This window comes from Neofelis nebulosa, chromosome 12, assembly GCF_028018385.1.
Source record: "Neofelis nebulosa isolate mNeoNeb1 chromosome 12, mNeoNeb1.pri, whole genome shotgun sequence".
In the NCBI taxonomy this organism is placed as follows: Eukaryota; Metazoa; Chordata; class Mammalia; order Carnivora; family Felidae; genus Neofelis; species Neofelis nebulosa.
This window is the reverse complement of record NC_080793.1, coordinates 29,249,667-29,393,845: the sequence shown is the minus strand read 5'-3', so window position 1 is coordinate 29,393,845 and position 144,179 is coordinate 29,249,667. Positions and strand designations below refer to the sequence as shown.

The following is a 144,179-nucleotide window of genomic DNA, read 5'->3' as shown; positions in this document are numbered from 1 at the left end:
TCATTAATTACATTGGGACAGCAGGTATGAACCAGAATTCAACAAGCAAAGCAGGATATGTGGTCACCTTAACTTCCTGGGGAGTGTCATGCCTTTCTTCTTTCTGGAAGAAAAACTGTTTTTTCTGACATCCACTCCATCAACATAATTCAGTGATATAAATTGAATCATCTGAGCCAACATGAACATTCCATTCCTTTTGTTAGTAATTACTTTAGGAAGGAGCATGTGATGAATTTTAGCCTGTGAAATGTGAGAGGTAGCTGCTTCAGGGAGAGCGATTTCTGAAAGATGTTTCTATACACATATAAAGACAGTTCTTATTCTTCTGCTGGCTGATATCTTGTCTGGATATTTGATGCCTGGAGCCATAGTGGGCAACTTGTGATGATGAGGTGGCTGGCAGGAGACAAAGCTGATGTCCTGGCTTCAGCAGAAAGATGAAAACAACTTGATTCTTTGATTAAATCATTGAGATACTGAATCAACCAAACCTGGGGTACCCTGTATCCAAAAGGAAGGTAGTCTTCTGATTGTGTGAGGTAATAAATTTTGTTTATTGTTCAAATGAGTTATGATAGCATTTTCAGTTACTTTCATTCCCATTTGATGCAAATCTGTCTCTGTCTCTCTCTCTCTCTCTCTCTCTCTCTCTCTCTCTCTCTCTCTCTCATTTTCATGACCCTTCACCTTATGGCCTCTCTCCCCTCTCCCACCCCTATTTACTACAACCTATTCCAATACACTTCATTTTTTAAACCACATTGAAAGACTACAATCTCTTTTTGAAAATATTTTTTATTTCCTTTGACCAATCTTTGTGTAGGCTGCCCCACATTTCAGAAATACCCCTTGTTCATTTCTGTATACTAATGTCCTTAGAGCAGTTCATCTCAGATATTATCTCCTCAAGAACATTTCTTGATTGCTGAAATGGTCCTTATCTTTCTCTCTTTTGAACCTATGTTGCAATGAGTTCATACATCTTTCATCACCCAAATTTGACCCCATCCTATTACGTACAATCCTAAATCTTCCCCCTACTCTTATTCTTCTCTGTAAACTTTAAACACCTGACACAGGATTTTGCATATGCAGGAAATATTTCTTAAATTGAAATTCTGAAAATATTTCACTATCTGTGGTTATTAGTGAGTTAAGTAATATTTTCTTATAATTTGCAAGGCACCACACTTAGAATACTTGGGTCTCTGCCCTCAAATCACTATCGTAAAATGCAGAATAAGAAAAAAAATGAGTATCTAATGATTAACGCATTTTTTGATTGCAGAAACTTGCTACAAATAACGTAGTAATTCTTTTGCACATACCTGCCTAGGTAACTAATTGGCCAAAGTGATTCTTTTATTGGCAGTATATTTCTACAATATATATCAGACACTTTAAAGAGATAAATGGAATCTTGCCATACATGGTGCCAACTTCTTTATTGAATTAAAAGGGACAGGAGAAAATACAGAAACATGTATCAGTTTATGGTTCCGCATCTTACTCAGATGAAATGCCTCTGATTTAGCATGTTAATATTTTAAAGAGACTTGAAATTCTACTATATATGTTTCAGTTTGTTTGTTTGTTTGTTTGCAATTAATGCATTATACTTAGCATTACATATGCTTAGGTCAAAATCAGTCTTAAAAGACACCAGTTCCTTTATTTTAAAATACTGAATTTAGTAAGAGAGATAAAGGAAGGGGACAGGAAAGAACTTAACACTGAATGAGTGCCTAATATGTGCCAGGCACTATGTTAGGAACTTTGGGTACATTTTCTTATTTTATCCTGAGAATCCCAATCCTATGAATCCCAATCCTATGACTTAGGTTTTTTTTATCTCCAGCTTACGAGTGAGAAATTTGAGGCACAGAATAGTGCCCACAAATATAGTTGTCAAATAATAGAGCCAGGATTTGAATTCAGGTAATTGATTAACTAAAGCCAGGCCAACTTTACCAAATATATAGGTAACCTAATATTTTGGATTTAAGGTCAAAAGCTATGTTTAGCAATAAAGAATTTTTAGGATATAAATTGAGGGACTCACAAGTTAGTAAAAGAGGCAAATGTTCACAAATAATATAAAGAAAAATCCAGTAAGACCATAGGAGTTCAAAACTGAAATGCTAAGGTATCTGAATTTAGATTCCCCTGAAGGATTGTGTTGGATAGGTTATTTATAAAGTGAGCACAGAAAGCACATGTGAAAGAATGCAAAGGGAGACAGGGAAGGGCAAAACATCTGTAAATGGTGCATTAATAAACAAATACTACGAGCTACTAGTGCTTAATCTCACTGGGAGCCTCTGAGGAATTGTGTGGAATGCACTTCAAAATTACTCTACTAGCAGATAGGGAAGCTGGCATAGTTACCTACCCATTCTCTTCTCTCCTCGTGTGAGGATTATCCCAGGGAGGTGTTAAATTCCCAGCACTTCTGGGCTTCCTCCCTTTCTGAGCACTGGCACTGGAGAAAGCCCTAAGGCAGAGAGTCAGAGATGCAAGCACTGGAGGGGGGAACCTGTCAGACTGCACCCATGCACAGGCATGGGACCTTTCTGCTCCTCAGAGACGGATGGGGTGAGCAACAGTACAGCCACATGTGGGAATGTCAAGGAGAGAGTGTTTAAGGAATATTGAGGGAACGAGGGAGACATCACAGAGAAGATGACTTCTAAACAGGGGCATTGAAGGATGGGTAGAATCTAACTCCGCTAGGTATGGTGAGAAAGAGAAGCAGAAGAAAGTATAGTTGAGTTTTGTTCAATTTCAGTCTACCCTGACCTCCCAAGTTAAAATTGCCTCCCACCCTTCCTGCCATTCCTTACCACAATCCTGACTCCTCCCCACTTATTTGATGTACTGGTTTTCTACAGTAATCATTAATACACGATACAAATTATTTGTTTGTTATATTTATTGCTTACTGTCCATACTACTCACCTTCACTAGCATGTAAGATCCAAGAAGGCAGGGATGTTTGTCTGTTTTGCTCACTAATGTATCCTAAATACTTAGAACAGTGCCCAGCACTTAGTTGTTTAATAAATATTCATTGAGTGAAAGAATCAACCTTATCATTCAGCTCTTGAGCTACTGGATGCCTATCTCTAACTTTAATGAAGATGGAGAATCTGGAAAGAGAAGGAAGCATGAGAAAAAAATTAATGTATTTAGTGTGGGACCCGTTTGAATCCAACATACCTGTGAGACATCCCAGTCTTGTTTCAGTACCCTGAGGAAGGGAGAAGGGCGGCAATCTAAGCTTGCTTACCACTCTGTGTCTGCTGTTTTAACGTGATATGCAGCATCTTTTCAAGGATCTTTTTCCTCAGGAAATTATCTGTATTTATAGTATTAATATACTCTAGTAGGCATGATAATCTCACATTTTTCTGGCATCATCTATCCTCAAGGGCCTCTAGGCTTCTGTGCTGAGAAGTTATTTCTCTTGCAGCCTTGCATTTACTTCTTTAAACTGAGAGCATCTGTTACAGGAGCTGATTCTACTTGGCAGCTCGCACCACTCAATAGTGCCCTTAACATCACTACTAAACTCAGGAGTCTGCTTTCCCTGGGACTCACTCTTCTGCCCTAATATGTCAGAGGATTTCCCTCCCACACTGGGTGGAACTGTGAGATACAAAGGCTTTAGATGTGGACACTGTCTTTTGATTTTGTGTTCTAAGCAGTCTTACAAACAAGATTATCTCTTGGCTAGAACTGATACATATGCTAGTTCTTGGAGATCAGACAGACAGACGTAATTATGTTTAGTCATAGCCCATGTCCATTTCTGACATCAAGTTTACACCTGCTTCACCTTGGTAAAATGAAATCCACTTATATAGAGCACCATAATTTGGAAATTTTCTTAATTACATTGCCGTTTACCTTTGTGCTAATGATGAAGAAATAGTTTATTAAGCAAATTAATAGAGGAAAACCATTGTGAACAGAATGCGTAAAGTTTATAACTAATTCAAGGAAGAAATTTTAAGCAACCTCGAATACTTTAGAAACATCATTTACATGTAAATACCTGGGGTAATAGGCTAATTACAATAGTTTTTATTTCTTCATTGAAACTGTTTCCCTAAAGCATTCTCTTAAACTGGATTTTCATATTCTATCATCTAGTTTCCTCAAAAGTATAACAAGTGGGTTTTTAAATTTTCAATAATTTCGATTTGTCACCGATTATGCTTCCACCCAATTAATGAGGTTTGCCAACAGTGGATTCACCAGTGATGATGCAACGTCATCAGATAAAAATATCAAAGCCCAGTGGTAAATCTAGACATCAAGCAATTCCAGATTTTATAGAGTTGTGTGAAAAGAAAGGAAAAGCACTGAGTGGATTTTATTTAAGCCAGCTGCTGCAGAGTCCCCTCGTGGACTACAGCACAGCAGGGGGCGGCCAAAACTATGAAAAGCAATCCTTTGATGGAATGCTGTGCCTTTAGTTGGTGAAGAATGAAACACATAAAATGTTACCGCCCTTTGATGACTTGCTGCAAGTGTCTCATTGTCTGACCACTGATGTTTCCATTGCCTCTTTCACACTGCAATCTCTAATGTCTTTTTATCTTAATAATTACAAGTGCTAAAAGGCATCTCTTATGAATATGGTGTGGCTGTTTTCCTCCCTCCAGTTATGGTTCTGTCTCTACTTTAGCCAGAAGCTGTCTTTATGTATCTACTTCACATGAAATTGTTTTCAAAAAGAATTTGAAAAAACATGTCTTTAGTGTATTTCCTAGTACCAATTTCTCTTTGGTCACATTTTTTTTTTAATTCTACAAAGAAAACTTACAAACCAAAGATGGGTGGGAAACAGACATGCTGAGGATAATTACTGACTGGGACACTGGTGAAATTAGAGGAGTGTGAATGGTCCAGGCTTACACAGGGCTGATCGGTTGTGTCTGTGCCCAAATTAGCTTCAGCATCAACTAAACAACTGAGTAAGACAATTTAGTTGTTCATGCTTGGCTTAAACTCTTCTCTGTTAGATCTACACTGAGACTCCTACACTGATTCAGAGACTCCCTGGATCTGTTTCTTCAGTAACAATATTTTGTCTCCTACAGAGTGTAGAGGAAGTTCTTCATAACATTTTCATAAACATTTTCATTTACCCTACCCACTTCATCCCTCCTGACCTTTTGTGCTAAGTGATGCTTCTGATTCTTTAGGCCTTTCCAGAATGCTATGGAGAAAGCAATAATCTTGTTCTCATGGTATCTCTCTGCAAACTCTTAGATTTGAAATTTTTCATTCTGTTACATCAGGTGCTACTCCACTCCCATTTCCATGTTCCTACGTTTGACCTTAGAGTTAGAGAAATTATCTAGACTATGTGTTTAGAGTATGTATTTCTGTCTCTTATTCTCCTTATTGCTTGTGGTTTTCATAAGGAAAGGAAATTGAAACCTGAAGTTGAGCATTCTTTCTTAGAAACATCTGAAATTAGGTGTTAGGTGAAACAGGAATGAGGGGAATGGCATTCCAGGAAAAAGGCAATAACACAGTTTCTAGCTACTGTCAAGTGTAATTGTGGTAGCAGAATATTGTCATACCTATCTTATATTTATTTTTTAAATTTATTTACGTTTTTATTTTAATTCCAGTTTATTAACATATAGTGTTATATTAATTTCAAATGTACAATATAGTGATTCAACAGTTCCATACATCACCCTGTGCTCATCACAATGAATGCACACCTTAATCCCCATCCCATATTTAACCCATCCCCTCCTCCCAACCATCAGTTTGTTCCCCATAATTAAGAGTCTGTTTCTTGCTTTGTCTTTTTCTGTATTATTTTTTTTCTTTTGCTTGTTTGTTTTGTTTTGTAAGTTTCACATTCGTGGACTCATGGTATTTGTCTTTCTGACTGAGCTATTTCACTTAGCATCATATACTCCAGCTTCACAAGTATATATATGAGTATATGTAGAGTATATTCATTATAAACTCTAGCTTTTTGCAGATGGCAAGATTTCATTCTTTTTTCATGGCTGAATAATATTCCATTGTGTATATGTGTGTGTGTGTGTATATATATATATATATATATATATACACACATATATATGTGTATATATATATCACATCATCTTTTTCATTCTTCAGTCAATGGACACTTGGGCTACTTTCACATTTTGGCTATTGTAAATAATGCTGCTACAAACATACGGGTGCACATATATCTTTGAATTACTGTTCTTGTATTCTTTGGGTAACTACCCAGTAATGCAATTTCTGGATCATAACGTTGTTCTCTTTTTAACTTTTTGAGGACCCTCCATACTGTTTTCCACAGTCTACATTCCCATGAACAATGTAAGAGGGTTCCTTTTTCTCCACATCCTTGCCAATACCTGTTGTTTCTTGCGTTGTTGATTGTAGCCATTCTCATAGGTAGTATCTCATTGTAGTTTTGATTTGTATTTCCCTGATGATAAGTGATGATGAGCATATTTTCATGTGTCTGTTGGCTGTCACCTCCATATCTTAATCACCAGAATATACCTTACATGGCAGAAGGGACTTTGCAGGTGTGATTAACTTAAGGATCTTCAGATGAGGAGAGTATCCTGAGTTATTCAGGTGGATCCAATCTAATCACAAGGTGATTAAAAGGTTAAAAAAAAGGGGGGGGGGAGGGGTGTAGAAAAGGGAAGATCAGAGAAGATGACCAGAAGCAGAAGTCAGAGAGAATCAAGATTTGAGGAAAGCACACTCCTGGGTTTGAACATGGAGGAATGGGTCATAAACCCAGGAATGTAGGTGGCATCTAGGAGCTAGAAAAGTCAAGGAAATGGATTCCCCTTGAGCCTCCAGAAGAAATGTGCCCTACTGACCCATTTTGGACTTCTGACCTTCAGAAATTGTAAGACAATAAATATGTATTGTTTTAAGCCACTAAATCTGTAGTATTTTTTTTAATATTTATTTCTGAGAGAGAGAGAGCATGAGCTAGCAGAGTGGGGGGAGGCAGAGAGAGGGCGACAGAGAGAAATTGTAAGACAATGAATTTGTGTTGTTTTAAGCCACTGCATTTGTAGTAATTTTTTTTATGTGTGTTTATTTTGAGAGAGAGAGGGCGTGAGTGGGGTAGGGGCAGAGAGAGAGAGGGGACATGGGATCCAAAGCGGGTTCTATGCAGACAATAGAGAGCCCAATGCAGGGCTGGAACTCATGAACTATGAGATAATAACCTGAGCCACAGTTGGATGCTTAACTGACTGAACCACCCAGGTACCCTTAAATTTATACTAATTCTTTGGCAGCATTAAAAAACGAATAGTACACATAGGGAAAACTAAAGGGAGGAAAGGTGAGTGTGCAGTGAGGTAGAAGATAGTGAAGTGTCTGGTATGTCAAGCTAAGAAATTTAAATTTTATCCTGAATGACATTAATGTCCACTGAGAGATTTTAGGCAGAGAGATTTCACAATTAGCTTTGCACTTTAAGCTTTCCACTCCAACAACCATTGGGATGGAGGAAGGGCCGAAATTAGAAGTAAGTTGATTTGGTGACTGTCTCCATAATACAGCCAACAAATGCTGTGTTTATTAGCTAAACTAGTCAATGAAATGGAGAAAGAGTAGTAAGCTGAAGATACACTAAGGAAGTAGAATGATTAAATATGGAGTAACTAAAAAGTAGAATTCTAAGTGACTCATAAATTCTGTGATTGGGAGGATGTTTTTATTTTTCTTGGAGATAAAAAAATAGAAAAGAGGGATTAAATTTGGTAAAGGTGCAAGTTTGATTTTAGATGTTCTGTTTAGATATCTGTGCCTATAAGTTGACAAGTAAAAAGATATTCAGTGGCAGTTGGATATATGAGAAATGGATTAGGATTGTTGACACACAAAGATAGAAAATAAATAACAAGCAGAAAGGAATTATAATGAACAATAATTTAAGGAAGATTCCCATTTCTTTTGACTTCATTTATATCCACAACTTTTACTAATATTTATAAACCAACAATTCCAAATTTATAACTCTAGCTCTAGTCCTTATAATCTAACCTGAGCTGGGATCCTTACTTAACTATTTTCTGGAGAACACTACCTTGACATTTAAAGGCTTATTAAGTCTTACATTTTATCTTCCTGGTTAATAGAACTACCACTCCTGGGTTTCTAAGCCAGAAATCTCATGTCCTCTTCAACAACTCCTGCTCTCTCGCTCATATCAAATCCATCACCAATTTCTGTCCATTCTACTTCTCAGATATCTCTGGAACCTATTCCATCCACTCTCTATCCACTGCCATTTCTTTGGTTAAGACTCCCAGAATAACTTTTTACTCATTAATGCATCTTCTTCCCTCCAATCCATCCACTGCACTAGCACGGAGGGGACATGATAATAACATTGCTCCAACATGGCATCAGGTCCCCACAAAATCCCTTTGAGGCAGGAAAGAGACACCTTGCTTTCTCTCCTTTTATCAGGGGGCAGATTCCCTTGTAGGGACTGTACCCTTCCAAGCACATTATTGACCAGGACCAGGTCAGATGTTCACTCCTTCACCATCCACTAACATAGGGAAATGATTAGTGTAGATTACTCATGCTTAGTTTTATGAACTTAGCATGTTACCCATGACATAAACCAGGCTTTTTTAAATGAAAGGAGAAAAAGGTGTGTGAATAAGGATGATGGTTTATAGACAACCAACACCTGCTGCATCTGGAAATCAAGAAAAAGCAAGATGGGGGGAGGAGTCGGCTGCACCTGATGGTCCTTTGCAAGGCAGGCCTGCCCTGACCAAAAAAGGGAGGCCATTAACCCAGTGCTGTTCTATGAACCAAACTTGGACATCTGATCACTATATTCCACTACCCAGTAAGAACTGATAAAGAGTTGCTGACTCTAAATGGACATAGAATGAGATTTCACAAGGATATATATGGAGGTTAAATGAAAATATGTTAGAAGATGAAGTAAATTTGTGAAATGCTGTTCTTCCTACATTTTGCCATCAAGACTGATCTTGAGGATCCTGGGAAGATGGCGGCGTAAGAGGATGCTGGGCTCACCGTGCGTCCTGCTGATCACTTAGATTCCACCTACACCTGCCTAAATAACCCAGAAAACCGCCAGAAGACTGGCAGAATGGAGTCTCCGGAGCCATGCGCAGACGAGAGGCCCACAGAAGAGGGGCCCCTCCCGAAGCGGATCTCTGAAGGAAAAGCAAGCTGAGCCTGCCCCTCCTGCCCCTGTGCACCCTACCGATCCACCCCAGCTAATACGCCAGATCCCCAGCACCACAAGCCTGGCAGTGTGCAAGTAGCCCAGACAGGCCAGCCACCCCACAGTGAATCCCGCCCCTAGGAGAGGGGAAGAGAAGGCACACACCAGTCTGACTGTGGCCCCAGTGGTGGGCTGGAGGCAGACATCAGGTCTGACTGCGGCCCCGCCCACCAATGCAAGTTATTCAAGACAGCACAGGGGAAGTGCCCCACAGTCTCCCACCACTCCAGGGACTATCCAAAATGATGAAATGGAAGAATTCCCCTCAGAAAAACATCCGGGAAATAACAACAGCTAACGAGCTGATCAAAAACGATTTAAACAATATAACAGAAAGTGAATTTAGAATAATAGTCATAAAATTAATCGCTGGGCTTGAAAACAGTATAAAGGACAGCAGAGAATCTCTTGCTACAGAGATCAAGGGACTGAAAAACAGCCAGGAGGAGCTAAAAAACGCTATCAATGAACTGCAATAAAATGGAGACAACTAAAATAAAATGGAGACAACTACGGCTCGGAATGAAGAGGCAGAGGAGAGAATAGGTGAACTAGAAGATAAAGTTATGGAAAAAGAAGAAGCTGAGAAAAAGAGAGATAAAAAAATCCAGGAGTATGAGGGGAAAATTAGAGAACTAAGTGATGCACTAAAGAGAAATAATATACACATAATTGGTAACCCAGAGAGGGAAAGGTGCTGAAGGGGTACTTGAAGAAATAATAGCTGAGAACTTCCCTGAACTGGGGAAGGAAAAAGGCATTGAAATCCAAGAGACACAGAGAACTCCCTTCACACGTAACTTGAATCGATCTTCTGCACGACATATCATAGTGAAACTGGCAAAATACAAGGATAAAGAGAAAATTGTGAAAGCAGCTAGAGATAAACGTTCCCTAACATATAAAGGGAGACCTATAAGACTCATGACCACTCTCTCCACTGAAACTTGGCAGGCCAGAAAGGAGTGGCAAGAGATCTTCAATGTGATGAACAGAAAAATTATGCAGCCGAGAATCCTTTATCCAGCAAGTCTGTCATTTAGAATAGAAGGAGAGATAAAGGTCTTCCCAAACAAACAAAAACTGAAGGAATTTGTCACCACTAAACCAGCCCTACAAGAGATCCAAGGGGGATCCTGTGAGACAAAGTACCAGAGACATCGCTACAAGCATGAAACCTATAGACATCACAATGACTCTAAACCCATATCTTTCTATAATAACACTGAATGTAAATGGACTAAATGCGCCAATCAAAAGACATAGGGTATCAGAATGCATAAACAAACAAGACCCATCTATTTGCTGTCTACAAGAGACTCATTTTAGACCTGAGGACACCTTCAGATTGAGAGTGAGGGGATGGAGAACTATTTATCATGCCACTGGAAGTCAAAAGAAAGCTGGAGTAGCCATACTTATATCAGACAAACTAGACTTTAAATCAAAGGCTGTAACAAGAGATGAAGAAGGGCATTATATAATAATCACAGGGTCTATCCATCAGGAAGAGCTAACAATTATAAATGTCTAGGCGCCGAATACGGGAGCCCCAAATATATAAAACAATTACAAACATAAGCAACCTTATTGATAAGAATGTGGTCATTGCAGGGGACTTTCACACTCCACTTACAGAAATGGATAGATCATCTAGACACACAGTCAATAAAGAAACAAGGGCCCTGAATGATACATTGGATCAGATGGTCTTGACAGATATATTTAGAACTCTGCATCCCAAAGCAACAGAATATACTTTCTTCTCGAGTGCACATGGAACATTCTCCAAGATAGATCACATACTGCGTCACAAAACAGCCCTTCATAAGTATACAAGAATTGAAATTATACCATACATACTTTCAGACCACAATGCTATGAAGCTTGAAATCAACCACAGGAAAAAGTCTGGAAAACCTCCAAAAGCATGGAGGTTAAAGAACATCCTACTAAAGAATGAATGGGTCAACCAGGCAATTCAAGAAGAAATTTAAAAATATATGGAAACAAATGAAAATGAAAATACAACAATCCAAATGCTTTGGGATGCAGCGAAGGCAGTCCTGAGAGGAAAATACATTGCAATCCAGGCCTATCTCAAGAAACAAGAAAAATCCCAAATACAAAATCTAACAGCACACCTAAAGGAAATAGAAGCAGAACAGCAAAGACAGCCTAAACCCAGCAGAAGAAGAGAAATACTAAAGATCAGAGCAGAAATAAACAATATCGATTCTAAAAAAACTGTAGAGCAGATCAATGAAACCAAGAGTTGGTTTTTTGAAAAAATAAACAAAATTGACAAACCTCTAGCCAGGCTTCTCAAAAAGAAAAGGGAGATGACCCAAATAGATAAAATCATGAATGAAAATGGAATTATTACAACCAATCCCTCAGAGGTACGAGCAATTATCAGGGAATACTATGAAAAATTATATGCCAACAAATTGGACAACCTTGAAGAAATGGACAAATCCCTAAACACCCACACTCTTCCAAAACTCAATCAGGAGGAAATAGAAAGCTTGAACAGACCCATAACCAGCGAAGAAATTGAATCGGTTATCAAAAATATCCCAACAAATAAGAGACCAGGACCAGATGGCTTCCCAGGGGAGTTCTACCAGACGTTTAAAGCAGAGATAATACCTATCCTTCTCAAGCTATTCCAAGAAATAGAAAGGGAAGGAAAACTCCCAGACTCATTCTATGAAGCCAGTATTACTTTGATTCCTAAACCAGACAGAGACCCAGTAAAAAAAGAGAACTACAGGCCAATATCCCTGATGAATATTGATGCAAAAATTCTCAATAAGATACTAGCAAATCGAATTCAACAGCATATAAAAAGAATTATTCACCATGATCAAGTGGGATTCATTCCTGGGATGCAGGGCTGGTTCAACATTCGCAAATCAATCAACGTGATACATTACATTAATTAAAGAAAAGATAAGAACCATATGATCCTGTCAATCGATGCAGAAAAGGCCTTTGACAAAATCCAGCACCCTTTCTTAATAGAAACCCTCGAGAAAGTCGGGTTAGAAGGAACATACTTAAACATCATAAAAGCCATTTATGAAAAGCCCACAGCTAACATCATCCTCAATGGGGAAAAACTGAGAGCTTTCCCCCTGAGATCAGAAACACGACAGGGACGTCCACTCTCACCGCTGTTGTTTAACATAGGGTTGGAAGTTCTAGCATCAGTAATCAGACAACAAAAGGAAATCAAAGGCATCAAAATTGGCAAAGATGAAGTTAAGCTTTCACTTTTTGCAGATGACATGATATCATACATGGAAAATCCAATAGACTCCACCAGAAGTCTGCTAGAACTGACATGAATTTAGCAAAGTTGCAGGATACAAAATCGATGTACAGAAATCCGTTGCATTCTTATACACTAACAATGAAGCAACAGAAAGACAAATAAAGAAACTGATCCCATTCACAATTGCACCAAGAAGCATAAAATACCTAGGAATAAATCTAACCAAAGATGTAAAAGATCTGTATGCTGAAAACTATAGAAAGCTTATGAAGGAAATTGAAGAAGATATAAAGAAATGGAAAGACATTCCCTGCTCATGGATTGGAAGAATAAATATTGTCAAAATGTCAATACTACCCAAAGCTATCTACACATTCAATGCAATCCCAATCAAAATTGCACCAGCATTCTTCTCGAAACTAGAACAAGCAATCCTAAAATTCATATGGAACCACAAAAGGCCCCGAATAGCCAAAGTCATTTTGAAGAAGAAGACCAAAGCAGGAGGCATCACAATCCCAGACTTTAGCCTCTACTACAAAGCTGTAATCTTCAAGACAGCATGGTATTGGCACAAAAACAGACACATAGACCAATGGAATAGAATAGAAACCCCAGAACTAGACCCACAAACGTATGGCCAACTAATCTTTGACAAAGCAGGAAAGAACATCCAATGGAAAAAAGACAGTCTCTTTAACAAATGGTGCTGGGAGAACTGGACAGCAACATGCAGAAGATTGAAACTAGACCACTTTCTCATACCATTCACAAAAATAAACTCAAAATGGTTAAAGGACCTGAATGTGAGGCAGGAAACCATCAAAACCCTAGAAGAGAAAGCAGGAAAAGACCTCTCTGACCTCAGCTGTAGCATCTCTTACTCGACACATCCCCAAAGGCAAGGGAATTAAAAGCAAAAATAAATTACTGGGACCTTATGAAGATAAAAAGCTTCTGCACAGCAAAGGAAACAACCAACAGAACTAAAAGGCAACCAACGGAATGGGAAAAGATATTTGCAAATGACATATCGGACAAAGGGCTAGTATCCAAAATCTATAAAGAGCTCACCAAACTCCACACCCAAAAAACAAATAACCCAGTGAAGAAATGGGCAGAAAACATGAATAGACACTTCTCTAAAGAAGACATCCAGATGGCCAACAGGCACATGAAAAGATGCTCAAAGTCACTCCTTATCAGGGAAATACAAATCAAAACCACACTCAGATATCACCTCACGCCAGTCAGAGTGGCCAAAATGAACAAATCAGGAGACTATAGATGCTGGAGAGGATGTGGAGAAACCGGAACCCTCTTGCATTGTTGGTTCAGCCACTCTGGAAAACAGTGTGGAGGTTCCTCAAAAAATTAAAAATAGACATACCCTATGACCCAGCAGTAGCACTGCTAGGAATTTACCCAAGGGATACAGGAGTACTGATGCATAGGGGCACTTGTACCCCAATGTTTATAGCAGCACTCTCAACAATAGCCAAATTATGGAAAGAGCCTAAATGTCCATCAACTGATGAATGGATAAAGAAACGGTGGTTTATATATACAATGGAGTACTACAGGGCAATGAGAAAGAACGAAATATGGCCTTTTGTAGCAACATGGTTGGAACTGGAGAGTGTGATGCTAAGTGAAATAAGCCATACAGAGAAAGACAGATACCATATGGTTTCACTCTTATGTGGATCCTGAGAAACTTAACAGAAACCCATGGGGGAGGGGAAGGAAAAAAAAAAGAGTTTAGAGTGGAAGAGAGCCAAAACATAAGAGACTCTTAAAAACTGAGAACAAACTGAGGGTTGATGGGGGGTGGGAGGGAGGGGAGGGTGGGTGATGGGTATTGAGGAGGGCACCTTTTAGGATGAGCACTGGGTGTTGTATGGAAACCAATTTGACAATAAACTTCATATATTGAAATACATACATACATACATACATACATACATACATACGTAAAAAGAAAAAGCAAGATGGTAACTTTCTTCCAAATGTAAAAAATAAATAGAAAGAAATGCTTAAATACACTGGTTAAACAGTGACATGCATCTTTATTTTTAGGAAGGTTCTTTCAACACTCATTCTGATAAAGTTTTTTATATTGCTGGAAAATATGTCCATTGAATTCCCAATAATTATATTTGCATAAAGATACAGAGGAATGGATCAAGATAGTGATACATTTTTATATTTAAACATGGGAAAGCACATGTGCACACACGGGGTTAGATCTATGCTCATCTAAATAGACATCATACAGTTGACCTCATGTCATTCATCTAAAGGTCAGGCATAGTGCATTCAAAAAATTATTTGATCTCCATATGACTGTCACTCTTTTCATATTCATTCTAGAAGCTTAATCTAACACATTCTGATTTGCGTCTCTATTGCTCCCATCTGCCCATTTATAGGCCTCACAGCAATGGTGCATGGTTTCCAAATAAAAGGTAGATGGAGCCAAATGAAGAGAAGAGACTACCACAGTCTTTTAAAACCACAGGTTTCAAAATGCGTTGTATGACATATTCTGAATGTCAGTAGCCTCTGTGTTATGTTTTCTTTACTTGGTCTTAAGCTGGAGCCCAATTTCTATTTCTCAGCAATGTATTATCTTGTTAATTATTTTACTTTCATGTAAAGCATTGAACATGTTAGATATCCGTGCACACGTACATTGTAAATAACAATAAATATTACACCAAAAGGCTTACGTTTCTTATAGCAAGTTAACAGTATAATCTACCAAATGTCCATTACCCACAATCATTTTTTTTTCATGTACATTCCTCTTGGCTCTGTCTATTCTAGAATTTATGCTGATAATGAGCTTTTGAATACTGATTTTATATGACACAAGGTCATATTTGAAAGCTTTTTATCAAAATAACTGAAGATGTAATCTTAAATACACCTCATCAATACAGCTGTCTTTAATCTCTGGGGATAAATAGTGACAAATGAGGCTTAGTTTTTGACTTGTTTAGCTGCTGCTGAAACAGAGTGGCTGTTTTAATGGGGCTTTGAAGTGGATAATAGACATGCAGTAAGCATTCTGAGGTATGATAATGAGCTCTATGTATGGATGCAGGACTATATTTTTCAGTGTGTTTCTGCACAAGAAAGTATTTGCAATTTATAAAAGAATCAGAAGTCTATTTACATGGCCACTGGGATGTGTGCTAAATTTCCTTATGCATTTAAATATCCCTATTTTCACACCCACTACAACCATTATTTAGTTTGCAGATTCATTAAACTGTATAATGTGTTCTTATTAACTGCCAAAGAAATCATGTCAAATTAGGTGTGGATTTTTATTACTTAAAAAAAATAGCACACAATAATGCAACATGCTCAGATGTTTGAATGACAAAATGGGTATGAGGAGAAAAAAATCTCTGGCTAGAAATCTTTCATCCTAGCCTTCAAATCATGTCTTTAATGTTAATGCATGCCAATTACAGGAAAGTACTAGTGATTTCAGGATAGGTTTGAGGAAACCAAAACTAGATTCTCTAGTTGCTGAGCACATGAATGACTACAAAAATGACTACAACCAGAATACAGGAGCCATGGAATCCTGACAGAGAAGTAGAAACTCTTGCTGTTTTAAATCTAAATTTGGTTAGTCTGAAAGAAAGAGTAAGCAGAGGTAATAGTAAAAGCTGTGGTTGAGTGCTCAGACAAAATATTCTGATTTCCTAATAAAACCAACAAGTGGTTTCCTGCAAATAAGATAATGTGAAAACACACACAAGAATGAAGAATGTCATAAGGCTTCATATTTCCCATTATATGTACCCAACAGAAGATGGGAAGATGGTTTTACGAAGACAATGTGGACTTTGGTGCAGACACAAAAATATTATCCTATGTATAATACTTCCTAGTTAGAGGATTGTGAGCAGATTATATATCATCTTTATTCTCAGTTTTCGTATCAAAACGTGGCAGGGTGTGTACTTCTGACTCATCTGATCAGGAGACTTCATTCTGAAGGGACTTCTAAATACTAAACAAGATAGATATTGTATGTATATATGCTCTTTAAAATATTACTGGACTCTCAAGAAATTAAAAAAAATTTTTAATGGAAAACAAAAAGGTTTGGTTGCCCCAGCACAAATTCTAGTATCAGACCTGCTATCAGAAGACTACAAAACATTAGCAAATCTAACAATATATAAAATACCCATAAACATATAAAAAGGATAAGACATCACGTGCAATTAAGTGGCCATATAAATAGACTAAGAAAACCTACATGATTATCTCAGTAGAAAAAGCATTTGCCAAACTTTAACATTCAATAAGAATCTAGGAATAGGGGCGCCTGGCTGGTTTAGTCAGTAGAGTGTATGACTTGGGATTGTGAGTTCAAGCCCCATGTTGGGTATAGAGATTATTTAAAAATAAAATCTTTAAAAAAAAAACTGGAATAGAAAGGAATTTTCTGGAACATCCTGGGATTGTGAGTTCAAGCCCCATGTTGGGTATAGAGATTGTTTAAAAATAAAATCTTAAAAAAAACTGGAATAGAAAGGAATTTCCTGGGTGGCTCAGTTGGTTAAGCATCCGACTTTGGCTCGGGTCATGATCTCATGGTTTGTGAGTTTGAGCCCTCTATTGGGCTCTGTGCTGACAGTGCAGAGCCTGCCTGGGATTCTCTCTCTCCCTCTCTCTGCCCCTCTCCCACTTGTTCTCTATCTTTTTCTCTCAAAATGAATAAATAACCTTAAAAAAGAGAAGAATTTCCTTAACAGGATAAACAACATCGAAATCTAAACCTGTAGTTACTATTATACTTAATGGTGAGAGACTGAGTGCTTTTCCTCTAAGATTGAGAAGACAAGGATGTACTCTTACTACCCCTAATCAACACAAAACTATAAGTTCTGACTAGTGCAATAAAGCAAGAAATAGAAAAGACTGGTAGCCTGGATAGAAAAAATGTATGCACAGAAGACATGTTGGTTTATTTAGAAAATTGCAAAGAATCCACAAAAGTAGCTCAAATAATTGAGTGAGTTTAACAAGGTCATAGGATACGAGGTCTATATATAGAAGGCAATCATTTCAAAATGCCAGCAATGATGGGACACACATAGGCTAGACGTTCCCATTCCAAAAGGGAGAAAGGGGAAAGAATAAAGGAGTGACAGATTTCAAGTTAAGTCCAAAACCCAGTAAGGCAAACTCCATTAAACCTTAAGGCTCAAAAATAATCCTCTTTGGTTTGAAGCTCTTCCCTCCAGACCCACTGGGATGGCAGCAAGAATTTGGTTGGAGGCCATCTGGCCTGTTGAGGTGGTCATCCTAATGATCTCTGGATCACTCTTGGAGTCCTCTCTCTCTCTCTCTCTCTCTCTCTCTCTCTCTCTCTCTCTCTCTCTGTTTTTTGTTTGTTTGTTTGTTTGTTTTGAAGGACAGCACAAGTTCACAGCTAAATAGCTCTATGGTCCAGTTCTGTGGGATTAAAAAGTCCAGCAACTTTCCTTCATTTCATCCCACTTTCTCTGTCCTCTTAAGTTCAAACTGGCAGTGTCTTCTCTGGTGTAATGTCATCCCTATTCTTTTTAAAAAAAAAAATTTAATGTTTATTTATCTTTGAGAGAGAGGGAAAGACAGAGCATGAGTGCAGGAGGGGCAGAGAGAAAGAAGGAGACACGGAATCCAAAGCAGGCTCCAGGCTCTGAGCTGTCAGCACAGAACCTGACGTGGGGCTCGAAATCAAACTGCGAGATCACGACTTGAGCCAAAGTTGGACGCTTAACTGACTGAGTCACCCAGGCGCCCCATGTCATCCCTATTCTGTTTCTACTCTTTTTTTAAGATGACTAATAAGATCTGTGGTTCATGCCCATATTTAATATTCTTAAAAAAATGACAAACCCTTGGTGGTCTCTTTTTTTTTTTTTTTTTGTAATATGAACAGGCTGAGAATTTTACAAAGCTCCATGTTCTGATTTCTTTTTGCTAACCAATTCCATCTTCAATTTATCTCTCACCTGTAATATTTTAATATAAGTAGCCAGGAGGACCCAAGCCACTCCTTCAATACTTTGCTTAGAAATCTCAGCTAAAAATACAGTCTTATTGTTTGTAAGTTCTATCTTCCAGAAAACACTAGAACACAAACATAATTCAGTAGAGTTCTTTGCTACTTTATAACAGGGATTACCTTTTCTCTGTTGTCCAGTAACATGTTCCTCATCTCCATCTGGGACCTCATCAGAATGGCCTTTACCATCTGTATTTGTACCAACATTCCATACATGATTATTAATCTATTTTTAAGAAGATAGAAGCTTCCTCTATAGCTTTCCTCTTTCCATTCCAAGCACTCACCAGGGCAATTTTAATTGCCTTTAAAAATCCTTTTACAGCAATATTGGATTTTGCTAGCATTTACCTCAAAACTCCGCTAGCCTCTGCCCACTATCTACTTCCAAAGACACTTCTATCTACATTTTTAGGTATTCATTCCAGTGGAACCCCACTTCTTGGTACCTATTTCCATCGTAGTTTTATCTCCCATCATGGGGTTTCTGCTCCTGTGACCTCATGTAAACCTAATTACTTCCTAAAGGACCTACCTCTCAATACCATCACATTGGTGATTAGGAAGTCAACATAAGAATTTTGAGAGCATAGAAACATTCAATCCATAGCACTACCATACTACCCTACCACAAAGTTTGTCAAATTCTACTGTTACGACCTATTCACTTTTCTACCTTCCTGTTGGACTGCAGAACAAGATCTTTGCCATTTTTATGGTCGTATTGCATGTATCTAGCACAGGGACTGTAGGCCCCAAATTAATATTTATTGCATGACCAAGGAATTGATATGTAGAATAGAGTAATATAATTTTTTTCTTTTTATAATAGAATGTTTTCAATATTTATTAATACCTCTCTAAGGGGTAGCAAATACAATTTTATTTTATGTTTTCCAGTGAATTGACACTTCTTTTCATTAATTTATCATTTGTTATAACTTTTCCTGAGAAGCAGAAGAAAAAGAGAAATTGCTCTCAGCTTACAAATAAGATCATTGAAGCTGAAAGCGAGTAATATCTCTTTTAGAAGTTAGTGCTAGCTTTCAGATAGAAATCTCCTAAAAGTCAGCATTCAACACACAAAAATGATTCTTTCAAATGTTCAATATTATGATGGTTCCTTCTGTGATGTGAATAGAAAAAGAAAGAGCTCTGTATTTCATATAAAGAATTATAGGGTGCCTCTGTGGCTCAGTCAGTTAAGCATCTGACTCTTGATTTTGGCTCGGGTCATGATCTCACATTCATGAGGCTCAGTGCAGAGCATGAAGCCTGCTTGGGATTCTCTATGTCTCTTTCTTTCTGCCCCTCCCCTGCTCTCTCTCTTTCTCAAAATAAATAAATCTTTTAAAAAGCTTAGAAGAAAAGAATTATATATGTTAATGTGGAATGTGAATGATGTAATCAGCTAAAATTCACACAGCTAAAAAAGGGTGTTCTCATTTTTTCAAAACATGGCCCAAAAGATATTGAAAATACCATTTTTAAGAATTCTTTTTTTTTTCTTTTTCCCAATCCAAGATGTAGTGAAGTGTTGAGGTGAGTAATTGTTTCATCATTCATTCTAAACTCTACACAGTGCAGACTACATAAATTCAAGCCTATTATTCCTATGGTATTTATTTCAGGTTGATGTCAATTTACAGCTACAAGAACATTTAATTGAACTGTTGAAGAAAGGAGATGAAGCATTTCTGGAAATAGGAAATTACACTGATATTGGTAAACTGTAAAGAATCAACTTATAGGTGCCTCTAAGATCTGACATAGGAGTAATTAGTTCCATTTTATTAATTTCTAATTCTGTCTTCTATTTGTAGCACTAAAGGCATTATACTAATAATGGAAGAAATAAATAAAGAGGAAAATCTCTTACAATCCCACCTCACTAACAAATCCTGTGTTTTCACATTTTGTGTTCTCTTGATCAAAGGAAAACAATTTTGTGTGTTTGGAAGGATAGTGTACATTTTAATGTTTTTTTTTTTCACTTGACATTATGTTATAAACATTTTTATATGTTCCTCTTCTTCACAATAATACTTTTTTTAATGTTTATTTATTTTTGAGAGAGAGAGAGAGAGAAAGAGAGAGAGAGAGCACAAGCAGAGGAGGGACAGAGAGAAAGGGAGACACAGAATCCAAAGCAGGCTCCCAGCTCTGAGTTGTCAACACAGAGCCTGATACAGGGCTCGAACCCACAAGCCATGAGATCATGACCTGAGCAGAAGTCGGATGCCTAACCTACTGAGCCACCCAGGCACCCCTACAATAATACTTTTTACTGCATGGTTTCTAGTCTACAAATTGATATCCTAGTATTTACTGAACCAGTTCTTAGTTTTCAGACATTAAACTGCTTTCAGATTGTCACTGTTATAAATAAGTTAGCAATGAGTACTTTTGCATGTGATTTTTACTTTTTCCTTAAAATAATACCGAGTGTCAACAATAGCAACAGCAGGTCAAAAAACTTGAAAATTTTCAAGGTTTTTGCTACTTTGTGTTCAAAAAATGACTACAATTTATACTCTCAGTGGTGTGCAGTAGTGCACTGGTTTCAACATAAACTCGCATATATTTGCTAATAGTTGCGAAAAGATACAGCACTGGATTTTACTCCTTTAATAAATAGTCACATTAGTTTTGTTCTGAATCCGATTGTTGGTGTGTGGACTCATTATCCCTTTGTAGATTGTAGCCGCCTGATATAAGAACTCTTAAGACAATGACAAGTTTACAAGGGCAGCTGATAATCCTCTGAAAGAAAGCGATCCCACCCCTAATTTACCCCTTTCCAATTTGCTGGTTCATTCTTTAAGTGTGTGTGATAGGGACTCATATTACACTGTATTCTTACCACAAAATCACCAATTCAGTATTTTCTGATGTTGGAACACGATATATATCATTTTGCACTTCATGTTGTAGAGGAAGTAGGGATTAAGATGAGTTTTTGCAGGCTCCATAATTGCATAATAGTGTACTATTTCTGTTTGACGTATAATCTAAAATTACAGAAGTACAATAAGAAGAATCCCTGCACTTATGAGCGCCACCGAAATTATTCATGATTGTGTCCATCTTTGAGATCACTATTGACACTTTGATTCTAAGGGGATTTATTTTTTTTAAGATTTAATTTTTTTAGTTTTATTTATTTTTGGCAGAGAAAGAGAACATGCACATGTATGCACAAGTGGGGGTGGGGGGTGGGAAGGAGCCAAGAGAGAGGCAGAGAGAGAGAATCCCAAGCAGACTCTGCACTGGCAGCACAGAGCTCCTTGTGGGGCTTGAACTCACGAACTATGAGACCTCGACCTGAGCTGAAATCAAGAGTGGGATGCTTAACCCACTGAGCCACCCAGGCACCCCAGGGATTTTTTTTAACACATGAAATGTTGAAATGTTTTTAAATTATGAAATTTTGTCAAAATAACTGCTATGTACCACGTGCTGACTACATGCTAGATATTTCTATATACCTTATATCTAATTTTCCCAACAATCCTATGAAATACACATTCATTGTCCCCACTGTGCAGGGTAGGAAAAAAGGACTCAGGGATGTTAGGGGTGTTGTCCAGGTGCAAGCAGGAAATGGCTAAGCTGAATTTCACATCCAATGTTGTCTCTCTAACATCTATAACCTTTCATTTATATTGAAGTCATTTAAAAGTATAAGTATATTTTCTTCTCTAAACACCTATTTTTTATTATAAATAACACTGTGACATTTGTATATTTTAATTCAAAACATGATGAATTATAACCAAAGTAATCAAAACACTCAACCAGTTATTATTTCTGCTTATAAACTAATAAAAATGTCTTTCCATATGAATGAAAAAAAGAACTAGTATAAATAAAAACCACTTTGGGAGCCTTATCTCCCAGTGCTCTTTCCTGACAACTGTGCTTTGTGGGTAACAGCCTCATTGGCTAGTCTTTGAACACGATTTTCACCTTCCTGCTTTTGTATCTTAGTTCATTTTCAACTGCAAGCCTCCTTCTCCCACTATTAAGGGCACAATCCAAAGACTATCTTCCTTGTAATGAGTTTTTAAATCATGTCAATCAAAGTTGGTCTTCCCTCTTTGGAATAGCCATACTACTTTAGCCGATAACACTTCTCCATTATTTATATCCCATGCAGTGTATGGAAAGAACGTGAGCTTTGAACTTTTACAGGTGTGATTAAATATTCACCTCTAATCTAAATTATATCACTTTTTAAAGATCAGTGTGTCAGTTAACTATTGCTGTGTAACAAATCACTCCAAAATCCAGTGGCTTAAGACAATAAGCATTTCTGAATGCTTTTTTTTTTTTTTTTAGAAAATGAGAACTTTTAAGATTTACTCTTAGCAACTGTCAAATATATAGTCAGTATTTTTATTTTTAATTGCAGTTTTTAAATGTTTGTTTATTTTTGAGAGAGTGCAAGTGGGAGAGGGGCAGAGGGGGCAGGGGCAGAAGATCCAAAGCAGATCTGCACTGACAGCAGTGATCCCACTTGAAATCATGAACCCTGAGGTCGTGCCCAAGCCGAAGTCAGACGCTTAACCCACTGAGCCACCCAGCTACCCCCAGTGTTATTAATTATAGTCTTGTAATTAACTGATAGTCCTAGTTCTCTTAAATCTATGAGTAAGCTAGGTGGCTAATGGGCTAGCTGGGCTTATTTCTGCATCTGCAATGAGACTTATATCAAGGGTGCAACTTTACTGATCTTGGTTGGGTTCCTTTCCATGTTTGGTAGTTGGCTGGCAATAAGATGATCTAGGATAACCTCTCAGGACAACTGGTTCTTTCCACACAATTTCTCATCCTCCAGTAAGCTAGCTTCAGCTTTTCCCACACGGAGGTGAGAATGCCAAGAGAAAGTAAGTGGAAGATTTCTTAGAGCGGAGCTCAGAAATGACAGTCGATTCTACTGCATTCTATTGACCAAAACTAATCAAAAGGAAAGTTCACATTCAAGTCATGGGAAATAAACTCTACTTGATGGGAGGAGCTGCCAAAATCAGTGTAATGGGAATATCTACATTTCAGAGCTACTATAAAATAAGGTATATGAATAAAAAGTACTTGGCAAATCCTTTGAATATATAAATTCAACACATGCTAAATTATGTGTTCCTTATACATCTTGGTCCCCACATCCTGCACATGGTAAGTCTACAAGAAGTACCAAATGAATGGATTATAGAAATCTATAATTTAGAAGACTTGAAAAAATATTTTAATAAAATTTGAAAAGTTGAAAAAATATTTTAATAAAAATACGCAATTAAATAGACACATTATTGTCTCAAAATTATATTTAATTCAAGTTATGTAAAATACCTAGCAAAATAAAAACTGATCCTAAAAGCATGACAATTTTAACCATTTTTCCTTAAACTCTTGTTTCCTAATTCATATTTTTATGTCATATAAAAAGTGGGAATTTTAAAAGGAGGTATTTGATCATTTTCAATATATAATTTGTGCAGGACCATTATTTTTGGCAATAGATTTTCTTTTATGGGAGTGAAATAGAGTATATAAATTCTGCATCGCACGCTGGGAGAAAATCAGTATGGCTACACACTTCTCATGCTTCAAGGATTTTTACTATAATAGAAATCTACAGGAACATAACACCTTCGAACTTCACTGCCTCAATGTGTCTTAGACAGACATGGTGAGAATGCATTCCTGTGAGTTTTACTTGCTGAAATAAAGCACACATAGGGTTTAGTAGCCAAACAAATATGCTGACTTTACTTACGATTTTAGAAGCTACCTTTTCTTGTCAAAGAGCTTTGCAACAATAATCTGAAAAAAAAATCCAAACAAACCAATATGTCAATTTTAGAAATGGGTAAATTAGACAAAATTGAAATACCTGTGTTTATATATGTAGTAAAACTCAGAGCTGGAATATGAGTCATACAAATGGATAAAATTTCTCTCATTCAATAAGAGAATAAAATCTTCTATCATAATGAAACCCATAATTTCCCTAATTTATCTCCTTTTATAGGTTCATATGTTTCTACAGAATCCTGAGGTGGTAATTCAGTGTTTCTACCATGTGATTGGCATCTCATCTTTTATACATGTCAAAGGCAAGTTTTTATACCCATTAAAAAATACACAAGCTTGAATGTGCTACATATAATGTTTAAGATTTTTAAGTTAATGTTTCAAGATGAAGTAGTTCAAAAACTCAGACAACAATACTGAATAACATAAAAATCATATGCTCAGGACCTGGTTTTTTCATACTTTCACATTATTCCATATTTGCTTTTGTTGTAGTTGGGGTTCTCTCTAAAATCCTTGGTATTTCTATTACCTTTGCTCCTTCTCAGAGGTAATCTGGTCTCATTAATTCAATGTTTATCATTTATAGTTAGGTTTTCTAATATTTCCATACTTGCATTTATCTCTAATAACATATAATTTTTTGCAGAATTTTAAGCTTGATATAAATGATATCCTATTACAGGTATTATTTTGCAAATTGCTTTGTTTTACTTAACATTATGTTTGTGAGCATCGCCTGTATTAACGTATGTGTTGCTCTGGTTTGTTTATTTTGACTGTTATATATTTATAGCATTCTATTTTGTGACTGTATCCCACAATGTATTGTTTCTCTTATTGATGGACATTTCAATTATTTCTAATTCTTTCCATTTTCAACCAGTGCTGTGCTGCCGTAAAATCTTGAACATTTCTCTTCGTATACACATGGAAGAATTTCTCTGCTAGAAAAGAAGATGCTGAGTTGTAGGGAATATACACCTTCAACTTCACTAGACATTACCAATTTACAGCTCATTCACTGCATATGAGAGTTCCCTTTGTCCACATTTTTTTCCTTAAAGTAAGTTACATGCTTTCTTGTTATAAAGTAACATACTGTGATCCCTTTCTCCTCTTTGACCTCAGGGTATACTCAGCTACGTAGCTGCCAGACACTTTCTTCATCAAGATTATGGATCATCATTACACAGTAGGGAAGAACCATATCAATTCCTCCACCATGGTTTGCAGCAAGAGAGGTTTGTTTCATTCTGTGGGAGGAAGATATCAGGAATATTGAAAAGGGGCACCCCTCCCTGCTTCCATACGGAGGGAATGTGTGATTAAAGATTGACTATCTCCAAGTGAGTCCTCTGCAAATAAACATACAGATTTCACAGGATAAGACTCACGGAATTGTGTAGCCTGGGAATCACTAAACATCCTTACCCCTTCACCCCCAGATTCTCCTAGAAAGATTTATATTAAAAAGCTCATTTTGTCTTTGGAATGAGGCACCTTTGGTATGCGTTGTGTGACCATCCAGGAGTCAGCAAATTTCCCCATCCTCCCTCCATCCCCCAGAAAGTGATAAACCTCTTTTGCCTAGTGCTCTCATTCTGATGTTCCAGGTAGCATCGAGTTTGCCTGATATTACAGCAAGACATTAACCTCTTCACTTCCTAACTGCCTCATTGATGATAGGAGAATCAGAGGGAGAGTTGGGAATCAGAGGGAAAGCATTTTCTCAACACAGCCGGAATGTAGCAAATCCTGAAATGTAACTCAGTCCTGCTTCTTAGAAAAATGTTTTTTCTACTATACCATTTTTCCAAAATGATTCCCTTCAGTTTCTCTAGTTTGTCCTCTGAGGTGGGTGTTTTTTGTGTCTTTTTTTTTTGTATTTTCTAGAGAAAATTGGGTTTTATGATATATTTCTAGAAATGATATATAAGCATGAACTTTAGACTCAATATTATATAGACCCTCTGCATACAGTATTCTGTCTCCTGTCAAGTCGTACAAGATACAGAATTTCAGAGTAAGAAGGGATCCTCAAAAAGATCCTCAAAAAACCCTGTATGTATGTATGTGTATATATATATATGTGTGTGTGTGCGTGTGTGTATATGCATATATATACACACGCACACACACACGCACACACATGTATATATATACATATACATATATATATATATTTTTTTTTTTTTTTTTTTTAGTAGGCTTCACACCAAGCACAGAGCCTAACACAGGGCTTGAGCTCACAGGCCTGAGATCAAGACTTGAGCTGAGACCAACAGTCAGATTCTTAACTGACTGAGCCGCCCAGACATCTGGTAAAATTAAATATGGGAAGAGGGTGTCTGCTAGAAACATGCAGAGCCATAGTCATATTAATTTTTCCTTATTGTAACAGTAAAGAAAGAATAAAACTAAACTACAAAATCCTACCAAACAGAGATAACTATTAAAATATCATTGTCTGTTTCTCCAACTGAAGGAAGCATTAACAGGAGAATAGATAACTAAATTGGGTATTTACTTAACACCACAATAATTACCATAATCCTCTTGGGTTTGATTTCAGTCTAGGCATTTATTAAAATGTCTTGAGCAAATTATTTAATCTCCCCGAGCCTCAGTTTCCCCATCTGTAAATACAGGGAAATAGTTTTGAGGATTAGATGTAATACATTAGAAACTGAGAACAATATCTGCCAATTATCAGTGCTAGATAAAGCCTAACTCTTATTCTAAGTGAAAACGTAGATTGTGCTTCATTATGATAGGAAAGATATTTTTATATTTCATGTATATTTTATTTGGCTGTATACACATAGTTTTACATAGAGTACTCTATATTTTTCAATGTGCTGTGTTTCTCCCTTTATTTTCTTAAAGTTTATTTATTTATTTTGAGCGAGAGAGCACAAGTGCAAGTGGGGGAGGGTGAAAAAGAGAGGGAGAAAGAGAATCCCAAGCAGGCTCAGTGCTGTCAGCACAGATCCCCATGTGGGGCTCAATCCCACGAACCTTGAGATCATGACCTGAGCTGAAATCAAGAGTCAGACACTTAACTGACTGTGTCAACCCAGGCACCCCAATACATTTTTTAATGGAAGACAAAGACAAGTCTGCAGGTGTCCAAATTGATATAATACTTCAATACATGACTGACGGAATACTTTATGTCATGAGTTAGGCTGCCTCTTCATGGCTTTGACTGTGCTGCTGCAACTGCCTGTATCCCCTTTTCTCCTTTTGCCTCCAACATTCCAGTATCACCTTAAAGAAGAAAATTTAACCGTATCTCCAGGTACAACTTGTTTCTCCTACTGATTTGAGATCTTATTAATTACCAAGAATTGACCTCTCCTATCTTTGTGACCCACTGTGGCTTGAACATAAATATATTTATCATGAAGCTGAAACCATTTTTTTTGCACTTTTCCAAGGAGATACCTGTACCTTGGGGTTACAGACTGTAATTCATCTTTGTTTCCCCAGTATTTAACAGAATAGGTGCTCTGTGAATATTTGTTAAAGTAGAAAGGAGAAAGAGGGAGAGGGAGTGAAGGATGGATTGTGTTAAATTGGAAATAGGCTATTGTAATGGACAGTAGGGCTTCAGTCAAGAGAATTCTCTTTAAGAATGGCAGGAATTAGTCTGAAAGGAATCTGGCTGCTTTCAGTGTTAAGTTTTTATCTGTATCCATCCTAACCCAGCTATGATTGTGTATAGGTCCGGGGAGAATAAAAGGGGCTGTGTGTCAGTTGAACGGTCTGTTTCACTAGACTCAGTAATGATTTGGGACTCCAACATCTCTGCGGTGGAATGCTTCTTTTTACAACTGAACATAACATACTTCACCAGTGCAGAGGCATTAGCGTAGTGGCGGTAGTAATGCTGGCTTTTGCCACCATAGGCCACTGGACATGGTGCCATTAAAATAAAGACAAAACAGTTTTGGAGGCCAGAAGCTGGGAAATCTCCATCATGTTAGTGATCCTGGCTGTGACATCAGCAAATCTTAAGAGTAGCTGGTATTCAATAAATAGCGGTGATAGAGATGGCCTGATTCTAAGGCCACCAAGAGCTATCTCTTCTTAGGGCAGGTCCATCTTCTTGGGGCAGCATCTCTATAGAATTGTTAAGGCTGGTGGTGGCTGTGGAATCCTGAATTAGTTAAAAGAATTTAATTAGAAGTTAACTTCTTTACCAATTTATTTATCATAGTCCTAAGTTTTTGCAGGTGCTGGACACATAGGAGTGGAATGAATTTTCTTTTCTTATAGAGCTATAATTTTAGGAGGAAGAAACAGAAAATAAATAGATGAGTAAATAAATAATGTAATTTCAGGTGTTTACACCCAGGATGCAAAAGAACGGAATCCAGGATGACTTCTAGGTTTTGGAGAACGATTATGCTGTTTACTGAAACACAGAGTGCTGGGGTTTCAGTGGGCAAAATCAATGTTTGATTTTGGATAAGTAAATTTTGAGACGTTGACTTGCATGGAAACATTGATTAACCAGTTGGATAAAGGATTAACCAGTTGGATCACAGCAATGAATCTCCACTGCAGAAAGCCTGAAATTAGGGCTAAGAACATTGGTAGTGCAGCCTGGAGCAGTAAGTAAAGGCTGACGGCCAGCGGCTCCCTGGACTGACTTGTTGTCCTTATATCCCGTCTAGGGGTATTCCCACATATGTTCAAGGATGTTTGCTCTGAAAGGAAAGGAGCTGGAATTGTTTGAGGAGCACGTGGGAACTTGAAGGGAGCAAGATTTGAGTGCTAACGCTCATGTGATCTCATTGATACCTACAAATTAGTAAGGTATGGTGTGTTCTGGTAATAGATGCACATGCAAAGTGTTGCATGTAATTATGTAACAAAGTGTCCCAGTGCGATTGTGTGTTTTTTTACTGTATGAGTAATTCATAACATTTATTACTGTCTGCAGGTTAGTGATGTTATATTAGTGGAGACAGTGTGGTATAATAGGAGAGTACTGGATTTGGAGCCAAAGTGAGGTAATTCTCCTTGAATGAAGAACATGTTGCCTCAGCTGCTGGATGTCCTATTGGCAGACAGTCTTCAGCTGTCACCTTCAGGGATTGCTTCCATTGCAGACAGGCATGTTTGCTAAGCTCACAACCGTTCCTGGGGTGGCCCACATCCAAAGTGGAAAGACTGTTTACAGACCACAGAGAGAGCTAGGCCTCAGAAGCCCAACAGTTCTCATGCTGGATGTTTGAGTCTTCCCAGCCCAGGCATCAAATATGGGAGTAAAAGTTTTGAGGTGACCTCAGCCCCAGTGATCACCTAACTACCACTGCATGACCCCAAGTGAGGATTGACTAGCTAAGCCTAGTCAACCTTCAGATGAGCAAACTAAATGAGTGTCATTATTTTAAGCCACCATTTCAAGGTGGTTTGTTCACAGCTATGAATAACTGCAAGTATAATTGAATTATTTTACTTCTTTCTGCCTCAATCTCTCTATCTATGATATGGGAATCATTTTATTAAAACTTCTGAACCTATCTCATGAGAATGTTGTGGAAATAACCTTAATAGTGTATGTAAACTTGCTTTATAAGCTGTAAGATGCACTAGAGGTACAATTTATTATAATTATCACCATAAATCATCATTAACTGGGAAGAGAGTGTACAGAATACCAGAAGAGCATGGCTTCTGATTTCAAGGGGCAATGATACCAGCTTTCAGTTAATTATAATTTATCCTAAGCACATAAAGATTCGTGGTCTACATATGGGGAAAAATTAAATGTAAATAGAAGGGTCTTAAATGGGAAGGGGAATGGAAGTCAAGAAGTAGGTTTAAAAACAATAATGTAACATTCACTTTTCTTTATCTAGCTCTTCCATATGTCTCAGATCAGAACAGTATTTTCAAGTATACTTATAGAGGGTACAATTTTGTCCTGTCCAGCTTCAAACATAGAAACTTGGCACTTAACAATTTGCTCTTTTGCACTCACTTAGCATCGCCCCATCCTGTGTTTGTTCTCTTCCCCTATATAGTTCAAATGCCTGTATCTCCAACTTGATTTAAATGTATGTAAAGAAACATTCCAGAGATTTTTCATAAACAATCATAGGAGTTACATAACACATGCTTATAAAATAAATATAAAATCTAAATAGTGCAAATGTGATTTGAAAGATAATAAAGGATCGATGATTACTTACTACCAAGCTTTTTAAAAATTTCATTGAAAATTGGGAATTCAACTACCAATGTGACCAGATTTTTAAAAAATTTTATTGATTTTCTAGATTCCAAGATTTTCCCCAAATCTTCATTAATGCAGCCTGCCAATTATTCCAGTTTCTGCTCCTTCCTTGGCTTTCTGGGCACCTCTGGGATTGTACTTCCTGAGCCCCTTATGGCTAACAGTTGTGGTAAATTGTGAGTGTAAATTATTTTACTTTGGGTGGAACATTTTATTTTAGTTTTTATTTTTAAATTTTGTTTATTTTGAGACACACACACACACACACACACACACACACACGAGTTGGAGAGGGGCAGAGAGAGAGAGAGAGAACCCCAATCCCAAGCAGGATTCGTGCTGTCAGCTCGGAGTCTGATGCGGGGCTCGATCCCACAAACCATGAGACCATGACCTGAGCCAGAATCAAGAGTCAGACACCCAACTGACTGAGCCACCCAGGTGCCCAAGTTGGGTGGGGCAATTTAATTCTGGTTTTAGACCATCCCAGAGCTCATGTTCCCTCTGGAAGAGATCCCTCTTCCCCCTGCTGACCTACAGTGGATCTATAACATGAGCAAGAAATAAACAGTCATTGCTTTTTAAACCTTTGATATTTTTTTGTTTTCGTTCTGTTTTCTTTTCCCATAACATAACTTCCTGATACAATCTTACTGATAGAGCCCCTAATACTTAGTGACCAGAACTGATTGATGGGCTTGGCAAAGCTTGAGGACAGCTGAATCACAGCTCAAGTACAATTTCTCTCCTTTCCAGTTCTTTGTCAGTGGAATATAAATTGGTTTAGTAATTCAGCACTTAATTTGAGATGCCAACTTGTTACCACAGCGAGCACAAGCCAGCACTTCTAATCATATGTACTCTTTAGGCTTTCCAAATTCTATGTTAAACGTTGCTAAAATAGGCTAGCTATAGTGTCTCAAATTATATCTGGAGTTTCCCGAGGTGGGTTCCACAGAGAATACAGTGAGACTAGAGATTGGTATGCAGAAAGTTAATGCGAGAGTGCTGTCCAGAACAACACCTGTGACCAAGTGCAGAAAACAGAAGTGGCCCCAGGGAGATGCCAAACTACGATGCAATCACAAGGCCTCAGCTGACTGTATGGACAGCTATTTAGATGGCCCTTTCTATTTGCCCTAGTTGAAGCAAAGGAGCTTTTGTGTCCATGCACCAACCATTCACTGGCGGTAACTGATCACAGAGAGGTGTCATTTCAGCTGGGCAGCTTGCTTCAGAGGAGAGCAAACTGGGAAGGGGCTCAGTTGTGAGCTATCAGCAGCCACCACTCCTGGCAGCTGAAGGAACTTCTGCCTCTGTCCTGAAGGGGAGTCTGTGGTGCAACCCAGCATCTAGTACAAGAGTAATAGAAATTCCTAATAAGATCACTGGAGCCTATACTAGGTTATCTCCTATGGAAACTGCTACCTCTTAGTTTTTGTCCACAATGATCTGTGCACTTAGACTGTTGTTTCCCAACTCCAACTGTCAGAAGCATATTTACCCTTAAGGATTCAGCTCAGACACCATCCAGGAAAACCCTACCAGGAAATACCTCTTGATGTTGTTTTCAGCTATGATTGTTTTTCCTCTTTTGGACTCTCTTGACACTCGACGCCAGTCCTGTGTTATCAGTTTGCTTTGAATGGGGAAAAGGTCCTCTAAGTGAATGACTATGAAGCTGCTCATCAAATCTGAGGCGTAGAGAATTGAAGATGGAAGATGGTAGGGTTGGGGGGGATAACATGAGAAATTCAGATAGGACATTCTAGTGCCATTTGTTTCTCTGAGGTCCCACACAGATGACACTAAGCCTGGGAGACCCAGAGTATCTGCTGTTCCATGTTATGTCCTGTAAGCTAGGTTCTTCTCTCTTTCTCCATATTCTGTGGACTTTCCTTATTATTATCCTAAATCTTCAGTGGAAGATTGTTTACATGTCCCATTCTTGACTTGTCCTTGTTTCAGAGACTTAGAGGGAGAGCTTGGCCTTGTTTCAGAGACTTAGAGGGAGAACACGTAGTTTCCAGGCCTTCTGCCCCCATTCCCACCCCTGACTCCATCCCATGATGGTTGTGGTGTTAGATATTGAAAATTTTGCTGAGGGTGAGGGAAATGTCAGAGAATAAGAATCTGAGCTGTCAGGTCTAACTGTTCTTTTCTAAGTGGAACTCCTCCCTAGAGAGTCAACCTCTGCTTATCTGTTTTAATTTTTATTTTGCAGGGAAGTAATTTCTTTATACTTTAAATTAACATTATTCATATGCATGTTTTATTTCTTCATTAGACCTTAATTTACTTGAGATAAACAGTAAATTTGGGGAAATCACTAGAAGACTTAATTTTCCCATTGGCAAAATGAGTGGCTATAATTCTTCAAGGGCTCTTCTATCTGCAGAAGTTACTAATTTTATGTGAGTCAGCCTAAAATGATAGGATGTCACAATTCTAGAAAGGTTGAGAATACCTTATCTCTGGTTTCCATATTAGTTTGCTGGCAGATATGCTGCCTACATTTTTTTGTTACTGTCAAGCGAAATAACTGCTCTGGAACAGAGGGCGAGAATAACACAAAGAAAGTAAAACAAAGAAATTGCACAACAGCCATCATCAGGAACTCAGGGGCAATTTGACTTAAAGCAGCTTGAAATTTTAAAGGAAAAACAGAAAATGCAATCTGTTTTCTCTTCTGCTTCCTGTTTCTTCTTTAAATAAGCACAGTCTATCTCCCCAAAGATTTCCCCCTAAAAAGAAAACACATTGCACAGCTTGTCCTATAATTTAAATCACAATTAAGCTTCCAGTTAGAATGTATCATCATAAATCTGCTATAAATCCCCCAGTGTTCCCTTAAATTCCCTTACCCTTAAACAGCATGACCCCAGGTTTATTTTCCCTAGACATAAAAAGTTGAATTATAGCTTATTTATGAGTTTCATGAATAAGACTAATTTGATTGCCATTTGTAGAGAAATTCTCACCAGGTTATTACACTCCTAGATCCCATTAACTAATAAAAACTATACAAAATAAAAATGACTTCAAATTAGCTCAAGCAAGATTGCTGGCAACATTTCTTTATATAAAAAGAAGATGCCACTGACCATCACTATGAAGAATATTTCCTCCTGTTGCCCCTGCTCAGCACTTTGACCTATGTTAAATACAACCAACTTTTTATGTACACTTACAAATCTGCCTTTTAGCCTGTCATTTATTCTTGGTGGGATATTGCTCCTTCACTGAGAATCTACTCCCTGTGAACAGTGGTTAAAGTTGTTCAGATTTTATGTTTTGACCTAAACCTGGGTACCCACTATAAATCCAGACTTGACTTGAGAATGTCCAGCATCTGGTAAAATAGGTCAGCTGAGGTTTCAATGACTTGAGGGCTTCAGTAATCACAGAGAAAGGAAAATGACCGGAGGCATTAAGACTGCTAGCTACTTCTAGGGCAGTATAAGATTATTGCAAAAAGTCATGCTTTTGTAATCAATAAAATAACAACTGATAGCCACTACAGTATAAGCTCCATAAGGCAGAAATTTTTTGTTGTACTGTTCACTGACATTGTAAGCACTCAAGCATTTGTTGAATAAATGGATGGACTTTAGTCCTGGCTTTTTTCTATGATCAAAGTCTAGTTCTGTGATCCTGCTTCTTCATCTATAAAATGGAGATAAAAATAAAAGAATTGTTGAGTTACATAAAGTAACTTTGGAGAAGTGTTTGGAACTTGTGCAGCACAAGTATAAATACATCAATATTTTAAACAATAAAATTTTTAATAACTTAATAAGATGCCTCAAGCTAAATCTGAAATAAGATTATTTTAAATCCCTTGAAGGACAATGATGGGCAAAACTGTTTGAAATTTGCAAGCACTGTTTTTTCCCCTAAAATGTGAAGGATTAGTTAAACTTTTAGGCCTGAAAAGACTCTGTTTTTGGAGAATCCTCTGAATGGATATTCATATTTATACAAATGTAGAACAATGACTCTCTGCTGAAATAGAAAGATTTTAGATATACAGCATAAAGAAAATAAACAGCATGCTTAATATTGTAACATTTTTATTAATTTAGGCAGAATCTGTCTTAAAAACATGTTTCCCTACTATGTATCGATCTCAATTATTCTGTCTGTACATTATTGCTTGTCCTTATAGAAGTCGATAAGCATTTTGTTTTTCCAAGCAGTGACCCACAGAGATTGGGAGAGGAGACCTAGAAATGGCAGAAAAGAGTGGAAGACATGATTTTCATTGCCATAGGAACACATTGTCACAAAGGACATAAAGAGAATTTAATTTGGATTGCTGAAGCCCCACATGAATATCCCACAAATGCTGTATTTTGAAGTAAAACAACAACAACAACAACCTCAAACTCTTAGAAATGTATTAATGTTACATTATCCTGGCCTGAAGTCCCTTGGGAAGCAAAGGGCAAGACCCCACCCTTATGGATGGGAGTGGGATTTGGGGAAAATGGAGTATTCAGAGAATGGAGACTGAAAGGGAATAGCCAGAGGGCTGTGGATTCTCTATCTGCCACCCACCCAGAGTGGGGAGGAGGTAGAATGGAAGTCAATGTTTAGAGATAGGGTCAGAATGGGAAAGGGAGGAGAGTGATCAAGGTAATTCCTGAGGTTCTGTGCATGTTAATGTTTGATGGAGTATACAGGTAACTCTAGGAATTTTTAAAAGGGCAAAAGTACAACAAAACAACAACCAATGTTCATTTGAAAAATCTAAAAAACAGAATGAGTATTCTCTGGTTTAGAAAGAACGACCACCTTTATAATCTTTATATGTCCTTGTAGCTGTTCAACAGTTCAGTAAATATTTATGGAGCACAACTGTGTCAACAACTGGGCTGGATGCTAAGTTTACAGACTAATAAGGCAAGACCACTGATATCAAGGTGCTCACAGTGGGGAGAAACAGCATATAAATGATTAAATACAATAACATGTTAACAGGAGTCTGTGTGTGTAATAAAGGAGCACAAAGGAGGAGTAGTAATTATACTGGGCAACAACCAGGAGGTGGTGATATTTGAATCATATTCTTTCAGTCTGAAACTGCAGCTGTTCCTCTGCATAATAGATGCCTGTTTTTACTTTACAGGTCAAAAAAGTAGGACGGGGAAACGATATGGTACTGACAGCCCTCTGAAGCGAAACACTGGAATGTGTATTCCATGGCAGATTACTCAGTTTTGTGATTATCACAGTGGTCACTGATGGTATTACACAAACAGAACACTGCTAGCTGGCATAAAAAAATTGCTTCAGTGTTATATCAGTGAGAAATAATCACTACCATTAACTTGCTGAACTTTAAAATATTGAATAATTTGTGGAATATATTAAATATTGCAATGTTCTGCATTTTGAAGTCTTTTTTGAAATCTGTTCTTTCCCTTTACCTTAATCAGAAAGCGGCAAATGAACCCTCTAAACTTATTCATATACAACCAATATTTATTGTCTACCATGTGCTAAGCATTGAGGTATGTCACAAAGATATGTCACAATAGGAATAAAGGTCAGAAGAAAAATCTGAATGAAGGACTAAGAGATTAAATAGGGTGCAAGTAATTCCTCCAGAAATGGATCAGATCTGGGGACTGAAATAGAAATAGAAATGCACATGGGGGGAGATATAGAGACAATGGGTATTTCAAGTTCAGCGTGTGCAAAAACACAGAGATGGAGAACATCAACATTTCAGAAATGACACAAAGTTTTTTAAAATGGCACATACAGGGACACCTGGGTAGCTCAGTCAGTTAAGCTTCTGACTCTTGATTTTGACTCAGGTCAGGTGTCTCGTGGTTTGTGAAATCAAGCCTCACAGTGGGCTCTGCGCTGACAGCGAAGAGCCTGTTTGGGAGTCTCTCTTCCTCTCTCTCTGTCCCTCTCCCATTCGTGCTGTCTCTCAAAATAAGTAAAGAAACTTAAAAAATAAAATGGCACATACAATGCTCCATTATCTGAGGCTTCTGTGATCTCCTACACTAAATCTTGATACTTCTTGCATCAAACATTATGTCTCTTCTATGCCCTTGACTGTGCAGTCTACTTTATTTATAATGCATTCTACTCTTTTTCTCTGGTTATGTCTTTATACAGGTCATCTCTACTCAACTATGGACTCCTTAGGGACAGACTCACATCTTATTCATCTTTGTATCCCAACACTTAACATACTTCTTGGCATAAGGTAGGCATTCTATAAATGCTTTTTGAATTCATTCATTCATTCATCCATCCATTAACAAAGTTATCACATTATCTTTTGTCATTGGTTGGTGCTTGGTTTACAGCAAGAAACACACAAAAAAAAAAAGACAAGGTGATCTAAGGAAGAAACAGGAGACTGGGAAAGTAGGTTGAGAATAAATTATGGAAAGCCTGGCATGCCACCTTAAAGAGATTAGAATTAATTCTGTAGGCAATTTTCACCAAGGGTTTACACAGAATGAAGAGATATCATATTTCTGATAGAGTAACATAAGTATTTTGTAGAACTTTAGAGACGGCAGAGACTGGCACTAATAAGTACTACAGAAGTAGGAATTTAAGTCAGAATTCAAAGAACAAGAAATACTTGTGACTCTAGAGAATTGAAAAACAATGTAGATGACTACAGAGAAAATGTTAATTACAGAAGAGGCAGAATTTGTGAAATAAAAATCTAAGGGTGAAGATGTGTTTGGATCTCATAAGAAATAATAGTAATAAAAGGGAACCAATTGGAAGAAGATAAAGCAGATGTGTATGGATTTGAAATAAAAAGTAAGATACCATCATGACATAGAGAACAATGAATAAAATGAGAATTGTATTTGAGACAAAGGAGCCAGTAATTATCTCTATAAAGGAAGGGGTGTGGCAGAACAGAAGAGGTAAGCTGAGTAGCTTTGGCCATAAACCATGGAAGTGATAAAAGCCTGGAGAGCTGAAAAACTAAAATTACAAATATGAAATAAGAAGGGGTGCCAAGGTGACTCAGTCAGTTAAGCGTCCATCTCTCTCTCTCTCTCTCTCTCTCTCTTTTTTTTTTTAACTTATTTTTAGAGAGAGAGAGGGCGCAAGTGAGCCAGGGACAGAGAGAGGGAGAGGCTGAGAGAGAGAAGCAGGGGTCACCCGAAGTGGGTGAGCTCACCTGATGCGAGACTCATCATGACCTGAGCTGAAGTCAGGTGCTGAACCAAATGAGCCATCCAGGCTCCAGTATCATATCCAACTCTTGATTTCAGCTCAGGTCATGATCTCAAGATTTGTGAGATCGAGCCCCGTGCTGTCAGTGAGGAGCCTGCTTGGGATTCTCTCTCTCTCCCCTCTCTCTCTCTCTCTTAAAATAAACAAACTTAAAAATATACATATATGAAATAAGAAGATATTGCATTTTATGAATATTGTGTGAAAATATTTTCTTAAAGAGCTGGTTGGCACGAGACTTCTCTGTTTTCTTAGGAAAAGCTACTTTCTATATGGAATGTAAGAATGTGAAAGCAAGGCTTGAAGGAGCAAAACAAAGATCTGACTTACGTTTTCAAAAACGAGACCTCCTCTAATATGGTTGAACTTCCCTTTATAAACTAATACTGGATAAAATATAATTATTGTTATATAAGCCATATGCCAAACTCAATAGCAAAAAAACAAAAAAATATAGGAAACTCACAGTGCCAGAAATAAACTGAAAAACAGAAGAGCAGAAACTGATGCCATGGCAGCCCTCCCAACATTTTATCCTTAGTTATACGGCCCAGGAGCCAGTTGCCGGGTTCCAGTGCACAAGAACAAGGCCTTGAGCCTCAGTGAGGCAGAGAAGCAGGAAAATCCTGGAGCCTTAAACAACAGCCAGTCACTGGGACTGGAAAAATTTCACCTCCTAGTCTGGAAGAAGCAAAGAAGTTTGTTCTTTGCTTGGGGCTTTGAATAGGGGTTAAAAACAAAAGGTACCTGTGAGAAATAAAACACCTCGGCCTGCAAGATATAAATTTACAGTATCTGCATAATTCAGGAACTACAAACTGAGAAATAATCATTTACAAATGCCCGAGGATATTTAAGAGCCAAAGAACCCTGGCAGAAACAAATACATAACTGTTCTGAAGGGACTCTTTCACAACTCAGGGCATAAGAGACTTCCATAAAACAAAACAACCCCATCCCAGAACAGCACCACGGGAGGATATAAATCACTATGAGTAAAACTCAGCAAATGTTGTAAACAGTAGAGTTAGGAACTCAAAAGCTGGAAATAATAGAAGTACCTGAAAGAGAAGATAAAGACACTTGATTAAAGAGGCCAACTAATGGAAATTATGATGAAAGAATATAGGTAGATTTCACAAAGAACCAAACAGAACATGTAGTACTAAAAATAATATTGTCACTGAAATGAAAATGAATGGATCTAACCAGATCCCATAGGTGAATGAATATAGTCACCTCTTTTTCTGTTCCTTATTTGAAATTATGCTCAGCTATATTTCTTGTCATACAGGCTATATGTGGTGTATTCAAAATGTGCTGCTATGCAGTACAATTTTACAATATGAACTTCCCATCATTATCAGTTCATGCCCTTGAACCCCAGTTTATCTCTCAACAAAATGAATCAACCTTTCCTTACATCTGCAGTCAAGGTAAAGTCCTTTTATTTTTTTCTTCTGTCCTAAATTGCAGGGAGAGAGGATTCATCAACGTCCCAAGAAGAGCTACTTTAGGACTCTAAAATTAGAAATGTGCATCCAGGGAAAGAGGGTCCTTCCCAGTGCTCTGGAAGAAAAGACCAAATCTTTTTCCTAGGTCCCTCTTATGGCTTGATCAGTGCCCCTGTTGGTACTGCTGCCAAGTACATAAGGACTAAAACTCTACCAGCCTGCCCATCTTGAAGCTTTCAAAAGATTTTGACCCATGATAATGAAACAACAACAGTGCTCTATTTTTACTACATTTACTCTACAGCCTATTTTACTTCCAGACTTTCCCTTTCCAAATTAGGGGAGTGTTAGTGGCTTTGTGCCTTGGTCTTCTTCACTTCCCTGTGATCTTAGGAGGCAGTTGTAAGTAAGCCATTAGTTATTTCGTCATCATTCCATACGAACAGAAATTCCTTACTGTTCCTGGCCTGCTGGAAAACTAAAACAGATACATATCTCTCCCTTTATAAGCAATTTTCATTTAAGTAAATACTTTCAGTGGGAGTAGGTATGTATAGTCTTATAACTACTCATAAGTGCTCATCCAGAAGTGCATTTGCATATGTTTTCATCCATTTGACTTAAATATATGTGAATTATTAATCTATTAAATAAGTGCAAAGGCTAATTGTGTCCATTTTCACCCCAAAGAAATGTTTATTTCACAACTAGGTAAAACCCATTTTAGGGTTTGTTGGCAAATTAAAATTCTTTACTCAAAGTGATGGAGACATAGTTGAAAATAAATGTATATTAAAATTGAATACACCATTTGTAACCAGGATGGAGCCAGACAGTAGAATGCTAAGCGAAGTAAGTCAGAGAGAGACATACCGTCTCGATCGGGGGATTAAGGATTGCACTTGTAATGAGCACCGAATGATGTATAGATGTGATGAATCACTATATTGAATACCTGAAACTAATGTAACACTCTATATGTTAACTATACTGGAATTAAAAACTTAAAAAAAAATTGAATAGAACCAACATATGTGAGCTGTAGAATGTAGGGAATGCAGAAACCAAGGCAAAGAGATAAATGCTTAACTAAAAGATGTTAGGCCAGTAACCACTGACATTACAGAAGGGGGTGGGATATGACAATACATAGTTCTTAAGTAAACAAAACTAACCCCCCCCCCAAAAAAAAACAAACCTATTTTATCCTCTTAGGAAGAGAATGAATTTCAAACCATAGGCCCATTATTGGCGGTTCTTGATAGTTCTACTGGTGTCCAATGCTGCAAAGCCATTCCTGGGTGAAGAAATTTTAAACATATGGCTTAAAATAGCATACCAGCTACACCATCTTTTTATACCACACATAGGGACAGCACGACAGTGCAATCTGCCGCTGTCCCTTCTTAGTAGTATCAGAATGCTCAACTGTGAGTAAACTGGTCAGTTTTGTTTGTTGATAACAGCACACGCTGATAAATACAGAATCCTATTAATGGTACTGGATTCTGAACACGAAGAGGAATAGTATATAACCATTTAACAATACGCGATATGAAGCTACACTGCTTGGGACCAAATCCCAGCTCCTCCACTTATTACTTGGAGTAAGTTGCTTGACCTGTGTTCGCTCACCTGTGAAATGAAAACAATGTCACGGGTTTCACAGAGTTGCGACAGGATTTGAAAGCCCTTGGAACCCAGCCTGGCATAAATATTAACAATCCGGTTTCCAAAGAATTCTGTGAAATGTTAGTTCTGCCACTGCTTTAACGGAAGTGCAGGGAAGGAAACACCTATTTGCCCACCACCTGCCAGCCCCACACAATTTCCTATGGGATCAGCACAGCTCTCGACAGCGAGTACTAACGTCCCGCCCCCACGCGAAATTTGAGATGAAAAAGCCCGCCAGAGACCGGAGCCGCGAGGGGCGGAGCCAGAACGCCACCCCCCCAACAGTGCCCCGAAGTTCCGCGCCTTCCAGCACCGACAAAGCACAGATTCTATTTTTGACAAATCTGAGCCAAATCGGATAAATTCTGAGTCTTCTGAAATACACTGGTAACACTACTTAGAAGCCTTCCCGCCTCCCTGCCTTCAGGACTCTGAGAAAGCTGCCGTCCGCACCAGCTAGTTTCTCCCCTCCCTCCCCCCGCAAAACCCGCGAGACTCTGGACGGGGCGGGGCCTCCGGGACAGCCAGAGGCCAGATGGGACTTGAAGTGGGGTGGGGTTGGCGAGATGCGAGGCCCTTGGCTGCAGTATGGGGCTGCCCGTGGGGTGCCGGACGCCGAGCTCAGTAAATGCCGCTTTCTCCTTTAGTCTTCAGGTTCCAGCTCTTGCATCCCTGGAGTTACCATTGTCGTGACGCTCTTTCCTATCCCTCTGTCACTTTGATTGTTCGATGGGAGGGAAAATTAGAACCTCTAAGTTAGGCATCTCGTAGGCACCTGGCAATGAAATCGGCAGTGGAGGTGGGGTCCTTTGCTCGCGCCGAAATTCAAAGGCATAAACATTTCCGGCCTGGGTGTAGATCGCGGAGCGGGTGTCTTAGCCACTATGTTGCAATTCGCTTAGTAGCGCCCAAGGCCAGGCAAGGGTGAACCCAGTCTCTGTTCTTGTGACCAGGAGTAGCTTCTGGGGAGCCTCAAGCCCGGAGGGCCTGGCGTAGTGGTGAGGCAGGTGGGTGAGCGGGGCCGGTTGGGCCTAGTCAGGCATTCCTGGCTGGAGAGGAGGATAGGGTTTTGTGTGTGTGTGTGTGTGTGTGCGTGCGTGGAAGGAGGGATTAGCAAGACTGGACCTCAAACTAAAATTAGTCCTAAAGGGTTCCTGGAAGAATGTCTACTTTCTCTCCAGCCTTGGAGTGGTGCAAACAATTGTTGATAGAAAGGCCTGGTGGGGCGAGGGAACAGGCTGAGTGAAAACAATCTCGAGAATATATGGGTTTCATCTATTTAAGTAAATGTTGACTGACTCCCCGCGCCCTCGAGTCAGGCACTATTAGGGCATACAGCGGTGGAACAGGCGAAGATTTTACAGAAACTTTCATTATGGTAGTTTGGGTAGACAAATACAAAAATACTGTTTAGCGTCATCTTTTTAATTTCTTAAATGTTTATTTATTTTTGAGAGAAACAGAGTGCGAGTTGGGGAGGGGCAGAGCGAGAGGGAGACAGAATCCAAGCAGGCTCCAGGCTCTGAGCTGTCAGCACAGAGCCCCATGGGGGGCTGGAGCCCACGAACCTGAGATCAAGAGGCTTCACCGACTGAGCTACCCAGGCACCCCAGTTTAGCGTCATCTTTAAGTACAGTGAAGGAAAAGGCAGAGGGGATGGGGACAGGTGCGTTTTTATATAGAGAAGTCAGGACCTCAGTATGGTGACATTTAAGCAAAGTCTTGAGTGTAGTAAAGGAGAGTGAGTCATGTCTGTATCAGGGAGAAGGACATTTGGGGGCAGAGGGAGTGGGATATGAAATAATCGGTAGTTTCTGTTAAGAGTATGATAAAGATGGAAGGGAAGGCTGGAAAATTAAGTCGTTGACTTCCAGGTTGAATTAATGGTTTAATTAACTTCTAATTAAGTTGGAAAAAGTGTCCTTACTTCAGAGGAAGTAGCTCAGCAAGTGGCTCTTTTATTTATATTAAGCCATTAAGTCGTTTTTATGTTTTAGTCTTTCTACATACGTCATGATTCCAGATTTCTGTTCCACTTGTTGTATTTCTGTTTTGTACAGAACTGCTTTGTGGCCTGTTTGATTCCTAGCAGTTTACCTGTCCAAGTCAGTAGTGAAGATGCATGTTAAGTCAATCATTCTTGAGGGATTTAAGTCCTATGCTCAGAGGACTGAAGTCAATGGTTTTGACCCCCTCTTCAATGCTATCACCGGTTTAAATGGTAGTGGGAAATCCAACATATTGGACTCCATCTGCTTTTTGCTGGGCATCTCCAACCTGTCTCAGGTAAACTTTCTGATACATATGAATTATAAGTTTGGGGAACCTCAAGAGAATCCTCATTGAATTTGGACACTATTGCCAGTTTTCATTTGCATTTTTAAGTTTATGTGAATTATCTTTTTTTTTTTCATTTCTATTGGGTTTTTACTGAACTTAACCTACCATTCTTTGTTTAAAATTAGAATAAAGCTTGAGTTTTCTATAATCCAGGACACTTTTTTTTTGTTTGTTTTTTGAATAAAGTATAGTTGTCATAATCTAGGGCACTTTTAAAAGCCTTGACTGAAAAAAATAAAAAAATAAAAAAATAAAAAAATAAAAAAAAAATAAAAAAAAAAGCCTTGACTGCATTCACTATAGGAGGGGGGGTCAGTAAAGTTTTTTGTAAGAATCAAATAACTTGTCTTATAATGTCAAACAACTTACGAGTACTTTAGTACTTTACCAAATTCTGAAATAACCATACAGAATTATTCAATATGTTTTTATACGGAGTTTAAATACAGTGCATATACTTCACTGCAGTCCTTTAGAGGTAGATGTTATTACTCTACTTTTTTTTCTACTCTATTTATAGATGAGAAAATAGAAATTTAGTGTTGCCTAAGGTTCATCCCCTTAAGGTGTTTGGAGCAACCCTCAAACTCGGGCATTTGGGAGTCTTATTCCAGAAGCTGTATTCCTACCCGCTCACTCTGTGTTATAATGCCTTTTCAGGATCTAATGGGATTGGATGAATAGTGAAATTCTTAGATGCCGTCTTCCTAAATCTTTCAAATGAACTTCAGCTACGAAATGAATAGAAAACAATCCAGTGCAGGGTTGGAACAGTTTTGTGGGGAAAGGCACTCATTTTATGTGGTTTCCCATTTTCCTTGCTTTCCTTGCCTGGCTGGCTACTTAGTGGATACTACATGGGTGGTTTTCCAACAGTAAGAAACCCATTTTTAGTGCCATTTTATGCAATATGGGTTTTGTAATTGACAAACTTTTCTTTTGTTTTAGGTTCGGGCTTCTAATTTACAAGATTTAGTTTACAAAAATGGGCAGGCTGGTATTACCAAAGCCTCCGTGTCAATCACATTTGATAATTCTGACAAAAAGCAAAGTCCTTTAGGATTTGAGGTTCATGATGAAATTACAGTAACGAGGCAGGTGAGTGACTACTAAATATTTGGATATCTAAGAACTTTTGTCTGACACTTTTTTTGGCAATGAGACTGCTGGAGAGAGAAAGTTTATGAGCAAAATTGATCAAAAACTGACTAGGTTTCTTAAGAATATCTTCCTTATGTTAAAAATTTGATCTCGCAAATTCCACCATTTACCAAGAGGATTGAAAGGGATCTAAAAAGCCATCAATCAGGATAAGCACTAATAACTATGCTTTAAATCTTGAACTATACTTGAATTTTCTCTGTACTGGAGTACCTATAATAGTTGGGATCTTGCCATCTTCTGAGGTAACCTATTGTTACTGGATGAGTCTAATTAGAAAGTTATTCCTATAAAATGAGCTGAAGTACTGTCATCAAATTTTACACATTAAATCTGATTCTTTGAGAGCATCAAAAAGCAAATCTAATGTATTTCATGTTTTAATATTTAGGTGTTTAAATATTTAATATTTAAGCTAAATCTCTCTAGGTATTTCAATTGATAATTGTTTCTCTTTCCTTAACTTGTCTGATCACACTGAATACAAATTTGCTCTAGGTTCTTTATGCCTTTTTTAAATTATTTTTAATGCGTGGTACATCAAATTGCATGTCCCAGAATTGGTCTCCTTAGGACAGGATTAAGCAGAATTGTCACTTCTTTCATTTTACGTACTCTTCTATTTTCCCCCGTATGTCTTTGCAGAGTTCATAATATGTTATGAGTTCATATCCACTTCACTTAAACTCTGATTTTTTAAATGTGTTATTAGCTGTGTTACTGCCATTTCTGTATGTAAGCAGGTTTTTGAAACCAAAGCAGGGACCATACATTGTCCCTTTTTCTTACTATAGTCCTACAGTGTTTTTACTTTGTCAGTTTTATGTTTAAAAATTCTGTTAAGTCCTTTTGACTCTCCATCTTAGCATTATGTAATTTATTGATTCCCTTTTCTATTTTAATAAAAACCTCTAGTTAAAAAAAAAAGTAAGGCATTGACTAGTTTGAGACAAAATCCTGTTCTTTGTCATTAAGCATCCATCAAATACTCACCTTTTAGGAATTTTTAGTAAGTCTCCTACTAATCTACCTAAAATTCCTGTCCTCATATAATCCATATGCCTATATTTTCACCAAATTTTTGTTAGAAGGACTTTGTTAAAATACTTACGTGTATACTAGGTTTATTGTTCCAAATATAGTAGTATGTGATCTATCAGCTTAATGCTTCTGTCAAGAAAAGAACTGAATTAACACTCATTCAGTATTTTATTAAGTGTTTGGTATGTGCTGGGCAATCTTGAAAGCCCTGGGAAATACAGATAGAAGAAGGACCTCAAAATAGGATGGGTGAGATGATTATGCCCAATAAGTGACAGTGTAAGTGCTATAGCAGAGTGTGAACACGCTGATGTCTGGTATAAGTTGTTCTTTGAAGCTCCATAATTACTCTTTTTCTTTCAAGTATTCACAAGTCATGTCTTTATTGACCCATTTTAGAATCTTGTCAAGGATCAAACTATCATACTGCTATCAAACTCCTTGTCTTTAGTTTTTAGTATCTGACTTCTGTTTTTTGGAAATTAAAAAGTGGAGGAAGGAGGGGTTAACCTCTGAGGGTGGGAAAATTCTAAAGAATGATTAGGTATAGAATATGTTTTATACATACTAGGAAACATAAAGTCAAAAGTGACCTTAGAGATTTAGTCCAATGCATGAGAGATTAGGAGGCTTGTGTGTGGAATGTCCTTGGATTAGAAACCAATTGACCTGACTCTGTATTCTTTTTGACCATGTCACACTTCCTCCATTATTTATTCAGGATTGGTTTTATTTATCATTAGTAGGACAGAACAAACAAGTGAAATATATTTGGAAATGTATCATCTTACTTCAAGATTTATATATTCATTTATATCTTTTAAAATATTTCCCTTTTAGGTGGTTATTGGTGGTAGAAATAAATATTTAATCAATGGAGTAAATGCAAACAATACCAGAGTACAAGATCTCTTCTGTTCTGTTGGCCTTAACGTTAACAACCCTCACTTTCTCATCATGCAGGTATTTTGTTTGTGGCCTTTATATACACTTTGACATTGTTTATTTTTTATGATACTATAATACAGGAATTGCTTCTTTTTGGGTTTTCCGTTTTTTATATACCATTACACTGGTGTTTGGGCACCTGTTAAGAGGTTGATTTAGTTAATATGTACTGATGTGTTCTAACATACACATTTGAAGTTTGAAGAATGTCTAGAAATAATTTTCCTTGACTTACAAGAATACACTATAAAATGTTTTAAAAAGATATTGTCATAATATATTCCTTTTAAAGGAATTCCTTTGAGTGTTGGACTCAAGCATTTTGTTATTTCAAATATATATTAAATTTTAAGAAATGTTTTTACTTAGGGGCACCTAGGTGGCTCAGTCGGTTAAGTGTTGGACTTCGCTCAAGTCCTTATCTCACGGGTTCATGAGTTCATGCCCCACATCGGGCTCTGTGCTGACAGCTCAGAGTCTGGAGCCTGCTTCAGATTCTGTGTCTCCCTCTCTTTTTGCCCCTCCCCCGCTCATGCTCTGTCTCTGTCTCAAAATTAAACACTAAAAAAAAAAAAAAAAAAAATTAAAAAAAAAATTTTCTTACATGGAGACTTATTCAAATGAAAATTAAGTGCTAATATTATCTTGTCCTTACTTGCCCCATCCAACTGTCCTCTTAGAAAGTTACAGCAAGGTCAATGGCAGGATCCTGATGGGACCAAAATAACGTTATTTTCAGTATATCACAGCCTCAAGGCTGAAAATTTATTTTAAATGAATCGAAATCATAAGTAATATGATGGTCTGAGAATTGGGTAGTGGAATTTTGTTTTGGTTTTTTTTGGTACTGATAATCTGGCATTGAAATAAAACATGTAACTATTCTATTTGAGGCCCAGAATTTCTATTTCTAGAAATTATCTTGGAGTGCAGCAAGTAAAAAGAAAAATCAAAAGATGTCCAACAATTATGCTAAATTGTATATACTTATGTATTTATATACTTATTGGAGACTTCTGTATCATTAATATTGTTTCAGAAATATGATCTGAGTTGACTTTGTGTTATTTAAAAACTATATTACTGGTAAGTGAAAGTGTGAATAACAGAATTCTAGAAGAAACATCTTTTCATGTAGGTAAGAGAAAGAATTCCCAAAAGGTTGGTATATTAGGATATAACAACTTCAGTGCAGGTAAATGTGTATGCCTTTAGTTGACTCTAATTTGTTATCATTACAGTAACTGCCATTTTATTTTTCAGGGCCGAATTACAAAAGTATTGAACATGAAACCTCCAGAGGTAAAGATACTATTTGTAGACAATAAAAGTAATAATTGTAGATACTGTTTTAATCTTCTAAGTCAATTTTTAAACATAATTTCTTCTGTTCTTAAAGTTCTTAGGAACATTATTAAGAATAATTAGTAAAGAAAGTTTTTTTTTTTTTTTTATTTGGCATTCTGGCCCCCTACCTTTTTAAAGCTATATGACATTACCTTTCTGAGCTTTAGTTTCCTCATCCATAAATTAGAGTCAAGAGTCCTTACCTCAGGTATTTTTTGAGGATTAAATGAGAATGTATAAGAAAAGGCACGGGTGGAACATTGTCGAGCAGATTTTTTTAACATTTTTTTTTTAATGAAGGTATAAGTGACCTATTAGTTTCAGGTGTGCAATATAATGATTAATATATGTAGACATTGCAAAATGATCCTTATAAGTCTAGTTAACATCCATTACCACATAGTTTCAATTTTCTTTTTCTTACAACTTTTAAGGTTTACCTTCTTAGCTCTTAGCAACTTTCAAATATAGTATTATTAACTGTATTTTTACAGTTTTATTAACTGTAGTCACCATCCTATACCTTATATCCCCAGAATGTTTGTAACTGGAAGGTTGTACCTTTGATCACCTGTACCCATTTTGTCCACCCTTTAACCCCTATTTCTGGCAACCCCTAATGTTCTCCAGGATCTCATTTTTTTTCTTTTTAGATTCTACATACAAATACGATTATACAGTATTTCTCTATCTCTGCCTGACTTATTTCACTTAGCATAAAACCCTCCAGTTCCATCCACATTGTCACAAATGGCAAGATTGCATTTGTTTTAGGGGCGCCTGGGTGGCTCAGTCGGTTAAGCATCCGACGTTCGGCTCAGATCATGATCTCACGGTCTGTGAGTTCGAGCCCGGCGTCAGGCTCTGTGCTGACAGCTTAGAGCCTGGAGCCTGCTTCACATTCTGTGTCTCCCTCTCTCTCTGCCCCTCCCCCACTCGCGCTCTGTCTCTCTCTGTCTCAAAAATAAATAAACATTAAAAAAAAAATTTAAGATTGCGTTTGTTTTAAATAGCTGAATAATAGTCCATTGTGTATATATACCACATTTTCTTTATCTGTTCATCACCAACACTTAGGTTGTTTCCATGTCTTGGTATTATAATGCTGCAGTGAACATGGGGATGCAGGTATCTTTTCAAGTTAGTGTCTTTGTTTTCTTTGGCTAAATACCCAGAAATATAATTGCTATATCATATGGTGGTTCTATTTTTAATCTTTTAAGGAATCTTCATAGTTTTCCATAATGGCTGCACCAATTTACATTCTTATCAACAATATAGAAAAGGTTTCCCTTTTCTCCACATTATCACCAGCACCTGTTATTTCTTGTCTTTGTGATAATAGCTATTCTAACAGAGGTAGTTATCTCATGGTTTTAATTTGCATTTCCCTGATGTAATGATGTTGAATACCTTTCATATACCTTTCATCTATCTTTTGTGAAAAAAATGTTCGCATCCTCTGCCCAGGTTTTAATTAGATTGTTTTTTTCCTATTGTGTTGTATATGCAAGTTTTTTATGTATTTTGATATTAACCCCTTAGCAGATTAATGATTTACAACTACTTTTTCCTCTTCCCTAGGTTGCCTTTTCATTTTGTTTATGCTTTCCTTTGCTATGCAGAAGGTTTTCAGTCAGAAGGTAGTTCAGTCAGATAGAGTCCCACTTGTTAATTTTTGCTTTCGTTGCCTTTGCTTTTGGTGTCAAATCCAAAAAATTTTTCACTATGACCAGTGTCAAGGAGCTTAACTTCTGTGTTTTCTTCTAAGAGTTTTATTGCCCAGTATTAAAAGAAATTTTGACTGTATCAAGCAGCCTTTCGCAACCAGTGTTCCATGTCAGACTTAAACCCTACAGAAAAAGATTTCAGTGAAATTAATTCATTGCATTCAGTGGATTGCTTAGGGTATTAAGACTTAAAGTTTTTTTTTCTTGGAGCCCCCTTGAAAAGAGTTGGTGTAAAGGAATGAATGTTTTCAACAAGAACAAAGGCTCTTTAGTTACTATTTTTTATTGAGAACTAAGGGGAAAACTGATAATTGGTAATAGCAGTCTGATTTGAACGTAGGTCATGCATATTTTCTTTAGATAATGTCTTAAGGGAAACTTCTAATTTGAAACCTGCCAAATACATAGAAATGAGAATAGTTTTGAGAGAAATAATCCTTTTGAGATAAGGATTGATGGTGTGTAGAAGCTTCTGAAAAAGGAGTGCTGGTAAAATTGTTTTACTTAGGAAATTATAATTGATAAGTACTTGCCTTTTTTAGAGTGCTTTTTACATGAATTATTTTGTGTAATTCTCAACAGTGTTGTGAGATCTTATCCATACGCTATGGATGAAGAAACCGCAGCACAGAGAAGATTAAGTTATTTGCCCAAGTTCTTAAAGCACATGCCACAGTTGGGATGCACATGTTATGTCATGCTTCATCCTGTTGGCACAAAATGGCTGAAGTCTCTTGGAACAATTTTAAGTAGAAGCTTCTAAAATGAAAACTGAATGTTGGTAGCCTTTATTTTTTTTAAACTTATGTTTGAAGGAAAAGAGGAGGAATTATTGGCTTCAGTTTTATTTTTTTATTTAAAAATTTTTATTTTTAAGTAATCTAAATACCCAACATGGGGCTCAAACTCAACAACCCCAAAATCAAGAGTTGCATGCTCTCCTTGCTGAGCCAGCCGGATGCCCCTGGCTTCAATTTTAAAAGAGGTTTACTCTGCCTCAGTGTTGCATGAAGTTCAATTTTAGAATTGGAGTAAAGGCCAGAAATGTTTCTTGAGTGTTAGGGCTGTGGGCAATACGTGCATTTTTATGTACTTAATGTCTCTGGTCCATTTGGGCCTTTATTTTGATAAGCATGCTTAGTGAGGTTAAGACCTTAAATGAGGGGCGCCTGGGTGGCGCAGTCGGTTAAGCGTCCGACTTCAGCCAGGTCACGATCTCGCGGTCTGTGAGTTCGAGCCCCGCGTCAGGCTCTGGGCTGATGGCTCGGAGCCTGGAGCCTGTTTCCGATTCTGTGTGTCCCTCTCTCTCTGCCCCTCCCCCGTTCATGCTCTGTCTCTCTCTGTCCCAAAAATAAATAAAAAACGTTGAAAAAAAAATTAAAAAAAAAAAAAAAAAGACCTTAAATGATATACTTAATGTAAACTCCAATGAGATTTATCTTGTATTCTTGAAACATTAATATAATTGTCTTTCCAGATTTTATCCATGATAGAAGAAGCAGCTGGAACCAGGATGTATGAATACAAAAAAATAGCTGCCCAGAAAACTATAGAAAAAAAAGAGGCTAAGCTGAAAGAAATTAAGACGGTAATTAAATTTATATAAAATGTTTGTAAAGAGAGTAATTTTGCATTTAGAGTTTCCCTGCTGTAAAGAGGAAATTTCCCTTCCCCCAGTTTTCCTTAAACTTCCATGCTACTTTTCCTTTCAGATTTTTTAATGGTACTTTACATACTGAAAATTTTGATTTTCCTTTATTTTCCAGATACTTGAAGAAGAGATTACTCCAACCATTCAAAAATTAAAAGAGGTATATACTGTGTATGTGAGGACAGCCATCTAGAATGTCTCTCAAAATTGGTGACAATTTTTCATTGTATTCAAGATCATACACATAGAGATGAAATGTACACCACTTCTCAGGAATTTTTCTATGGGATAAGATAAGGAGTTAGAGTTGGTACTTGTTAATCAGACTTCTGCTTATAGAGGACATGTACTTCATTCATACCTATTAATCATAGTGATTTTGGAGATTGCTCTTCATAATCTCAGAAAATGATCTCCCAGATGGAGAGGTAGAATTGAGCAGAACAACATTTCTTGAGGACATGACACTCCTAGTAATCCTGTTGGTAGAGTGAATAATTTCTAGGATAATAGGGGCTACCACTGCAATTATTGCTGTCAAGACCATTGATAAGTGAAAGGTACTAAAACAAATGTCCAGGTCTTTTCTATCATCTTTGTAGCTTCTGACATAATATTTCAGTGAAAAAATGCATTTATAGCACATTGGTTTTAAACTTTCACATTTAGGATTTCATTAAATGCTCATTAAAATTTGATACTTCTCAGAGTTGTATTCTGAATCCATAAAGTATTATGGATTTGCCAATAATGTGGATGTTATTGGCAAATCTGAAAAGGTGTGGTTAAGGATTTTAATTATTCTGTCTGCCCTAGGGGGTCCTTATCAGAATCAAGTTTAATAATGTGTGAGCAAATGTTTGTAAATAGTTACATGATTGAATGTTGGGTAGGCATCCTGGTAAATACTATTTCAAAATACATGTAATAATGTATCATTGGCGGTTGCGTAGTTTGTAGACTACTTACTACCCCCGAGTCTGTGAACCTTGTGTCCACATTTCTTTGTGAATCTCAACTGCCTGATTATATATTAAAAGAAACAACCACACAGGATTCACTGGAGATGGTATAATGGTATCTGAAAAGCTAGAGATCTAATGTTAAAATTTCTATAATCCATGATCACTAATCTAAGACAAAGTCTATTATGTGATGGGAAATTTTATACATGTTGCTGTATTTTGAGTCTTTCTAAGTTTGTTGAAAATTTTGAAGTTTGAGTTATACTTTATTGGTGATTTCTCTTCCAGGAAAGATCTTCCTACTTGGAGTACCAAAAAGTAATGAGGGAAATAGAACATTTGAGTCGTTTATATATTGCTTATCAGTTTTTGCTGGCTGAAGATACAAAAGAACGCTCAGCTGAGGAGTTAAAAGAAATGCAAGATAAAGTTGTAAAGCTTCAAGAAAAATTGTCTGAGAATGATAAAAAAATAAAAGCACTTAGCCATGAAATAGAAGAGTTGGAAAGAAGAAAAGATAAGGTCAGACATAATATGTAAGAATAGATAATATACTGTGGGAAAAAAAATTGTAATAAGTGAGGTCCACTGGCATTGTCTTCTGTAGTGATCATCTTAACGTGTGATAATAACATAGCTTATAAAAAGTAAATCTTACAGAAGTTATACAAGAACATGATGACATGAACAAATTACAAGTATGCTGATTGGATTGGCTGCATTTGATTATAGGAAATTGGAGGTATACTCCGATCTTTAGAAGATGCTCTTGCAGAAGCTCAGCGAGTTAATACTAAATCTCAAAGTGCCTTTGATCTCAAGAAGAAAAATCTGGCAAGTGAAGAGAACAAACGCAAAGAGCTGGAAAAAAATATGGTTGAGGTAAGTAAATAAGCTTGATTTAATTTCTCTTGGTTAACACTTATCCATTTTATTAATATTTATTGAGTGTATGCTACGGACAGTATAGTTGTTTGGGCTGGGGATATAGCAGTGGACAAAATGACAAATATGGACAAAATGCCTTTTGGGTATTCATTCCAATGAGGAGAATGATGATAAAATAAATGAAATCTGCAGTGTGTTATATAGTGATAACAGATTTGGAGAAAAAGCAGGGTAGAGTTTTAGGAATATAAGGGAGGTGGGTAAGGTGTGGGATTTTAAATTGGGTAACCACTGACGGTCTCACCGAGAGGGTGCTATTTCATTAATAAGACCTGAAGGAAGTCAGAGAACCATGTAAATAAATTGGTTGTGGGAGAAGATGTACGAGGCAGAAGAGCAATTGCCCCAGGTGCCAAAGATATTGGAAATATAAGATTGATCAGTGTGGCTCTTCAGCACTAAGTAGTAGGAATGCAGAAAGGTAAAAGGTGTAGGATCACATGTGATTTTATAAGACACGTGAAGGACTTTGACCTTTATTCTGAGTGACATGGGAAGCCACTGGAGTTGGCTGAGCAGAGGAACAACATTTTTTATATTTTAATAGTACTTTTCTTGATGTTTAGAGAAAAACCTAACGGGAAGAAGCAGGGAGGAAATCCAGGTAGTAGGTACCAGTCTAGAGGATAGCCCTTGGATAAATGCAGTATATAAGCAGGTGTATTGAGAGAAGTTTTGGGATTTTATGAGTATTGTAAAGGTAGGTCCAACGAGTTAGACCTGGCAGATTGGTTGTTGAGTTGGTTGTTAAAAGGACTGAAGGATACTACAGATTTCTCTCCTTGACAATTGGAAATATCGTTAGCTTAGTAGAGAATAGGAGGAAGTACGGTGTGAACATAATAGGCTTGAGGTGCCTGTTAGACGTCTAAGTAGATCTGTTGATTAGGTAATTGAATATAGGAATATTGAAGCCAGTCTAGAAATAGAAATCAAAATAACAGATGTTGGCATGCCCCTGGGCTAGTGCAGACTTCTTTTATATACACTCCTTTCTCAGCTAATTCCATCCAGGCCTATAGCCCTATAATATTTATATGTTGATGCCTTTCAGATCTATAATTAGCCTTGACTCCTTCCCTGAATTCTAGATTTTTTGTCCAGCTATTTAATTGACATTGTTACATAGGTGACTAAAAAATGTCTAAAACTTATTTGTCCAGTTATTTAATTGATATTTTTACATAGATGACTAACAAAAAGTCTAAAACTTTACATATCCAAAATAAAACTCTACCTACCCAAACCTCCTTGAGTTATTGAATTTTTCCCTATGTCAGAAAATGGTGCCACTATTAATTTAATTGTTCAGTCCAGAAATCCTAGAGTCTTCTTGCATTCCCCCCTTTTTCTCAAACTCTGTATCTAATCCATCAGCAAATTCTCTTGACTTTAAAAGTACTTCCTGAATATAGCCACTTTTCATGTCTATAGCTGCTTTACTGCAGGCCATCATTCATGTCTTAGGAGGGATGCTGTAATGATGTCCCTGTTAGTTGCCTTGCTTTTTACTCTTGCCATTCTACAATCTGTTCTTTACAAAAGCTAAAATATAAACTGGATCACATCACTCTTGTTCTTAAAATTCATTAATGGCTTCAAAGTCACATGTATAATTAAATTTAGTCTTCACCATGGCCTATGAGACCCTAGCTCCTTTCCACCTGCTCACGGTGGTCCAACACCAAATAGTTCCTCAAACACCCAAGCATATTTCGCAGAGCTTGCCTAGTGTGGGTCCCCGTAGTATTAGCATGATCGATCACTCCTTTTATTTCATTTAGGTTTCTGCTCAAAATGTCATCACAAAAAGGCCTTCCTTCATTGTTCTTAAAATAGTTTCCATCAGTTTCTATCCCTTTACATTGCTTTATTTTTTTACTATGCTTCTCTAGAATATAGGGTCCCTGAGGAATCTGTGTCTTTAATGTCTAGAACAATGACTGATACATGGTAAACCTCTAATAAATATTTAATGAATCATGAATTAAACTTGTGAGCCAAAATTTCTGGTCACTCTCATGTAAATAGTATAGCTGGATTTTTTTTTTCCAGTGTTGGTATCTTAGTGTTTATGGTGTTCGTGTATATAACTTAAAAGGGGTTAATTATTAATAATGCTGTTTCCACTAGTATTTAATATTTAAATTTTATGGTCTTTAATAGTTTATAAATATGTTTTCATGTACATGCTCTTCATCCTACAATCTCTGCTTTGAAGCTTGGAGTAGGATAGTTATTAGTTCAATTTTAGAGCTTTAGGAAGTGATTTTTAGTTGCTTCAAATCGTTTGTTTATGCTGTTTTAGCTAATTTCTAGATTAGACCGTAACACACAGAATGAAAGTATTTCCAGTAGTATTTGGAATACTAAGGACACATTTATCCTAAAAACAGGGTGAATTTTAAAATGAGGATTAAGTATTTAAAGTTGGGATGGTTAAATTATTTTCCTTTTAACCATGCCCACTTCAAATTGCTATGAAATTTGATGGCATAAGGGTATGGGTAGATAAGAAAAAATGGATGTGTTTCCTAAAATATAATACTCTTCAATATTAAAATCTTCCTGAAGGATTCTAAAACTTTAGCAGCAAAGGAAAAAGAGGTTAAGAAGATAACAGATGGGCTGAATGCCCTTCAGGAAGCAAGTAATAAAGATGCTGAAGCTTTGGCTGCGGCACAGCAGCACTTCAACGCTGTTTCCGCTGGACTGTCTAGTAATGAAGATGGAGCAGAAGCAACTCTTGCTGGTCAAATGATGGCCTGTAAAAATGACATAAGTAAAGCTCAGACAGAAGCCAAACAGGTAAATATAGACATTCAGCGCTGTGTGATTGCATTTTTTTAGAAGCTCCACATTATGGTGATCTGATTATTTTCAACGTTTTATAACCATTGCCAATGTCAAGGAATTTGTTACTCTGCTACTCAGTAGCGCTCAATACAGTGAAATTCAAATATGCTAACTGCGAAATATTGATGATAGTTTAAGATGCTATAAAATATTAAATACCCTTATAGGTTAGTTGAAATTATAAATGCAATAAATGCTTTATTCTATTTTGTAGTATTGTATGGAATATTTGAGGTTAATTTTTTTTTTGCACTCTTTTTACTTTTTTATTGACAACATAAAGTCGAAGTCTTAAGCTTTAACAGGAAAACAAACATCCTTTCCATTTCTGTGGTCACCACACTTAGTTCTTACCTTTCATCCTTGGAAGTATCTCTCCCTCCCACTTACCCCCTTCTCGTCTTTGGTTTCCCTATACGGATTTCATAACCTTTGAAGCTTGTCAGTAAAGACTTTCAAATTTGTTTAGATAGTTGTGCATCTTTTAAAGTCCTATGAATGCAACAGTTTTGATTGCAGAAAAAAAAATATATATATATATACACACAGTCTTTATTTTTTTAACAGAGGGCTCATCTTTACAAATATACATGTTCCTGTGTGTGTTTGTATTAATCATATTCAGCATTTTCTGTTAAATGTTTGCAACTTTTCCACTCAACGCTGAAGGTCACAAAAAATTTGTAAGAAATCAGTAACAGAAAAACTTTTAAATCCTCTCAGTTTTTCTGTTAACTTATTATATGTTGGGAAAAAGCCACCATTACTCAGTTTTAGGGGGAGGAGACATCCAGCCAGATCTCAAAGTACTAGTCCATGCTTTTAAGGAACGGTGCTCATTTATATAAACTAGCATTCGCATATCAGACTCCAAGCATTGAAATTTCTCTTGTCAGCTTAAGTTCACTTTCCTGTATAATTTTCTTACTGCTCAATACAGTCTCTCCACTGTTAATTGAACAACACTCACAAATAATATACAAGTACAAATATGCATACCTAAGTGGAAAGGAAGGGAACTAGTTAGTGTTCTGATTAGTAGCTTTCTGATGTGTTTTTAATTTAATCAGCTAATGACAATTACTCTTTCATATAATTTTTGGACTCATTAATGTCATCCTTTGTAAGTATTAAAAATATGGAGTAAATAACTTAATGATTTATGTTAAGCATATATTTTATACTCTGAGTAGTTTTATGAGCAGAAAGTATTGGGAAATGATTGATTTCTTTAAGATATTAATGCAAGTGACCAGTTACATTTTCCAAGCTGACGTTTCTTAAACTAATCTGCATCTGTGGCCATTTAATCACTAGCACTATCTGCCTCACATAGTCTATTAAATTTTCAATAACAGGCTCAGATGAAGTTGAAACATGCCCAACAAGAATTAAAGACTAAACAAGCTGAAGTTAAGAAGATGGATAGTGGCTATAGGAAGGATCAAGAAGCTTTAGAAGCTGTGAAGAAACTTAAAGAAAAACTTGAAGCTGAAATGAAAAAGCTAAATTATGAAGGTTTGCATTGAAACACATGATATTAAATCATTAGGAGGTAGTGATTGTTGATAAAAACTAAATAAAGGAAATAGCAAGTAGGAGTTTGTTTTTTTTACCGTATTAATGGGTGTTAGTATAAGACATACTCGTAAATACAACTGATCCCTGAACAACACGTTTGAACTTGCATGGGCCCACTTACTTGAGGCTTTTTTTTTTTTTTTTTTTTGATAAATACAGTTGAGTACTGTAAGTGTATTTTCTTATGATTTTCTTAACATTTTTTTTTTCTAGCTTACTTAATTGTAAGAATACAATATACAATACATATACAATGTGTGTGTAATGTTTATGCTACCAGTAAGGCTTCTTGTCAGCATTTCGCTATTAGTAGTTAAGTTTGGGGATCAGAAGTTAAACACAGATTTAGGGGCACCTGGTTGACTCAACTGGTAGAGCATGCAGTTGAACTGTTGAACCTAGTGATTCAACAGTTCCGTTCATTACTCAGTGCTCATCATAAGTGTACTCTTAATCCCTATCACTTATTTCATTTCACCCATCCTCCCACCCACCTCCTCATCAGTTTAACTATAGTTAAGAGTCTGTTTTTTGGTTTGTCTCTTTTTTTTATTGTTTCTTGAATTCTACATGTGAGTAAAATCATATCGTAATTGTCTTTTTCTGACTGATTTATTTAACTTAGGTTTGTAATCTCTAGATCCATCCACATTGCAAATGATACGATTTCATTCTTTGTGGCTGAGTAATATTCCATTGTATATGTATAGCACATCTTTTTCCATTCATCTATTGATAGACATGTGGGCTGCTTCCATAATTTGGCTATTGCAAATAATGCTGCAATAAACACAGGATGTTTATATTTTTTCAAATTGATGTTTTAATTTTCTTTGGGTAAAAACCCAGTAGTGGAATTGCTGGATTGTATGGTAATTCTATTTGTAATTTTTTGAGGAACCTCCATACTCCTTTCCACAGTGACAGCACCACACTGTATGCCCATAAACAGTGCATGAAGGTTCCTCTTTCTACATATCCTTGTCAGCACTTGTTTCTTCTGGTTTTGATTTTAGCTATTTTCACAGGTATGAGGTGATAACTCATTGTGGTTTTGATTTGCATTTCCCTGGTGATTAGTGATGTTGAGCATCTTTTCATGTGTTTACTGAACATCTGTATGTCCTCATTAGAGATACCTCTTTTCATGTCTTCTGCCCATTTTTAATTGGATTATTTGTTTTTTTGGTGTTGAGTTGTATAAGTTCTTTGTATATTTTGGATACTAACCCTGTACCGGATATGTCATTTGCAGATATCTTCTCCCATTCCATAGGTTGTCTTTCAGTTTTATCATTTGTTTCCTGTGCTGTGCAGAAGCTTTTTATTTTGATGTACTCCCAAGTTTATTTTTACTTGTTTCCCATGCCTCGGGAGACTAGAAAAATGTTGCCATTGCCTGTGTTGGAGAAATTACTGCCTGTGCTCTCTTCCAGAACTTCTATGGTTTCAGGTCTCACATTTAGGTCCTTAATCTATTTTGAGTTTATTTTTGTATAGGGTCTAAGAAAGTGTCCAGTTTCGTTCTTTTCATATAGCTGTCCGGTTTTCCCTACACCATTTTTTGAAGAGACTGTCTTTTATATTGCATATGCTTTCCTCCTTTGTTGAAGATAAGTTGACCATATAACCATGGGTCTCTGGGCTCTGTCTTCTGTTGATCTGTGTGTCTATTTTTGTGCCTGTACATACTGTTTGGATTACTATGCCTTTGAAGTGTGTCTTGAAATTTGGGATTATGATATTCCCTGTTTTGTTCTTTTTCAAGATTGCTTTCACTATTCAGGGTCTTTTGTGGTTCCATGCAAATTTTAGGATTGTTTGTTGTAGTTCTGTTGGTATTCTAATAGGTATTGCATTAAAACTGTAGATTGCTTTTGGGTAGTATGGAGATTTTAATGTTATTTTTATTCTTGTCTATGAGCATGGAATATCTTTCCATTCATCTTCAGTTTTCTTTAATCACTGTTTTATAGTTTTAAGAGTACAGGTGTTTCACCACCTTGGTTAAATTTATACCTAGGTATTTTATTACTTTCGGTGCACCTGTAAATGGGATTGTTTTCTTAATTTCTCTGTTACTTTGTTACTAGTATATGGAAATGCAACGGATTTCTGCGTATTGATTTTTGTATTCTGCAACCTTAGTGAATTCTTTGATCAGTTGTAGTAGATTTTTGAGGGAGTGTTTAATGTTTTCTATATATGGTATCATGTCATCTGCAAATAGTGAAACTTTTACTTCTTTCTTACCAATTTGGATGCCTTTATTTCTTTTTGTTGCCTGATTGCTGTGACTAGGACTTCCAGTACTATGTTGCGTAAAAGTGATGAGAGTGGGCATCCTTGTCTAGTTCCTGATCTTAGAGGAGAAGCTGTTTTTCCCCATTTAATATGATAGCTATGGGTTGTTCATATAAGGTCTTTTTATGTTGAGGTATATACCCTATAAACCTACTTTGATGAGGGCTTTTATCATGAATGGATGTTGTACTTTGTGAAATGCTTTTTCTGCATCTACTGAAATGATTATATGGTTTTTATCCTTTATCGTGTTGATGTAATGTGCTAAGTTCACTGATTTGTGAATATTTAATGTTCTTTGCAACTCAGGAATAAATCCCACTTGATGTGAGTGATTTTTTTTAACATATTGTTGGGTTCAGTTTGCTAAAATTTTGTTGAGAATATTTGCATCTGTATTCATTAGAGATACTGGCCTGTAGTGTTTTTGTTTTTGTTTTGTTTTGTTTTAGTGTCTTTATCTCGTTTTGTAACAAAGCAATGCCGGCCTCTTAGGAGGAGATTTGCAAGTTTTTCTTTTCTATTTTTGGAATAGTTTGAGAAGAATAGGTATTAACTTTTCTTTAAGAGAAGGTAGAATTTGCCTGTGAAGCCATCTGGTCCTGGACTTTTGTTTGTTGGGAGTTTTTTTGATTACTGATTCAATTTCATTGATGGTAGTCAGCCTGTTCAAATTTTCTTTAAAAAAAATTTTTTTTTTAATGTTTTTATTTATTTTTGAGGCAGAGACAGAGCATGAGCAGGGGAGGGGCAGAGAGAGAGAGAGACACAGAATCCGAAGCAGGCCCCAGGCTCTGAGCTGTCAGCATAGACCCTGATGCGGGGCTCACAGGCTGTGAGATCATGACCTGAGCTGAAGTTGGACACTTAACTGACTGAGCCACCCAGGCGCCCCATCTTTTTTTTTTTTTATTATTACTTTTTTAAAATTTTTGAGAGAGAGAGAGAGAGAGAGAGAGAGAGAGAGAGAGAGAGAGAGAGAATGAGTGGGGGAGGGGCAGAGAGAGGCAGACACAGAATCCAAAGCAGGCTCCAGGCACTGAGCTATCAGCACAGAGCCCGATACAGGCTCAAACTCATGAATCGTTTTTCTTGCTGAATCTTTCTAAAGGTTTGTCAATTTTGTTGATCTTTTCAGAAAACTAACTCCTGGTTCCTTTTGTCTGTTCTACTGTTCTTTTAGTTTCTATTTCATTTGTTTCTGCTGTAATCTTTATTATTTCCTTTCTTCTGCTGGTATTGGGTTTTGTTTGTTGTTCAAAGCTCCTTTAGGTATAAGGTTAGATTCTTTGAAATGTTTTTTGCTTCTTGAGGTAGGCCTGTATTGCTGTAAACTTCCCTCTTAGAAATGCTTTTGCTGCATTCCAAAGATTTTGGACCATTATGTTTTCATTTATGCATTTTCTTGGTTGACCCATTCATTATTTAGTGGCATGTTTTTATCCTTCATATATTTGTCCAGACTTATTCTTTTTTTTTTTTTTTTTTTTTCAGACTTGTGGTTGATTTCTAGTTTCTTAAGTGCTGTGGTTGGAAAAGTTGCATGGTAGGACTTTCATCTGTTTGAATTGAGACTTCTTTTGTGGCCTAATTTGTGATCTCTTCTGAATATATTCCATGTGCACTTATTTGAAAAGAATGTATATACTGCTATTTTAGGATAGAATGTTCTGAATAATATCTATTGGATCTATCTGCTCCAGTGTGTCATTCAGAGCCACTGTTTCCTTGTTGACTTTTTGTTTGGATGATCTATCCATTGATGTAAGTGGGGTGTTAACATCCCCTACCATTATTGTATTACAATCAGTTAGTTTCCTTTATGTTTGTTATTAGCTGCTTTATGTATTTGGATGCTTCCATGTTGGATGCATAAATATTTATAACTGATATATCTTCTTGTTTGATCGCTTATATAGCACCCTTCTTTGTTTCTGTTCACTTTTTGGATGATAAATGCTTTTCTATCCCTTCACTCTTAATCTGCGTGTGTCTTTAGGTCTGAAATTAGTCTCTGTAGGCAGCACTCTTGTTTTTTTATCCATTTTATTACCCTGTATATTTTGACTAGAGAATTCAGTCCATTTACTTTCAAAGTAATTATTGATAGGTCTATACTTATTGCCAATTTGTTACTTGTTTTTATAGTTCTCTGTTCCTTTCTTCTCTTGCTCTTCTCTCATGGCTTGCTGGCTTTTTTTTTTTTTTTTTTTTGGAATATACTTGGATTCCATGTCTTTATTCTTTGCATATCTATTACTGGCTTTTGATTCGTGGTTACCATTGGGTTTGTATATAACATCTTAGTCACATAGCAGTCTATGTTAAGTTGATAGTCGCTTAAGTTTGAACCTGTTGTTTACTCCTCTTACCCCAACCCCCACATTATAGGTATACTTCGTTTTACTGCTTCTGTACTTCTTATTTTTCTTATTTCTGCTTATGGTCTTTTCCACTCAGAGTCTCCTTTAACATTTCTCGTAGGACTGGTTTAGTGGTCATGAATTCTTTAAACTGTTGTTCATCTAGAAAACTCTTTGTCTCTTTCTTGGGAATGATAGCCTAGAATAATCTTGGCTACAGGTTTTTTTTTTTTTTCTTTCAGCATTTGAATGTATCCTGCTACTCCCTTCTGGCTTGCAAAGTTTCCACTGAAAAATCAGCTGATAGCCTTATGAGGCTTTCTTTGTTTGTAACTATCTTCTCTTAATTGCTTTTAAAATGTTCCATATATCACTGTTTTTTGCCATTTTAATTACGATGTGTCTCACTGTGGGCTTCCTTGGGTTGATTTTGTTTGAGGGTCTCTGTGCCTGTTGGATCTGGATTTCTTTCTTCTTACCTAGATTTGGGAAGTTTTCAGCTATTATTTCTTCAAATTTTCAGCCCCTCTTTTTCTTCCAGGATCTTTATAAAGGGAAAGTTATTACACTTGTTGGTATTGCAGAGCCTCCCCAAATCTGTTTTCATTTTTTATTATGTTTTTCTACCACCTGTTCAGCCTGATTATTTTCTGTTACCCTGTCCTCTAGGTTGCTGATCCATTCATTTGTCAGATTCCTCTTGTGTGCTCTGTGTGCTATCTAGTGTATTTTTAATTTCACTTATTGAGGTCTTCATCTCTGATTGGTTCTTTTCTATGTTTTCTATCTCTTTGTTCACTCTTAAGTCCAGTGAGTATCTTTATGACCATTTCTTTAAATTCTCTATCAGACATATTACTCATCTCCATTTCATTCAGCTCTTTTGCTGTGGTTTTACGTTCTCTTTCCTTTGGGATATATTCTCTTGTCCATTTTGTCTAACTCTGTGTGTCTATTTCTACATGTTAGGAATACTAGTTATGTCTCCTGCTCTTGAAAGTAATGACCTTATGAAGAAGAGTTCCTGTAGTGCCCTGCAATGCAATGTCTGTTGTGCACTAGAACCTGATGCTTTAGCTGTATCTCCTATGTGTAATGCATGTACCTTAGTATTGTGACTAAGCTGTTTTTGCTTTCAGTCCAGTCATCTGGAATGTTTCTGTTTGCCTGTCTTGGACAGGATTTGGTCCCTGTGTTGTTAAGAGGGCCAGTCTGGAGCCATTGTGGGCTTGAGTAGAGTCAGATCAAGTGTTTGCCAGAGATGCGATAGCACGGAAGTGTTTCTTGCTTTCCCTGTGTTGTACCCTGAGAAACTTTCTTTGGTGGGTGAGGCCTACAGTCAAACCAGATATCTGATTGTAGCCCACTGCTAGGGCTGCAGTAGGACTGATATGTGTAATTATCCTCTCTTCTCCACAGTGTAGCTGTTATTTTGGAGTGGTACGGGTCCCCTGTCAGGGCTACTTGTACCCTGCCTGGCTTATAGCACTGGTTTGGATGAATTCCAACCCAGGGCATATTGGAAGCGGTAGGTCCACAGCCGAAAGTGGGGTGGGGCAGCAGAATTATCAAGGTTTGCACAGGTCTGTTGTGGGAGGGGACCTGGAACAGAGGTCTGACTAGAAGGGACAGTTTTATAACATGGGGTTGAGGCACACTGTTAGCAAAGCTAGATAGAGAGCTGTGCTGTTTCCTGTAAGTGTCTGTGTGTCTAGGCCGAGGGACTAAAGAAGGAAATGGTGCCTGCCAGTTCTTTTGTTCCTGGAGAAGTCTCTCAAGGATTCCTGCCCCTCCAGCACATTCTTTGAGATTAATAAACAAATCTCCCACCAGTATATTGCAGGTGTTTTTTGAACTGCTACTGTTAAATGCTATACATCTGCGGGGCTGTTTGTTGTGCTGTCTTTTTAAGGGTGAGGAGTTAGTTTCCTCTCAATTTCTTGGCTCTCTTAGAGCTGACCCTACTGATTTTTAAAGTGCCAGGAGTTAAGCCCTGCTAATGATAAGAACTTGTGAAGTTATGCCCCTCTGGTTTTCAGAGGCAAATGTTATGGGGATTTGTCTTCCCCTTATGGGTTCCTTGCGCTTGGGGTGCCTGGTGTGACTGAGGGTCCATTTCTTCTGTTTGTGCCCTTGGTGTCCTTTCCTCCCATTGGCATTCCTGCAGTTCTGTTTGGCTCCTGACTCTATCTCTGTCTTTCCTACCCTCTTCCTTGTGGCCTCTTCCCTACATTTAGCTGTGGAGAGTCTGTTCTGCCAGTGTTTGGGCCATTTTGGGTTGTTTACACTTATGTGGGTGTTATCTGGTAGCATCTGTGGGACTTGGTGAAGTTGGGATTCTCCTATTCCATCATCTTTCTAGCTCTTTGAAGTTGTGAAAACTTACTACTGACAGTTTCCTGCTTCAGTTACTGAAGTGCCACTAGAGAATTCCCAAAATGTTATTTATTTCCACATTAGTGGTTATTCAATTCATATATTGTTTCTTAGAGTGAAAATTACTGTTATTTGTTGGTAGTATTGTCTACTTGACTCTTCATGTTAAGCATGCTTTTTATTTGATGCCAGAAATTTGTATTTTGCTTCTAGGAATGCTTTGGAAACAGAGGTTTCCAAAACTGATAGTTTCTTTAAAACAGAATATTTGTATTTTTAAAATTTTGTTTCAATTTACTTGTAATTTACTATTCAGAAAACAAAGAGGAAGGACTTCTGGAAAAGCGCAGGCAGTTATCTCGTGATATCAGTAGATTGAAAGAAACATATGAAGCTCTCTTAGCCAGATTTCCCAATATTCAATTTGCCTACAGGTAAGAGATTTAAACCTAAAATTTTAATGTAGCAATAGCCAAGATATATTTTTATTTGAGCTTGGAAGACAGTGAAAATTTCATTTACATCAAGTTTTTTGTATGAAAGTATTGTAAGCTGCTTTTCCTTAATTGGGATTTTTTTCCCTAAACATTTATTGAAATGTTAACCAAGACATATTTTCATTTAAGCTGGAAGGCAGTCCGAAAATTTTGTTAACATTACGATTTTTGTATGAAAAATATTATAAGTTGCTTTTCCTTAATTGGTATTTTTTTCTTAGATGTTTATTGAAACGTTTCAGATGTTGGCAGGGGAATTCTTAAGATCAAAATGAGGGAAATTTAGTCCACAGTTTCTGTAAATATCTATATTAGCATTTTACAATTTGTTTTGCTACATGGGGTTTTTTTATGGAATACTCAAAGTAATGTGTTAAAAAGAACATCAACATTATTTTTGCTACGTTGAAAACAATATATACTGAAAGAGTTTTTGATTGACTTAAAGCAATAGCTGACTAGTCATCCGGAACATTTAAAAATTTTTGTTTTTCTTAAAACTGTATATGCTTCTCTTTCGATTGAATGTGTTGTCAGAAAGAGCTCTTGACTAGTAAAATATAACTTAATCTGTTTTATTGTTTCACATTAATTTTTTGTCATCTGTTGTATTTTAGGGATCCAGAGAAGAACTGGAATAGAAATTGTGTGAAAGGACTTGTAGCTTCTCTGATTAGTGTGAAAGATACTTCTGCAACGACAGCTTTAGAATTGGTGGCTGGGGAAAGGCTCTACAATGTTGTAGTAGACACAGAGGTAAATTAATTATAATGAAAGAAAATTTACAATTGCTCTTTAGCTGGAAAAATCATGAGTTTCTACAGTGGAGTACTTTCTTTATGTTTTAAGCTGTTCCTAAGGTTTATAAGTACAGTAATTCAGTTAATGACTTTTATTTTATTACTGATTATATCGTATTTGATTAACTGTATTCCCAAAGAAGTCACATGCTTATTCAGGAGCCCAGAATGCTTATTATCAGTCTTAGACTTTTGATTGTTTAGGATGGTAGGCACTAAATATTTAATTGTGGATTCCTAAACTTGTACTCTTTCCATCTGAATATTTTCTGTCATTAATATTTTCTTTATTTCAAATGCACAATGTTTTAGGTGACTGGAAAAAAGCTACTAGAAAAGGGGGAATTGAAGCGTCGATACACTATAATTCCACTGAATAAGATTTCAGCCAGATGTATTGCTCCAGAAACTCTGAGGGTCGCACAGAATCTTGTAAGTCTTATTTATATGTTTTATGTACATCTTACTTGGTTTATTTAGTTAGGGGACATTAACTTAACTTGGGGGACATAATCATATATGGAACCATAAAATTGTATTGTTACCATACTTCAAATAGTTAAGCTACAAAAAAAAGTAAGAGTTGGCTTATGTGAAATTAGATAGAAAGAGAATAGAAATGGGGGAAGACAAACTCCCTTTGATATTTCAGAGTTGTAATGTTAAAATGTCTTCAAACCTTAAGTGAGGTCACATGACTATCACATAACATTAAATTTCTGCTCTCTGAGTTGTTAGATATACAAAGCTTATAAATACCAGAATTCTTCAGTTGTTTTTTTTTTTTTTTCCTGTCAGGCACAAAGTGCCCACAGTGACAATGGTTTTGGAAGGTGTCCATCAGTCTTGCAGAGATGCTTCTCTATTAAAGTATCTCTACATTGCCTTCCAACCTCTGGGCATACAAAGGCAGGAACTGGGATACCCAGTCAGGTGCTAAGGTGGACCTAAAGTGGTATTGCTATTAGTTAAAAAACAAAAACAAAAACACACACAACCCCCCCTCCCCCCAAAGGAGTACAAGACCATACATTTGGTTATGGTTGTGTGACTGTAGGTAATAACATGAAGCCAATCCTAATGTTCACCAGTGATACCATTTTTTTATTGAGCATCAGTTGAAATGGCAGTTAGGAAACCTAGAAATGCATTTGTATTTAAGATACTAAATGTATACTCAGTGTTCTTGCTGATGTTGAGAAGCCTTCAATGAAAATTATTTCAAAATACAGTTGTATTGATACTTATACTATTAGGAGAAGGAAAATGAGTGCAGAGTAATTAAAAGGTGGTGTTCTAGTTAGTACTTCATTTACTTTAAAAAATTACCAATGGGTCTGGAAGGTTTTGGAAGTTATTTCAGCTTTCGGACAAGTCCGAGTGTAAGGAGTAAATTGGGATTTCAGGTAACGGCAAAAATACTTGTATTCAGATCTCTTAGACCTTTTTAATGGTAGCTGCTGTGTTAGAGAACAATGCTGAACATTTGTTAAACAGCTGCCTTCATTTTGATTTCTCTTGCTACTATTAAGCTCCTTAAAGAATGCTTAGTTATTTTAAAAAGATGAGCAGAAGAAAATATTATAAACAAAGGTTGAGAAGAGGTAGTTGGATTAAAAAAAAAAAATGAAGAATTAAAAAAAATTTTTTTTGACTCTTGCAATTGTTAGTTGTGTTTTTACTTTGGTAGTTGGTAGGTGGCTGCCCTAGCATGTGTTTTTGTTGGTCTGTTTGTTTGCCCTAGCATGTTTAATTTGAATGAAAAAGTATTCACTGTGGAACAACCAAATTACTAATAGTTGAAATAAAACATTTTATATAATTGGGTTGATCCAGCAACAGCTGTATTTAAATTTTTTTTAATATTTATTTATTTATTTATTTATTTATTTATTGAGAGAGAGAGAGAGAGAGAGGGAGGGAGGGAGGGAGAGGGAGAGAGACAGCATGAACAGGGGAGGAGCAGAGAGAGGGAGACAGAATCGGAAGCAGGCTTCAGGCTCTGAGCTGTCAGCACAGAGTTTGATGCAAGGCTCAAGCTCACAAGCCACGAGATCATGACCTGAGCCAAAATCGGACGCTTAACTGACTCAGCCACCCAGACGCCCCAAGCAACTGTTGTATTTTAATTAAGAGAATGTGTCCATAGTCCATTTTGAATTTAGAAACTTGGTACTGGCTCTTGCTTAATAGACACTCTCATAATGCCTGGTGCCTTAGCTAAATATTTTATGTAGCTGTAGAACTTTTAGTGTTTAAACTTGAAATTTGTTCTAAAACTCTTGAGTTTTCCATAGCATTTTAGAAAGTTCAAAAGGAATTATAGTGTTCGGTTAAGTATTACTTAAATTTCTAGTATAGCACTTCTGTTTTATAAAATAATATTTGAAAAGAAAGAAGTAGTATTTACTGTGATAGATCTGTTGTTTTTCCATAGGTTGGCCCTAACAATGTTCATGTAGCTCTTTCCCTTGTTGAATACAAACCAGAACTTCAGAAAGCAATGGAATTTGTCTTTGGAACAACATTTGTTTGTAATAATATGGATAATGCAAAAAAAGTGGCCTTTGATAAAAGGATAATGACCAGAACTGTTACTCTAGGAGGTGATGTATTTGATCCTCATGGAACATTGAGTGGAGGTACGTTATGTGTTTGTTTTTTTGCAAAAAATAAAAATAGTTAACATTTACTTAATTCATATTATGCCAGGTGCTTTACAATTTGCTTTTTTTTTCTAAAAAAATTTTTTTTAACGTTTATTCATTTTTGAGAGAGAGAGAGAAAGAGAGATTGAGACAGGGCATGAGTTGGTGAGCAACAGAGAGGGAGACACAGAATCTAAAGCAGGCTCCAGGCTCCGAGCTGTTTACACAGAGCCCAATGTGGGGTTCGAAGTCACAAACCACAGTATGATGACTTGAGCCAAAGTCAGACACTCAACTGACTGAGCCACCCAGGCACCCTGATATACATATTTGCTCTTTTTTCTCATTCCTTACAACTATTTTATAAAGTAGTTTTTTTCCCCATTTTTTTTAGGGAATTAAATGAGAAAAGTTTAGTAATTCACTCAGTGGCAAATAGTGTTAGAGCTAGTATTTTAACTCAGTTGGATTACAGAGCTAATGTTGAACCACTACTATGGTTTCCTCTGTATGTTTATTGATAACTTATGATACTCCAGGAACCATGCCATTAATTCATTTAACGTTTCTATAGCTTATCTATGAGATAGGTACGATTATAAAAAGTAGAAGTAGAAAACAGTTATTAAGCATACTCGTTTTCTAGTGACTTGAAAATCTTTTATTGAAGTGCAAAGATCTATGGATTTGACTTTCTGTTTATTTACTTTTAAGGTTGATTGTGGTTTTTTTGGCTTTATTTACTTTTGGGCTTAAAACTAAATGATGAACAAAAAGGTAAAAGTAAAATATTAACAAGATACACAAGGTATGAGATAAACAGCAACAAAAAGAAAGCCTAGAAGACAAGAGTAATACCAAAAAAATACTCAGTACTAAATGTATTAAAAGAAAAATGATCATGCTCTATTGATTATATAAGTTTTTTTTAATTAAATTTAATTTTAGCGTAGTTAATATAGTGTGTTATATTAATTTCAGGTGTACAATTTAGTGATCCAACAATTTCATACATCACCCAGTGCTCATCCCAACAAGTACACTCCTTAATAATCCCTGTCACCTATTTCACCTATCACCCTACCAACCTTCCATCTGGTAGCCATCAGTTCTCTATAGTTACGAGTCTGTTTCTTGGCTTCTCTTTTTTCCTTTGTTCCTTAAATTGCATATATGAGTGAAATTGTATGGTATTTTTCTTTCTCTGACTGACTTATTTCACTTAGCATTATACTTTCTCAGTCCATCCATGTCCTTGAAAATGGCAAGATTTCCTATTTTATGATTGAATATTATGTCTATATATATATATATATATGTATATATGTATATATATATACATATGTACATGTACACACACACCACCTCTTTATCCATTTATCAGTTGACAGACACGTAAGGCTGGTTACATAATTTGGATATTGTAAATAAAGCTGCAATAAACGTATGGGTGCATGTATCCCTTTGAGTTAGTGTTTTTGTGTATTTTTGGTAAACACCAAAATCGCACCAGTAGTGCAATGGATGGATGATAGGGTGGTTCCATTTTTAACCTTTTGAGGAACCTCTATACTGTTTTCCACAGTGACTGCACCAGTGTACATTTCCACCAACAGTACAAGAGAGTTCCTATTTCTCCACATCCTCTACCACACTTGTCTCCTGTGTTTTCATTTTAGCCATTTTGACAGATGTGAGGTGATACCTCATTGTAGTTTTGATTTGCATTTCCCTGATGATGAGTGATTTTGATGAGCCTCTTTTCATGTGTCTTTTGGCCATTTGTATTTCTTTGGAGAAATGTCTCTTCATGTCTTCTGCCCACTTTTTAGTTGGATTTTTTTGTTTTTTGAGTCAAGTTTTGTCAATTCTTTATATTTTGGATACTAATCCTTCATCAGATATGTCAGGTACAAATATCTTCTATTCTGTAGATTCTCTTTCAGTTTTGCTGATTGTTTTGTTCACTGTGCAGAAGCTTTTTATTTTCATGTAGTCCTTTCCTTTGCCTCAGGAGACGTATGTAGAAAAATGTTGCTATGACCTATGTCATTGACATCACTGCCTGTCCTCTCTTCCTGGGTTTTTATGGTTTCAGGTCTCAGCTCTGTCTTTAGTTCATTTTGAGTTTATTTTCGTGCATGATATAAGAAAGTGGTCTAGGTTTTTTTTGTTGTTGTTTTGTTGTTGTTGTTTTTTGCATGTAGCTGACCAGTTTGCCCAATGCCATTTGCTGAAGAGACTGTCTTTTTCCCATTAGATATTCTTACCTTCTTTGTCAAAGATTAATTGACCATATAGTTGTGGGTTTATTTCTGGGCTTTCTTTTCTTTTCCATTGATCTAGGTATCTGTTTTTGTGCTGGTACCATACTATTTCCATTCCTACAGCTTTGTCATCTAACTTGAAGCTGATACCTCCAGCTTTGCTTTTCTTTTTCAAGATTGCTTTGGTTATTTGGGGTCTTTTGTGTTTCCATATAAATTTTAGGATTGTTTGTTTTAGTACTGTGGAAAATGGATTGCATTAAAAGTGTAGATTACTTTGGGTAGTATGGACATTTTAATAATATTTTTTCCAGTCCATGAGCATGGAATATCTTTCTTTGTATCATCTTCAGTTTCTTTCATCAGTGTTATAGTATTCAGAGTACAGATGTTTCACCCCCTTGGCTAAGTTTATTTCTAGGTATTTTCTGTTTTTGGTAGGATTGTTCATTTCTCTTGCTGCTGCTTCATTATTAGTATATAGAAAGTGCAGCATATTTCTGCACATTGATTTTGTATCCTGCGTCTTTACTCAATTCCCTGATCGGTTCTAATAGTGTTTTGGTGGAGTTTTAGGGTTTTCTATATATAGTATCATGTTATCTGTAAATAGTGAAAGTTTTACCACCTCCTTACCAATTTGGATACCTTTTATTTCTTTTTGTTGCCTAATTGCCTGAGCTAGGACTGCCAGTGCTATGTTGATTAAAAGTAGTGAGAGTAGGCATTCTTATCTTGTTCTAGATCTTACAGTAAAATCTGTTTTCCCATTGGATATTATATCAGCTGTGGGTATTTCATATATGGCCTTTATTATGTTGAAGTATGTTCCCTCTAAACCTACTTTGTTGAGGGCTTTTATCATGAATGGATATTGTACTTTGTCAAATGCTTTTTCTGCATCTGTTGAAGTGATCATATGATTTTTATCCTTTCTCTTGATGATGGATCACATTAATTTGATTATGGTCAATGACTTTTTTCATGTATTGTTGGATTCGATTTGCTAGTATTTTGTTGGGGATTTTTATATATATGTTCATCAGAGATCGTGGCCTGTAGATGTCTTTTTTTTTTTTTTTTTCTAGTACCTTTATCTGGTTTTTGTATCAGGTTAATGCTGGCCTTGTAAAATGAATTTGGAAGTTTTCCTTCCTTTTCTACTTTCAGAATAGCTTGAGAAATGTAGGTATTAACTCGTCTTTAAATGTTTGGTAGAATAAGCCACTTTGTCCTAGACCTTTGCTCTTTGGGAATTTTTATATTACTGATTCAGTCTTCTTGCTTGTAATCAGTCTTTTCAAATTTTTTATTTCTTCCAGTTTCAGTTTTGATAAGTTATATGTTCCTAGGAATTTATCTGTTTCTTCTGCATTGTCCAATTTGTTGGCATATAGTCATAATATTCTCTTACAGTTGTTTGTGTTTCTGTGAGGTTGGTTATTCTCATCTTTCATTTGTAATTTTATTTGAGTCCTTTTTCTCTGTTATTTCATGGTTCTGACTGAAGATTTATCAATTTTGTTCATCTTTTTAAGGAACCATTTATCTGTTTTGTTCTTTTAATTTCTATATCATTTATTTTTGCTCTAATATTTATTTTCTCCCTTCTGCTGTTTTGGGGTTTTGTTTTTTCTTTCTTTAGCTCCTTTGGATATAGTTGTTTGAGATTTTTTTTTTTTTTTTTTTTTTTGCTTCTTGAAGTTGGCCTGTATTGCCCTAAACTTCCTCTTAGAGCTGCTTTTGCTGCATCCCAAAGGTTTTGGACTGTTTTCATTTTCATTTGTTTCCATGTATTTTAGGATTTCTTCCTTGATTTCTCGGCTGACCCATTCATAATTTAGTAGCATGTTTTAATCTTCCATATGTTTATTGTTCTTTCTAGACTTTTTCTTGTGGTTGATTTCTAGTTTCATAGCATTGTGGTCAGAAAAGATGCATGATATAACTTAAGTCTTTTTGAATTTGTTGAGACTTCTTTTGTGGCCTAATATGTGATCTGTTCTGGAGAATTTTCCATTTGTACCTGAAATGAATGTGTATTCTGCTATTTAGGATGGATTGTTCTAAATATATTTGTTAAATCCATCTGATCCAGTGTGTCATTCAAAGCCACTGTTTCCTTGTGGATTTTTTGATCTTTCCATTGACATTAGTGGGGTGTTAAAATCCCCTACTATTATCGTATGACTATTGATTAATTCCTTTATGTTGTTATTAACTATTTTTTATATTTGTGTATTCTCATGTTGAGTGCATAAATATTTAAAATTGTTATGTCTCCTTGTTGGATAGTTGCTTTTCTTATTATATAGTGTCCCTCTTTGTCTCTCGTTACAGTCTTTGTTTTAAAATCTATTTTGTCTGATATAAATATGTCTACTTAGGCTTTCTTTTGACATCCATTTACATGATAAATGTCTCTCCGTTCTCTCATTTTCAACCTTCAGGTGTCTTTAGGTCTGAAATGTGTCTCTCTTTTTTTTTTTTTAAATGTTTATTTTTGAGAGAGAGAGACAGAGGCTGAGTGGGGGAGGGGCAGAGAGAGAGAGAGCGCGAGAGAGAGAGAGAGAGAGAGAGAGAGAGAGAGAGAGAGAGAGAGACAAGAATCTGAAGCAGGCTCCAGGCCCCATGCTGTCAGCACAGAGTCCAACATGGGGCTTGAACTCAAGAACCGTGAGATCATGACCTGAGCCCAAGTCAGATGCTTAACTGACTGAGCCACCCAGGTGCCCCTGAAATGTGTCTCTTGTAGGCAGCATATAGTTGGGTCTTTTTTGCATTCTGTCCCCCTATGTCTTTTGATTGGAGCGTTTAGTCCATTTACATTCAAAGTAAATATTGACACGTAGGTACTTATTGTCGTTTTGTTTCTGAAGTTTTTCCCTCATGCTTTCTCCTCTTTCATGGTGTGCTGGTTTTCTTTAGTGCTATATTTGCATTCCTTGTTCTTTATCCTTTGCATGTCTATTTCTGCTTTTCTATTTGGATACCATTAGATTTGTATATAACGTCTTTTGCATATAGCAGTCTATGTTATGTGATTTGCTTAAGTTTGAACCCATTCTTTACTGCTCTCCTCCCCACCTTTTAGGTATTTAGTGTCACATTTTACATCTTTGTATTTTGTGAATTCTTTGACTGATTTTCTACAGAAATACTTATTTTTGTAATTTCTGTGTCTCCCGCTTACATATGGTCACTTTTGGTCTTTCCTTTCCAGTCAGTTTCCTGCAGGTCTGGTTTAGTGGTCATGAACTCCTTTCATTTTTGTTTCTCTGGGAAACTATTTTTCCTTCTATTCTGAAGGATAGCCTTGCTTCATAAAGTAATCTTGGCTGCCTATTTTTCCCATTCAGCACTTTTAGTGTGTTAGGCCACTCCCTTCTGGCCTGCAAAGTTTCTGCTAAGAAAGCTGCTGATAGCCTTATGGGGTTTCCCTTGTATGTTACTGTTATTTTTTGTCTTGCTCCTTTTTAAAATTGTTTATCACTACATGTTGATATTTTAATTACAATATATCTTTGTGTGAATCTGCTTTTGTGGATTCTGTTGGGGGTTCTCTGTGTCTCTTGGAAGTAGACATGTTTCCTTCCCCAGATTAGTGAAGTCTTCAGGTATTATTTCTTCAAAATTTCTGCCCCCTTTTCTCTGTCTTATTCTTTGGGATCCCTACCATTCAAGTAATATTACATTTGATGGGGTCACTGAGTTCCCTTAGTATACTCACTTTTTGAATAATTCTTTTATCTCACTTCTGTTCAGTTTGATTATTTTCTACCCCTCTGTCTTCTAGGTAATTTGTTTCTCTTCCATTGCATCATGGGTGTTTGTAATCTCATCTATTGCACTCTTCCTCACTGATTGGTTCTTTTTATCTCTGTATTAAGGGTCTCACTGATGTCTTCCACTTTTTTCTCAAGTGCAGTATCTTTATGATTATTACTTTAAGTTTTCTATCAGTCATGTTACTTGTATGTGTTTTGTTTGGATCTCTGGCTGTGGCATTGTCATGTTCTTTCATTTAGGATAAATTCCTATGTCTTCTCATTTTGTCTAAGTCTCTACCTGTTTCCATGTGTTAGGAAAGTCAGTTACATCTTCTGTTCTTAATGGTAATGGCCTGATGGAGAAGAGTTCCCTGGAGTATAGCATCCCCTGTTCTCCAGGTTTGGAGTTTCTGGGAGTATCTACAGTGTGTCCTGTGTACGTTCTGCTGTTGTGTACTGGCCTCTTTATCCTTCAGGCCAGTGGTCTACAGCAACTCTTTTTGCCTGTCATGGGCAGTGTTTGGTCTCTGACCTGAATGTGAAGCATTTTATTAACTAGGTATGCTCTAGTCTCCTTGTGAAATGAGACCTATTGCCAGTGGAGTCGAGGCTGCATAAAATCATAGGTTTGGAGGGGCACCTGGGTGGCTCAGTTGGTTGGGCTACCAACTTCGGCTCAGGTCATGATCTCAGTTCTTGAGTTCGAGCCCCGTGTCGGGCTCTGTGCTGACAGCTCAGAGCTTGGAGCCTACTTCAGATTGTGTCTTCCCTCTCTCTACCCCTCCCCTGCTGAAGCTCTGTGTTTGTCTCTCAATAATAAATAAACATTAAAAAAAAAATTTTAAACTCCTATGTCTGGAGATATGTGTTGGCAAGGGTTGGACTGGTCTTTTGGGGGTAGGATCCCACAGTGATGGGACTTGAGGCAAGCATGACTGGGAAGGGTGCATCTACCTGAGCATGGGAGATGGAACTTGGTATAAGCATGTTAGGTAGCAAGTGTCTGTGCTGTATTGGTTTCCACAGATGGCCCTGTGTTTATGCTGAGGAGCAGGGAGGAAAATGGCGCCTGCTAGTTCTTTGTCCTAAAGGGATCTCTCTGTGAATGCTGCCTCTCTGGGACAAGCTTCCAGATGAGCTCACAGCTTCCCCACCATGTGCCCCAGATGCTCTTCAGAAAGCAGTTACCATACTGTTTGTAGCAGGCTGTTTGCCCCACTGTGTCTCCAAAGAGGGGCTCCAATACCCTTGGGGCTTTCCCATAGCCAAGCATGCTGACCTTTAGAACTCCAGGTTTTAATCCCCACTGGTTGCCACAACTCACAAAATTTGGTCCCTCTTTCTTTTGAAGCCAATTGCTACAGGGATTTGTATTCTATGTGTTCGTGCATCTCTGTGACTGCAGCTCCCACCCCACCACAGTGGCCACAATCTGTTTCTCTCCCAAACTGTGTCTCTACACTTCCTGCCTTCTTTGATGTGGTCTCTTCTCTGCCTTTCCTTGTGGAGTTTCTTCTGCAGTTCAGGTCAATTCCTGGGGTATTTCAGGTGATTTGATTTGATTTGATTTGATTCAGGGGCCGAGGTGAGCCTAGGGTCTTCCTACTCTGCTTCCATCTTCCCCACAAATCTTGAAGGTAGGTTTTATATCATTTTGTCCTCAAAATTCTGTGTGGTAAATAGGATGGGGGTTTTTGTTGTTTTGTTTTTAAAATAGGAAAGTGTGGGTTTGGAATGACTTAATCCAGAGTTCTATTCCTAATTTAAGGATTGGGTTTTCTTTTGAATACCTACTGTGTCACAGCTACTTAATAATACTGAGAAATTATAAAGTGTCATAGCCCTCAAGGAGCTCACAGCTTAGTAATCAACAGTATTGCTTTCTTCTGTTCTTCTCATGTAGTCTGTTCCTGTTTTGTTTTTATTTTGTTTTTCTTGCAGTTTGCCCTATTAGGATATTCTAGCCACTGGGAAATTTTTTTATTCAGTACATTTTTACTTTGCCCACTTTATCAGGAAACACTAACTTCGAATTTTTGTATGTCACTTCTCCTTTCAAAAGTAAAAGAAAAAATTAAATCTACCCTTGAGAATAAGATAATGATCATATTCTTCTTATGTTTGTCACATTGAATTTGCAGATCTATGTTGAGTGGTCGATTAATAACAGACTGAATAGTACTTAGTACCAGGCAACACTGTAAGACTGTGCTGTCCAGTACAGTAGCCATACGTGGCTGTTTACATTTAAATAAGATAAATAAAAATAATAACCTCGATTGTACTAGTCACATTTCAAGGACCCAGTGACCATTAATAGTTAATGGGTAACTGGGCAATGCAGATAGAGGACATTTTTATTCTTTAATGAAGATCTATTCTCAGTGCTTTTTCATCCTTATAGCAACTATATGGGGAGTATATTACTGTCATCTCCAGTATGCAGTGAAATAACTTGCTGGTAAGTGGCAAAGCCCAGGATTTGAATTCAAGTAGTCTGTTTTTACAGTTTGTGCCTTTAACCAAACCAAGAGACTGAATAATGCCTTTAAGATACTAAGTGACATAATTTCTTTCTAGGCCAAGAAAACAATAGCCAACAAAGAATACACTAAGAGGATTAGTATCTGCAATTGGAGGATAAAGAGAGATCAAATATTAAGTATCTAAAATAGGAGAAACTTTAGATTTCATTGATTTGGATGTTCTTGAAGTTCCTACTTAGGAATGGCAAATATGCAACTCTTTATCATATTAACAAATAACAAAGTGCTCATAATAGCATTGCTAATTGACTTTTGTATTCTCCCATCAAACCTAGAGTATTCTTGCCAATGTAACCTAGTATTGTCAGACATTCACAGTTGTTTGTAAAGTGAAACCAATTTAGCTGCTTCCTCTGCTATATCAAAGTTCAGGCCAGGTTATGATGTGGTAGTAAATAGCCCCCAAATCCCAATGGTTTACAAGTTCATTCAATAATTATGCTTCTTTACCTGTAGATCAGTTATTTCTGTTCAGTGTTATTCTCATTGTGGGACCCAGACTGAAGGAAAAATAGCCCTTACTTTGAACATGCTTTTCTCATGGGAGAGAGGAGACAAATGATGAATTCTGTGCTGCCTCTTAAGCTTACTTTCAAAAAGGCACATTTTTCATTTCATTGGCCAGAGCCAATCACGTGGCTAAGCTGATACTATCGGAGAGATTAGTGGCCCTGGGAGGGGTGGGCCTAGAAGGCAGGGGCAGTGATTATTTGAATGAATAATCCATCACATCTTCTTAGAAGTATTTCTTATCAAGTATGTATGTCCTGAGATTCCAATGATGCATTGAAATCTGTATCTTCATAAGCTCACTATAAAAGATTTGCTGTTGAATCTTTTCAAGTATAATTCTCAGAAATTTTTTTATTGTTTACTAAATATGTGGTAACTTAATGACTAAGGTCTGTTTCAATTTGCTTCAATCAGGTGCTCGATCCCAGGCAGCTTCTATTTTAACCAAGTTTCAAGAACTCAAAGGTGTTCAAGATGAGCTGAGAATTAAGGAGAGTGAGCTACAGGCTCTAGATGAGGAATTAGCAGGTCTTAAAAACACAGCTGAAAAGTAAGACTTTGTTGAATTAAGTTGTATTTTTAAGTTTCTTTTTGGTCAAAGATTTGCATGGTAGAAGATGTAAGAATTTTAGCTAAAGAAATACAACTTCTGACTTTTATGTTAGCTTTTTCTGATAAGAATGTCATTGTTATAAGAAATTAGGGAAAGCTAATTAAAAGTAAGAAAAAACATCAGCCAAATATTTTTCTTTCCCTATTGAGATACACTGTTAACATTCTACTGGGATTGGTGGGGAAATCCATACTCTGGATGTTGATACCAGAGGGTACTGGAGTCTTTGATTTGAAATGATACACAATGTAGCATTGATCAGATACCAACATTAAGTTTAGTAGCATCGTGGCTATCCTATAGATTATTAAAGATCACTGAGCTGCCTACTGAGGCATGTAAGAAAGTCACTGTTAAAGTGTTTCCTTACTGTGTTTCTTTTGTAGGGGTATGGGTATGCATATGTATGTGTACCTTTCAATATTACTTCTGTTTGTGTATGATACAGGTACATTTTTTTTTTTTTTTTAAATTGGCGTCATGCTACATCATGTATCTTTTCATCACTTAACGTCAGTGTCCAGTACTCTTGTAGGAGCTGGGAATACAGCAGCGAACCAAACAGATAAATCTCTTCCTTCTTCTTGCTTTCAAAGTTAAATTGGTAAAACATGTTAGGTAACACTGAGTTCTAAGAGGAAAAATGCCACAAACCTACAGTCTCCAAAGATGACAAATGGGAACTGAGTTAAAATTAAAATCAGACATTTTATTCAGAATTCACAATACTGAACAAAGGTTAAAAATCATATATAAATAAACTTCAAAATATATATGGTTTTGTAAATTTTAAACATTCATCTTCTGAAATTATCAAAACTTAGAATGTTGCCAAGACTTTTTTGGAATATTATATGTATAGAAGAGATGCTCATGAGTCAAAGTGGTCATTCCAACATAGATATTATATCAAAATGTCCACTCTCAAACATATACATACAAAGCCTGCTTTTACCTTCTTTAACATAAATTACCAAAAAGTGAATATCTGTGGAAACTTTGGCAAGGCAATGAGTTTGCAGCTGGCATTTGGCTTGGTGCTGTTACCTTTATTCAGTAGTATTGGATCATTTATTTTGCAGAGTTGTCTTGTGGACTGATAGTGGCATTGAGGTCAAGGAAAGGAAATAGATTTTTAAAAATATGAGAGTGGAAGTATCAACTAAAGCCATTCTTTCACAGACCATATCAGGAAAATAGCTTTTATCTTTTTTTTTTTTCAAGTTTCTATACTCCCCATTTTTAAATGAATTGAAAAATGGCTTTAAAATTACAGTTTTAATTGCTGTCAAGCATTCTCAGCCAAGAATACTCAAGGGAGTATTTATGTTTTATAAGTTGCTTCCTTTTTCCTCAGACCTCATGAATTTCTAGTGTCAAGCTGCCTTGTGAATTTATTACAACTTGATATTTCACTGCGGCTGAATTAGCTAAATACCTTCCAAAGAAAATATTAAGCAGCTAGAAATGGGCTAGATTACAGGGTTTGCAAGAAGAGCACAATGTAATGTTTAGTTCAGTACTAGGTCTTTTAAAACTAATCAGTCTCATTACAGAATGTTGGGGGGAACTTTTTATTAGTATTTGAAAATGGGAATTGATAACCAGATTTTTAAAATTTTGTGTGATTGTTGCATATTAATGTATTCTTGTGGGAAGCTGTTGTGGAGTTTGGAGTTTTTCTTCTTGGTAAGGCTCAGTAGAAGAGACCATTTTTAAGGAAACCTATTTATTTAAAGGTTATATTTAGTGCTTTCTAAAATTAAGAATATTTCTGTAAATAGTTGTCAGCCTTGGCCGTTTAGAGTCGTTTACCTTCGGTGATCAAATCAGACTTGAATTTGATTCCTCAAAAACTGAGTCTTCAAAACTATTCTTGTAATAAGTGGCATCTTAACATTGTTTATATTGAGGGGCACCTGGGTGGCTCAGTCGGTGGAGCAACCAACTTCAGCTCAGGTCATGATCGCATGGTTTGTGAGTTCGAGCCCCACGTCGGGCTCTGCTGACAGCTCAGAGTCTGGAGCCTACTTCGGATTCAGTGTCTCCCTCTCTCTCTGCCCCTCCCCACTCACGCTCTGTCTTTCTCTGTCTCAGAAATAAATACACATAAAAAAAATTGTTTATATTGTATGTGAGTTTATTTTAGGTAAGAGCCTATTGTTTGAATGCATGTCTCAAATATCAGAAAAGTTGTGATCATTTATTGTAAACTTCTTTTTTTCTAAGGTATCGCCAACTAAAACAGCAGTGGGAGATGAAAACTGAGGAGGCAGATTTATTACAAACCAAGCTCCAGCAAAGCTCCTATCACAAGCAACAAGAAGAATTAGATGCCCTTAAAAAAACCATTGGTAAGATAAAAATATTCTGTGCTTCCTCTGTTTATACTGATAACCTTACTTTAGATATTTAGATCTCATCTTTATTATATATTTATTTGAATTAGTTACCTTAAATATTTTAATTATTAGATACTATTATTATATTGCCAAGTTCTGCCCATTTGGAGCAGTATACATTTCACCAGTGGCATATGAAAGTTGTCAGTTCTCTAAATCCTTTCTTTTCTAGAAAGTCTTTAAAATATCTCCAATGTGATTGTTAGAAAGAGGTAGCACATTACTGTTTTCACCTGCAGATATTGCAAGGGAAGCCTAGAATCTATTTGATCTGTTCCTCAGACCTTTTGGTTTCTACTTCTGTGAATATTCTACTTCTTTCAACCATTTTTCCTATTGACTTGCTTATGGTTTGTTTCTATTCTCATACTTAAGAGTTACGATTTCTTATAGATTATCTGCATTATGAATATCTTTTGGTTTATGTGCTTGTCTTTTAATTTTGTTCATAGTATTTTTGTTAAACAGAAACTTTTAATGTTTAATTCAATTTATAGCTGCTTCTACAGAACCCTCATTTTAAAAACTTGTCTTACACTTTTAATTAGAATTTAATTGTATAGGGTAGTTTTAGTTTTTCTCATTCCATAGGACAATATCCACCTACCTATTACCCACTAATATTTTCTTTCCTTTTTATAAAATTTAAAAAATTTACCCATTTTGTTTACCCCCTACCTCTGGCAACCACCAATCTGTTCTCTGTACTAAGATTTTTTCAATTGGTTAAGATTCCACATGTAAGTGATATTATATGGTATTTATCTTTCTCTTTTTTTCATTTCGTATAATGGCTTTGAGTTCCATCCATGTTTTTGCAAATGGCAAGATCTCATTCTTTTTTTATAGCTGAGTAATATTCCATTATATATACACACACATTTTCTTTACCCATTATCCATGAGTAGATGCTTACCTAAGTTGTTTCCATATCTTGGCTATTGTAAATAATGCTGCAGTGAACATTGTGGTGTGTGTATATTTTTGAGTTACTGTTTTTGTTTTCTTCAAATACCCAGGAGTAGAACTTTTACATCATATCTATTTTTAATTTTTTGTGGAACCTCCATACTGTTTAACATAGTTGCTGCAGTAATTTGCATTCCTCCCAACAGTGCATGAGGGATTCCCTTTTCTCCACATCATCTCTGACACTTGTTATTTCTTGTTTTTTTTGATAATAGCCCTTCTAACGTGTATCTATCTTATTGTGATTTTGATTTGCATTTCCCTGATGCTTAGTGATGTTGAGCATCTTTTCATGTACTGGGTGACTATGTATCTTCTGTAGAAAAGGGTCTATTCAGATACTCTACCCGTTTTTTAATCAGACTGTTTGGCTTTTTCTTTTGAGTTGTAGGAGTTTCTTACATATTTTGGGTGTTAACCTCTCATCGATATGATTTGCAAATATTTTCTCCCATTAATTATGTTGTCTTTTCAATTTGTTGCTCTACAGAAACTTTTTAGTTTGGTAATTGTCCCAGTTATTTTTGCTTTTGTTGTGTTTGCTTTTGGTGTGAAGTCCAAAAAAAATCACTGTTAAGACCAGTGTCAAGGAGTTTATCACTTATGTTTTCTTCTAGGAGTTTTATGGTTTCAGGACTTACATTCAGGTCTTTAACCTATTGAGTTAATTTTGATATGTAGTATAAGATAATGGTGCAGTTGCATTCTTTGGCATGTGGCTGTCCAGTTTTCTAAGCACCATTAATTGAAGAAACTGTTCCTTCTTCATTGTATGTTCTTGGCTCCTTTGACCATTCATGCATGGGTTTATGACAATTTATTTCTGGGCTCTGTTTTGTTCCATTGATTGGTGGGTCTTTTTTTTATAATTTTATTTATTTATTTTTTTAATTTACATCCAAATTAGTTAGCATATAGTGCAACAATGATTTCAGGAGTAGATTCCTTAATGCCCCTACCCATCTAGCCCATCCCCCCTCCCACAACCCCTCCTGGTGTGTCTATTTTTAATGCCAATTCCATACTGTTTTGATTACTATAGCTTTGTAATGTAATTTAAAATAAGGAGTGTGATGCCTCTGCCTTTGTTATTCTTAAGATGGCTTTGGCTATTCCATACAGATTTTAGGATTCGTTTGTTTCTGAAAAAATGCCATTAGAATTTTGATAGGGGTTTTTAACAGATCTGTAGATTGCTTTGGATAGTATGGACATGTTAACAGTATTCTTCCAGTCCATGAGCACTGAATATCTTTCCATTTATTTGTGTCTTTTTCAGTTTGTTTTATCAGTAAGTGCATTATAGCTTTATGTGTACAGTTCTTTCTACCTTCTTGGTTAAATTTATTCCTAGGTATTTTATTCTTTTTGATGTAATTATAAGTAGGATTATTTTCTTTTTCTGATAGTTATTATTGTATAGAAATGCAACAGATTTTTTTTACATTGATTTCATATCCTGCAACTTTACAGAATTTGTCTATTCTAACAGTTTTTTAGTGAAATCTTTAGGGTTTTCTATGTATAATAGATCATCTAGAGAAAGTTTTACTCCTTTCAAATTTGGATGCCTTTCTCTTTTCTTTCTTTTTTTTTTTTCTCTTATGAATTCACTCAAATGAATTCAATCAAAAATTCAGAGATTTTTGATTACTGATTCCGTCTCCTTGTTAATAATTGGTCTGTTCAGATTTTCTGTTTCTCATGATTGTCTTCGTAGGTTGTATATTTCTGGGAATTATTGTTTCTTCTAGGTTGTCCAATTTGTTGGCATATAATTGTTTATAATACTCTCTTGGGATCCTTTGTTTCTGTGGTAGCAGTTGTCGTGTCTCCCTCGTTTTTCTGATTTTACTTGATTCCTCTCTTGTTCTTAGGCTGGCATGAGGTGTATCAATTCTTTCTGAGAAGTAGCTTTCACTTTCATTAATCTTTTCTATTATCTTTTAGTCTCTTTCATTTTACTTTTGCTCTGATCTTTATTTCCTTCCTTCTACCAACCTTGAGCTTTGTTTTTTGCTTTGTAGTTCCTTTATGTGTCAGGTTTTTTGAGATTTTTCTCCTTCCTTGATGGAGGCAGCACTATAAACTTCACTCTTAGAACTGCATTTGCTGCATCCCATTAAGTTTTGGTATGTTGTATTTCCATGTTAATTTGTTTTAAGGTACTTTTTAAATTTTTTCTTTGATTTTTATTTGCAGTGATATTGTGCACTGAAAAGTAGCATAGGATATTATGTAGTTAATGGTCTCCAGGGTTGTATTTGTATCTGCATTCTAACACAGTGTATGGCAATTGTGACACTAATCTACTCATTTTATCTTGCTTTTTTTCCTGTACAAGTTAGAGCTAAATAGGCAAAGAATACAATGTAAGTTTGTTTATGAAATTAAGCTTTTTGTCCACTAAGTAAAGGAGAAATACCATAGTTATACTCTTGATTCTGGCTTAGGAAGCATATTACAAGTATATTAAAAGGTGGTCTGTGATCTTTTTAGTAAGTTAAAGACAAAATTTGTTACTCAGTTTCATAGGCTGGGAAATAATTTCCTCATAGTCTTTAGTTAATTCAAGTGTGGTTCTTAGGCAGAGTTTATGTTTCAACGTAGCATTTCTGGAATAAGGTTGGAACAGTTTTTTTAAATTTTAGCCTAAATTCTTTAGATCATATCTTCTATTAAAAGGTGAATTCATAAGGCACTCATAAACCATTGCCTATAACTGCTAATAGTTCAAGGACCTCATTTAGCTACATTTGCCTGCTTTATGATGCAGAGGAAAGTGAGGAGACTTTAAAAAACACCAAAGAAATTCAGAAAAAAGCAGAAGAAAAATATGAAGTATTGGAGAATAAAATGAAAAATGCAGAAGCTGAAAGAGAGAGAGAACTGAAGGATGCTCAGAAAAAACTGGATTTTGCCAAAACAAAAGCAGATGCTTCTAGCAAGAAAATGAAAGAAAAACAACAGGTAATACCTTTCTTGAAATGGAACCAATCTTTAACATCAGTATAGAGCTGGAGGTGGTAGAGCATCTTGGGTTAGCCTCACTCATCAGTGTCCATCACAAAGTCTAAAAGCACAGTATGCTTCTTTAGGAAATAATTATGCGTCGTATGAGTCAAATTAAAACATCCCGTTCTGAAAACCCTGTAATGGAGTGTCATAATGGTAAGGATAGGCTGCATTGTCTTTCTAATTTTAGAGAAAGAGCAAAATTGCCTTTTGGTAAATGCTGCACTTAAGAGTAGACCAAAGCTTATGTCATGTGGTGGAGGTATGTCCTATCAGCTCCAAGTGTTGACATTTCTGTTTGGTGATCATCTATGAATGGATCCTGTGAAAGATTGATACATGACAAAGCATGTTATATTTACAAAGTACCATTCAGTTGTAGACTGGTGATACCTGATTTTATCTTTTCATAGTGCCACAGATGGAATTTGAACCTAGCCTTTTCTGCCTCCAAAGGCTTTGTTCTACATCACTTTTCTATATGATTCTATTTAAATCTGCTTTTCTTCATATTCTGTCACTAAATAGCTGCACAAAGTATTTTCTAACAAACTAAAGGCTATAGAGGGAAAGAAGAAAATTGAGCAGCTGGGTTTTTTTGACATTTAAAAAAGGCTTTTCCTTTGCTAATTTATCTGTTACGTAGAATTCTAGATTGTTTTTCCCTGTAGGAATAACAAAATAAACAGTTTATGCCCAGTTCTTTGAACCTGTAAAAACTGTACATACATTTGTAATGTTTAACTAAAGGAAAATAAATTTCCTTTCTCCTCACTTCTTCTGGAGAAGCAGCTTACATGTGTTTTTGGTAGTTGAATAAGCTGTGGGTGTTACTTGCATGGGAATCTTAATAATTTTGTTGACATGTATCTATTTTTCAGTAGCTAATAGTCTGTTGAATGTCTGAATAACATTCTTTTAGGAAGTTGAAGCTATCACTCTGGAGCTGGAAGAGCTCAAGAGAGAGCATGCATCCTATAAACAACAGCTTGAAGCTGTAAATGAAGCTATCAAATCCTATGAAGGTCAGATTGAAGTAATGGCAGCTGAGGTGGCTAAAAATAAGGTACTTACCGTGCTGGAGAAATTACAAATGTTAATCCACTTATGAAATGTTGGCTTGAAGATGTTTGACTTTAGAAGTCTTGATCTCTTCATTCTTTACTTATTGAGAGAGAGAAAGAGCATGAGTGGGGGAGGGGCAGAGAGTGAGAATCTCAAGCAGAGTCCGATGTGGGGCTCCAACTCACAAACCCTGAGATCATGACCTGAGCCGAAATGAAGAGTCGGACGCTTAACCGACTGAACCACCCAGGTGCCCCTCTTCATTCTTGTCTTGATGAGAGGCAAAAATGATGATTCCTGATCCAGAAAGAGTCCTGAAATAATATTACTAATTGTTTTAATCTGGGTCTACTCAGAAGACGAAAACTACACAGTAATTTGAACAGGCAGAGTTTAAATAAAAAATTTAACTACAGTAGGAGTTTGGAATGATAACGGATGATCACTAAAGAATAAAGAGAATTCTAAATTATATAGGAACAGCCCTTACAGGGAATAGCCACTACCACCCTTAGGGCTGAGGGAGTGCACCCATGGAAGGAACAAATTGGAAAAGAGCCATAGCAACTATAGGCTGAAAACCAGATCTAGTTGAAGATGTAACTGTGGCCCCCTGATTGCGAAGTTTGCTGGAGTGCCATGGGTAGTCATCCATAGGGAAGTGCCACGTGGGATGGAGGGGAAATTAGCCCATGTGAACATGTTGCAAAGCCCTGTTCCCCTCTCCCCATCTGCTGGATGCCAGGGAAGCCATGTAGGTTGCTGGCCCTTGCACATGACAAACTTGCCTTTGAGAAAAGCACACCAGAACTGGGAAGTAAAGCCTCTTCTTTCTACAGTTTCCTTACAGCATCCTTTACTGTTGAGGCTGACTATAGTTGCAGCTGGTTGGGGAGAAATGTTCTATCAGAAGCAGGGAAGTGAAGGATGGATTTAGGACTGAGGGTATTTCAAATGTTATGAAGACATTCTGTCACCTGCAAATTCATACTGTGGTATATCTTTATTAGAGATTGTCCCTAATGAATATTGGAAATTCTCTTGCCCCGTTCTTTGATTTTGTCTTTGAATTGCTTTGTTTCATATTGAGGTATAATTGATCTATATTAATTTCAAGTATACAACATAATGATTTGTTATTTGTATATGTTGCAAAAAGACCAGCCCATAAATCTAGTTAATCCCTCACCACACAGTTACAAATATTTTTTGTGATGTGAACTTTTAAGATCTGTCTCAGCAACTTTTAAATATACAGTACCACTGACTACACTCATCATGTTTTTTTTGTTTCGTGTTGCTAATTGATACCGTTTGTAACTAACATTGATTTTTATGTTAACTGAATGTAATAGCTTTCAACAGGGTAGTTCCATTCAGTTTTCAGTGTGGTATTTTTGTCTTGTTTGTGTCCTCTACATGCTTTTATGTTTTCCTTTGATATGATTGTTGTAATTGTTGTAGCCTATGGTGTTTTTGGAAAGTAGGTCTTTCCTCTTGATTCTCTTCATGGATAAATTAAAGTTTTTTGTTTTTAACCCATTATTTATCAAATCAATAGAACAGTTTTTAACTACTTTTTTTGAAGTTAAGATCAAAATGCTTTTCAGCTTTGTGTTCTGTGTTACTGATTAAATTTTTTAATTTCTGTTCAGTTTTTATTTTGCCTCCAAAGTAAATTTTAGTTTTTAAAAATATTTTTAGTTCCCTTCTGATTTGTTGGCTTAATCTCATTTTTCCCGTGCATATTTTTGCTGTCTTTCATGGACATCATGTTGTAGAATTTTAAAAGTTAGATATGTTTTTAAAGATAATTGTGAAAATAAATAAGCTACTCCTTTCCTGATCTAAATAAAGTCCGAACATGTACATACTTCCATTTCTCTTTATGGAGAAGTATAAAATAGATCACTTGGTTGTTAAAGGTTGTTTTTTTGGGCTCTGCATTCTAAATTGTTTCCTTTGCAGATAAGAATATCAAAGGAAACTCCCAGGGAACTAAGAAAAGAAACTACCTACTAATTAGACAAACAAAACTAAAATTTCATTTCTGTTCAATCTTAAGTAACAGATTTCCTATCATTGTAAAAAAAAGGTTAAAACAGTGAAAATTGCATTGCAGTTTTTAACCTGTAGGCATGAGAGAATCTTCTTCATAAACACTTTTTTTTTTTTTTTTTTTTAAAGATACAGTGTTAGTTAATAAACTTATATTTCCCTTTGGTTAATATCTTAAGCAGAGTATTTTTCAGTTTCTCTTCACAGGTTTCAAAAAGCTAAAATATCTTCAGGTTTTTATATGAATGTCATGTTTTATTTTCTTTCCTCAAAAGACCTCTGATGACACAGATTAAACATTATAGGGAAATTAAGGCACTTTGAGTACCCTAACCATAACATCAGGTATTCTTTGTTGCTCATCTTGTTTCCTAATGAGCATGCCTAAAAACATTCCTAAATTTTTCCTTGTGGTTTGCATCATGAAGATCCTTTCTTCCTCTGAAACTTAAAGCAGGTTGTCCTACTTTGGTTTTCCCCCTACCTAAATATGGGTTGAACTAGGTTTTTTTGGTTTAGATATTTGTGTGAGTTCTTTCAAGATTTGGGTGAAGCAATGGGATTTGCAGGGCAGGTTGGTGATAGACTGAATTGCAGTTAAAATTACCACTTCTGACATTGAGTAGCTCCAACCTTGGGAGGTAGGGGGATATTCAAAGTCAAAGCAAGAAAGTTTTTCTTTGTGCCACAAATCTATTTATTGAAAAAAGTTTCTTGTATTTTTCTGTTTTGACCCTTGTGCTAGAACCAAACATTATGATCTTCTGTTGCACCAATAAATATGGCTTATATCTACAAAGGGAAGAGCAGAAAACCCGGCCTACATCCTTCCCTTCCTGATAAATGACATGTGGGGATCTGGCATAGTATCTTCTTGTTAACTACCCAGAAATGCCACTTTACTGAGACCTCACAAGTCAGTTTCCTGTAGTTCACTGTATCCCCAGAAACTTTGTTGCTTCCAGCACAAACACTGTATCCCATCTTTTTTCTAGTGATAGAACAAGTTTTCTCCTGTATGCCAATGAATTAGTCATTTTAATGGGGATATACAATGTAGAGGGTTAGGTGACCATCTGCCTGTAATCACATTGCCATCTTGCCCAGACGCTTTTTAGATGATCTTTTAATAAACTAAAAATATTCCCACATTACTTTGCTATATATCATCTTCTATTTGTTCCAGGAGTCCGTAAATAAAGCTCAAGAAGAGGTGACAAAGCAAAAAGAAGTGATAACAGCCCAAGACAATGTAATTAAAGCTAAATATGCTGAAGTTGCAACACACAAGGAACAAAACAATGATTCTCAGCTTAAAATTAAGGAACTGGACCACAACATCAGCAAACACAAACGGGAAGCTGAAGATGCTGCTGCAAAGGCACGTTTGTGTTGTTTATTTCTACTCGTAATCAGATTTTTGCTTCTGAGTTGTTGAGATATTCTGGTAAAGTGCTCAATGGAGAATTCAGTATAAATGGCAGAAATGCGGTATAACAGAATTTTGAGGCTTACTGCTATTTTAATGGCTTCTCAGCAATGCTTATTTTTACCACCTGGCATAAATCTTTCTAAATTTCAGGTATTTATTCCTATGTAATAAGATGTTTCAGTGGTCTCCCATAGAACTAGCCATTTTTTAATCCCCAGATATTCAGATTAATGTATTAGTTGTGATTATATATTTTGTTGCCTGTGAGTTTTCAATTTATTTTGAAATAAGGTAAACGATATATATTTACAGGCAACTTCCAAAACCTGGACTTAATTGGCTTCCAGATATCCTTAAGAGGATCAGTATAGTCAATTTTGCAGCCTCATCTGAAATCTGATGTTGTGCTAGCAGCTGTCTTTTTTGAAGTTATCTCAGTTTTTTGTTCACTCCTGAAAGTTTCTTTCTGGGGCACCTGGGTGACTCAGTCGGTTAAGCGTCTGACTCTTGGTTTCCTCTCAGGTCATGATCTCACAGTTCATGAGTTCGAGCCCCACATCCGGCTCTCTGCTGACAATGGGGAGTCTGCTTAGGATTCTCTTTCACCACCTCTCTCTATCCCTCCCATCCCCCTCAAAAATAAATAAGTAAACATTACAGAGAATACATGCTTTTGCAGAAATTTGCTGCTTGGTTAACAGGCTGCACTCATGAAATCTTAGTAATTTGCCCATCATGTTTTCTTACGAGTGTGTAACCGTTTGATCCCTTTTAAATCTTGTTTAGCATCTTAAAAGTATGAGATTTAACTTCAAAAAAGTCAGAACATACAAAATAGTCACCCCACCCTCTGAAAGAGCCCTCTGTGCCTGTTCAGGCTCACACTTAAAATATTTTTTCATAGCCACATCACTAATTTCCTAATATTTTTTTGTATTGATTTTCCATTAGCCTGGTAGCCTAGTATTAGTGGATTCACTGAAATGTTACCAATGTTAATATTACTGTTAATAGGTTTTTGGTAATTGAAAGTGCTAGTAGTGGTGATTGCTAGGGGATTTTATTTACTGTTAAGGTGAAAAGGAGAGTTAAAAGTGGAACTGCTACAAAGTCCAGGATTCTTTGAAGTCTATAGTTGGTCAAATATTAATTACATACCAACTAGTATCAGATAGTAGTAGGCCAGGCACTAATGATAAGGATAAGCAACATGTACCCAGAATGCTTTCATTGAGCCTATGGATCAGCAGGGAAGGTAGATTGGAAATGATCATCTTTGGAGCCTGGAGGTGAGACCGTTCCCCTGGAATTAATGAGGATAAACAGACTGACAAGGATTAGACTCTATCAGTCAGAACCAACCTTGAACGATTTTAGTAGAAGAAAGTCTTCTTTAAGCACTATAATCTAAAATTTTTTTTTTTAACTCTTTTTACCATATAAAGAAATACATTACTGTGCCTTGTCAAAAGAGGGTGACTAGGCAACGGAGTCAAAGTTTAGAGCAGCTTTTTATTTACCTAGTATATTTTAGAATTATAATCAGTCAGGGGCGCCTGGGTGGCTCAGTCAGTTGAGCTTCTGACTTTGGCTCAAGTCATGATCTCACAGTCTGTGAGTTCGAGCCCCACATTGGGCTCTGTGCTGACAGCTCAGAGCCTGCTTCAGATTCTGTGTCTCCCTCTCTCTGACCCTCCCCCGTTCATGCTCTGTCTCTGTCTCAAAAATAAAATAAAACATTAAAAATTAAAAGAATTATAATCAGTCGGAATTAGGCTTCCACAAATTTACCAAATCTATGACTTAAGTATTCTTAGGAGAATTTTAATTTTCACAAATTATTTTTGAAGCAATAGATTGAGTTTGGTAAAATCTGAAGGAGGCTTATCTTATATTTATTCTAATGGAAATGATTTACATGTATAAATCTCTCTGAGCTAGCTTTTCTTTTAATGCTTAAGTAATCTTTTTCCTATACAATTTTTTTTAACCTATTCTCTAGGTAAAAATATTCATACTTAATAGTAAACCTATACTATTTTTGCAGATGAGTCATTGTGGGGTTTTCTCCTAAATACTTAAAATTTGTAAACATTTAAGAAACTAGTTTTTGTTTTTGTTTTTTAATTTTTTTTTTAATGTTTATTTTTGAGACAGAGACAGAGCATGAACAGGGGAGGGGCAGAGAGAGAGGGAGACACAGAATCGGAAACAGGCTCCAGGCTCCAAGCTGTCAGCACAGAGCCTGACTTGGGGCTCGAACTCACGGACCGTGAGATCATGACCTGAGCCAAAGTCGGACGCTTAACTGATCGAGCCACCCAGGTGCCCCAGAAACTAGTTTTTAAATGTCGGTTTGTAAACAATGATAGATTCCTCCATTATCCTCCGTGGCTAGGTCTCCAAAATGTTGAAGGACTATGACTGGATTAATGCAGAGAAACACCTCTTTGGGCAACCTAATAGTGCCTATGATTTCAAAACCAACAACCCAAAAGAAGCTGGTCAGAGACTTCAGAAGTTGCAAGAAATGAAGGAGAAACTAGGAAGAAATGTCAACATGAGAGCTATGAATGTACTGACAGAAGCTGAAGAGCGGGTAAGTCCTTTTCCTTGGACTCTCTGGCCTCCTTAGGGCATGAGCAGCACTAATAGCTCTCTGTGACCCTTGTGGCAATTACTAGAGTCAATCTTTGGCTTGATGCTCTTGATACTGGATTTGTTTTCTTGTTCTCCGTTTTCAGTTCTCTCTTACTTGTTTTTGCATCAATTATTTATATAGTCTATTGTCCCTTGAAAAGCTTTTCTACTGGCTTTGCCCAGAATACCATCTATAATTTCTTTCAGTTGCCTTGAAAAGGCCTTGAAAAATAAGGCTACTCTGCTGTCTGCCTCCTTACCAGTCATTCCATAAATATGGTGTTCCTTTTGACTCTAGGGTATACTAGAACCATTACATAAGTAATGACTAAAATTGTTATATGCATAACCACTCCTTTCCTAATCTGTAAATCCAGCATCATCTTCTGTTTTAATGTTCACTTACGCAATGTTATCATCTCCCCAACCCTGACAGAACTTTGAATCCGCTGTGTCACTAGAAAAATCCACAGGGAAAAGCAATCCGTATTCTCAACAGCTCCATAGGAGATAGCAGTCTAATTTTATATAATGCCCTATACTTTATTTTTTCTAAGATTCTGTTTGAATTTGTATCAGAGTTATGAGAACTCTCTAAAAGTGGCAATACTTATGAGCTCCATTACTTCTAAAAAGTTTTGCTGTACTGGGTTTTTTTAAATTGTTATTGACATTACTATCTACAAAGAACCTGTATTATGTTAGATACCAAACAGGCTAATAATGCCCGTGTTGTGATCTCTCTCTAAATGTTCCCGCTGGTTTTTATTTCTCCATTAAAGCTTTGCAGTATATGTTTTGTGGAAGAAAATCTTTGGTCTGAATTTGAACTGTGTATCGTGAAACTTGTTCACTTGTTTGGTTTTATTAGATAATAATAATTGGGTCCTTTTTTTTTTTTTTTTTTTAAAGAATTCACCAACTCGCTTTCTTACCCAAAGGGAAGGCTCTATTGTTGATAAGCAAGATGGCCTTTTTTTTTTTTTAATGTTTATTTATTTGAGAGAGTGAGAGAGCATGGGGGAGGGGCAGAGAGCAGGAGACAGAACTGTAAGCAGGCTCCTCACTGTCAGCGCAGAGCCTGATATGGGGCTTGAACTCACAAACTGTGAGATCATGACCTGAGCTGAAATCAAGAGTTCGACGCTTAATCGTCTGAGCCACCCAGGTGACCCTTGTTTTGTTTTGTTGTATTTTGTGTCTGTACACATAAGAAATTGAATTATGCAAGGAATAAGAGAAAAATGTAGAGGAGGTTTTAGGAGCTTTGCTATAAAGGAGAGAGACAGCAAGGAAGCTAACAGGACTGGTTACAATTTAAGGGAGAATTTGAAGACTCCTTGAAATGTGAGGCTTTGAGGAGAAATGAGTTAAGAAGATTTTCATAAAGTTCTGTTGCTACTTATGGTGTAATTCTCCCTTTGCAGCCTCCTTTAAATTTTTTTCAGTGAGTTTCTACATGAACCAGGAAAAGCCCATTCTGAAGATGTGATGTTTGAGCTGAAACTTGAAGCACCAATTCTGTCGTATACAGAAAAAGAGCATTCAGGGAAGAGAGAACAATACAAGGGCTATAAGGCTATATAATGAGCTTCTTATGTTCAAGGAACTGAAAAAAGACCACATGGCTGGCCCCTGGGGAGGATTGGGATGTCAAAAAGTCAGAGATAAATAAGGGCCCAATTATGTAGGACTTGGACATCATGGTGAAGAACTGAAACTTTGTGTTACTGCTAAGACTGACCTCAAGAAGAAAGCATGCAGGGCTACTTTTGAGTTTATATACATTTTCCTTTTTGCCTTGACTGCTAGAAGGATATGAGAATATCAGTATCAAAGTACCCCAGGAGCTTGTCCTATAAATTCTTAATTATGGCAGCTAAATTTTACATATAGGCGATATATTTACCTTTCTCATAATTTGGTTCACGTTATGACTCTTAATGCAGTGTATCTTTCTGGTAAACAGAAGTGTATATATTCTACATACAAACTAAACCTCTATTCCTGACTGAATTCTAGAATAGAAAATTTTACATTTTTTCAATTAAGCATGCTTTTTATCTTACCAGTATAATGACTTGATGAAGAAGAAGAGAATTGTAGAAAATGATAAATCCAAAATCCTTGCAACTATAGAAGACCTTGACCAGAAGAAAAACCAAGCCCTAAATATTGCGTGGCAAAAGGTATTTGAACCCAAAATATTATCATTTATTCTTTGTGAGGCAAACATGAAGAATACTATCAATAGATTTATACTCTAAGATGAATTTGAAATGGCTGATTTGTGTTTGAATGAGGCACACGCCTTAATTAAAACCTCCTGACTTTTAAATGCATTTTGTACTTTTGGACTTGAGTACTACTGATAATGCAAAGCTAAGTTTGTGTCGCTACATCATAGTCTCACAGTCTACTTCTCTGGTCCTTAAGTTATATTAAATTTCTGACTTTCTAGTTTTCTTTATTTTTCATTCTTACCTTGTTTCCAGGTCTGTGTTACCTTTAAGGGAGATGCTTTTTGTCTGAAACCTTGGAGTCTGTCCAATATGTGCCATACCCCACTCCCTCTGCTTGAAGCTGGAAGCAAGCTCGGTTTTGCACTGGGAAAGCTCTGATTGTTGGAAACTTCCCAATGATCCGTTCTGTTCTAACTTCCTTGGTTTTTCTTACCCAGACTCAACAGAGTTCAAGTATTTGTTATCAGGACATTTTTCTAACAAGATTGGCATATTCCTTACCACCTACAAGTTATTCATGGCATTTCAGAATTCATCATTAAGAATTGTGTAGATTTCTGGCAGAGCATTTTGTACATGTTATTAGTTAACACATATGAAGCAGATACTGTTTTCTCTTAAAACAATTCCATAACTGATAGTCAACCATCCATATTTTACAGATGAAGAAATCAAAGCTTAGAAAGGTTAAATCGATCCTTAACAAGATACTAGCCAACCAGATCCAAAAATACATTAAAAGAATTATCCACCACGACCAAGTGGGATTTATACCTGGGATGCAGGACTGGTTCAATATCCACAAAACAATCAGAATGATACATCACATCAGTTAAAGAAAGGACAAGAACCACATGATCCTCTCAATAGATGCAGAAAAAACATTTGTCAAAACACAGCATCCTTTCTTCATAAAAACCCTCAAGAAAGTAGGGATAGAAGGATCATATCTCAAGATTATGAAAGTCATATATGAAAGACCCACCCCACCCCATCCTCAATGGGGAAAAACAGAGCTTTACCCCTAAGGTCAGGCACATGACAGGGATGTCCACTCTCGCCACTGTTATCCAACCTAGTATTCGAAGTCCTTGCCTCAACAATCAGATAACAAAGAAATAAAAGGCATCCATATCGGTAAGGAGGAAGTCTAACTTTCACTGTTTGATACTCTATATGGAAAACCCAAAAGATTCCACAAAAAACTGCTATAACTGATCCATGAGTTCAGCAAAGTCGCACGATATAAAGTCAGTGCAAAGAAATCGGTATAGGTTGCATTCCTGTACACCAGTAATGAAGCAACAGAAAGAGAAGTCAAGGAATCGATCTCATTTACAGTTGCACAAAAAACCATAAACTACTGAGGAAAAAAACGTAACCAAAGAGGTGAAAAATCTGTGCACTGGAAACTATAGAAAGCCTATGAAAGAAATTGAAGAAGATACAAAAAAATGGAAAAAGATTCCATGCCCATGGATTGGAAGAACAAATACTGTTAAAATGTTGGTATTACCCAAATCAGTACATATTCAATACAATCCCTATCAAAACAGCACCAACATTCTTCACAGAGCTAGAACAAACAATCCTAAAATTTGTATGGAACCAGAAAAGAGCCTGAATAGCCAAAGCAATCTTGAAAAAGAAAACCAAAGCAGGAGGCATCACAATCCCGGACTTCAAGCTGTATTACAAAGCTGTAATCATCAAGATGGTATAGTACTGGCACAAAAACAAGACACTCAGATTAATAGAACATAATAGATAACCCAGAAATGGACCCTCAAATGTATGGCCAACTAATCTTTGACAAAGCAGGAGAGAATGTCCAATGGAATAAAGACAGTCTCTTCAGCAAGTGGTGGTGGGAAAATTGGACAGCGACATGCAGAAGAATGAACCTGGACCACTTTATTACAGCATACACACAACTAAACTCAAAATGGATGAAAGACCTAAATGTAAAACAGGAAACCATCAAAGCCCTAGGGGAGAAAGCAGGCAAAAACCTATTTGACCTCAGCCGCAGCAACTGCTTAGTCAACACATCTCCGGAGATAAGAGAAACAAAAAGAAAACTGAGACCTCATCAAAATAAAAACCTTCTGCACAGCAAAGGAAACAGTCAGTAAAACTAAAGGGCAACCAACAGTGGGGGTGCTCCTGGGCAGCTCAGTCGGTTAAGCTTCAGACTTTGACTCAAGTCATGATCTCACAGTTTGTGAGTTCCAACTCTGTGTCGGGCTCTGTGCTAACAGCTCAGAGCCTGGAGCCTGCTTTGGATTCTGTGTCTCCCTCTCTCTCTCTGCCCCTCCCCAGCTTGCGCTTTCTCTCTCTTTCTCTCTCTCTCTCTCTCTCTGAGTAAACAGTAAAAAATAAGAAAATAAAAGGCAACCAACACTGGGGCGCCTGGGGGGCTCAGTCGGTCAAGCGTCCAACTTCAGCTCAGGTCATGATTTCACAGTTTGTGAGTTCCAGCCCCACATTGGGCTCTGTGCTGACCGCTCAGCGCCTGGAGGCTGCTTCGGATTCTGTGTCTCCTTCTTTCTCTGCGTCTCCCCCACTTGTGCTCTGTCTCTCAAAAATAAATAAATGTAAAAAAAAAATTTTTTTTTTTCCAAAAAAGGCACCAGCAGAATGGGAGAAGATATTTGCAAATGACATATCAGATAAAGGGTTAGTATCCAAAATCTACAAGGAATTTATCAAACTCCACACCTGGAAAATAATCCAGTGAAGAAATGGGCAAAAGGCATGAATAGACACTTCTCCACAGAAGACATCCAGATGGCCAACTGACACATGAAAAAATGCTTAATATCACTCATCATCAGGGAAATACAAATTAAAACCACAATGAGATACCACCTCACACCTGTCAGAATGGCTAAAATGAGCAACTCACACAACAACAGATGTTGGAGAAGATGCAGAGAAAAGATCTCTTGCACTGCTGGTGGGAATGCAAACTGGTACAGCCACTCTGGAAAACAGTATGGAGTTTCCTCAGAAAATTAAAAATAGAACTACCCTACAACCCAGCAATTGCACTACTAGGCATTTATCCAGGGGATACAGGTGTCCTGTTTCAAAGGGACACCTGCACCCCATGTTTATAGCAGCATTATCAACAATAGCCCAAGTATGGAAAAAGCCCCAGTGTCCATGAATGGATCAAGAAGATGTGGTATACACACACACACACACACACACACACACACACACACACACACACTGGATATTACTTGACAATCAAAAAGAATGAAATCTTGCCATTTGCGACTACGTGGATAGAACTGGAGGGTATTATGCTAAGTGAAATTAGAGAAAGACAAATATATGACTTGTGAGGAATTTAAGATACAAAACAGATTAACATAAGGGAAGCAAAAATGATAAAAACAGGGAGGGAGACAAACCATAAGAAACTCTTAAATATAGAGAACAAACAGGGTTGCTGGAGGAGTTGGGGGTGGGGGAATGGGCTAAATGGGTAAGGGGCATTAAGGAAGACACTTGTTGGGATGAGCACTGGGTGTTATACATAGGGGGTGAATCACTGGAATCTACTCTTGATATCATTGTACTATATGCTAATTTGGATGTAAATTTAAAAATGAATAGGTAGGTAGGTTGGAAGGCAGATGGATGAATGGATAGATAAATGCATACATACATAGATGATCTAGCCTAAGATCAGATAGCCAGAGGTGGAAAAACTGGGATTCTCTTTTCCTAAATTAAGACCAGGTAAAATTGCCTTTAGTTGCCAACTCCTGTCACCCTTGTTGCTCTAAATTTGGGGCAGTAAGCAAAGAGGTTTAGAATTGTTTTTCACTGGATTCTCATTTAACAAAATCCCAAGTACGTTTGTTTTGTTTTAGGACAACTTTGGCAGATTTCACAGTTCTTTACTTTTACTTCTGCTTCCCTAGTTGCATATGTTTGTCTCCTTTAGGATAATTCCATAATTCCCTATCCACTTATGTGGAAGTTTTCCTGTATCCATCCTAGCAAAAGACTCTCATTCAGAAGATTCCAAACATAGTTACTATGCTGTTTGGTACTTTAACAGTCCCATGTCTCTGGGATTTAATTGGGCACCTTGCCTCTTTTTTGCTTTTTAATTCTGTAATTATTCTGAATTCTGAAAACTTCATTTTTAGTAATGGTAGTACAATTATCCCTTTCAGTCACCTGGTTTTTAGTACCCTAGGACTTATTTTCAGTGTTCCATCTCCCTGTGGTGTTTGTCTCTTTTTAAATGGATGCATTAAGTTGGCCCCATTACTCTTGTATAAGTGTGGATATAACACTAGGTCTGAGAGGTTTTGTCTCTTGTTTTCCATGTGATTCCTGGATTAATGCAAGTACAAATTTATCCTTTAAATTGATGTTCCCCCAATTTCCAGAGTTGTCTCAAAGCAGGTAAATTTATTGAGTACTTATTATATGTCAGGGACTATTCTCATAGTAATTTTCTCACTTAATCCTCATAATAACCTATTGAGGTAATAATGTTATCAGTATTATATACTTCCTTCTGCTTCTAGCATACTCAATTCACAAAGCCAGAGTATTTTCAGCACTGGCTGTGTCTTTTATTTTTCTATTTCCTTCTTAACCATATTAGATTTCTAGAATTTGATTGCATTTCATCTTTCATCTATCCGTGAATATAATGCATTTTCTATCTTGAATAGGGCTATATTTTGCCTATAAATAAGTTTCTCTTTTCTTCTTTGGAGGAGTTTTCACTTGGGTTCAGGGTTGAGTAGCATTCCACTATTTTAATCCTCTCTTTAATGTCTTTCTCCTGCCTGGCCAAAATATTAAAGAAAAGCAAAAGAACCAAAACTGTTTATGAATAGTCTGCTATCTTCATCATTCTCAAAAAAAGACAGCGGTCCTCTCCCATTGTGGTGAACCTCACTTAGCTGTAGAAATGTATCCCAGATAAAACTAAAACCTGTTTCCTCTGTGTAGGGTACTGCCCCGCATGTATTCAGTTGCTCTTAAAACTGTATTCCTTGATAAGTCTGTATTCAGTAGCGCTGATTGTTGGTATGTAGAGGTCCTTATTACTACAAATATTCATGAACTGTTTATTTGCACTTGAATTTAGAGATTTCTCTAGAGAACATGACTGTCAGATCCTCATGGTTGTGTATGTGTATGTATACACTCTCAGATTTCCTGAACTAAGGTTATTAGTCACGTATTTGAAGACAGGTGGCCAAATTCTCAAATCAAGTGCTTATGCACAAAAATTACCCAGTTTCAAACTAAAATATTGACCCTAAGTCTCTCGGTAATCTACTGGGGCTTGATGGGATAAGCCAAACAGCTTCTTTAGTCTTTTTCTGTTGGGGTCCAATCCTTTTCCTGTCTTTTGACAACTTCTTTGGCTGAGACACAGCCTATAGAAAAGGACCAGTCAACACCTTGAACAGATCTGGTTGTTTGATTTCATGACTCTTTTTTTCCTAGACTTTACCCTCATCTTGGGCTTTTTAAGGTTAGCTGATAACCACTGGCCTATCAAAGCAGTCAAACGAGAACAAGATTTAGAAGAGAATATGTTATGCCAAAAAGTTTGTTTCTGCTTCTCCAACTCCAAGCTCAGTGTCTTATACAGTTGTATGTCTCTCAAGATTCCTACAGTATGGCCTACAAAGGTATCAAAAGTTAGAGCAGAGCTCAGTAAATTATTTCTGCAAAGGAACAGGTAATAAACATTTCTGGCTTTGTGAGCCATATAGTCTCTGCTGCAGTTACTAGATTGTTGTTTTAGTGCTAGCAGCCATAGACAAAACATAAAAGAATGGGCATGGCCAGATTTGTTACATAGGCCATAATTCGCCAACACCTGAGTTAGTAACAGACAACAAAATGCATCTGCTGGATTGAATATACACATATCAAAATTTGATTCTTTGAAAGCCTTCTATAATATTTTATTTATTTATTTAATCCAGGTTAACAAGGACTTTGGGTCTATTTTTTCTACTCTTTTGCCTGGTGCTAATGCTATGCTTGCACCACCAGAGGGGCAAACTGTATTGGATGGTCTGGAATTCAAGGTTGCTTTAGGAAATACTTGGAAAGAAAACCTAACTGAACTTAGTGGTGGTCAGAGGTGAGTAATCCCTTTACAGATTTAGAATTTCTCAATCCTTTTTTACAATCCATCATCTCATTGTCGACCTATTTGCTGTTTTGTTTTGCTTAGCTATCTTAAATGTAGAATTTAAGGAGGTTAATATGTAAGACTGCAGATTGTGGTTAGAACTTGTGATTAAAATAGTAGGCAACAAAGGAAATAAGGGTAAGCAGCTAGAAAATGAGATGAAATGTATGAAAAACAATTGATTTCAGACATTGGGAAATTAGTAGCCCAAGAGTATGAAACCTGTGAGCAATAAAACAAAAGTGCTAAGCTCAGGGTTCATGTCTGCCTTCCTCCATAGAATTTCTGGATTGCAGATGCAGGGAGGGGGAATCAACACAAATCATAGTAGTTTCACTAAATTAAAGAAACAGATTAGAATTTTGGGAGGCCCCAGTAAGCTGCACCCTAGCATTCAGTTTGTAATGTCCCTGAAGTGAAGGCTAGTCTTTACACACAGCAAAGTTCATTGTAAGCCTTGAAGAAATCAAGCTGATCCTCATGTAACTAAAGTGTTTCTCAGAACAAAGCCTAATGCTTTTAAAGAAAGACAACAAAATTTGAGACTGTAATGGAACATAGTGTCTGGTATCTGATAAAAAGTACTGGACAGAAATCAAGAAAATGACATGTAACTTAGAGAAAAATTATTCAATGGAAACAGACCCAGAAATGACAGGTGATGAAAATAGCAGACAAGGAAGTTATAGTATTACATTAATTAGTTCTAAGAATTACAAGGAGAAAAGAATGTGATGAGAAATGTAAGCTATAAAAAAAAAAAAAAAAAAAAAAAGAATTTAGGGGGCACCTGGGTGGCTTGGTCAGTTAAGCGTCCAACTCTTGATTTCGTCTTAAGTCATGATCTCACGGGTTGCAGGTTTGAGCCCAGTGTTGGACTCTGCACTGACAGTGCGGAGCCTGCTTGGAATTCTCAATCCTCTCTGCCACCCCTGCTCATGTGTACTCTCTCTCCCAAAATAAATGTTTAAAAAAAATTTTTTTTAAGAATCTAGTAGAATTGCTAGAGATAAAAAATATGCCCAAAAGGAAAAGCTCACATGACATTAGCAGATTAAACAGTGTAGAAACGTGAGTGAATTTGAAGACCCAGCAATAGAAAGTTAAAGCTAAAGTGAGAAGCACAGAACTGTAAACAGTGACCTGTGGGGCAATATTAAGCCATCTAACATATATGTGATTGGAGTTCCAAAGAGAGGAAGAGATAAAGAAAAATACTTGAAATAATGGCCCCAAATTTTCCCGTTTTGATGAGTTCTATAAACCCACAGACTTAATGTCTATGAACCCTTGGTAGGATAAACACCACACAACCTCTCCCGTGACGTACATACAGTAACACAGCAAGCCATGTTATATGAAATTGTGATTTGTCTTCAGGCAGCCAGAGGCATAGTATTACATACCAAGGAACAAATATAAAAATGACTTTAGGATTATTGTCAAAAACTATGCAAGCCAGGTATCTGGAACAACATCTAGAAAGTGCTAAAAGAAAAACGTGGCAACCTAGAATTCTGTGTCTAATCAAAATATTCTTCAAATGAAAGTCAACGTAAATATTTTCTCAGAAAAACAACAGCTGGAGGAATTTGCTCCCAGCAGAACCGTACAAGTTAAAGGAAGTTTTTGGATGAAGGGCAAATGATACCAGATGAAAAAACTCAGATCTGCATAAAGGAATGAATAGTGTTGGAAATAGCATGCTGTAGACTTCAGGGAAGTTTTTCCCCAGCCTTACATGGTGATTCAGACAATCGGCATACTAAGGAAAAACTTAAGAGGTCATGTGGACTAACTCCTTACCTGCAGAGAGCCAAATAATTAAAGCCTACTGAGAGAAAATTGTGAATATTCACATAATTAAAGACAGTTGTTAATTTAGTATTTTGTCCCCTGTAGGATGTGCAATCTGTAATTCTTAAATTGTTCTCATGTGCCCTACAATGCCATCATGTAACTTTTATGTATGTAGAAAATACTAAGACCTGTTAATTTCCCTAATGAAGGCCTTTGCCATTTTTATGAGAATAGTACTCCCCTGATTATATTTCATTATGATAAAATTCCTAAATATTTTAACAGTCTAAGACACCTTCTGGTGCCTGTTAACCAAAGTTGAATTCTACAGTTCAAATCCCAACATCTAACTTTTTTGCCAAAGTCCTAGATAATGTTTTGAGGAGAACAGAAAATATATGCTTACTTTCTTTTTGAGACCTGAAAATTATATCTATAATTAAGATGATACAATTTTCACATAAATACCATTATTTTAGATACATACCCAGCATACTAGTTTAACTCTTGATGAGAATTTTTTTTTCTTGGTGAGGTTTTTTTTTTCCCCCCTGCAAAATTAAGTTGAAAGAAAGCGCAATGCCTTAAACATTTGGTACAGAGAAAGCCAATAAAAAATAACTTTAGGTTGCTTGAGAGACCTCAGCTGCCCTTTATAGAGGTAGATATCAATCTCACTGTTGTTTTTTTATGGTAAAGAAAAAAATCTAAGAATTATCATGATACCTGATTAGAAAAAAAAAAAAAACAGCTACAGTAATGGGGATGGTTAGCTAGAAGAGAACTGAAAAAGAGCTATAGAAACTCAGATGTGTAACTGCAAATTTTAAATAAGGTGTATTAGGATTCTCCAGAGAAACAGAACTAGTAGGGTATGTTTGTGTGTATAAAAGGAATTTTCATCTTATCGTGGAGGCTGAGAAGGCCCACAGTTTGTTGTCTTCAAGCTGGAAACCTAGGCAGGCCAGTGGTATAATTCAGTCCGAGTCTGAAGTCCTAAGAACCAGGAACACTGAGGCTGAATATCCATGTCCCAACTCGAATAATGAGGCAGGAAAGAACAAATTCTTTCTCTACCTTTCCTACTATTCAGGCCTTCAGCAGATTATGTGATGTCCAACCACATTGGAGAGAGCAAACTGCTATACAGTCTTCCAATTCAAATGCTAATTTCACCCAGAAACATTCTCAGACCCAGAAATAAAGTTTAGCCTAATATCTGAGTGCTCTTTGATCCAGTTAAGTTGACACATAAGATTAACCATCATACAATTGTTTGAATTTCTGACACTGGGAATTACTTCCCAGTAATCCCAGTATCATGGGATTACTGGGTCATAATCTATACAATTTACTCTTAAATGGTGCCAATAAAGAGTGGGTGTGTGTGCGCGCACGTGCACACACATGCAGACATAGTAAAAGTTTGAAAGGGGGTACCTAAACCAGTTCTATTACAAAGATAGTAGCTGTTGACTGTATACTTACTTGTTAAGACTTCACTCGCCTGCTACCAAGGCATCTAATAGCAACTGGGGAAGGAAAGAAAAAAATTAACATGCTCTTTCCTTAAGGATAAGTGCCAATTAAACATTTAATACCAACAAAAGTGTTGAACTTTGAAACTTTAAATTATTTCCATGGCAGTCTTTCAGCTAAATCTGCACTATCCATAAAAGGACAGCAGATTTGCTTCAGTATTTTGGTAAAAAATGATAAAATCAAATTTTGATAACTTTTCTTCTGGTCTGGTCTTAGGTCTTTAGTGGCTTTGTCATTAATATTGTCCATGCTCCTCTTCAAACCTGCTCCAATTTATATCCTGGATGAGGTAGATGCAGCCTTGGACCTTTCTCACACCCAAAACATCGGACAAATGCTGCGGACTCATTTCACGCATTCTCAGGTGAGAACCAGGAAGACAATGTCTCCGTGATAGTTTTCGTATAGTATGTGTCTGAATAGACACAAAACTATTCTTTAGTAATGGCCAATACGAAGATATTTAGGATTGAAGAATATGAAAGCACTGTATCTCTTTAAATATACAGTGATTATTTACACATATGCACATTCGAATAAGGAAAGAAGGTTTGGTTTACTGTTACAGAAAGAGCCAGGCATGACAATTGTTGGTTGTATCATGAGGGAGAGTCTAAGTTTTTCATAATTAGAAATTAAATATGGTTAACATCATTATTTTCTCTAGCTTGCTGCCAAAGGATACACAATCAAAGCAAGACTGGCTTAGGAACATACCTAGGCATCAGAAAATCATGTGGTACTTGATGGGGTACCCGTCATTTTTCCTGGGTGGGAAGTAGAGAAAAGCCCCTTTAAGAACAGTTAGTTTTTATTGAACTGTTGCTGCAGGAGCTGGGGCTGCCAAGTATGGTTATATAGATAATGCAGTGTACAACTCAGGGGTTTCACTTAATCGTAGTTAGCATAGACTTATTTATTATGGTCCATTTTTACCAGGTAACAGTGAAGTGGTACCTATTTTGAATTCTATAAGTGTTCCATTTGACTAGTGGTAGTGCTGTGGGAACTTGTAGCCTTTGATATTTTTGCAATATCACAAAGAAAAATATTTCACCAGAGCATTTAGAGCTAGCAACAAAACAGTGATGCCAGCTGCAGAGGATAGCAACACGCAGTCAACCAGCAGGAAATAGTAAACTTGGGTAATGAAGCACTCAAGGTAAAATTAAGACTCCTAAAACCCAAATATAGAAAGCTAGAATTCATTTAGGTGCCTAATATTATAACTATTTGTTACTTGCATTTGCTTTGAGCCACGCATTGAAAGAAATAAAATCAAAATATCTCTAGACAATTCTTAGTCCCAGAATAAAAACAGGAGTGCTTTTCTTCAAATTACAAAATACCTTTTATGCTTTTTTTCTTTTTCCCTCAAGTTCATTGTGGTGTCCCTAAAGGAGGGTATGTTCAACAATGCGAATGTCCTATTCAAAACCAAGTTTGTGGATGGTGTTTCTACAGTAGCCAGATTTACTCAGTGTCAAAATGGAAAGATTCCTAAGGAAACTACATCCAAGGCAAAAGGACCCAAATGACCACCTTTGAAGCTCAAAGTACAGATTTACTCCTTTACCTTGACCTGTTTTTTAAACATAAAGACCTTGGGATTTACTTATTTATGTAAACTGTAATGTTGTTTTGTTACTTAACCTGTATTTTCTCTTCCTTTATGTAATCACTTATAAATGAACATAGATGCCTCTTTTCTTAATCAGTGTAACTATGGTCCAGTTACTGTGATTGTGATTTTATGCATGTCCTCAAATGTTTTTTCTTACACAATTCTTTATACTAGGGAGCCTGAGATACCTGGTTGGTGGTGCATTGTTTGTAAAAGCTAAAAATAAAAAGAAACAGATGGAATTAAGTTATAAGATAAATATAGCTGATAGTCAGCTTTTAATTAGTTTAATTCCTAAGGTAATATTAATGTGTTTTCTGTTGTTAAGAACGTCGTTTAGGTAAGAATTATAAAGCAAGTGTCTGGACCAACAAAGGGAACACACAGGAAGCTGTTAGGCATGCACCAAGCTATTTGTTGTTATTAGTTCTGTGAAGATACAATGGCAGAGCCCTGATTGAGACCCAGATGGGAAACCTTTTGAAAGATTCTCTCACTTTAATGATGTTTGGAGATCATGTTTCTGTATGCTTAGTAATTGGTCTGTGCAATCTTAAGTTTTTAAAAAATTTTCACTAGTATTTTAATAGAAGCCTGGGAGAAGTTATGTTGCATTAAGTCTCATGTTTTCAAAGATTTTTGTTATTAGCCTTTTCATAATCCAATTAATAACAGTCTTTTGGTGAATGAGAATGTAGAAGCCAGCAGACTAAACCAAATTTATCTTTTTCCTTGAAGTCTGATGCATATATAAATAGATCCACCCATTCTACTGAAAGAACTCAAAATTTGATGATTATTATATATCTTAGTGTCTTCTGCTTTCCAGGTCAAAAGGTTGAAGTTCCTTTAAGAACTCAAAAGAAGCGCTAACAAACACCATTTGGTTACTATGTGTAGTTCTGCATCACCAGAGTGTCTCCAAACTCTGAATTTTGAAAGCGCTCACATGATCTAATCTGATCTTGAGTATATTATTTTGGCCCTGTATCCCTTCTTGATACTCAGTTCCTTTATGTTACCCTTTCCCTAATATATGCTTATGGTTCTTGGCTTTGGCTTTAACATTACTCATCCTTCTCATACACAACTGAGGATGTCAGATAACATCCAGGTAACTGATACAATGGGACACACTGGAAAGGACTGAATCTGGAATTCATTCTGTCCACTATGGGAGGAGAGGGAGACAAAGTTATAAATGCTGAGTTACAGGAAGTCTAATTTCACCTATAACAGACAGGAGTTTTTTATTTCCTTTCAAATGTGTTGAATATTATTTGCCAGAACAGTTCGGTCGGTTCACACTTGCAGTAAGATCACATATCTGTTGACCACAACCCAGTCAGCACTGGCTGTTAGTTTTATTATTTCTGATTTACTAGTTATAAAATGGTAGTTCATTGCTGTTTTAACTAACATTTGATAAGTAACTTGTGAGGTTGAATATTTTGACATCTGAACTAATTTTATTTACCTCAGATTTTCTATTTGCTTCCTTAATTTTTGTCTCATATATATCATGCTTTTTGATAATCCTCAAACATATTAAATTTTTATGAGTAATGTCAGTATATTGTGATTAGAAGACATGAAGGGGAGAGTCGGGGACCTTTAAAGTTCTGCAATAACATAAGTAACCTTTACAGAGCTCTTTCTAGACATCAGAGGCTATTCGTATTTGCATCTGTTTTCACATTTGAGTAAGTACTGTTGATCGGCATTACATAATTGAGGAAATTGAATTGAGCACAAAAGTTAACAGACTTGTCTGTGGTGATAGTAGTTAGAGGCAGAGCCAAGATACCAGTCTTGGCAGTTGGGTTCCAGAATATTACCTTTCTGACATTTTGAACATTTGTGTTCATTGTACATAATAAATTTAAGACACACCTGGGTGAGCAGTATGCACAACATGAGAAAATTATTTCTAGGAAGAATGTCAAACATTTGAAAAGGATTTCTTCTGGGTTTTGGCTGGGGGGGGGGGGGTTGTTTGGGCATTTCATGTACCCTAACAAATGCAAAAGCAAAAACTTGAGAATCCATTCTCTTCTGATACAGTGAGGTAATCAAATAGGCCAGCCACTCCCGCAATCATGTCGTCTGCAAATCAGGACAGGTTTTCTTCCTTTTTGATCTGTGGGCCTTTATTCCCCTTTCTTCCTGTACTGGCTTGAAGTTCCAGCACTGTGTGGTATAAATAATGAGAGCTGGCATATCTTCCTTTTCCCCAAAATTCTGAGGAAAGCATTCAGTCTCTCACCACCTAAGTATAATGTTAGCCATAGGCTTTTTGGTTTATATTCTTTATCAAGTTAAAGAAGTTTCCTTCTGTTCCTAGTTTGGTCACTTTTATCTTGGATGGGTTATTGAATGTTGTTCATTGCTTTTTCTGCATTGATTGATATGATCATGTAAGTGCTTTAGCCTGTTAAGAGAATGAATTACTTTGCTTAATTTGTGAATATTAAACCAGCCTGGTATTCCTGAATTAAACCCTGCTTGGTCATGGTCTATAATTCTCTTTATGTAGAGGCATACCTTGTTTTATTATGCTTCACGGGTAACTGCGTTTTTGTTTTTTTTTTTTTTTTTTTTTACAGATTGAAGGTTTGTGGCCACCCTGCACCCACCAAGTCTGCCAGCACCCTTTTTCCCCACAGCATTGGTTCACTTTGAGTCTGTCACAGTTTGATCTCACATACTTTCAAACTTTCTCCTTGTTATATTTGTTATGGTGATCAGTGATTATGACTCACTGAAATCTCTGATGATGGTTAGCATTTTTTAGCAATAAGCTATTTTTAAGATACATACTTTTTTTAGACCTAATGCTGTTGCCCACTTAATGGATTACAGTGTAAATATAACTTTTAAATTTAAATATTGGTTTCAGGAGTAGAACTCAGTGATTCATCACTTACATACAACATCCAGTTCTCATCACAAGTGTCTGCCTTAGTACCCATAACCCATCCCCCAACCCATGGCCCTCCATCAACCCTCAGTTTGTTCTCTATCAGTAAGTCTTTTGTGGTTTGATCTCTTTTTGAATATTACTCAGCCATCAAAAATCAAATGTTGCCACTTGCAACAATGTGGATGGAGCTAGAATGTATTATGCTAAGTGAAATAAGTCCATCAGAGAAAGACAAATACCATCTGATTTTAAGAAATCAAAACAGATGAATATATGGTAAAGGGGGGTATAAATAGAACTTTTATATGCACTGGGAAAGCCAAAAAAAATTTTTTGCCTTGTTTTGCTTGCTGTATTGTAGTATCAAACTGAACCCAAAATGTTTCCAGGTTATGCCTGTTTTATAGGATTCTGTTTGCTACTAGCTTGGTTGTGATTTTTGTGTGTGTTCATTAAGGGCTTTCGTCTGTATGGGTTTTGTTTTGTTTGGTTTTTACTGGCTTTGTTTGCTTTTGGGGTAATACTACATAAAATTAATTGGGAAATGTTACCTCTTCTATTTTCTGTATAATTATATAGAATTTGTGTTAATAATTCTTCAAATATTAGATAGAATCCTCCTATGAAACTCTCTAGGCCTGGAGATTAGGGGGCGGGATGGGGGGAATAGAAATACAATTTCTTTAATAGTTATGGGAATGTTTAAATTATCTGTTTTACAACAAGTGATTTGTGATAGTTTGTGTTTTTTTGCTGAATTGTTCCATTTCATCTAAACTGTCAAATTTGTGTGCAGCAGTCATGGTATTTCCTCATTATCCTTTTGATGTCTTCAAGCTCTGAAGTTATCACTTGTTTCATTCCAGATATTGGTAATTTTTGTTTTTTTCTGTCAGTCGTGATGGAAGTTTGTCAATTTTATTGTCTTTTGAAGAACGAGTTTTTTATTTCATTTACTTTATTGTCTTTCTGTTTTCATTTACTGATTTTGTCTCATTTCCTTTTTTCTGCTTTGGGCTTATTTTGCTCTTTTGAGATCTCTTTTTGTAGCAAGCAATTAATGCTATCATTGGCCCTCTTAGGTAGTAATCTTTTAGCTTCATCTCACAGATTTTGATATGTTGCATTTTCAACTTTAACTTCAAAATATATTCTAATTTGCTTTGACATTTCTTCTGACTATTGAATTCTTTTGGAATCTATTTAAGTTTCCAGATAGTTTGGGATTTTCCAGGTAGCATTCTCTTACTGATTTCTAGTTTGTTCTGTTATGTCAGGAATCAGTTTTTTTTTAATTATTAAAAAAGGATAGATTTAGAAAACAAAATAGGTACAAATTCAGTGGTCTAAGGTTCTACCTTAATCTATATTCTAGATAAATAAAAAGTAAACCCAAATTTGGGGCGCCTGGGTGGCGCAGTCGGTTAAGCGGCCGACTTCAGCCAGGTCGCGATCTCGCGGTCCGTGAGTTCGAGCCCCGCGTCGGGCTCTGGGCCGATGGCTCGGAGCCTGGAGCCTGTTTCCGATCCTGTGTCTCCCTCTCTCTCTGCCCCTCCCCCGTTCATGCTCTGTCTCTCTCTGTCCCCAAAATAAATAAAAAACGTTGAAAAAAAAAAAAAAAAAAAGTAAACCCAAATTAAATAGAAAGGTGGAAATAATAAAAGGTAGAAGTCAACATATACAGGACAGAAAAACAATGGAGAAAATTAAGCTGACATATTGATTTTGTTGTTTTGAGAACCAGGTATCTGTAATTAGACCATTCAGGCAAACCAGAGAAATTACAAGTCACTAATATCAGGAATGAAAGAAGAGTTGCCACTGTGGCTTTACCTAAATTAAAAGGATGCAAAATTATGATGCTTTTCATGCCAGTAAATTCAATAACTTAGACAAAATGGAAAATTGGAAAAATAAAACTCACTAAAATTGACAAGAGTAGACAGAACTTGAATAGCTTCACATCTGTTCATGCAATTGAAATGATTAAATATCTTCTCACAAGGAAAACTTTAGTTCCATGTGGTTTTATTTGTAAATATTACTATTCAAAGACAAGTGGGGGGGGGGGGGGAGGGGAACACTTCCAACCTGTTATAAGGCCAGGGTTCTAATACTAAAACTTGACAAAGACATAAAACAAGAAAATTACAGCCTGGTAGCCCTCATGGTCTTAAGAGCAAAAACCCTGAAAATATTAGCAAACTGAATCTGATAACATTTACAGGCGATAATAAGCCATTTTCAGTTTTTTTTCAATAAATGGTACCAACAGCTAGGTATTTATACAAAAAAAAAAAATTTCCCTTCACAACATACACAAAAAAATAACTAAAGATGAGACATAGGCCTAAAAGTAGTAGTTATAACACTTCTAGAAGAAAACAAAGTTTTTGCGACCTTAGATTAGGCAAAGATTTCCTAGGACACACCAAAAAAACACAAACCTCAAAAGAAGAAGAAAAAAAGTATCAAGCAACATTAAAATTTTAAGAATATTTTCAAAAGACAGTCTTAAGAAAATGAAAAGTCAAAGCACAGAATAGGAGAAATTTGGAATGTTCGGAGCTGACAGAGTTGGGTGCAGAATGTGTCAACTCCCATGTTGACATTGGCATGAATGGTGGGCAGAACTGTCACCTAGGCATAAACCAGGGTGGGGCAGCACTCTGTGCTAGCAATACTGATAGCATTTTCACCTCCATGCATTTGAATGTTTTTGTTTTTGTTTTTTTAATGGTGGTCTCACTTAAAAGTGTCTTTAATGAAGCTATAAAAATTTTTGTATCCCCCCCCCTCCTGAGTACGTCTTTAATAATCTGATAAAATGGGAGTTATATTATAAAGCATTTCTGCATACCAAAACATGGTTCTTTTGCAGAAATGCTCTTATTTCTGTTGTAGTCTGAAATAACTTTTCATGGAAAAGCATTTTTACTTGGACAGGTGACTAAGACAAACTATGGTTATTAAGTCTATGGCATTTGGTTAGACATTTCTTAAAAATGAACAGAATGAACCTGTCATATTAACCTGACATTTGTTGCAAATACTAAAATTGTAGCTTTCAAATGAAAATTAGAATTCTGGCAAACGTGTATTTGTCATTGTGAGCTGGACATCTCAATAAAGACTGTTCTGATAATACTGGTGGTCATATTAACAGGATTTTTTTTATATTGTATTGTGAAATGTGTTAACATTTTGAAGATCTGCATAACCCAATCAATGGTGGTTTCCCTTGACTAATATGTGATGCTACAAAATCCTGCATGGGTAAGTAAAATAGCCGTTCTAAGTACAGGAATCACCAGTTAATTTTAATGGTATAAGGGGCAATATTTTTATTAATGGAGTTTCAGATTCCACATGGCAACTAAGAAGCCATCCCTTGTTGCATTGTGTTATTTGTATCAAGAAAGGATTATCTACATTATGTAATACTCCAACTACATATTTATTCTCAACTGTAGCAAACAGAATCCTATAAACCAGGCATACCCTGGGGACATTTTGGGTTCAGTCTGATACTACCACAATAAAGCAAGTAAAAGCAAAAAAAAAAATTTGGGGGGGTTTCCTAGTACATATAACTCTAGGTATGAAACTTGAATAACTTGTCTAAACTTCCACAGCTAGAAAATAAGGGGTGGGAGAGGGGAGCCAGGATTTAAACTCAAGACTGTCCAGATAAAGAGCCCATACTCTTAGTCCTTATAACAAACTGTGTTAGGTATACTCCTGTGTTTGTGCCTGGAGCTCAGCTAACATTCACATTCTGCCTTTAATAGACAAGATACTTGTCATGCATGGGTGGGAGCAAGGAGAGATACACTTACATCCATTGTAGAGAACAAAGATTGTGATTTAATCCTAAAGTTCATGCCACTGGTCATTTTATACCAATCTAGTGAAATGTGGCTAATAATCCCTTAATTGTATGACAGAACAGTAGGCATAAGCTGCCCCTTTTCTTGCCATCAGTTAAGGGCCAGAGTTTTCTTTGATAGGTTAAAGCTTTACATATTATCCTTACACAACTTTTCTGATGTGGTTTGTAGGATGGGCTCTTATTGATGGTCATAAGCATCTTCTCGAGTTTAGTGTAAGTCTCATTACTCCTTTCTGCATCTTGCTCCTCACGTACATTACTACACATTTAACAGTTTGGCATTCTAAGCCTCTAACAGCCCACTTTATGGAGTTTCAGCTTATCCTAAACTAACTGCCTTTGTAAACCCTACATGCCACCCAGTCTGCAACAGTTTCCATTCCTGAATACAGCTTTCTTCTTGTGTTTGCTCATGTTCTTAATGCTGTGTCAACCTCCCAAGTTGTACTTAGAAACCACCATCTCTACAGATCATTCTCTATTCCCATCCCCTTTTCATAAGGCATCGAAGAGTATTGGATAATAGTAGTAAATGAACACATCTTAGTTCTAGTAGATTGTAAACACCTGAGTGCAACTCTTTAGAGCCCATAACCTATTAATGGCTTGAGCTCGAAGATGATTTTAATTTTTTTTTTAACGTTTATTTATTTTTGAGACAGAGAAAGAGTATGAATGGGGGAGGGTCAGAGAGAGAATCTGAAGCAGGCTCCAGGCTCTGAGCTGTCAGCACAGAGCCCCACACGGGGCTCAAACTCACAGACTGCGAGATCATGACCTAAGCTGAAGTCAGACACTTAACCGACTGAGCCACCCAGGCACCCCAAAGGTGATTTTCTTAATGAGAGTGTAAGAACTCATAAAAGTTCAAGATGAAATAGACCATGGTATTTAGCTCATGTACCACACTATGGATTAGCAAACTAACTAGAATGAGATTATCAGACCCATATTCACTCTGAGAAGTTCCTATTAGGGTTTTGTCATACTATCATACTTGTAAGGAAGTCTCCCAGTAAAATTCTATAAGCAACAGAGACTTTTCCTCCAAAGAATTAATAGAATCTATAACAGCCCTTTTATATGTTGTGTCCTACTCTATTTTTGTAGGTGTGGAAAGTCTGAACTATTGTGTCCCAAAGTTGAAAGGTTTTTATTTCACATTTGTCAACTTTAATAAAAATTGAGTATGACACAAATAGAAATATGTTTCATGCCCCTGGATCAGAAGAATGCATGTTGTTAAAATGTCCATACTACACAAAACAATCTACAGATTCAATGCAATTTCTATCAAATTACCAATACAGCATTTTTCACAGAACTAGAACAAATGATATTGAAACTTGTATGGCACTACAAAATAGCCAGAGCAATCTTTACAAAGCTGGGAGTATCACAATCCCCAGTGTCAAGATACATTACAAAGCTGTAGTATTCAAAACAGTGTGTTACTGGCACAAAAGTAGACCCATAGGTCAATGCAATGATAAAGAGCGCCTAGAAATAAAACTCATACTTATCTAGTTAATTCATCTGACACAAAGGAGGCAAGAATATACAGAACTTTAAATCCCTTTGTAATTTAGGTGAAGAAGTTTGCTTTTGTGCTAATTACTTGGGATTAAAACTTCAAGGCATGTTTGAAGAAGAGAGAAAAAAAATCTGAAAATTATTACCTGAGATTGCTTCCAGCTCAGTAAAAGGAATAAGGTATTATTTTTTTAATATATTTTCCAGTTAGCTAACATACAGTGTATACAGTGTGTTCTTGGTTTCGGGGGTAAAGGAAGCAGGTGTTAAACATCCTGAGTACCACGGCTTTTGGGGACCAGGAAAAACATGAGTATTTTATTAATTCCAATACTTCAAGCTTTATTTTCCACTCCCTCTCCCATCATTTTTATCAGGGTTAAATGAACCAAAAATGCACTGTGATGCTAATCCATAGCCTGTGTTATTCCCTGCTTGCTGCTGAAAATTTTAGGTTCAGGATAAGGAGAAAAGAACACAAGCCTACAGTTACTGCACCTAGTTTCATCTATGACCTGATTTTAACAGCTCAACAAAGTTGCTGTTATTTTCACAGAATGAGAAAACACTGGCTCAGAGAAGTTACTTGCTCAGTTAGGTGCAGCTGGTCATAATTTGATTATGTATCTAATTCCAAGGATCCTGGTCTTTCAACTACACAGTTGTTTCCAATACATTATTTAATAATGTAAAAACCATTTAAAGGGAGAAACTTTTCATACAAAATTTAGACATGTGTGAGCATAAACTTTACCATGAATTCCTTTCACTTGTATTCTTATAAAACCAAAATAAATGGAAAATACGAAATAAAAGTAGAAACCACAAAACCAAAATTTAGCTCAACATTTATCTACTTATGCAGATGAAGGGTGAAATAAAGTTGTTGCTTTGAATGAGACTATGATGCTACCTTCTAAAGAGCAAATTCTTTTAATTTTAGCACATTAATGTGAACCACAATTAATTTTCCCCAACACTTCCCTCACTATGCACCACAATAAAACCTTGTACAGTGTATCATAAAGGCATTTAGTCATCACCTACCCATGTATATATTAACAACTCTGTTCTCTTGAGCAAGGGAAACAAAAGCAAAAATAAACTATTGAGACAACACCAAAATAAGAAGCTTTGGCACAGTGAATGAAACCATCAGCGAAACAAAAAGGTAACCTCCTGAATGGGAAGAGATGTTTGCAAATGACATATCCAGTAAGGGGTTAATATCCAAAATATGTAAAGAACCTAGGCAACTCAACACCAAAAACAAACAAAAAATAACAAATAATCCTATTGAAAATGGGCGGAAGACCTGAGTAGATATTTTTTTCAAGAAGGCAATATAGATGGCAAACAGACAATGAAAAGATGTTCAACATCACTAATCATCAAGGAAATGCAAATCAAAACAATGAGTTCACCTTACTCCTGTCAGAATGGCTGAAGTCAAAAAGACAGTGTTGGTGACGATGTGGAGAAAAGGTAACCCTCATGCACTCTGGTGGGAATGTAGATTGGTGCAGCCACTGTGGAAAATATCACAGAGGTTCCTCACAGAATTAAAAATAGAATTATTATATGATCCAACATCCCACTGCTAGGTATTTACCCAAAGAAAACATAAACACTAATGCAAGAAGATAGATGTGTTCAGTTACTATTATGGAATTTTTTTGATGCCTTGCAAAAGGGGGATGGGAGGGGCGCCTGGGTGGCTCAGTCGGTTGAGTGTCCAGCTTCGGCTCAGGTCATGATCTCGCAGTCTGTGAGTTCGAGCTTGGCGTCGGGCTCTGTGCTGACAGCTCAGAGCCTGGAGCCTGCTTCGGATTCTGTGTCCCCCTCTCCCTATGCCCCTCCCCCACTCATGCTCCGTTTCTGTCTCAGAAATAAATAAACATTAAAAAAAATTTTTTTAAAAGGGGGGGATGGGAATAGAGAGCAATCATAGAGGTGTCTGTTGAATAGAACCTTGAATATACCATTCTTTCCAACAGCATACCCAGGGTGATTTCTTCACATTGAGAAGAGCATGAGCAAAACCAGACTGAAATCACAAGGCAATGCCATTCCAGGCAAAAGGGAAGAGCATGCATAAGGCATGAAAACAGGACACTGAATGTTGGAGAAATGAAAATGTTTCTATATGCCTGGGTTATATTTAGATTGTATAAATAGAATCAAGAAATGAAGCTGAAGAGTAAGGAGGAAAAAAACCTTGGGCTCTGTTAGTGGAAATATAAATTGGTGCAGGAACTAAGGAAAACATAGTTTGGAGGTCTCTAAAAAATTAAAACTGCCATATGACCCAGCAATTCTACTTCTGGGTTTTTAGCTGAAGAAAACAAAAACACCAACTTAAAAAGATACATGCATCCCCATGTTCATTGCAGCATTATTTACAATATCCAAAATAAAACCTATGTGTCCATTGATGGATGAATGGATAAAGAATGTGGTGTGCGTATATACAGTGGAATATTACCCAGCCAATAAAAAAGGAAATCTTGCTATTTATGACAATATGGATAGACTTTGCATTTTGCAAAGAGAAGTCAGGGAAAGAGAAATACTGTATAATCTCATATGTAGAATGTAAAATAAACCAACACAAAATCCCGACCTCATAGATAGAGCAGATTGGTGGTTGGCGGAGGAGGGGGGGGGGGAAGGAGGGGTTTGTGTGTGTGTGTGTGTGTGTGTGAGATCGGTGGTTGTCAGGGTGTGCGTGTGTGTGTGTGTGTGTGTGTGTGTGTGTGAAATGGGTCAAAAGGTACAAACATCTAGTCATGGGGTTGTATAGCATAGTGACTATAGTTAATAATACTGTATTCTATATTTGAAAGTTCTTATGAGGTATCTTAAAAGTTCCCATCACAATTTGTAACTACGTATAGTGACAATGTTAACAAGACTTATTGTGGTGATCATTTTGCATTATATAAAAATATTGAATCACTAACTAGGCTTATTGTGGTGATCATTGTGCAATATATACAAATATTGAACCATTATGTTGTATACCAGAAGCTAATACAATGTTAAATGTCAATAAGAGAAATGAAGCTGGAAAAGCAGTCAAGGACTGGACTCAGAAGTCTATTTGACTTTAAACTGTCCTCTTAACCAAATTCTGGTTTGAATGGAAAATTGATGCTAGAAAACCTCATCAGAAATCAGGAAAATAAAATTGAAACGCCCTCCTAAAATATAAAAGGAAAATAGTCAAACAGGAGAAAAACAATGTGAAAAAAATAATTAATATGTGGATATGGACCCAAGATCCAACCTTGAAATTTACACAATTCTAACAAAAATAGTAACTAGGGACATGGTTAAAATCTTCCTGAGTGGGGAGAAAAATACTACAAAGGCAGGTAAAAGATAATTCATGGATTTTGGGCAAAATTGGTGGAAAAGAAAACACACTTTTTCTACTTCCAATTTTCTTTTTGTCATAAAGGCATCATCCACAACTAAATTGAAGTTTGATATATTCAAACTCGAAATCATGTATGTCAATTGTCAACTCACTAACTCTTCAACTCCAAACACACTGAAAATCTACTATACTTTTTTGGATGCCCCCTGCTTTCTCTAAACTACAGACATGACAATAGACCAACTCAGTTACCCACGATAGGAATAAAGTTTGGCCGAAATTAGGTGCTTAACCCCTGGAGACGGTGACACACTATCAGAGTCACCAAGTGGCTTTAAGTTGCCTCTCTGTTTCATACGGTTCAGGTACCCTCCTCTTTTCCTTCCTCCTGAGCCTGTCCAGGCAAGTCTTGCTGACAAACCTAATCTCACATTTTCACCGGGCCTCTTTTTGGTCTTTCAACACTGCCAAGCTCTTGTAGGTCCCATGCCACTATTTCTGCAGGTCATTTTTTTTTCCACAACCAGTTTTTTCCCCAAAGCTCTGCTCCTACCAGACTCCCAGGTCCAACCTTAGCTTCTAGAACAAAAATACCGGCTAGGCTAAGCCTTGGATCCCCTGCTTGTCTGGGAAAGAAATATGGACCCTTGTAAATATTTTTAGCAACAGTTACCTAAAGAGCAATTTGAGTCATAAAGTTTTTTCTTTCTCTAAAAGAACATCCAAAGTTTGAAAGAGTAGTGCCCACTAATCTAAGCAAACATAGTTATTACAGAATCCCTTAAATAAATCATGCCCTCTAACTATCACTGGAAACATTAGCAAATAATCCAGATACAAAGGCTTGTTGCACATTACGTTTATATTATTTAGCAACTGCCACAAATGGAGCAATTTCTTAGCACAGAATCATTCAGGATGAAAAATATCAGATTAATGTGTTGGTACAAAGGCCTGTTTATTCATGTGCAGTTTTTACATATTCCACTGAAACGCAGTTAGCAGTCTTCATGTACATCTTTCCTGAGAATACATGCTCATCATAGCTTTGCAGTCCTAATTTTTGACTTCTCACCCAAATTGCCATTTCTTTCTCTTTTTTTATGTTTATTTTGAGAGAGAGACCACATGTGTGTATGCATGGAGAGGGCAGGGAGCGGGTGTGGGAGGGGGTGTGGGAGGGGTGAGAGATAAAGAGAGAGAGGGAGAGAATCCCAAGCACTGGCAACGTGGAACCCAATGCAGGGCTCAGTCTCATGAACCCCAAGATCATGACCTGAGCCAAAATCAAGAGTCACTTGTTCAACGGGCTGAGCCACCCAGATGCCCCCCAAATTACCATTCTTAATCCAAATTCCTATTTGCAGAAAACACCCCATTTCAATTTGTATTTTCTCATAGCATGTATATATTACTCAATGTTAAAAGGTTTCAAAATGAATTTTTATTAAAACCTACACCTTCATTTTGATCGTCATGATAAAGGATACAAAATAAGTAGGCAGCAATTATTTTTGAGAGGGAGTGGCATCACTTTGTGCATCGATTCTGTTAGAAAATATGGAGGCAAGCTATATGCTGAATACTTATGCTATCTGCCATGTCTTAAGAAAGCAAAATAGCCCCAAACAGTTTTTCCATTCCATTTATATGTGAAATGAAAAAAGTACTAATAGTAGTGCTAGGATTTTAGAATTATTCTGGAGTATTCCTATTTTTTTTAATTTTAAATTGCATCATTAAAATCATTACAATTTTATTTTTTTTTAATTTTTTTTTTTCAACGCTTTTTATTTATTTTTGGGACAGAGAGAGACAGAGCATGAACGGGGGAGGGGCAGAGAGAGAGGGAGACACAGAATCGGAAACAGGCTCCAGGCTCCGAGCCATCAGCCCAGAGCCTGAGGCGGGGCTCGAACTCACGGACCGCGAGATCGTGACCTGGCTGAAGTCGGACGCTTAACCGACTGCGCCAACCAGGCGCCCCAAAATCATTACAATTTTAAAAATTTATTCTAAGTTATAAGAAAAATGTATGTGCATACCAAAAGAAATGTAAAATTTATATCTATAAATTGAAAAGAAAATTCTTTCTCCCCCTCTCCACCCACATTCCTATTTCCATACTCACCACTTGAGATCATTTGTTTTAGTCTTTCTTTCCTAATTAATATTCCCTTACTGTGTTGTTAGTATTATGTGTCAGTATCACAACGTTCCAAGGTTTTATTTGAGCAAGTTTCTCTTTTTTATTAATTTTTTTGGTTTAAAACCATTTTTTTAATGTTTATTTATTTTTGAGAGAGACAGAGTGTGAGCAGGGGAGGGTTAGAGAGAGAGGAAGACAGAATCCGAAGCAGGCTCCGGGCTCTGAGCTATCAGCACAGAGCTCAATGCGGGGCTCCAACTCACGAACTGCGAGATCATGACCTGAGCTAAAGTCGGACACTTAACTGACCTAACCACCCAGGGACCCCCAAAAATAATGGCTTTTTTAATGTTTGTTTATTTTTGAGAGAGAGGGAGACACAGAATCTGAAGCAGGCTCTCACCACAGAGCCTGACACAGGGCTCAAATTCACAAACGGGGAGATCATGACCTGAGCCAAAGTCATACACTTAACCAACTGAGCCACCCAGATGCCCCAAAAATTATGGTACTGAGGATAACATTGTTAAGAAGTCTAGGAACAATGATAGTTTATATCTGAATTGGATGCTGGGACACAAAACAAGTTAAAGAAAACTGATTTAAATATAGAAGCTGCCTAGTGACTAATATGAAATTTCTCTGCTTGAACTATCCTTAACTCTTTTTCCAAATCAGCCTAGTCTGAGCTGATCATACATAGTCGTAGCAATTTATTAGCAATCATCTGAAGGAAGATTCTAACAGCAATGAAAGTGGATAGAATGTCTAAGAAATAATCACCTACATATGAGTAGCACTAGGCTGTCAGAAGCTTCTAGTAAAAAAATTAACAACAAAAAATCACTTAGAATATTGTATATGACATGATATACAATATAAACATAATATGTAATATAAAAATAATAAAGTACTTATAATACAGAGAAAAATGCTTCAAAAATTTTAAAACAGTACTAAATTGAGGAATTAGGTAATTCCTTTTCCCAATATATATGAAACAAGAAAAAAAATTATAAAACAAAATTTGATTAAATGAAACAAGAAACTGAAATAAAATAGTGCTGAGAGGCAGACAAATTAAAAGAAACTGTATAAGATGAGAAAAGTTATAGTGACACTAAAAAGCAAATAGAATTAAAATTTCCATTACAAGCAGTTAAGGTCAGTCTGAAAAATCAAATGAATAGGACAAAAAGAAAATGTAAGGTACTCTTTTACTCACAGAAAAAGAACAGAGAAAAAGAAAATGAAAATAATAACGTAGAGTTTAGCCAAAAGAGACTTAATACAAAATAATTAGTTCCTGAAGAAGAGTCCAGAACACATGGACCAAAAAATTAAAGATATAAAAGAATATTTTCCTGAGGTGAAGAAAGATTTGAGCTGAAAAGGTCTAACTGAATGTTTAATGCTTAATAAAAACACATGGATAAATCCTTTAAATATATAAATAATATATAAAATTTAAATGTAAATAGATAATATAGAAATATTACCTTATTTAAAATATAAATAAAGAATTTATATGCATTTTGGCAAAGATGTTGTACAAAGGGGAAAACTCTTGACTGGCCTTGATATCCCCTTCACAATAGTATATATCAGAAGATATTTAGAATCTACATGGGACAAAGTTGTAACAGATGAATTGTATATTCAGCCAATTTGTTAATCAGGTGAGAAAGCAATAGAATAGTACCTGAGGTGTGCAAAGTTAAAAATTTTATATATATATATATATATATATATATATATATACACACACACGTACATATATGTATATATATACATATATACACACATATGGCACCTACAAAATTATTATATGGCACCTATAAAATTATATATTTATGTATATATATATACACGCATACATACATACATGTGTGTATACACACACACACACACACACACACACACACGGCACCTACTTAGTCTTCCTGGGAAAGTAAAACAAACCAACAATGAAACGTCTCCAATAAATAGTCTAGCTACAATACAGAATCAGGAGTACCTGAGTGGCTCAGTAGGTTAAGTGTCAGACTTCATCTCAGGTCATGATCTCATGGTTCCTGAGTTTGAGCCCTATATCAGCTCTATACTGTCAGAAGTTGGAGCCTGCTTTGGATTCTGTGTCCCCCTCTGCCCCTCTCCCACTCACACTCTGTCTCTCTCTGTCTTTCTCCAAAGTAAATAAACATTAAAAAAATTAAAAACAGAAGCCAAAATACAGTATCAAATAGGGAAGAATCAGTTTAAGATTTTAATGGTGACCACTGAAATCATCATTGAAATTATTCTAAAATAAAATTACAATACAAATGTAAAAATAATTACTGAAAGAAGGCAATCAATTGACCATGAGATGTACCTGGCCAACAAAGGGAGCACTGTAGGCAGAATCAATCTTTGATGTGTGCCAAAATATCACATAATTTTATTAAAGAATTATTTATCAGGAATGTTAATTGGATGTTGCAGGGAAGGGCTTTAATTCTGCTTCCATATATGTATGCTAACAAGTACTGATGTCCTATTTGTCCACAGGAAATGGGATAAAGTGGATAGAAAAATTTTTTCGTTCATATTTGTGTAATATCTCTACTAGGCACTTTACTCTCTACTGGGTGCTATTTTTGCGTGCTTAAGTCTGACAACATCCTTGAAAGGTAGCATCATCAGGTCTGTTATACAGAAGTAGACAACAGCTCAGAGTCTGGAGCCTACTTTGGATTCTGTGTCTCTGTTTCTATCTATGTCCCCATCCCCCACTCACACTGTGTCTCTCTCTGAAAAATAAATAAACATTAAAAAAAACCTTTTTTTTTTTTTTTTTTAAGAATCAGGTTGTTTAAATAATGTACCCAAGGTTGTATGGATAATAAATGATAGAACTGAGATTTGAAATCAGTTCATGTCATTCCAAAACCTGGGTACTCCCTGTCCACATTATACCATTCCCAACAAAGTCCAAGTAAATAATTTCACCAATCACTCAAGATGGAAACTTTTTATCTTCAGCTCATCCTAGGCTAAGCTTAGCAGTTTAACATTGAGAGGACTCAGTTTTTCCCCATATACAGTGTGTAATTTATAAGTCATTTCAAGGTTATACCTGTTTGACCAGTTTTAAAATCCATGATGATTGTTACCAAAAATCATCACAGAGAACCATACACTATATATATCACCTTTAAAACAGACAGTCCTATTTGTGATTTCACACAGCAAAATAATTCCAAAGCAAAGTTGCCATTTAAAATTGCATATAGTCTACAATCTATAGACTTAATGCAATCCCTATCAAAATTGCATTTTTCACAGAACTAGAACAAAGAATCCTAAAATTTGTATGGAACCACAAAAGATCCCAAATAAAGCAAACTTGAAAAAGAAGAACAAAACTGGAGGCATCACAATGCCAGATTCAACATATACTATAAAGCTGTAGTAATCAAAACAGTATGGTACTGGCACAAAAATAGATCAATAGAACAAAATGGAGAGCCAAGAGATAGATTATGTCGCAAATTCATCTTCAGTTAAGGAGGTAAGAACATATGATGGGATAAAGATAGTCTGTTCAACACTGTTGGGAAGACTGGACAGCTAGTTACATGCAAAAGAATGAAACTGGCACACTTTCTTACATCATACACAAAAATAAATTCAAAAGAGATCAAGGACCTAGATGTGAGATCTGACACACACACAAGAATAATAATAAAAATTAAAATTAAAAATTAAAAAAAAAGAGCACAGGCAGTAATTTCTCTGACATTGGTCGTAGCAACATTTTCTAGACATGTCTCCTAAGGCAAATTAAACAAAAGCAAAAATAAACTACTGGGACTACATCAAAATAAAAAGCTTGTGCAGAGTGAAGGAAACAATCAACAAAACTAAAAGCTAACCTATGGAATGAGAGAAGATATTTGCAAACAACATATTTGATAAAAAGTGTCCAAAATATAAAGAATTTATACAAGTCAACACCAAAAAAAAACCCAAAAAACCCCACAAATAATCCAATTAAAAATGGGGCTCAGTTGGTTAAACGTCCAACTTCAGCTCAGGTCATTATCTCATGGTTCATGAGTTCGAGCCCCACACTGGGCTGTGCACTGTGAATACAGAGCCTGCTTGGGATTCTCTCCACCCCCCTGCCCCTCACCCACTTATATGTGCTCTCTCTCCAAAATAAACTTGAAAAAAATCGCAAGAAATGAACAGACATTTCTCCCAAGAAGACATCCAGATGGCCAACAGACACATGAAGAGATGCTCAACATCACTCATCACTGCATTTGAAATGCAAATCAAAGCCACAATGAGAGGTCACCTCACAGCAGTCAGAATAGCTAAAATCAAAACACAAGAGACAGCAAGTATTGGCGAGGATGGAAAATGAACTTCGTACACTGTTGGTAGGAATGCAAGCTGGTGTTGCCACTATGGAAAAACAGTATGGAAGTTCCTCAAAAAATTTAAAAATACAACTATCACATGATCCAGTAATTCCATTACTGGGTATTTACCCAAAGAATATGAAAGCACTAATTTGGAAAGACATGCACTCTTATCTTTATTGCAGCATTATTTACAGTAATCAAATTATGGAAGCAACCCAAGTGTCCATCAATAGATGAATGGATAAAGATGTTGTATAGATACACAACAGAATATTACTCAGCCATAAAAAAAAAAATGAGATCTTGCTATTTGCAACAACATGGATGGATCTAGAGAGTATAATGCTAAGTGGAATAAGTCAGAGAAAGACAAATAACACATGGTTTCACTCATATATGGAATTTAAGAAACAGATGAACAAAGGAAAAAGGACAAACTAAAAAACAGATTTTCAACTTTAGGAAACAAAGTGATGGTTACCAGATGGGAGGTAGGTGGGGGGATGGGTGAAATAGGTAAAAGGGATTAAGAGTACACTTAACATGATGAGTACTGAGTAATGTATAGAGTTGTTGAATCACTGTATTGTACACCTGAAACCAATATAGCACAGTATGTCAACTATATTGGAATTAAAAAAATTTTAATTGTATATAGTCCTTATTATATGCAAGTGGTGCCCAATTTAAATGCTTTTCCTTCTGATTTTTAAATTTGACATACTACCTGAAAAGAATTCAAACAGGCTAGATTTATAATGCGCAACTGAGTTTCATAAAACAGAGAACCTATATAGCATAGTAATGTTTACTACATTTCCATTTGAAGTCTACATTCTAATTACTAAGTGGTCACAAATCTCTGTTTCATGCAAAATAAAAATTTGTTAATATCGTAATCATAATTATGCTACCTTAAATATATTGGGGCTTTAAATTTTATTAGAAGCATTAAAGTGAAATTAGAAACAATTTAGCTCCCAATATACTGACATACTGTTAAAAGAAAAAGTGGACTTCGCAGGCCAAATTAACTCCATGTGTGCATTTAAGTATTAATTAAGTGCATGTGGTTTAGACTGGTGCCTGTGGATCTGGATTTAGAATGAATACTTCAATGGTATGAACTTGGAGACAGTCATTGTCTGGCATAAATCACTCTGGTCTAAAGCTAAAGTAACATTCAGAAATTCAGGAAAAGCATGGATGGAACCAAGATTCAGATATTGATACTATAAAGTTGAAAAGATTTATAAGTAACCATCACAAATAGTCACCAATTCAAACACAGGCAAACATTCACACTTCATCTTCCATACATAGGTCATAAAATAGATGATACAAATTTTTATTGGCCTTTGCAACTTCATAAAAAGAGGGAAAACTTTTGACTATATATTTTTCAACAATATTTTTCTCTGTACAAAAATATGTGGTTCACTATAGAAAACATATTGAAGACAATAAAAATCACTTGCAATATCATTACCCAGTTATAACCACTCCATATGGTCATGTTTTTGTACTTCTCTTTTATGTATGGTATATACATTCTTTTTTTTTAGTGCATATTTTTACATTATTTTTTCTTTAACACGTAAATAAAAACTTGATATCTTTCAATGTTCTTTTACTATGCAATTTAGAATTATATGTATAATTATACATATACATCAGTTATAGCCTTTATTTTTATATGCAACATTTTAATATACACATATGTGTTTCAGTATATATACATGCTGTAACTATTATAACAGCACTCCAACTGGTCTTAAGGGTTAACTTGCTTCAAGTTTATGCACTCCTTGCTTGTTGACTTAAGTCTCTTGGTTTGTAGCAGAACTTTGAGATCTGCAGACAAATGGCCTCTGAAGAGTGAAGGACCAGACTTCCCCAGAAGATAAAGTCTGACTACCTTCTCAAACAGCTGCTGAAGATGCCAGCAGGTCTGTTCAGGGTCATGCCCACATATGAGTCACTACCTGTGCACCTGCTTTTTCTGCACCAGCCCCCTCCATTTTTCTCATGCCTTCCCCTTTAAAACCCTCTGGCTTTGCCTGGATGGAGAAGATGGACTTTGAGACATTAGTCCACCATCTTCCCAGATTGCTAACTTCCTGAATAAAACAAACTTTTCTTTCCCACTATCACTTGTCTCTTGAGTATTGACTTTTAAGCAGTGAGCAGCTGAACCTGAGTTTGGAACCAGATCGTTCTCTATCTGGTAACATGATGGAATGCATTTACATTTAAATGACAAATAATTATGGAAATTGTTCGTATTTTGTAAAAAAAAAAAAAAAAAAAAAAAAGAAAGAAAGAAAAAAGAAAAGAATGTATAAAAGTCCTATGCCTTTTAAAAAAGAAATTCTATGTATACATACTATATGTATAGTGTGTATGTATAAAATAGAAAAATAGATTCTTTTAGGCAATCTAATAATTGTGGGTCCTTTGATTACTTGCAGATTTTTTAGTTACAAGTAACTTTGCAATGAACAGTGCTATAATTAAATCTTTGCACACATCCTATATATCTGTTTTTTTTTTTTTCACTGCTTGGTAGATGATACATATGTAACAGGTGTTTATTAAATGAATTATTTTTCAAATCCTTTATAGATGTAATTTCAAACATCATTCTGCCTTTGATAAGATCTTTCCAACACTGAAAATATGTTAAATATGATAGTAATTCTATTTCTGAGATTTTTTGCTATGGCCTTGTAACAGTCTCATCTTTGATTTCTTCGTGAGTCCATTGCTCACTCTACTTCCAGTATCCTTCTAAAATGCAGAACTGATTATCTTATTCCCTTAAAACTCTCTATTCATTCCCTATTGTCCACAAACTGAGTATACAAGGAAATCATATTTAAGCTGTGGTCTGCACTGCCAGGCCAGCCTCCATCACAGGCTCCTGTGCTCCTGCAAACCTTGCTCCAGGTTCAGTGTCATGCACACACTCATTCTTGCCCCACACGCCAGGCAGCATCTCTTCCTGCCGATCACTTATTCTTGAAAGCCTAATGTAAGCATGCCTTTCTTTGCATCATGCATTTCTCCATACAGCTAGGCTTCCAAGAAGCTAGTTCTTCTATTACAGCCCTTATGACTCTAAACAGTATCTATTTGTTTATATTTCTATATCCTAAACTAGACTGTCAACTGCTTGAGTTCAAGAACAGTCTATTCACCTATGCTTCCCTAGCACCTTCATGACAGTTAGTGAATAATCATTTTCTTCACTGTGTATTCAGAATAAATAGTAACTACAATGTTTCACACACTTCTGATGATTTTTGTACCCCGTTTTCAGTAATCGAAGTGACCAAACCCATTACATTTTACAGAGCAGAACTGGTAGTCTCAGGAACTTGGCATTTACAAAGTCCATTTTTTGGGCAAAGAGATAGGACACTACAACTGACTTCCATAGTTCACCTATCTCCAGTTTCAAACAAAATGAATTTAAAATGTAGCCTCTGTAATATGGTTTCATTTTTTTTTCTTTGATCGAGCTCTGTATTCCTCTGTGTGAATAGGAGATAAATACACACACACACACACACACACACACCAAAACCAAAAACCAAAAACCAACATCTCTACAATATTTAGAAAGTATGGTTCATAGTAACCTCAGAGCATCTTAAAGGAAAGAGAATTAAAGTTTTATCTAGGATAGCATGGTTTATGTAGATTAGGGTTATTTGGTCTTCTTGTGATATAATTTATCTATAGACAATTTTTACTCTTGTCCTCCAGATTTATCCCTTAAATGAGCTTTCCTGATTCATGGGAACTAGTAACCTTTTCACACTCAGCATTTGCTCACCCCAGCCAACAAGGGAGTCAGGTCAAGATGAACTTTAAATAACAGTAGTGAATATGTTTTATGACCTGCCTCAACAGTAGAGAACGGAAACATTTATATTATGTGAGAAAAAATTTGACATGGCTATAAAAGGCTGCTGATTTAGTCATATTGGGGTCAATACAAGATTGGGTGTTCAAAAGGGCACAGGAAGTGGGGCAGGGCCTACAAAAACTGACCCTGATGCAAGCTGATTCTTAAGAAGGCACCAGGGTCGAAGAGTCCTTATTCTGTCACCTGGAGATGCCAATTAGGCAGTTATGGACATAGTAAAGAAAATCTAGGCATGATGGAATACCTGGGGTCACAAAAAGGCTATGGAAGCATCTCATTAGAAAAGTATCAGGTAGCCATTTTGTAAAAACCATTGCTGGGTTAACTAAAGGCAAGATTCATCATCTCTGGGGGCTTTTCTATCCGTTTGCCTTTGTACACACACACACACACACACACACACACACACACACACACACCTCTCTATGCCAAACAGAGATCAGTGTATCCAACCCCTCTAAGCAGCTTTTATTAGTCCCCTCAACCATCTAGACTTTGTCTTCCCAAATCTTATTTCCTTTAAGATATAAAATCACCTTTTCCACAACCTTGGTGTTTTGTACTCAGCCCTCTTGTTATTTGCTTCTATTTTTTACTCTAATAAACATCTTGTTAAATATAACATGCTAAAGAAAAGTACACAAGTCATAAGGGTATAGCTTGATGAATTGGAATGAATGCGTTTACCCAAGTGGTTGGGGACATGTTGGCTCCAGAATACCTGTACAAGGGCAGTTGGGACTGAAAATATTATCGGAGAGGGAGGTAGTCCTGGGGCCATGACTTGAAGGAAAGTAGAACATGAATAGTAAATAAGAAAGAAACTCAGTCCTAAGAACTGGGCCAAGGAGGGAGTGAATAAAGAGTGTTATGATTCAGTCTGAGGGACCCAGGGCTTATCACTGATGTGCTAAGGTATTCTGGCTACCAATGAAGCCTAAGAGACTAATGCTAGGAGTTGTTGGGAGGTGGGATGGAGGTAGAGGGGAAACAATAGTGGAGAAGGAAGTTCTGGGAAGTGGGGATTGAAGAGACACAGGAGCAAAGAGAAAAGGAAATGCTAAAATGAGTTACAAAAGGCAAACAGTAAGTTTTCTCTATTTCTACACCGGTTTTATTGCCAATCTCGTATGGAGAGAATAAAAAAGTTAAAATATTTTTTCAGACTTAGAGATATAATTGGCATACAACATTGTAGAAGTTTAAAGTATACAACGTGATGATTTGATACATATTGCAAAATCATTAATCATGATAAGGTTAGTTAACACATCCATCATACCACGTGATTACCCTTTGTGTGGGTGTGGTGAGAACATTTAAGATCTACTCTGTTAGCAACTATCAAGTACACCGTGCTATATATTAGATCCCCAGAACTTACTCCTCTTGTAGCTGGAAGTTTGTACCCTTTGAACAACATCTTGTTGCACTGGATCTGCTGTACTAGTTTTCACAGGTTTGCTTTGTTAGGGAAAGACCTCCAGTCAGCTCAGCTTGGGGTGCTGGGTCACCTGGGGGGCATCCACAAACAGGCAGGGCTTGCTGTTGGGGTCTCTAGTCAGGTGAGGCTGCTGCCCACGCTCTGAGGTGGGGAGGCAGCCAGGGACCCTCGCTGTATTCCTCAATCACTGAGGAGGCAGGGCTTCCCAATTGGACAGGGACACAGGCTGTGCTCTGAGATCAGACAGGGCCACAGGAAGCCTGTAGCACTTGGGTAGAGCCACAGGCTGGGCTTACTGAAGGGGCAGACAGCTGGCTATCTATGCTCTGCATTTAGAGAAGGTTTCTGCCTGGGCTCTCTATTCAGATGGGGCCTCTAGCTACAACCTGCAGTTTAGTGCGGCTGGAGGCTATTCTTGGGTGGGGTCAGTGGCTGGGCTTAGCATTTGGGTAGAGGCTTATCCTGGACTGGCTGCTGAGGGAGCTGTAGGCTGGGCTCTCTACAGAGTGGGTTTTTATCATGTTGTGATTATAGGACACCTGTATTTGGCCAGGTCCCCATTATTGGCACTGAGCTCCTAAAACTCTAAAATTTGCTCAATGTTGAGAATGATAAAGGTGTCTTTTGTTATGTTAACGACATGCCTTTTGAACTGCCTCTGGCAACCTAAGGGGTTGGGGCTGGTTGCCTGGGGAGCCAACTGTTCCATTCCAGGGAAGGGTGGGAACTTTTCAGCTTGCAAACCCCACTACTTCCCCAACCTCAGAGGAAGGGAGAGGGGCTAGAGAGTGAGTTCAATTTCCAGTGACCAATGATTTAATTAATCATGAAGCCTCCATAAAAACCCCAAAGGCTAGGCTTGGGCAGGCTTCCAGCATGAGGAATTGTGGAGGTGCTGGGGGAATGGGTGATGCAGTGGGGTGGGCATGGAAGCTCCAGGCCCCTTACCCACACCTTGACCTATGATGTCTCCATATGGCTGTTCATTCATACCCTTTAAAATCCTCCATAATGAACCCATAAGTAAGGAAACTGGTAAGTAAGTAAACTGGTGAGCCACTCGAGCAAATTAATGAAACACAAGAAGATTGTGGGACCTTTATGACCAGGGTCAAAAACCTAGGTAACAGTCTGGACCTGAAATTGATACCCAAAGTGGGGGCAGTCTTGTGGAACTGAGTCCTTAACCTGTGGAATCGGACACCACCCCCAGGTAGACAGTGTCAGAATGGGGTTAAATTTGGGGGACATTGGGTCAGTGTCCATAGGGAATTGAGTTTCTTAGTGGTGTGGGGGAAAAAAAGTACACATTGAACTGGTACCACAGTCTGGGCCCCTTGGCTGCCTGGAGTCCTTTTTCAGGCTCCGTGGTCAGGTGGAGCTGGAGTCTATACTCCAGTTGGGCAGGACTTCTGCCCTGGTTCATGCAGTGGCAGGGCTGTAGGACTGACGGATTTTGCCTGGAGTGTCTGACCAGGCTGTCTGGTCATCTAGGGCTGGAGGCTATGTTCAGCAGTTTGTAACCCACTTAAGCATTTAATATATTCCCATCAACATTCTTATTATTTCAAACTCAATTATTTCCCACTATCCCCTTAGAAAACAGGCTTAACTTGCTCTCACTCTATATTTGTATTTGTTCCCATCGAGCACTTAGAGAGGAGAATTCTGAGCTATATGGATTAAAATGAATAATTGGAGAGAGAATAGATGTGACTGGGATTTACAGTATCTCACTGAAACACACTTAGAGAAACCATAAGCAAGCAGTGAGGCTTAAGCAAATCTTCCATGGAAGTGTATCCTTCCCTGTGGTCCATGAGACTTCATAGGAGCTGCTAGGACCTCATCTGCTTTCAGGGCAGATAGCATCCTTAATTCTTTTCTTGTTACAAGGCAGGCCTCTGACTCTCACTATTTTAATGAAAATGTAACAAAGAATAGGATTTGTGATTTTTGCTCAGTGTAATGATAGTGTGTTGTTCTGGCAAGATTTTTTACCGAAGAGAAAATGGGAGGCGCTGAAGAAAGAATACATTGCACTGACACCACCATTTAGAGAAGCCACAGCATAAACAGATGAAGCAACTTGCTCAAAATGGTTAGTGAGAGGCAGAATAGAGAAAGTTTTTTATTTTTTAATTTAAATGTCATGATCGAGACTAAAATATTTATGGGAATTTGAAAAGGTAGGAATTTATAGAAGGCATCACAATTATTAGAAGAGAAGTTGTCCCTTTTTATTAGGAAAACTAATTTAGTGCATCATCAAGGCATAGTATTACTGTCAATGTTCTTGCTTGTGATGGTACCTTTAGAAAATATTTAGCTGCACACAGAGCATATAGATGCTATTATATAATTTATTGTGATGCAGATGTTAAAATCATTTTTGCTACAAAGCAATTTATACTCAAAAATGACTATAACCCTTAACATTTAAGGAGTCATTTCGCTTAGGAAGAAAAATTAAGAAATCTTTACTCTTTGTAGTAGAAATGTGAAACAGCTGCATTTATTCATAAATAGGTCAAATGAGCCATTTGTCAAACAAAACACTTAAAGTATTATGTCAAGGAGTGGTGAAATCATTTAATGCATGAGAAGAACTGAAGCTATAAGATAATTCAAAACCCAACCAACTAAGTAAAAATGGTCTAATAGGAAAAGAGTACCTGACTGTTCCTGATATTTTTTAGGTTTCTTAAATGGCATGACCCTAATTTAATCAAAATAGTAATGACTTAGTAATGCTTAACAATCTTTGTGAGATTTACAATAATTTATTTCCTAGTTTTTAAAACCAGTTTTGGGGGTTCAAATTCCAACTAGGATGGAGTGAACACACTCTACCTTATTGCTCCCACTTATTAAAACTTATTAAGAACTCTCCACTAAATACATAAAGACACTGAGAAGTCTGAAAAGTAAATAATAGCAAGCAGAGTTGAGAGAGAATTACGAACTTAAAGAATAACCAATACAGCCTTGAGTATCCTGTTGTTGTTTTTTTTCCTCCCATGACTCCTACCTTACCTTTTAGGGCATCCCAAATGTGTGGGTATAGACAGAAAAGCCACCAAGAAACTCTCTCCCCTTTTCTGGCCAAAGGATGAGGAAAGGGAGCCCTGTACAACAGCTGTAAAGGAAATTCCAGTTAAAAACAAATAAACAAAAACAAAAGAATCTCCCGGACTAGCCTTATGCAAGCCCCAGCCATGAAGTTGCCCTTGCTTAGCAAGGATAGCAGTGGTGACCACTCAGGCACCTAAAACTGTGAGATAAAATCTTTCTTTCTGACCAGAAGAACCCAGAAAAGAAGTCTCTATTATCCAAAGAGTGTGGGATTCAGGTTATTTTTCTTTTTTTCTCCCACAACTTTGCTGCTGAGGTAGACACAATCCTAGGAAGTATATGATATCATAGGACACTAATATTTTAGCTTCATGGCCAGAGAATCAGCAAAAAGGATCTCCTGAAGATCAAGTTGGGTGTTGTGGAGATCACATAAAGGAGCAATTTATAGTAAGATATTTGTCTGTATATCATGTCCAACACTCACCCTCTGAATTGCACAAACAAAAATCTGACCTGAGGTGTGCTGTCACACCTCAGGAACTGACCAGTTCCCAGACTGGCACAAACAGCACTGTGTAAACTTTGAAAACTAAATGGACATCTAAACAAGGCCCACAAAAGACAGGTTAAGATATGCATCTGAACCTAATGGGGTTGGTTGCTACTAAAATAAAATATCAACATTCTCTGAAGAATTTAACAAGCTCACAACATAACATCTAAAAAATTTTGGATACACTTGAAAAGTACTTGATGAGAAGTACCAGTAAAATCTCAGTAAAACTCACAGATGCTAACCCTGAAATGACCCACATGCTGGGGTTAAGAAACAATTTAGAAGAGAAATAACCATGTTTTATGAAGGACAAATATTATTAAAATGAATAGAAGATAAAATTTCTCAATAAAGTAGAAGCTTTATAGAAAAAAATATGGACATTTTAGAATTAAAAAATACAATAATGGAATTTAAAAATATTGCTTAAATAGCTCACTTGCAAACTGGATATGACAGAGGAAAGAATCAACTAACTTGAAGACAGACCAATGGAAATTTTCCAGTCTGAAAAAAGAAAAAGTCTGGAAAAAATGGACAAAGCCTCAAGGATCCTGTGGAACAATATTTAAAAAGTAAGTATTCATGTCACTGGAGTCCCAGCAAGAGAGAAGCAGAAAATCAAAGCAGAAAATTTGTTTTAAGAAACAGTGATTTAGGAGCACCCACGTGGCTCAGTTGGTTACACATCTGACTCATGGTTTCAGCTCAGGTCATGATCTCATGGTTTGTGGGATAGAGCCCTATGTAAGGCTCTGTGCTGACAGTGCAGAGCCTGTTTGGGATTCTTTATCTCCCTCTCTCTCTGGCCCTTCCCTGCTCTCACGGTCTTGGTCTCTCTCCAAATAAATAAATAAACTTAAAAAAAAAAGAGAAAGAAACAATGAGTTAAAAGTGGTGAAAGACTTAATTGAGCAGATAGAAGAAATTTGGTGACATACAACCAGGAGAAATGCAAAAACAAAAAGCAAACCAACAAAAACAAACTGCATCACAATATGTAACAAACTACTAAAACCTGAAAATGAAGGGGGAAAAATCTTGAAAATCAACCCAAGGAGTAAAACACACAACATACAGGCAAATGCCAATTTAAATCACATCATTTGTTTTTTATCATAAAACCATGAGGGACAGAAAACAGTGGAAAAGTATTTTTGAAGGGCTAAGAGAGAAAACTTTCTATCCAGAGAAAACAGCCTTCAGAAATGAGTAAAAAATAAGGACATTCTAAGATGAAATAAAATGAAGAGACTTTGTCTTTAGCTCATCTTTTCCAAAAGAAGAAAGTTGTGTAGACAGAAGAATGACACCAGAGGGAAACTTAGAATTTAAGAATGAAGAAACAGAGAAATAGTAAATAGATAAACTTTTTAATTCTCTAAAATATGTATGAAAGCTTATAAATTCCTTTCAGGGGTTTTCATTGGGTCTTCTTGATCTTAAATATACAGATTTTCTCCAAAGCATCACCCCTGCACCCCACCTTGGCAGACTTTAAGCCTTTCTTAGCCATGGCCAAAATTATAAAAGAGGCATATAGATAAGTGAAATAAGGAACATGCATAGTTGGAATATTGTTACATTTGATAGGAGGAATGAAAATAAGAATTTTAAATGTCACTTAAAATCTCGGTGTTTAAAAAAAATAATAACTGAGCCTGGTGGTTCAGTCAGTTGAGTGTCTGACTCTTGATCTCAGCTCAGGTCATGATCCCAAGGTCATGGGATCTAGCCCTACTTGCTGAGTGTGGAGGCTTCTTGGGATAAAATTTTTTTTTTAATTACTAAAAAAAACCTAATAGTTGAAGGTGTCTTTTTTGTTAATAGGACACAAATATTTGCGGTTAAGTACTTTTTCACTGCTCCTTTTTGCAGGGTCTTTTTTCTTTAGTTCATTACTTTCTGGTTCATGTCCTCTTCCCTCTTCACCACCCCCCCCCTTTCTCTCATCCTACTATATACATATATACAGTAATCCCTACAGCAATCACTAACAAAACCTAAGACATAAACCAAACAGCCACATTAAAGTGAAATACTAAAACATACTCAAATTTTTGGTCAAAGAAACAGAAAAGTGAAAAACAGAAGGACAAAGGGAAAACTAGTAAGAATGTGGTAAGCCAAAATCCAAGTCTATTAATAACAACATTAAATGAAAATAATGCAAACACACCAATTAAAGGACATATTTTTCAGATTAAGTAAACAAAGATGACCTAATTATATGTTAGGATAATTGTGCCCTTGGGAAAAGTAAATAGCCAAACATTTTGTGTAACGATGAGTAAATAATCTGAGTTAAAGTGATACCTGGAGGCCTCAAGTATCATCATGATCTGTTAGAGTGGAGACATATGGAAGCTAGGTAATAAATGAAAACTGGCTCACAGGGGGACACTGGGTACATGGACGAACCTAGCAGTCCTTTTCCTGGTTCCAAATGTATTCAGAATAGACATCCTTGCTAATGGCATACCATCTAAAAACCATTCTAATGTGAAATTCTAAGTGGAAGCTTCTGACACTGCAAAACTCCCTTCCCATACAGCAAATAAAAAATCCCATATCTCATGGGATTTGTAGATATTAGTGCCAATCGTAATCTACAGAGTGTAGGGTTGGTGGTCTAGCCATTTCTCCACTTACTTCACTAGTATTACTTCACTAGTTCCTGCCAAAAACCAGATGGATTCTAGAAACTACCATTAGACTATGGCAAACTCAACCAAAGAGTAGTCCTAATTACAGCCACCACACCAGGTGGGAGATCTTTGCTTGAGAAGATTAAAACAGCCCTAGGTACAGAAAATGTAGCTACTGATTTATCAAATGTATTCTTTTCCATCACTATCAAATTAAAGAATCAGAAAGTTTGAATTTACATAACAGACAACAGGATATATTTACAATTTAGCTCAGGATTATGTTAAGTTTTCCTTCTGCTATCATAATATATTACGAAGAGGTCTGGACAAACTAAACATCTCACAAAATACCACATCGATCTACTATATCAATGACATCATGTGAATTATGCTAGAGGAGCAAGAAGGGCTAGTATCTTAGGGACCTTGCTAAGACACATGTGCTCCAGACGATGGAAGATAAACCCTATGATGACTCTGGTATGCTGCATTAGGAAAATTTTAGTAATTTAGTGATCACAGGTATTCCAGAACATTCTGTACTAAGTAAAAGATAAATTAATGCATCTTCACCTTCCAATACAAAGCAAGAAGAATGATGACCAATAGGCCTCTTCAGATTCTAAAGGCAATGTATTCAGCAACTGGGTATACTGTATTGACCCAGATACCAAATGACATAGAAGCTCTGAGTGGGCCCCAAAACAGTAAAAGCTCTTTAGCAAACCCAGGCTATGATGGAAGCAGCTTTGCCATTTGGAACATGTGGTATTACCAGCTATGGGGGAAAATGACATGTTGGAACCCACCACAAGCCCCAATGAGATATTCATGACGCAGACCCATGGGGCAGGGCCAAGTCACCTGCAGCAGAGACCCCAATATCTGTAGAAAAACAACTTCTGGTGTGCTCCTGACCCCTTACAGAGAATGGAGTATCAAACCATGGGTTACCAAGTGACCATTTGGCCCTAATCACCCATCATTAGCTAGATTCTGTCAGACTCAACAAGTCATTAAGTCAGGTGGGCCCAGCAACAATCCATCTTAAGATAAAATTGCAACATCAAAAATCAATCACAAATCCCTTATCATCTAGCACACAACCTCCATGTAATTCACCAGTTATACTCCCATCCTCCTACACATCTGGTTAATCTTATCCACACCTGTTCAATCTCAGGAGACCATGTCAAAACGATTTCCCTACACCAAACCTACCCCGGCCCAGTGGTCTGAGTCACACTGTGATGGTGGCTCATCCCAGCGGCTGGCAAGGAGTGAGAGACACATGCAAATACCTAAAGTCTATTACCTTCCAGGATGCCCAGGTCTGAGGATACAGCACATGCTCCAGGGATGAAAGACTTACCTCCGGCAAAGTCAAAGTCTGCTTCAACCTGATCACTCGGTTATACTATCCTTGGCTTCAGTTTTTCCTCCCAACAGCTGCAAGTTGTCTTGAATTAATCACAGGAGATCGTCGCTGTTTGCTATCTCTGGCCTTCCCCAGAACAGCCTCAGCACAGTCCTCTTTCTACCCAGCCCAATTGCCAGCAGCCTGATATGGAGGAGCTGGCCCCTCCACCCAAGTGCTTCCATCAGGAAAGGTTCTCCTTTGAACACCAAGAGTGACACCGGAAAGCCAGAACCAGGGAGAGGGGGGAATGTGAAGCTTCCCAGGAAGGCAAACAGGAGCCCAAAAGGACTATGTGGCATTGGGTGTGTGGGGGAGTAAGCGTGGGTCCAGTGGAGGCACAGGGAGAGGATGGTCTGGGATGTGCTGAGCGTCAGCTCAGAGAATGGTGGAATCAGTGCCATGACCACTCTTCACAGAGGAAGCCTGCTCTTGTGGAATCTCGGGAAATATAAGGGAATTGGGAGAGGGTGGCAAGGGAGTTCTGGGATGAGAAACACTTGGTTGCTCTAGATGCCAGATGTCTCTCATCCCAGACTCCTCCTTTAAGTCTCGTTCCTGCCACTTGACACAATAGAACATAGTACAGAGGGCTCCATGCTTATGCCCAGTAGTATAGATTTTCTGTTACCATTGCTGACTGAGCTAATATTGCTAGGGAGGGGTATCTAGAATGGAGAGTGCTGGTCTATTGGTGGAGGGAAACAATGAGTATCAGTTGTGGCTCTGAAACCAGCTGAAGTGGCTACAGTTGTCCCAACAACTTTCCTCTCCTGCAAAGTTCATTCAAAAAGAGAGGTCTACAAGAATCCTATAGAAGTTGCTCCCAAATTGTATATGAAGCAGATTCAACTTGCACAAGGGGTGATTTGTAGACACTATGATATATCACCCAGATCTCCCTTCGGTGAAGAACTTATTGCCCCAATTGTTGGGAGTGACACAGATTGACAGCCTTCAGCTGCCAGCTATCTCAGGGTCTACCTCAGCTGCAGTGAGTCACCTTGCCCAAGGTTGAACCCCTTGCTGCGGGAGTCTACGTCTAATGAACGATTGCTATAAGTCTATAAAGACTGGCCATCTTGACCCAACTCAGGACAACTGCTAAGGGATATTCTAGCTCCAGAGCAACTCTGGGAATAGGTTGAGGATGCCATTCGCCCTGGCTGCCTCATCGCTGGACTTCTCTCTCTGCTCAGTCCTACTTCCTTCTCCTCCCTTTCACAGTGATTGTCTCCAAGGGGGTCCCTTAATAAACATTCGGCAAACTAAACCCAGTCTTAGTGTCAACTTCTGGAAGAACCCAACCTGTAACAATACTTCACACTCAATTTGAATTTTTCTGTTTTGTATTTGTTAATTTCTGTCATTTTCTTTTAAAATTATTACTGGGTAGGGGCACCTGGGTGGCTTAGTCAGTTAAGCATCTGATTCCTGATTTCAGCTCAGGTCATGATCCCAGGGTTGTGGGATTGAGTCCTGCACTGGGCTCTGAGCTGAGATTGGAGCCTGCCTAAGATTCTCCCTCTCTCTGAGCCCCTCCCCTACTCACATTTTCTCTCTTTCTCTCTCAAAATAAAGGAACATTTTTTTAAAAATGTATTGGGTAATTTCTTGTCTATGTCTTATTCTCCAGACCAGAGAAGTTTAGGTTTGAAGGAAACATTACTGAAAGAAAACATTAGTTTTCTTGTGTACATCCCACCCCCCCCCCATAATGTTCTCAACCTCCACCTGTTTGAATATTTTCAATGGTATCTGGATTACACAGTAATGCACAGCTCTGATGTTTACAAAGTCTCCTGCCATGATGAGTAGAAATCTGCCTTCTTGTGTCTACCAATTTGCCTTGTTTTTGTTTATTAATCAACTTCCATAGGACAGTTTCAAATAAATGAAAGCACCTCGCATGTCCTCTGCTGAATCTTCTTGAGGTTAAATAAATCCAATTTCATCAACCACTCCTAATATGTTTCAAGACTCCTTACCATCATAGATCCACCTCTCCTCTAAACTTTGTAAACTTCTCATTCTCTGGTAAAAACCCAACTCAACTTTTTGTACTGTTCTGTCATCCCCTTATCAAAAGCATCTTGTCCAGGGTGGACATTCAAACAAACAAACAAACAAACCAATGTAGATTGACTGGACAGATAAATACTTCAAGTTAATTAATCCTTTTCAAGTACTAATATACTTAAAGAAATGTCCAAACCTTTCAATTTAATCCTCCTAATCCACAAATATAATGATTGGCTCATGAATGTTATGGTGGGAATTCTGGTCCTTTTGTTGGACTAATATGATTTATTAATAGTATCGTTACTCCATGAAATGATTTGACAAATCAGAGGTAATTCAGTTTTTCATTCTTTTAGTTAAAAGTGAGTGATTGATTCTTATTACGATTGGCATCACTAATGACAGTGTGAGATTCAGCATTCTGTGCTCTGCCTCAAGGACAGTGAAAGGATGAACTAGCTGCCAACTTGACTGACATTTTATGCAAGTGACATGAACCAATATATCTCTTGTACGTGGCGCATTGAAAATTATAATTGTGTATTTAAAAATGTATACAAGCCATATTTTATATCAGCAGCATGTGTTTTGCAGAGCAGTAACACATGACAAGAAACAAACATCCTTAAGTTGCTACAGAAATCAGGCTGCTGTCATAGTTAACACACATAATTTCTGAGAATGAAAAGTGTCCACTTCAATGAGAAATTCTAATTATTGAATTCTGTTTTTAACTCTGAGTTCCATAGAGGGCTGCAATCCACAGCTTTTGATAACTTAAATGGTGATTTGCTTTGGAAACTACAATGATATGAGGCTTATGTCATTAGGAAGAAAAACTCATTAAATTAATTCCCGGTTCCTAATTTACTTTAGGAAATTATTAATGTTGAAAAGATTAGTTGGGAGGAAGATTGATGAGTTTAGTTTTTTCACGGAACACTGAGGTTATAAAAAAAAGTCAACTGATTTATCATTTTTATATTGTGTGTACTTCCTATCTTAATGAACAAGTTGACATTTTGTTCACTCGATTTTTATTATTTCATAGTTCGCTAAGAGAATAAGCTTTCTAAGAGTTTTCATCTTTGACAAGGAGATAAATGGCATAGCGGATATAAGCATGGAATTTAGAGTCAGACAGAAGTTTTAAATCCCAACTGTACTGCCTATTAGTTATGTGACCTTGGTCCAGTTTTATTTTACCTTTATCTGTCAATTTTTTCTCTTCAGAATGGCAGTAATAATCACTTAATAGAATTATAAGCATTAAATGAGGTGGTATACCTATACACTGTAGATGCTCTCAAATGGTCATTATATTTTGGATGTAGTAAGATTCAGGAGCTTTGGTGCAATTAATGCCTTCTATGATCTAACTTAATTAATTGTTTTCTATATTAATAAGAGAAAAATGACTCTAACACAAATGTCCATTAATACTTGGAGAATAAAGAGGAGAAATTCAAGTATTCTGCTTCCAAAGGCCATTGTTCCCACATCTTAGCAGCAACCACAATAGACTATCTTATGGAGAGGTTAGTGATAACTTTTGAGAGAAAGATGCAGTACATTTTTCTTTAGGGCACCAGGGAGAAAAGCTATAGGAAGACTACACTATAAATACCTGACATAAAGAAATCTCAAAATGAGAAGGAAGGAAAATGTAATTGATTTTTTACTGTATGCCAAACTCTGTGATAAGTGTTTGTTGAAAAATCAGTATCACCATCACCATCTCATCATCAGGATGGCAGTAATGACAGCTGCCATAATTAAGGACTTATTATATAGTAAGTACTTTATATATGCCATTAAGTTTAATTCCTACAATGACCTTATAAGGTATATGTTATTTTATCTATTTATTGATGAGGAAAGCAAGGCTTAGAAAGTTGAAGGAACTTGTCCCAAATCATATTGCTGGTGAATGTCGGCGTTAGAATTGGAACCCACTTCTATCCAACAAGGACCAAAAAAGAAGCAGTGATTGCTCTTTTTCAGTTTGCTTTTCTTTGGGCTGCATCAACACAACATAAGATCCTCTCATACACTTTGTATTGTCTTCTAAAGGTGTAACCTTTGGATAAGCATTGCAGGGCCCAGAGTGAGGGACCCGGTGAGCTCCAAGCTAAACACCAATAGTTGTCAGGACCATCTCCATGATTTTACAATCCTCTTGAATTTTGTTCAGTGTCTGTTGGACATCACTCACCAACCACATAGTTATGTAGTCCACTTAGGCCTACACTTAATACCTCTGTTGCTGTAGCCCAGGGCACCAAGGTTGTCCCAGTCACTGCTACAATCTCAGCTGCTTCCAGGGAGCCACCAGGCTTACTGAGTGCTCTGGTATCCGTAAAAATCTTCCTTGGCTAGCAAGAGCTTTGCCCTCAAAGAATAGCTGGAGAGCGCTTATACTATGGAGCAGAAACTATATCTTATGATACATTCAGGTGCCTGTTCCTCAGGTGGAAGTTCAACAGTTGTCTTGGATTTTTCTCTTCAAATACATACCCTGCAAGCTTCCCCCAAAATGAGAAGCTTTGGGCTGTTACATGGTTCACATAGGGGTTTCTCTTATGGAGACTCTCTAGCACCTATAGGAACTGATCTAAACTATAGTTCAAAAGCCTAATAGGTTATTTCCCCCTTACCAAGTTACTTCTTAAGTGAATTGTAAAAATTCTGCTGTGAAATAAATATTGAAAATAAAATATTGATCTCATAATTAAAAGATAACATTTTATACATTTTAGGTGCCAGTTACATTTATAAACATGGTCTTTAAAGCAATTTGGACTTTTGGCAGTATTATCTTTTGTATTAAATCTGTAATGCTGCTATTCGAAGTCAGGAGTAATTAATTAGAGGCACTAAGAGACACGCAGGGATCTCAGAAGGGAAAGTCTGTTGAAAAAACTAGCAAACAACATATTATGGCAATAATATCTTTTCAAGGTGCAGAGAAAATGACCCAACATACCTTAATTGGTTTCTTATCTGAGACTCATGAGATCTCAATTGTGAAAGATATTTTACTGTGGAGGATAAAAAGAAAACACCCCGGAGGCTCCAGTGAGTGAAAGGGAAAGATTACTAAGGCAATCAAGGTGAGTGAATAGATGTTTGTGTGATGCCCAAGGTCTAGACTGGAAACAAGAGGAACCCAAAGTTTACCAATTTCAAGGCAAATCTGAGCTTATCCAGTAGGCTAGAAGGTCAGTGGAGACCTGTGGTAATCACATACAGTGAGTCCCAATGCATAACTGCAATACTAAGACGAGCAAGTTCCATTTGGCAACAACTTCCTTGAAAGCAACTTAAGCTAAGTTGCATCACAATGTTCTTGGTCTCTTTATCTTTTTTTTAATTAAAAAAAAATTTTTTTAAGGAAGCTCCATGCCCAATGTGGGGCTTGAACTCACAACCCTGAGATCAAGAGTCATATGCTCTACCAACTGAGGTAGCCAGGCTCCCCTTTGTCTCTCTTTGAACCTATATCACAGCTGAGCTGGGACTACAATATTTAAAGCTACTTGGAAAAGGATGCTGTTTTATGAGAAATTGGAGAACCAGAGGGGTTTGAGCTCGAGTCACAAGGAAAGTTTGTATGGAAAAGTTGAAAAAATGAGAACATACAATTTTGTAACTTGAAGGTACCTTAAATAACCATCCTGCCTCATATTAGTTATAGTCATTGTAACCCAGAAAGTTTTACTCCATACCACAGGTTCAGAGCTTGGACTGAAACACAAGTCTTTTTAATTTCTACTGCAACATTTTTTTTCCAGTCAAGAGAAAATTAAAAAAAAAAATTAAAAAAGAGAAATTAAAAAAAGAGAAAATTAAAAAAAAAAGAGGGGTGGGGGACACTGTAAAGGAAAATGGACAGGATCTCACTGGACATGCTGGAGAATTTTCCTGTGGTCAGGTTTAATTTGCTAGCATATTCTTATTTCAGCAAATATTTACTATGATCCATGCATTTTTATATTTAATCCTTGCTATATTCTTGTGAGGCAGGAATTATTGAATTCTTGAATAACGACACTAAGGCTCTAAGAGGTTAAATAACTTTACTCAAGAGGATAAGGTAATGACCCAGCCAGGTTCCAGCCCCCATGTTTTTTGGTCACCAAGTCCAGGGTGCTTTCCCTGAATATTTAAAAATTGGGTTTTTGAGTAGCTATGACCTGGCTCCAGCATACTGCTGCCCCAGTCAGTTTCATAGGGAACTCTGAGGTTTAAATAGCAATTCAGAGATTTTTATAAATTGAGGCAAGTGTTTCAGACATTTGTCAGCAAATGTCTGGCATCAACTAGCTATTGGGTGTCAGCTACAGCCTTTGGCCAGGATTATTCCCTGGAACATTAATACATGGAAGCAATATTTCTATATTTGCACTGCTACTGAGGCATTTTCAATAATTCAAACTAAGCCAGGGGGCTGATGACTTATACCTGTATAAGAAAGCAAATATGGATTATTAAACTGAGTAGCTAAAAAAGGACTTTAGTAGAAATTGCTTCAGATAGTTCAAATGGGAATTTGAAAACCTGTTTGGCAATGTGGGTAAGTGGCCCTCATTTTACTTTAGATGAACACTCTTGAATGTTGGCTTTGACAAGGCCCTCCTGATTCTGGAGGAAGGAGTCTTCCACGAAAGGTGAAATTACTCATGTCAGTCATCTCAGTTTGCTGATTGCCTGTAGGCAAGGCCTGTCCTCAGATCAGGAACTGAAATTTTTATGTCTGATTAATTTTTTCAGGAAAATTTAAATACATAAAAAAAATTATCCAGAAGAAAACAAAAGACATAGTCACAATATCTTGAAATAAAAGCTGTTGATCTTTTTTCCAGGAACAACATAAGGTCTTTTTGTTTTTTGTTTTTTTTAGAGAGAGAGAGGATGCAAGTGAGCAAGGGGTGGAGGGAGGGAGGGAGAGAGAGAAAGAGAGAGAAATAGAGAGAGAGAGAGAGAGAGAGAGAGAGAGAGAGAGAAGCAGGGCTCACCCAAGGCTCATGTTTTTACACAAAGCGAGGCTCTGCTCACCAATGTGGGACTCAAACTCACCAACTGTGAGATCATGACCTGAGCCGAAGTCAGATGCTTAACAACTGAGCCCCTGAGGCGCCCTATGATAAATATTCTTTTAAACTTTGCATACATCCATTATTATTTCCTTCGGATAAATGATTAGAAGTAAAAATTTGGGGTCACAGTTTAGGTAGACATTTAACATTTTGGATATATTGCAAGACTGCCCTCCAAAAGACTGTGAACTAAATATTCCTACCAGCTCTGTCTGTCAAAGTATTAATGATGTATTTTTTTTGCATTTCTTCAGGAAAAAACCAGGTAGCTCCTTTGTGGTGGAGATAAACTTGGTCCCAGGAGTAATAGAAACAAAAGCACCTGAATTTGGGGAATATAATGAC

General features: G+C 36.8%; 1 protein-coding gene across 3 annotated transcripts; it reads left to right on the top strand.

The window, feature by feature from the left end:
- Positions 1–41,905: 41,905 nt before the first annotated feature.
- SMC2 (structural maintenance of chromosomes 2) lies at positions 41,906–109,218 on the top strand. 3 transcript variants are annotated; one of them, XM_058694710.1, is made up of 26 exons: positions 41,907–42,098; positions 43,152–43,377; positions 44,380–44,529; positions 46,474–46,596; positions 47,845–47,883; positions 51,136–51,246; positions 51,425–51,469; positions 52,563–52,796; positions 53,007–53,156; positions 55,797–56,030; positions 57,437–57,596; positions 65,019–65,136; positions 65,817–65,955; positions 66,312–66,431; positions 68,437–68,641; positions 78,158–78,293; positions 80,586–80,710; positions 84,504–84,697; positions 85,665–85,808; positions 89,052–89,246; positions 91,696–91,896; positions 94,010–94,126; positions 100,162–100,322; positions 103,932–104,079; positions 105,095–105,271; positions 107,946–109,218. In XM_058694710.1, the coding sequence occupies exons 2-25, from the start codon at positions 43,210–43,212 to the stop codon at positions 105,251–105,253; spliced, it is 3,576 nt and encodes a 1,191-aa protein (XP_058550693.1). In that variant the 5' UTR covers positions 41,907–42,098; positions 43,152–43,209; the 3' UTR covers positions 105,254–105,271; positions 107,946–109,218. The 3 variants fall into 3 exon arrangements, with proteins under 3 accessions (XP_058550694.1, XP_058550693.1, XP_058550692.1); XM_058694709.1 differs by lacking the exon at positions 107,946–109,218 and having other exon boundaries at positions 105,095–107,838; XM_058694711.1 differs by lacking the exons at positions 100,162–100,322; positions 103,932–104,079; positions 105,095–105,271; positions 107,946–109,218 and adding an exon at positions 94,433–96,346 and having other exon boundaries at positions 41,906–42,098.
- Positions 109,219–144,179: the final 34,961 nt, after the last annotated feature.

Coding starts and splice junctions, on each gene's coding strand:
- SMC2 (XM_058694710.1), top strand. CDS start 43,210: ATGCATGTTAAGTCAATCATTCTTGAGGGATTTAAGTCCTATGCTCAG. Junction 84,698..85,664: donor AAATGAAAGAAAAACAACAG/GTAATACCTTTC, acceptor ACATTCTTTTAG/GAAGTTGAAGCTATCACTCT. Junction 85,809..89,051: donor CTGAGGTGGCTAAAAATAAG/GTACTTACCGTG, acceptor TATTTGTTCCAG/GAGTCCGTAAATAAAGCTCA.